At 34.1% G+C, this 119534-nt stretch overlaps 7 protein-coding genes across 10 annotated transcripts; 3 read left to right on the forward strand and 4 right to left on the reverse strand.

Moving 5' to 3' along the window:
* Nucleotides 1–1702: 1702 nt before the first annotated feature.
* Nucleotides 1703–32265, reverse strand: Bruce (BIR repeat containing ubiquitin-conjugating enzyme). The gene is given in 51 exon segments (XM_018517973.1): nt 1703–3402; nt 3508–3642; nt 4107–4295; nt 4464–4703; nt 5215–5435; nt 5824–7191; nt 7330–7551; nt 7759–7980; nt 8146–8388; nt 8508–8653; nt 8918–9095; nt 9208–9351; nt 9635–10020; nt 10282–10564; nt 11528–11787; nt 11903–12173; nt 12547–13062; nt 13203–13430; nt 13524–13722; nt 13814–13989; nt 14467–14767; nt 15232–15454; nt 15568–15725; nt 16269–16427; nt 16652–16778; nt 17155–17533; nt 17724–17883; nt 18351–18492; nt 18529–18728; nt 18812–18987; nt 19221–19468; nt 19752–19972; nt 20168–20359; nt 20463–20619; nt 20768–20982; nt 21279–21575; nt 22686–22991; nt 23424–23585; nt 23668–23953; nt 24386–24640; nt 24724–24948; nt 25025–25175; nt 25409–25559; nt 25655–26075; nt 26505–26723; nt 27028–27202; nt 27325–28843; nt 29392–29731; nt 29884–30128; nt 30662–30981; nt 32012–32265. Coding segments are annotated over 51 exon segments (14238 nt in total). The 5' UTR covers nt 32199–32265; the 3' UTR covers nt 1703–3108.
* Nucleotides 32266–33123: 858 nt separating this feature from the next.
* LOC108767841 (UPF0183 protein CG7083) lies at nt 33124–39031 on the forward strand. Its single transcript, XM_018517915.1, has 8 exons — nt 33124–33472; nt 34941–35023; nt 35214–35441; nt 35554–35763; nt 35863–36012; nt 36660–36824; nt 37620–37796; nt 37890–39031. Exons 1-8 carry the CDS (start codon nt 33409–33411, stop codon nt 38085–38087), a joined length of 1275 nt encoding a protein of 424 aa, XP_018373417.1. The 5' UTR covers nt 33124–33408; the 3' UTR covers nt 38088–39031.
* Nucleotides 39032–40779: 1748 nt separating this feature from the next.
* LOC108767856 (S-adenosylmethionine mitochondrial carrier protein homolog) lies at nt 40780–43327 on the forward strand. The gene is made up of 7 exons (XM_018517938.1): nt 40780–40833; nt 40919–41181; nt 41896–42052; nt 42145–42254; nt 42630–42870; nt 42992–43130; nt 43210–43327. The coding sequence occupies exons 2-7, from the start codon at nt 41116–41118 to the stop codon at nt 43325–43327; spliced, it is 831 nt and encodes a 276-aa protein (XP_018373440.1). The 5' UTR covers nt 40780–40833; nt 40919–41115.
* A 399-nt stretch (nt 43328–43726) lies between these two features.
* Nucleotides 43727–47620, reverse strand: Hsdl2 (Hydroxysteroid dehydrogenase like 2). The gene is made up of 8 exons (XM_018517929.1): nt 47350–47620; nt 46358–46521; nt 45569–45782; nt 45198–45403; nt 44768–44965; nt 44324–44506; nt 44112–44240; nt 43727–43923 (listed from the first exon to the last, which is right to left on the reverse strand). Exons 1-8 carry the CDS (start codon nt 47361–47363, stop codon nt 43811–43813), a joined length of 1221 nt encoding a protein of 406 aa, XP_018373431.1. The 5' UTR covers nt 47364–47620; the 3' UTR covers nt 43727–43810.
* An 814-nt stretch (nt 47621–48434) lies between these two features.
* LOC108767863 (tetratricopeptide repeat protein 25) lies at nt 48435–53164 on the reverse strand. 2 transcript variants are annotated; one of them, XM_018517947.1, is made up of 3 exons: nt 53119–53164; nt 52639–52795; nt 48435–48737 (listed from the first exon to the last, which is right to left on the reverse strand). In XM_018517947.1, exons 2-3 carry the CDS (start codon nt 52768–52770, stop codon nt 48435–48437), a joined length of 435 nt encoding a protein of 144 aa, XP_018373449.1. In that variant the 5' UTR covers nt 52771–52795; nt 53119–53164. The 2 variants fall into 2 exon arrangements, with proteins under 2 accessions (XP_018373449.1, XP_018373448.1); XM_018517946.1 differs by lacking the exons at nt 52639–52795; nt 53119–53164 and adding an exon at nt 49999–50200.
* A 1578-nt stretch (nt 53165–54742) lies between these two features.
* On the reverse strand, nt 54743–56564 carry LOC108767899 (cyclin-dependent kinases regulatory subunit). 3 transcript variants are annotated; one of them, XM_018518039.1, is made up of 4 exons: nt 56520–56564; nt 55677–55782; nt 54988–55115; nt 54743–54859 (listed from the first exon to the last, which is right to left on the reverse strand). In XM_018518039.1, the coding sequence occupies exons 2-4, from the start codon at nt 55733–55735 to the stop codon at nt 54762–54764; spliced, it is 285 nt and encodes a 94-aa protein (XP_018373541.1). In that variant the 5' UTR covers nt 55736–55782; nt 56520–56564; the 3' UTR covers nt 54743–54761. The 3 variants fall into 3 exon arrangements, with proteins under 3 accessions (XP_018373541.1, XP_018373540.1, XP_018373542.1); XM_018518038.1 differs by having other exon boundaries at nt 55677–55736; nt 56520–56544; XM_018518040.1 differs by lacking the exon at nt 56520–56564 and adding an exon at nt 56469–56488.
* Nucleotides 56565–57125: 561 nt separating this feature from the next.
* On the forward strand, nt 57126–93043 carry Rat1 (5'-3' exoribonuclease 2 Rat1). The gene is made up of 17 exons (XM_018518037.1): nt 57126–57333; nt 57944–58071; nt 58153–58264; nt 58340–58513; nt 58797–58959; nt 59057–59514; nt 59914–60120; nt 60331–60471; nt 60591–60751; nt 60905–61073; nt 61146–61235; nt 61711–61867; nt 62541–62769; nt 63024–63230; nt 63669–63748; nt 91924–92162; nt 92846–93043. The coding sequence occupies exons 1-17, from the start codon at nt 57259–57261 to the stop codon at nt 92957–92959; spliced, it is 2904 nt and encodes a 967-aa protein (XP_018373539.1). The 5' UTR covers nt 57126–57258; the 3' UTR covers nt 92960–93043.
* Nucleotides 93044–119534: the final 26491 nt, after the last annotated feature.

Below are 119534 nucleotides of genomic sequence, written 5' to 3' on the forward strand. Positions count from 1 at the left end.
CCCCGCCCTCCCGTAGCTTCTCTCCCGCGCCTTCCCGCCGTCGTCGACCGACGCATCGGCTACGGACAACGATCTCGCCGTCGTATAATTCACGCTGCTCACTTCTCCGCGGCTACCATCTTCCCGCAGAATACGATCTGAAATGAACATTATATTATAATATTAAATTTCCCGCTCAACAGTTATAAATGTAATCCTACACACCACAGAAGCTCGCAGCAACGTTTACAGTGTTATTGTAATATTATACTGAAACGTTGCAATTATGTTGCAGCGATGTTGCTGGAACGTTGTAATATTGCTTGAAGGTTGTAAAAATTGCTACAATATTTCAGGAACGTTGCAATGTTGCTGGAACGTTACAATGTTGCTGCAAGCTTCTTTGCTGTACGGATTATTGAAGAATTAGGAAATTATAATATTAATTAATGTACTTAATGTTATATACTGTTAGTTTATATTCTGTGAATTTTATCGGTACAATGCACTCAGCAATATTCATGAATAATGCATGTGATTCTTCGGAAAATATTCTGGACTACTGCTGCGTTAAAATGACCTGCGTTAATTTGCGGTTTGCCCGAGGCATCCATTTCCCGCCCCATTCCATCGTCGCTCACGCTGAGTACTACGTTAGAAGAAAAAAAATTCGAATTTTTTCAAAATCCCCGATAATCTCAGTGAGAGATACCTTCCCCGCACCCTCGTTCGTCGATATAGATCGCTAGAATTAACCGAGGATTGTTCTTTATTTGCGAATCAATAGATATTTGAGATCTATTTTGGACGCGCATAAATGATCATGTCGCATGTATATTTATGAATAAGAAATTTAACAAACCTGGGAATGTGTTTTCCGTGGAAAAATCGAATATAAGATTTCGGCATACCGTGCGTTTGCAATTTCAAAAAAATTTCAATCTTTTCTTACGTGCCGCATCATCGCGTCGATCGCGTCTTCTGAAAAGTTAGCTCTCGAGATTCAAATCCGCCACCTATCTCGGTTCGATGAATCGTAGTCACTTAGAGAGCGCGAAATTTGAAACGGTATTTTAATTCTCTCAGTGACTTTGTTTTTTTAAAAGTAATAAAAAATATGTATTCTCTATTTTTTTCGCCTAATAATGCATTTCCATTATCCTAGAAAAACAAATTCGCGTATAAAATTTAATATAATATAAATATAATTATAATAATATAAATATTTTAAAACATCTCTTTTAAAAAAATGTAAATATTCTAAAGCGTCAACTCTTTTTAAAGTATTATTAATAAGTATTTTAAAATATTTTTTTATTTTCTAATTATTAAATTAAATATATAAAAATATATCACAAATATTTTAAAACATCTCTTTTAAAAATGTATAAATATTTTTAAAAAGCATCATTTTTTTCTTTAAAATATCATTTTCAAGTTTTTTTTTTAAATGTGAAATTTATACACACAAATATAATGATACAAATATTTTAAAGGATTATTTTTTTCAAAGATACAAATAATATAAATAACATATAAATTTCTAAAGTATCATTTTTACATTCTTTAAAATATTTTGAAAAAGTAAAATTATATATATTAAATAATAGGAGCATAGAGAATATTTAATTAATTGCACATCTTTTCTTGTCCTCGGCTGGGATGTAATTCCAAGTTGTAGCTGGTAAGAGAATAAGTCCGGACGAAAAACAGGGAGAGACTATCTCAAAACAATGTGACTTTATTCGTTCCATATGGTCGATTCATATGAAATTTACGTGTACTAAGTAGCTGTTACAATTACAAAGAGCAATTCTCGTTTACGCGAGAAATGTACCACCTGATCTTCCATGATTTTTTTTTTCTGTTTCCAGGATACCATGTTTTTTTCCAGTTGTTCATTCAATCGACATAGAACACGTACTATTATTATTAAACGTTATCTAACGATGTACCTAGATCGTCGTCTCGTTCGGATGACAGTTGTTATTTAGATTCGATCGCATTGCGCGCAGGGATACCCGCTACATCAATAACTCGTAATTAGTTGCACCTGTCACGAACTGACTTCTGCTGACATGTAGTGCTTTATATTGTCTCTTCTTTGCCGCCCGCAGCTTTTGGAAACGAGCTGTTTAATGCTCGATGATTACATCGTGCATCCTTGAAGAGATGTTTACTAAAAAATGGGATCTACATAATAAATCGCTCGATAAAGTATAATCATACTACATCCTAATAGAGAAATACATTTAAAACGAAGAGAACGACACGTCAGCGACAGAATTGTATATATACACACCGTACATATGCATATATAAAAGAGAAACAAGTACTATAATAATTGATAAAATATAATGTCGATAAAACGAGAACGTACGTCTGTACACGGGCATTGATAGCGGAGTTGCGACCGCGTCGCTCTCGGAAGACACGAGCGACAAGGAGAGGACGGTAAACGTAATGTCCAAGATTATATTCGTATGAAAGTGCAGCTAATTCAGAGTTACGCTACATAAACGAGGAACATGTATAATAAATATCGAATAACAGTTGTGGTACTTATGGTAGTACGAAGTAGTAGAATGCAGCGTACACGTACTATAGCAGCGGCTATAAAAAGTATCTACTACGCACGAGTTTGTTACATTCGCGCTACTTATTCTTTGCCTTTATCTGTTTCGTTCTCTCTTTCTCTCTCTCGTCCTTTCACTCTCTCGCTTATTCTCACCCATGCATACTCATTCTCTCGCTTTCTGTCTCACTCTCTCCCTCTCTTTTTCTCTTCACACTTTCTCTCTATATTGTAAATTCTTACTTGTCTTTCTCACTCTACCACACCTTATATTTTTCTACCTACTTATCATCATCACGTCTTATCATCGTCATCATTGTAATAATTATCATCAGTATGATTATTATGTATTCGGCCGAAAGTCGTCACTGCTTTCTTTTCCTAACGCCTTGGCTAAACACCGATAATTCGGCCGCTGGACAGGATAATCTGCACATCATTTGATATCAGTCCGTTGTGTCATCTGTTCATGTTCAATGTCCATTTGTTCATCTCGTAACACAAACAATAGACTCTTTTCAAAATGTCCAACAATGTCTATTAACATCCTTTAGCTATTCACACATTTTCGAAACCATCTTCTCCATCTCGACGTCTGTGTCGATATCGTGATGCACATGGCTACTCGTGCTGCTATTACTGATCGGAACCATATTGTTAGTGGCGATAGGAGTAGCCACCGTAGCGGTCGCGGATGCCGTAACCGTCGATGGCGTATTCGGTGTTGTGCCTGGGGTCCCGGATAGTTCGATGGGCGAGCCTGGCGATGCAAGTGGTTCGGCCAAGTCTTCCAACCCTTTGGGCGTTGGCAGTTTATTCAGTTCTTCCCTCAATAGTCTATAATGTCTCTGTGAATATACAAGAGAAAAGCATACGATAAAGCATGCCTATAACTGTGCAAGTCGAAAATTTTGAAAATTATCTTATTTTTCTTTTATAAAAATAACACTTACTCTTAAAGACAGCGCATTGAGAGAAATTGTACGGCCTGACCTACGATCTGATCCATGCATTTCCATATCTCTTATCCATCCCTCCAGTTGTGCAACGATCTCGTGCCTTTTTATCCAAAAGTGGGTATGTATGACCTGTTGAAAAATGATTAGAACTTTTTTATTTGCGGAAACGCGCTAGATATAATTATCGAGACATTTTTATTTCATAAATAGTCTTTACAAATATATTCCTATAGTAAGTTATAAATGATAATTTGTAATTGTAACAAATAATGAATTGTAAATGTTAATAATAATAATTATTTTTAACATAACAGAATTATTGTATTGATAAAATGTATTGAAAACACGATATATTGCGATATATTCCCATACAGCACAGAAACTTGTAACACCGCTGTTGCAATGTTGCAATGTTTCTGCAAAATTGCTGGAACATTGCAATGGTGTTGGAATGACCTGTGCTGATAGGTTTGTTTTAATATTATTATTACTACCTGATTTTTATATATGCATATTTTGGAATAAAATGCATAGATTGGTTATTGAAAAAAATATATATCTCGACCATAAAGCCAGTTGCATGTTTAACGCACCTCCTTGAAGCATGGACAGGGATTGCGTATTTGATCAAGCATCGCCCACTTGGCGGTAGCCTGACAAATATTTGCATTGTACTCTTGACTAGATTGAGCACCGCTTGACGTACCCCGTGACCGTTCGTATCCAGGCTCGTTGAAATAGGGTTCGGATACTAAGATTAACGACTGTATCGATACTAGAACCTGTTTTCAACAAAGTTATAACGGTGTGTAATTAACGTCTTCCTCCTTTCGCTAAAATTTTTTAATTCTTGAGATCTATTTATAAACGCGAGTTATCGAATAGCCTCGATCGCTAAATCAATCTTAACAAATAATCATGCCATAATTGACCAGACTTCAAGAGCTTACCTGAAGGAAGCTACTCGTGTGCGCGTTCCACTTTTCCTCAGGTCGGCCGTGCCAAGTGTTCAATACGCTGAGACAGACCTTCCCATCATTATATAAATTCGGATTGAAGCGCACGGTGTGACGGCCGGTCGTCTCTAGGTTTATTAACATCGGGCTATTAGGATAATCAGGAGGGAAGTATACGTCAAACTCAAAACAGCCGTTTGCGTACGGCGTTTCTGCTGGCCCCGTTATGAGTACCTTTAACAATTATATACATCGTGTTACATTACGACGCACATGTGAGAGATTTGAATTATTGAATTTAATCTTTAAGCACCAGAATATCGAAGAAAAACTAGATATTTTTTCGCGTATGCGTTATTAAAATTGCAACAGCAAAAAGTTACATTTTGTGTTCCTATCATAATTTAGTACCATTAATTAAGAAAATAAATTTTGCATAACATTAGACATCTTCAGAACTTTTTCATGCTACAATTTCAATAAGTGAAAGTTACGTAGTTTTTAATATTCGACATAATAATAATGATGCTATGTACATTTTGACAATAACATTACGAAATACATTCTAGTACTTAAGGATCAAACAGTTGTTAGATGACTAATTAATCCTGCTGTTTTGTCCATTTCTTCTATGACATTCAAAGTCATATTTATGAAATTATTACGTGTTAAAAATGAAAATTGATGAATAGAGTCGAACGAGGCAGCAGGATTTAAGTCAAGCGTCATATAAAAGATGATATACCTTCATAATATCCAATCTATCCGCGTCGCATCTCACAAATACACTACTGCTATAAGATAGAGGCAGTGCTGTCGAGAGTGTAACGGCTTCCTGAGCTAATCGTTTCACCCGTGTCGGATGGCTTCTCTCGCCGGCAGCCCTCATATTTGATTCGAAGTGATACGAAACGGTAAATTTGTAGCCTCCGCCATCTGGATTCTCGGTAATCATTTCGTAGGTATCTATGGTGCCAATATATTAATTATCAGTATTAATTATCAGTATTATTACTACAGATATTATTTAATTCTAGAATCTTTTAAAAATTATATGGAATCTTTTATATAATTACGAGTAGTTTTGCATTCTTATAAATTCAAATTTATAATTACACATAAAGATTTCTAAAATAAAAACTTTAAGATTTTTTAAAGTAACTAAGTATATGTATGTAAATCATACATAAAATATTTCAAAATTAAAGATATAAGAATAACATTCTTTCTTTTCATTAGAAATATTTAATAATTCTTAATTCAAGAAAAATTTTAAGTTATCCAATATAATTATGAAATACATCTTTTTCATATTTTGGAGATAAGCGAGTTTTATATTAAGTTGAGGACTTACCGAATTGTAGATTTTTCATTACTTCCAGATATCGGTGCTCCAGACTTGAGCGCAATGGTAATTCTGGCGCCGTTGGACTTGATCCAGGTAATTCTTCGCCGATACCGGATAATCGGCATGTAGCATTTTGCACTATAGTTGCACTTTCCTGTATATCGGGAATAAGTGTGGCCAAGCCTTCGTCTTGCTCGGTATCGTCGGGATACTTGGACACCACTTTCATGTTCGTTTTATTACCCCTCGTGCGATTTATTTTGTTCACATAAGTGTCCACGCACACTTTCATGCTCGACAAGAGGGACACCACGGACGGTTCTCCGGATCTACCGCCGCGCGGTAACAAAAGCGGTGCTAATTGACTGGAGAGAGCCATGGCACGAAGCAATTGCAAGACCGCGCGATAAAGAGGTATGTGCCTGGCCATATCTAGAACGGAATCATTCCGTAGGTACGATGATAACGCCGGCAGTAGACAAGAACGCGCTAGTAAATCGGAGAAAGAAGCTGGTAACTCCTGCTGTGGTTGCCCACCTCCCGATGTGCCGATATAACTTGCGAGAACCTGTAGCAGTACCGTCACGTGCTCGTCTTCGCATCGTTGACGTAGTAACGCCTGCTCGACATTCCACGACTGCTGTGTAGACCCAGTACCAAAGCCGGTACCTTTCGCCCAATACAGATTTGAATTATCATCGCTACGTCCTCCGCTGCTACCGCCGACACCGCCGCTCTGACCCGTTTTATGCTCAGTTGAACCGTCATTCTGTCCAGTTTGATGTGTGAATATCGCCAGGCAGTTCAATAGCAGCAGCATAGCGCCTACTTCTATGGTCGTTCCTCGTAGAAGCAGACCATCATCGGTGGTCGGTGGCGTGGCGTCCAACAACTGCTTTAGAACCTGGAACGGCAAGGTTGGCAACGAGGCGGCCAATGGCGAAGTCAGCACTTCGCCACCTTCACCGTCGTCGGAAACGCCGAGAGCGAGCCTCAACAGACATTGTGCCCGTTTCTTATCCCGCAGTAGCACCTCAGCGTAGCCTGGTAATCTGAGAAATAGACCGAAAGCCGCGAGGGAATGCGGTGGCACGTATGGGGCAGGAACCGACACCTTCGGTGGACAATTCGTTCTACCCTCCTCCAAGGCCTCGTAAATGTCATCGTTGGTTTCCAATTTTACCCAATCGGCATCGGTCTGCTCCGGCGACGGTGACTTCTCGACGAAGAACGACGGCCTGCCGGGATCCGGATACACCAGCGGCAAATGGCGCGCCAACACCGCCAATCCACCACCCGCGCTGAAGACGCCTAACGAACTCTCTATGCTTCTGTAGTTCAATAGTTCGCTGTCATTCTGCTTCGCCGCGTCTTCTGCAAGCAAATGCGTGGACTTATGTAGTGAATCACGAAAACATTCGTACTCTTTCAATCTCAAACGATTAATATTGAGATAATGCGAACAGTTTTGTCATATATTACCCACGAAATAAACAAAAAGAAATTAAATACCTTTGGAGTCCTTACTGCGTTGACGTAAGATGAGATGTAAGCACGGTTCAGACAACGAAACACCACTATCCTCAGCGATCGCTAAGAGTTGTGCGATTGTAAGCTGAGGCGGTAAAGGAGTATTAGGACGAGACGAATGTATCAAATATTGTTGATTCGTCGTGTTGGTTGGGTTTGCTTGTGCATTATTAGACGAGGCTTTACTCGTTACCGGCGTTCCATCTGTCAATCAATACAAAAATAAGTAATACTATAATATTAATAAATACTTATTCATTTGAAGTAATATGTAATATATATATATATATATATATATATATATATATATATATATATATATGCAGTCCTATTGAACAGATTTCTCTAACTCATTGCATTAAGATGTAAAGATACAAATGGTATTTCTATCTTCTAAGTAAACAAACGTACCAGAATTTAAACGCGTTTTTCTGATTATAGGACCTCGAGCTTGTGACCTGTTTGATGCTTCTTTAGCCCGCTTATCTTTCGCCGTGTTTCCAGCAGCCACGCTAAGTGTGTCTACCACTAAAGCCATTCCCGATTCCCAGAATTCACGAGAACGATTGTTTCCATTGGAACTTGCTTCGTTACCCTTATACGTATTCGGAAGTAACAACAGAAGCCACGTCCCTTAAAAATTAAATTTCATATTAAGTATTCATAATAAATCGAAAACATTAGTAAATCTTTTTTAATAGTTGCTTATTCTACTCATTTTTGCTTTAACTAATTGTTACTTTTAATCAATCGCTTACATATTTTTAATATAAAATATTGCGTACGTAAGATACATACCTGATACTTGCTGTAATATATCTGCCACTGTTGCTTGTGTCGACATATATAATAATTGATGATAGTGACCGAGAGGATGAGCAGGATGTGGAGGCATGGATGGCATACTGTGATTGGCCGCGGTTGCTGAAACTTTCATAGGAGCTTCCGACGTTACAGAAACCAATACTTTCTCTCCTTCCAAAAGCAGTTGCAAAATTAATCTTCGCGTAAATCCAGAAATGCCGTGGAGATACCGCACACCTGTAATTATAACAATGTTATCCGAAATTGTACTGATTCCCCTCAATTTATTAATTATACTTAGGAAAACTTGAAATTATACAAGCGACTTTCGATACCGTAGTATACGATATACTTACTTGAAGTAGTTCGTTGTTGAGAAATGACTTCGATAAGAAGCTTCGCTAGTAATTTTTGATTAGCCAGGTGACACCAACAACATCTTGATAAGAATTTAATCATAGCGCTTTCCAGTAATGCATATGATGCGCTTGTTTTCGAACAACTACAAAAAAGCATAATACATATAAAGTAAGACAAAAGGCTTACAACTCTTCTTTGTATAAAAAAATTACAATCGTAACATAACAAAAAAGAAGCCAAAGTCGGCATATAATGACTTTTCTAGGAAATTAAAGCTCGATTCGGATTGTGGCATCAATGATGATGATGACAATGTATAGTACAGTATCACGGTTTTTGCACATACATTGATGCAACTATCGTGTTTTTAGTCTAATATATCTAAAGATTATGTGAACATGTATACCTCGACGCGGATGCGGATGGGCTTTCGATAGGACGATTGCTAAGAAGCGATAAAAGTGGTAACCAGAAACCACGACCTTCTTCACCAAGCCAATCACGCATTCTACCTTCCGCACATACGAGTGTTAGGAATTCTATCACTATCGCTATACTCTCTGGTTTCGTCATACATAATCCACCTGAAAGAGAAAAAGAATATATAACTTTATAATTCCCGTCTTTAAATAGTTTGAACATATAGGTTTAGAAATAAATTTCTAAAATATCACAATGTGTAATGTCAATGTTTACCAGAATAAATGTTTGATCCGGAACTCGAACCTGCTGCCTTATCGCTATCTGTCGAGTTGACATCTTCAGTCACATTATTTTCATTGCTGTCGCCCGATGCCATTTTACTATCTCGTTGTTTGGATTTCTCCAGATTACAGAAATCTAAATGCATAAATGTTATCGCATTAATAATAAATTCTGAACAAATTTGCTTGAAATGCATTTAAAAGCATTTTAGCATAATTAATTCGAGGCACAATCTATACTTTTTATACGAAAAATACATTTGTAATAAAATTTTTTGAATTTAACAAAATTATGTCTCTCAATAAAAATGATATACTTAATGGAAGATATACATGTCAAATTATATTCAGAATTTTGTCATAAATTATAGATTGTCTAAAACAGGTTTTTATATCTGAAGTAGAAAGAAAAGTTGAACCTGTAATCGATGCTGTCAGTAACGCTGGAAGACCAGAATCGATCAGTTGCTGAGTACCGGGTGGTGAACGAGCCGCTGCAGCGACAGTCAGCAATTGTCCCTCCGTCAAATGCAACCATTTATGTTTCAGCAAGATAAACTGACAATACCATCCCTCGGCGTTCATATCGCTCTTCTTATCATCCGTCTGTTCTTCGCTTTCCTTGCAGTCATCGGATATAGAAGCAGTCGGATTTACCGCGATATTCGGTACCAAGATTTGTACCCATTCCAGAAGCAAAATCAACAACGATGGCCTCACGTAACAGAAAGCGCACAGGACAGAATCAATCGCTTGCTTCAAAGCTGAATTGTTTCCAAGAGTCAGGGTCCATTTGTACAACGAGCTGTTTAACGAAAAAAAATTGAGATTAATTGTGAAGAATTGAATGCAATAAATATTAAATAGCTTTATAAGAAAAATAGCTTATATGAAAATTATTTCATACACAATAATTTACAATATTCAACTAATTATAATATTCGAATTCTTTATTATAAAGGAAGATCAAAGATATCCAAAATAAAATTTGTATATTAATAAAATAAATCGACTTATGTTCAAATAGAAAAGTTTGAAACACAAAAGAATATGTGATTAAACTTACTAGAACAGTTCATCTGTCAGCAAGACTTGCAGATCGTAGTTGTGATTCTGCTGTTGATGAGCCTTCCAAATGATAGAAGACACACAGTGAATATATACCGCTGGTGGATTCACTGAATTGGGATTACTGTTCGTCTGAGACATTCCATTCGCGGCCGATATTTGCAACCACGTAAGAACGGCTTTCATGCGAGCCTCCGTGCTAAAGTCTCGAATGGAACACAATTGCTGGAGCAATTCAACGACCAACTGTACGATGGACGTTTCCTGGGAAGTCACAGCTCCTATCAATATCAGCACAAATATTTTAGTATATCGTCACAAGCTTAAAAGAAGAGATTATTGTTAAATATTTAATTTAAAAACAGCCTAGTATTCGTGGTATTTTAAGCAATAGATATTTTCGTTAATATCGTAATACTAATAAAATTAATACTTATTATATAAAGATTTCAAAGTAAAATAAATTTTTATAGAAAATACTGAATAAACCAGTAAATATTATCGATTTTACTTGTAAATATTAAAAAAATTATTTAGTCTCGAATTTCTATACATTTATTACATATATAATTTGTTATATATCTCAAACATAAATAAAAAAAAAGAGTTGCTTTGTATATCTTAACGCACTCTTGGCTGAATTAATCTTAACAGTATAATTATAAAGAAAGGGGGGGGGGCATTCACAACGATGAAGTGTGTAATCACATATAATTTAACAAGAGTGCTCTGATAATTTTATCTAATGTGTTATTCGCTGAAGATGGTCGAAACGTTCGATCAAGAATATTGAGAATAAGAAGGATTGTAGAAGGGGAGTATTCGACTACGGATTAACGATTACAATTGACAGTTGCCCAGTTCTATTTCAACCAATTACGATGGACTCGCTACATCGTGATTGGTTGAAGTAGAACCGGGCAATCGTTAATAGTAATCGTCAATCTATAGTCTGATACGAGCATATACAGTTCCACACATGGAGTAAAATACACTTGAAAATATTATTAAATTTACATTATTAATAATTGCAGTGGTGCTCCCATTTGTCTTTCCTCTCACTATTAATATTGATTTAAAAAAAAGAATTAGCTTTTCGTCGTTCGTAACATATTATATTTGTTTGAAGAGTTTAACTAAATAATTTAAAACGCGAGCCTTCGAAAAGCTTAATCGCGGTCGCTACATCTATATTTAAGATCATTGCGGATTTTATTTGCAGAAAACGGAAAACAAAGCGATACCTTGAAAGAAAGGGGTAGACCTGTTGTTGAGTAAAAGACCAATGAGACGAAGTCCAAGCTCTCGAGAGTGTAAGCCAAGTTGTAATAGAACCCTCTCCAGGTTGGGAGTAAAAAGAGACGGTGCTGGGAGTAACAGGAGGTTGCAGCATGCCTCGACCAGGCCTTCGACCGAAGCCGCGGAATTAAGCACCTCGACGGCTAGATTACTGTTCAGTATGCTTACCGATAAGCACTGATGCAATAATCTCAGCCAACCCAAGCTACATAAACGTTATCAGAAATAAATTTCGTAATTCTCATAGCAGTGATAAATCTTTAACCCATAACGGCGCCAATAGTCTCACTTCTAGGACAAGAGAGAGAAAATAACGTTACCTAGTCTTCGTTAGCTGTTCTTCATCTATCGTGTCCGGATTCGTTTTAATCTCGCCAAACGCGGTGGTACCCAGTAATCTTATTTGACTAAGATTTATGTTTGTCGAATCCCGCGGTTTGTATAGACGCACCAATACGGAAGTCGCGACTTCTGGCTGTGATAAAGTAACGCGTATGTATGTTAAGCCCGCCGTTGGCATCGGTGGACAAACCGGTGTAAGTGGGCCATTACTCTCCCTTGAAACTTCCAGCGCCACAGCCGATGGACACGCTGTCAGACAAATATGCGTGCGTTAGAAAAAAGTTTTAATTACAAAGAATGTCTCTCATCAATCGCATTTCTCTTGATTTGCAAATTATTTACAGAACCTTAAATCAATTTTTTTTATAAACTTTTTTTTAATTTAGAAAGAATTGGCAGTTTGAAAGAAACGCGTTTAATAAAGAATATCCTATCTATGTATTGTTGTAGAAATATTAGAAATCAGGTTCTATGATAAGCTTTCTCAGTATTGACATCCAAACAAGGCGAATGTATAAGAGAGAGAGAAGTGCTAATGTAGAAATACGAATGAAAGTATATATCATGAAACCTTGAGAATTTCGTCAACTTTTGCATATGAATTAGGACACAATAAACTTACTGGATAACGCTGTAAGATGTGGTTGTAGCTCCACTTTCCTAAGCAGGATAGCGCACGGTAAAGTGATGGTGAGATCGACCCACGCCTCGTCGGGATAAAAATGATACGACCACGCTGGTGTTCTCGCACGTTTATGAGGTGTGGCGTTCTGTATAAGAACATCCGCTGGCTGCGCAGTCGGATTCAACCATGATATTGTGCCAAGAGGCGCGAAATTCAGTAAACCGTCGTCGTGAGTTTCCAACGAGCTGACGCCTTTCTTGCTGCTGCTTGCCATCATTTGCATCACGTTCGGCGCATTCGACAGATGTTCCATGACGAGGGCGATCACTCCTGACGAAGCGGAAGCACCGGCGGTACCATTGTTACTTGACTTCACAAGATTTTCGCAAAGCACTTTTACGCCACCCATCGCGGTAAAAATAGATAACGACGATGCATTGTCCAACACCCTTAGGATGTACCAAAGAAGGGGCTCGGATAGCTGCATAACTCCTAATTCAGTTTCACCGCATGCTGCAAATAATCGTATGACAATTATTTTATTTTCCCAAAATCAAGACTTCATATAAAAAGATTTTATGCTACATTTTTTTCACGCAGAATTAATATGATTAATAATGAATCTCTCAATTCTACAATGTATAAATTCTTACACGAAGAGAGATAGTGATAAAGCGGCTTGAGAACTAGAGTTGGATCGCTAGCCTTTTTCGTAAGGGTCGTAAGGAGCTGGAACGTTGCATCCGCTATTGAAGCTGGATCGCCGAGCTCGGTAGTTGATGCTGCACTCGCACTTTCACCTAAGAGCATAGCTAACGAGGATCCTGTGCTATGACCGAGAGCGCCTAGTAAACGCATCATGGTTGGCTCGTGCTGCAAAACTTAAAAATAAAAATTTAAAACTTAGCATACTTTACATGAGGAATAAATATATATTTGTAAAATATAAAGTCTCTTATATAGTTAGTAGTTACCAGTATCAGCCAAGCAAGGCACGGAAGATTTGCTAGTTTTAGGTTGTTGTAAGTGAAAAGAGTTTCGTTGCTCTGCCGCTTTACTTTCATCCGTTTGCCAAGTGTTTGCATTCTGAGAATCGCTTGTGTTGCTCCTAGAAGTCCAGGTCGTATCAGACAATTCCATTTCCGCCGATTCCTCCAAAGGATCTTGGCGAGTCTAAAAATATAAAATAATTTTCTATATGTTATAAAAAAAAAAATCAATATAAATACATTTCTTTGATAACTTTTGAATGCAAAATACGTACATTCGGTAACGGAGTCTGAATGAGTGTGCATACTAATTTGATGAGAGCCACAATTAAAGTGTCCCACGATGCGGGACGACATTGTCTCGCATCACCGCCAAGCACGCAAGCAAACAGACCACCAAAACTACCGGACTGATTGTTTGAATCAACTGCACCTCCACATTGTGCGCCAACTGTTAAAACAATATTGAGATTCTTGCAATCTTTTTACGAAGACAAAGAACGCATTTAGCGGACATAGTTAAGCGCTTGCTGCTATTGGTATAGTTTTCTAGATTTATCATAGATCTAAAAATCTATTCCAATCACAGGCAACAATTACTGAACGCTCACTCAGTCATTGTATTTATTGAACGCACCCAAAGACAACCGCATTAAATCATTAATAATCAATATTTATAATTTTTTAAACAATTTCATATTAAAATAATTTTAATAAACAATCTTTAATATATCTCCAAAACAAAAAGCAATCATACAATATCAGTATAAAGCTATCTATTTAAAATGTATAACCTTGTTAACGATTAACTTTTGAATAGATTGATTGTGTGAGACTAATTTTTTTTCTACTAAAGACTTCTTATATTACAGTCTCTATTGTTAATTTTATTTATAATAAAAATATTTGATAAGAAAAAAAATTTTACCTTCGGATCCTTTGACGTATGTCGAAACCAACACACCAATACATTCCGATATACTCATTGCGATACCCAAGTCGGTATTGATATAATTCAGATTAACTACAGATGTTATTAGCTTGCATTGCGCATCTAAAGGCCCCTTCCTTAAAATGAGAGGCCCGCTTGGTTGCACAAGTTGATATATCACTTTCAGTAGAAGATCCTTCAGGGAATTACCTAAACAGCTATCCGTCGTAATAACATCACACATCATTTCCAGCCTAACAAGAAAATCGTGTAATGCTTGGCAAACTGTAGGCCCAGCCTGAAATAGAAATATTATCATAAATAAGATAAAAAATATATAACTAAACATTAATCTATTTTTTCATATGATACATAAATTATTATAGGAATCACATTTAAGTAATACATATATTAAATATGTGCACAGAATTCTTGCTTTGCCATACTCTTTAATGATAAATTTTTTAGTGGAGGTATATGATTTTACAAATCACATTTGATAAACTTGATAAATTTAAAAAAAAATGAGTAAAATATACTGCTACCAATGATCTCTTAATGATCTGCATTTTATTTAATTTTATTTCTTTATGATATTATTTTATAGCTTTTATTTTATAGCTTTATAATAGTTTTTAACATACTACATGAAATCTTAAACGCAATTTCTGAGAAACTTTAATTTTTGATCAAAATCTTTAATATGGCGAATAAACAATGTCACCAAAATTTATATATAATAAAATGAAAAAATATCCTCACCATGATGTATTGCTTGTCCATCGTATTAATATTTAATCCGTTGCCGGAAAGTAGGCGCAACAACATAGGGCCTGTATTACGTTCTTTAACAATACAACTAGCCATAGAAGGACTACTAGGTGCAAAGCCGTCTAAACCAGAATATCTTCGTAACGGCTGATTGCAGACGATAGTTAAACATTGCAACGCAAGACACCAAGCGCGTAAAGAAACCTCAGTGTGCCTAAAATTTAATACAAATTAAGTACACAATAAAAATATTAATATTAAAGGTTTGAAACATATTAAATGTCACTATTATGACTCGTTCACCAATGTACTTATTTATTAATTTACCACGAAAGTGCAGATATTAAGCTAGAAATAGCTGCTGGACTCAGTGGAATCAAGGGTGTCAAAGAAGGTTCAAATTGCGATCCTGGATGTTCAGTAGCAGCATCCATATTCAGTGCAAACCAAAGTTGGAGAACGAGTTCCAAGTTTGTACTGTTATTCTGTTATACAGAGACATAGATAAAAATGCATTATATAAATGCATTTTATAAATAATGTATTCAGGAATAATATAATTTAATACAAAATATTCATATCTAAGAATAAAACTATATAATTGTTTATATGCTTGTTAAAAACGATATCAATGGGAAACAATACAAAATATAAATATATGACTTATTTTGTCATATAAAGTTGAATAAATTATATAATTTAGAAATAACTGTGTTAATCGAAATATCATTCTATTATAATATAATTTTTTCATCTAGAGATAAAAAATTTTTCAATCTCTTTTAAGGGAAGAAAAAAACCAAATTAAAATAACGTTATTCAAAATAAAAATTTAAAAAACCCTCTACATGGATCTAATAATATATCATAACTGTGGCTGCGTTCCACTTAACGCTCACAACGCTTGTGGAATAATTTCATCCTTGTCGTTTATACAATGTTAAACAAGGACAAACGATACTTGCGAGCATTACGAGAGTTAAGTGAAACACAGCCTATGTATTTTATTTCACTAATAAATAACTTACTCGTAAATATAAGTCTGTGAACATCTTTTCGAAACATCTTGTTAATATTGAAAGATTAGAAGGGGTAGGATCAGAAAAGTTCCCAGTTTCTTGACTTCTATCATTCGTTTCGGTACGCAAGAACGGTTGTTGACAACAGCGATTTGCTTCTGTTGGTACCTATATAAAATTCGATTCATATAATAGCATGTCTTTGCAATAATTATTTCTTAACAAACATTAATAATTATCTCTCTTCCCTACTAAGAAAAGTTTTAAAAATATTTATAGCACATTTAAAGAAATGCGTAATATCCTAATTGTTCTAATACAGACAACAAGATAAATATATCAATAAAAATCCATCGCGCGATAACATATACTTTTTTATTTTTATTACTAACGTGTATTGTCGCATTTATGCTGTGAGGTAGATTGTATATGCCAAATGTAGCAAGTATTCTCAGTGAAATTTCTACGCCCATTTCGACTCCATACTCCAAGCGTGCGTCCATCGCTAAAGACATGCTCCTAAAAATATATCATTTATTTATTACTTTCTAATTAGGTCATATAAAATTAAAAGCAAGTTGTTGTATTCTTAAATACTGATACTGAATATAAGTGAGATCCTATGTGAAATTTTTCTAAAATTCAAACTATTTTATCACAGAAGTTGTTATAAGTTAGTATACATTGAATACAAACGTAGCAATGTTAAGATAAACGAAGTATTGCTTCGTATATATATATATATATATATATATATACAGTCTGTAATATCCAACACAACAACTACTGGAAACATTCTACACTAGTACTTAAAAGGCGTTAGTACTTAAGGATTAACCGTTATTAAAAATTATTTTCTTCTAGATATAGAATAAAAGAATAAAAGAAAAAATACCCAGCAATAGCAGAAGCTAAAATTTTCGATACTGTGCTGTCTTTCTTCAACATATTTCTGCCACGTTCCAATATGTCGTCCAGAAAGTCTTCCAATTCGCTATCGTCCGATTCCAAAAGGGACGGGAGATAACCATTGGATTTTGACGTGCCTGGAGTGGTTGAAGTTACTACGATATTATCTTGCACATCCTCGTCCGCATCGCCTTCGGTAAATCCTTCACCTAATGTGGCAGTAGAAGGTGCACTAGTACTAGCGACATTGGTCGAGTCCTCCTCCGTACGACTTTCGTCCGTATGACTCCCCAGAGTCTCTAAAATCTCTTCAGACGGACTACCTTCATGCGTAGAAGTACACGCTTTAGGATACAATCGTCCTCCTGCAAATCAAAATTTATCTATGTATTTTGCACTTTAATCAAATCGCTAGGATTTACTATTTTATTTCAAGAAAAAGATAGAGAGCAAACTTCCTAATACTTTAAAGATTTATAAGTGTGAACGAAGTATTATAAATTATTTATAATTATTTTTTTGTGATAAAGAGATTATGATATAAATTATAATCACCTTCTAGTAGGTCCATTAGAAGACAAGAAACAGCATGCGACGACCAAGCAGCGTCAGATGTGTCCGTTGCCAATCTGATTAATTTCAAGAGTTGTTCTTCGGTCATAAGCTCGCACAAGCCTATTGCAGGACGTGTAGATACTACTAGCCTAGCGACTACCTATGTACGATAATTCAAAAATATAATTATAGATGTATAATTACGAAGCCACGTAGATATTGTAGATCCAATTGCTTTATCTATATAATTAAATGTTAAGAGAGATCAAAAGAATCATGTTCTATAATCTGTGTACAATTTGTTTCCTTTTGCATATTTTATAACATATCAGATTTATAAATTACAAACCTGATTATGAAAACAAAAAATAACACATACAGAGCTCTACAAATTTGCACAAAATAAGATTTCTTTCTTCTAAGCCAAACTGTAGCATTTCGAAAATATTTACTATAGCAATATAATTTTGTCCATTTTGAGAAAGAAAACGTCGCGAATAACAAAACTCAACATTTTTTGATCGAGTTAAAAAAAGTAAATTTTAAATAAATCAAATCTTACAATATAGAGCCTGATAAGAATCCATGATATTGCATATTGAGTTTGTGTATCTTCAAACTTCTTACCTTGCAAGCTAACAGAAACATATCTACATTAGCCGAATTGTGTAAAATGAGCGCGATGAGACCGCGAGCCACTGGTAAAACATTCTGATGAGATAAGTTTGTCACACTGTATATTTTTTAAATTACACACATTGAATCACATCTTAAAAATCATGCATGACAAAATTCGTGTACCAACCTGGTATTGGATTGTCGTGATTGACTGCAACACGGACTGCGGAGCAACGACTCGTTTCTCTTAAGAATGTCCTTGTAATGTTTTGCGGAATGTTGCGAATGTTGCTTTAGTGTTTTCTTGAAATAACGTTCTTGAACCTTCAGGGTCGCTTCCACCTTATTGTACAATGTAGCGGCATCAGATGATAGAGTCATCAATCCCTAAATAATATATAAATATATTTTTTTTTAATCTAACATTTATTTTATAAATGAAAAACTATCGCTTAAAATTATGTACATACTTTAGACGCTGCAGATTTTTTCGCTTGTTCTAATTCATGAAGTTGCTGTTTATGATGCAACAATCGCTTTTGCAATCTTTTACGGTAACTACGAGAGGCTGACGATCGGTTAGCATTTACATATCTCCTTTGCATGGCCGATTCTCCTTGAATAAACTCCCAACGGGAAAATAAACCTTGCAAAACAAAAATGTTATAGATATTATTCTGTTATAAAATTACAATAAAAAAGGAACATTTTATTTTTTTAAGATTGCTCTGAAGCACTAGTTTGTTTTAAAATATTTTCACACATATATAGAATTGCTTTTCTTTTATTGATTAATTTTCTAATGTACTTTTAAAGTGTGTTAATAATCACGAAAAAAAAATCTTTTAAATGTGCATAAACACGTCGTATATTAAATACCTTGTTCTCTAGTTTTCTCATGATTGTCCTCGAAACAAGGCGGTGGTGCGATGGTGTCTAAGCATACCGATAGAAACAATAATACCCAGCCTATTAAGGTGATGTCCAGTCGATTGGAATTGGATGGCGCGTTCGTAAGAGGAGCCAATAATTTACCCAACGTACGAACCATGGCTTCAATAACTGAAGATTTATTTCCCCCGGCTATTAATGATTTCCGTCCAAGGAATGTTAATAAAATAAACACCCTAAAAACAAAATTTGAATATCAAAAAAATATGCGTTTCATAAAATTACGTTTAAACATTAATTCACATTTTATAGGTCATATAAAACGATCATAAACTAATGAAACAAGAAGCGATCTTTCTAAATTCTCTTTAAATTTTTATATTTTTTTGTTTTACATTTATTATATGTATAATATTTACAAGTCATGCGCGAAACAATAAATATTTCCTTTATATTGATTTAATATAATGGATAAATATATTTAAATATAAATATATTCAAATAAATATAAAGCCTCACCTATCTTGTGGGAAAATGTGTGTAGACGCTGACGAGTAAAGATTTATCAAGGTATTAGATAAGAAGTTACCCCACCATGGTTGATGCCCCGCCATGCCAGCTAAGAGCGCAGCAGCTTGAAGTTGTAAACGTGGGGCTGGTGTTACAACGCATATTGAATGGAAAAATTTCTCACAAATTGTTGGAGTGAAAACTTCATATAATGATGTTGGTCGATAGACCTGTGTTTAAAAAACGCCATGTCATATACAGACCTTGTCACGTATAAAGTAATGAAACCAAATGTCATGTGCTAATATTAAATACATAAAAATGCAGCACAATATTGATTGTGGCTTTTAATATCTAATATTGAATTTTTGACATTTTGGCGATTTATCATAATTTTGCACTTAATATTTGCAATATATACATACACTAGGTAATGGACCAATTTCGTACACGATATACAGTAAAATATCAAGAAGAGTCTCTTCAAGAACTCGTAATTTGTCGCTGGGTGCGTTCGCGAAAGATGTAGTTGGCACATTCCGCATACCTCTCCACCATTCGAGACGTCGCCAGACACTCCGTACGACATTTAATTGATGTTGGAACATAATGCATTCCTATAACAATATGATAGATCAATGTGTTGATATGTATTAAAATTATATAAAATAGTGAACTTGAATTACATCCTGAAAATAACAATTCATAATTATAACTTACTTGGTACGTCGACATTATTTTCACCGATGGTTGTTCCTTACTTTCATTAGGTATCTTATTGTAACATAGATAATTTTGCATATGCATAACATTAGGAGTTTCCGAACACAATAATGGATCCAACAAAGTTTTTAGTCTTTCAGTAGCTAAACTAAATCTAAAAATAAGAGAAAGATATTTCTATACATTAACAGAAAACACATACGCGCATATACTCGTATTTATTTATTTATTTATTTATTATATTTTACTTATTTATTATTTATTTTATCATTATTTCTTTTATTATATCTTATATGCAATACCTGCATTGTACATCTTCTGCTAAAGCCGATAATATATTACATTGTGTATCAATGGTAGCTTGTAAAGAAGAATCAAAAATATCGGCATCAAATGATGAAGCATCATTTGTTTCCGAATAATCTTCCCCAGGCAAAACTACCATATGTCCGTAAAACATTCCTAATGGTATTTTACACGTAGTTGTGGACATTCCATAGCGTCCTATTGTAGTGATCTAATAATTATATAAAGTAAATAATTAATTTACAGAGGAAAATTCGATTCATATTTTGTAAGTAAAGAAGTAAAAGAAAGGCAAGTGGATTGATATACATAAAAAAGAAAAATTAAATAAATAATAAAAAATGTATTATATACAAAATCACAACTGTAAGATAATGTTTTAGAGAAGTACTAAATATTACTTATAAGATAAAGCAAATATGATCAGAAAGAGGTTTATGAACATCATAGGCGAAAAGAAACAACTAAAACAAAGATCTATTATTACTGATGTGTTATATAGTTTACCTTGAGATATCTACACACAGGTGGCGGCTGAAGATCGCAGACAATCAACGGCCTACATCCAATATCACCTGCGACGATAAGCCGTGTGCCGTCTATTTCTTCGCTCTTAGTCCAAATATCTATGGATAGCGATACCAAATCATTGCATGAAGGTATCATCAAATCGGTCAGCAATACAGGTGATCCGAAATCTAAAATAACGAATCGACGGGCTCCCGAATGCATCCGTTCGACGACCAATGCTTGCTGAGGCGGCCAGCATAGCAACCTTCCCCACGGGAATGTAATATCATCTCGCTGCAACATACATAATTTATTAATCGCTGGTGAAATAATTATTTCTTAAATTTACACACTTCTCAAACGCAATGTGACAAAAATATAAGAAAGCGGAATGCTATTTCATTCACTGCAGCGATTATTACTGTGAAATAGGCAATTGTATTTTGGATACATACTGAAACACATAAAAAATTACATCGTAATGTCCCACGATTAGCGAACATAATTTTAATGACAATTTTTGTCGGGTTTTTATAATATTTTCGAATTGTAAGCAAATAAGAGTTTCACCGCAAATTAAAATTGATTATAAATAACAAAACATATTTTCAATTAATTTCAAGCGCATATTACTTCAATAGAACGTTAATAAATATCAAATCCACATTAATTATAGAATATGTCATTATGTTAAGGTCGCCAATTATGGGATACTTCAAACAATTGAGTTATAAATTGAAACATAACTAAATCACAATTTTGTAATTTTCTGAATATACACATTTGTAGATCTGTTGATTTATGTGTACAGAAAGATAAGTCTGTTGCAAACTCTCATTACGCATGATTTTCGCGTAATACAAGAATACACATAAAAAATAAGATGAGATTATACTCGGTATATTATAACAACTAGCCCTATAATTGCATCAAACAATAAAGCGAATGTATAAAAAAAAGGACAAACTGTGTCGGCTGCACGTACACATAAAAAATGAAAATTGTTTAAATGATCTTAATATAAAACTAGTTGATAGCTAGTTCTCTGCTGTGAATAACATTAATTTAAAATAAAAAAAGGGAATGAGAAAAAAACCCATGAACGTACGAAAAATAATATATGTAGTAATTATATGCGAGGATATTAACATCGAATACATAATTAATTACATAATAAATTTCATAATAAATTTCATGTAACTCATGCAACTTGCACTTAACATCATTCAGCTGCATTTGACAGATAGAAAACTTTTAGCGAACGAGTGTCTCTATTACAATCAGCATATTAACAAAGCGATTGAATGACGAAAGGACAGTGTATCACTGAACTTAGAAACAGGAATTTACAAAAAAAAAAGAAAAAATAAGAATGGTGCGTGTGTCTTTGTCTATGTAATCTACCTTTTTAGGATTGCCCTCCTCAACTTTGTTTACAGCAGTATTGATACTTTGTACGCATGACTTTTCTTTTGTTATAATGGAACTTAATATGTGTGAACTAGGCATATTATTTTGCGTGCTATGCCAAGTCTGGTTGTCACCAGACATTTCATTAGCCTCATCATAATCCGATTGTTCATCGGGTGTGAGCAATAGTTGCGCAGACGGCTTCTTTAAAACTCTTCCCGTATACATACTAAGCAGATCGCTTAACGTAGCTGTCGATTTAGCTTGAACATGTGGTCCTAGCGATCCAGCATCCAAGTTCTACAATTAATATTTCTATCTGAATTAAAATTCAACTACTCTAACATCTATATTGTATATGCCATTTTATGACTGAACAGTCATTACACAGTCGTTACACAGCCACTGTTAATTGCGAAAGAATGTAATTCGCCTTGCCTACTCTACGAATGCTGAGAATTAATTTGGCGCACTATTTCGTAGATGGTATTATATTTTACAATTGTGCTCAAGTCTGCTCGAGTTCATTGTCCGTAGTCTAATGTCACATTTGCACGAGACAATTATAATATTATCACTATCATTGACATCGCAGAGCTTTTTAAACAAAGCAATGATTCAATTTATGTGTTCACTCTTATACATGTTTACAGAATAAGTCGCACATCGTTTCATTAAAAAAGGATATACCACAACTTTTAATACATTTAAATGCATGCAGGAAATACTTACATATGTATGATGTATCGTTTTAATATCAGGCACACCATTGTTGCTTGTCGCTGCACTATCATACAAAGTGGGTCCAATATTAATTGTATTCATACCAGGATCGATCTTTTCCATCTTCGTGCCGTCGGAGGCAGCATGACAAGTAAAATGAAGAGGTTCAACCTAAATCAACATTCAAATATCATAAATAATACAGAACATAATCGATATACAATCATCTTATTTATTAATTAAATAATATTACCTCGAGGAGACCTTTCATATTCTGATTGGTGCACAATGCCTTCAACTTGCTGGATATTACAAATTCACTAGCGGGATGTGTAGGCAGTGTGAGTAGGTCCCTCAAATCAATAGAATCCTGTGATATCTTGGACGAGTGTATAGCACTCGACGAAGCAACAGGAGGGCCTGTTTGCTCACTGGTTACAACAGATGCATACGTCACGGGTATTGAACTAAATTTTGGTAACATTGGTGGCTCTAAGTCGAAAAGCTCCGTTTCAAAAGGCGTGTTATATAGACCGAACCTGAAGAAAAATTTATTTGTTAAGATTATAACAAAAAAATAAAAATTATTAGAAAAATTTAATATTGTATATATTAAATTGGTTAATTATTTATTTTGAGTATTAAAAGTATTTATTAATGCCTTTAATACTCAAAACAATGAATCACTAACCGATTTAGGGCTACTTTTACCAATCTCCGGTTAACTTAACCAGTCTAGTAACTTTGCAGGATTCCAATTGGAACAAATGTCAGAGAAAAAATGCAAAGAGAAATTATCAATGCATATGTGTAAATGTATTAACTCTTCAGTTCGCATTTTTTTCTTCGACATCAGCTTCAGTTGGAATCCTGCAAAATTACTAGACTGTTAAGTTAACCGGAGCTTGGTAAAAGTCTTAGTACTTGAAGATTTCTCTAATTTATAAAAAAAAAGTTAAGAAATATACAACCTTGTCGCGAGCAGCAAATGGTACGGATTCACTCTATTAGATACTTCAGTGGCTATCTGTTGCACCAGGGTGACACATTTATGTGCAATACTGTAATTTTTATCTAATGGCAAAAATCTAGTAATGAGTAATTGGAGCCATCTCAGTGAACCAGCCCAGTGAACTTCCATTATTGATGGCAACAAGTTGACCAATACAGAGAGCATGGCCTCGTCAAAGGTTTGAGCCGATGAATCCTCTATGTTATAAAATCCCCTAAAAAGGATAATAATTTTTTCCATTCATAAAATCTTCACATAATTAGCATTGTATCAATATCATTTCAAATAATCGCTCACCCGCTGCAAAGAATAATTAATTTAACGCATTTGTGCGCTATACTTCTCCCAGCATGCAAGAGGCATGTTCGTAATAAGCTGGATAGTCGTCCTTGCACGGAACGTATCGTCTCCAATTGAAGAGCTTTAATTTCGGCGCTGTTCTGAACGCTGCGCAATCTCGTTAATCTTATTGAGGCTACCCATATTAGAATGTCAAGAGCTATAGATTGTACGACGGGAGAACTGCAAACGTTTGTTTAGAGTGTTAACTTTCTATAAGCTTAAACATGGTTAAACTTCTATTATTTTTGTTACTTACTCGACAGGTACTTGCAAGCATGCGACATTCAAAAGATTATCGACAAAAGTTTTGGATTCTAACATAGCACATCTCTGCATCCTTTCGTCAGGCATGCTGGTGGGATTTACTGATCTCACGGTGATGGAGATCTCGTAAATCCAATTGCACCCTTAAATAAAAAACATGTGTATAGTTTTTAATGTACAAAATTTTTAGTGCAAAACAATTAGCGTTTTCTTATAAATTATATTGAAAATCTAACGACAATAAAATTATCGCATCTATAAAAAGAATATAAAGATATTCTTGAAAAATTATGTAACACAGTATTTTATATATATATATATAATAAATTTATTTTAATGTGTTCGTTAAATTAATAAATTCTCAGATTATATTTACCAACATAGCATCCCAACTTCTTGCTATTCGCACCTTCGTCAAATCGTTCTCCAGCATTAGGGGGCACAAGTGGACGTACTTCAAATATCTTTAGCTTTTTACAAGTTGGTGGTTTACTTTCTGCTAAATTTGCTTTAGATTTCGCAGACGTCTTGAAAGTAGAGAAAGAAAAGAAAATACTTTAATAAAATACCGATTCTATAAAGATACAGAACATAATAAAAGATTGATAAGTACATTACTCACTCCATCCTTTTGATCTACTAAAGCTTTGATGTGAACGAGCAACGTTCTAGCTTTCGAGCGAAACAATTTTGGGCTTGTCAATGTTACACATCCCATGTGACATGACAGATCTACGCAACGATGCAAATCAATAGGACCACAGAGGATTTCGGTATTATGCTGACGTTGATATTCCTCTGTGATAACTGGATTTTCGTTCTTTTGTTCGGTTCCTATGTTAAATTCAATTCTCTCGTCTATGGGGGTGGTTGGTATCTTCTGATGACCGATCCTCTTTATATTTTGCTTCAACAAAGTAACTTGAATATTGGGTAACTCTTGATAGAACGGATGCAAGGTAAATCGGACATCAACATGTCCTATACTTCCTGCTGCGCTTCGAGGTAAAGTAAGCTCGAATACGTGTTCATCCCAAGTAGTCCTAACATAACATGTAAATGTGTTATAACTTTATAATGTATCTTCTTTTTTTAACCGCGTATTCTTTGTATAATTTTACATCGATCTTTTCTTATCAAGAAATATACTGTACTATTTTATTTACAATTCTTTAAATTTCAATATAAATAGTTTTATTATTTATCACACGCTGTAAGATAGTACTAAAAATACTTATATTACTAAGCATAAAAGAATAAATACGATAAAAGAATGATTTAATTAATTAGAAATTAATTAAAAAATAATTTTAAAAATCATTTAAAAAATATAAAAATATTAAAAAATAATTTAAAATATATATACAGATATTTTAATAATTAATAAGAGAATCCACAATTAAAAGACGGAATGCAGTTTCTTTGAGATAGTCAGCATATCTGTTAAAACATTTATAATTATGTCTCCTTACGCATCACTTTGTAACCGCCACGTTCTCGTATGATGCTGATCTTCTGATTGATGAAGATGCTGCGGATGACGTCTTTGTCTCTGAGCTTGCATCATTTCACTCCAACACGGAGGGACGGTCGCGCTATATGCAGGGGAATGTCGACTAAATCGTGTAAGTTCGTATAACAGCCCTAAGTCCCAGTAAGAGAAATTCGATTTATGTGCTAATAATTCGTCGCTAAAACGTAGAAAATATTCAAAAGTTAATAAATAAATATCAAAAGAATACTTTTACATTGTTTTATAAATAATGTCATAAAAAACATTATAAAGCTATTAACACTAGAACTGTTAATGGTGTTTCGATATCGCTCCGCTAATCATTTCAATTTTTTTCTTTTTCTTCAAATAATAGTAAAATAACTTCTTTCTAATCGAAAACAGGGACAGGAAATTATCAAATTGGTACCTTCGGCAATTCTAGCGTTAAAATATTTCGGTTATTGCAAATTCAAAATGAAAACTTGCTGCATGAAACTTACTAACAAATCGACGACGTTGACGTACTAGGAGCTATATTTTCACAAGTACAGCTTCCCTCACTACCCATATTCACATCATCAACATCGTCTTTCTCTTCTGCGGAGTCCTCCTCCTCCGCTGTAATGAAGAAATGCAATGTGCCATCACTCGTGCACACACACAGCCTTTCCAAACCTGAAAAAATCACTAGCCTTAACACACAAATTCTCAACACAATCCCCACAAATATTCCAAATTAATCTCCCATTCGCTCCCGTTTGTTTTTCTTTTAAAAACGTTTTTAGAGGGACACTTACTGTTGCAATAAGTCGCAGAGATGAATTTCTTTCCATCTAATCTCGCCTCCGTTACAGTCTTCAGCGTACTTAAGTTTAATAATCTGACCACACCGTCTTTACATACAAGGGCAACTTGTCCGGCAGGTTCCTGAATAGCTGAATTATTAGTGGAATTGGTACTAGAGTTAGTAGAAAATGACGTGCACTTTTGTTTTTCTTGAAGTGGAAGTAGTACATGTTCCACCGGCGCCTGTTCCAAAGGTAACTCTCGCTTCACCAGTGGTTCCGACGCCACTTTTACTACTGGGCCCGTGAAATCCAAAGCATATACAAGCAACAGGGCATTCGCGTTGCTCTCGTTACTGTGGATTTCGCCGTTTATCAATTTGCTGGACTGGCTGTCATTATGGTCCCAGTACATATAACTTTTCTGCGGAAAGAAATCGCTTTCGTCGTCAACATCCATCTGATTGGTATTTGACGAAGATTCGACGGAAGCGTTATCCGCCACGGGACACATCGCGACATACAGGTATCTTCCGTCCTTGGACGTAGTAATGTACGTAATGCGGAGAGAGTCCGGAGCGTTTATCGCCAACGTTTTGATGACCACCGGTTCTGCCTTGGTAATTTTCATAAGATCTAAGCTCTTTTTGTTTATCGTTGTCAAGTCAGATGTCGATGCAAAGTGGGTCGAGCCGTTAATAGGAGGAAAATTGGGATCGTAGGGAGTTGACGTCGTCGGGGTCGGACCAAAGGGAATACCGATGGGACTCGAGTAAATGCCGTTGGAGGACGAGGCGGTTAAAGTGTTGGGCGGGAAGATACCGTCGTAATGCGGACCAACTACCATATCCGAGTCTACATCTTCGATAACTGGCACTTCATAAAAAATTTTACTAAGGAAGAGCTCCTGGTACAAGCTTTCCTGACGTCCGCCATTCGAGCTGGCGCTAGTTCCTGTCCCAGATAGAGTCTTCTTAGTCTTTGATTCTTTAGAATTATCTTCCTTGATAGGTTGCGCCGTTGCAGCCTTATGATGAAAGTCATACAATACTAAGTAATGCAACCTCGACGATATGTACCTATCACCCGCTACCTTCATTATATCTAGAGTATCACTGGCAGCACTATTTACACTGTTCATTGCACGAACTAACGACGATGAACTTGCTAGATCGCTCGAGGCAGCCCACACATTCTCTAAAGTTCTTAATTGCGAGGGATTGTTAACTGTCACTGTAACCCCACACACTAAGCACGGTCGAATCTTATGCTCTGTCGTCTCAATGTTTATAGATGACGAGGAGTTGATGCTTTTTGCTTCCTCTCTCAGGGTTACTGGAGATCCCACTACTGAAAGTGCTGTAACTTGTACTTTATAGAACGACGAAGGCTTGTATTCCGAAAGTGGATCCGAGTCTGAGCCTAGATTTGTTAAATACGGAGGCGTCAAATTTCTCGCAGCACAAAACTGTATTGATTCCTTATTGTTTATTTCTTGATCCAAGGGTGATATATAAAATGATACTTCTCTCTGCAAAATGACAGTAATTATATTACTTTAAATAAAGATAAAATTATATTACTTTTAATTAAAGTAAAAAAGATAACATACATCTAAGGAATATCAAGCTTAATTTTTAAAATAAATAACTTGTGAATATACAGCCTTATATACGGCCAAAAGTATTATAAGCACCTTATTAACCATTATTTAACGTTTTAGCTAAAAAAATCGATGTATGATACTACTGTGAATTATCTTTTGTTTAAAAAACATTTTAAATTTATAAACTTATTAATGCCGATAATCAATAAATAAATGATATTGGTACAAGAATTTTAGGATTTGTTTTCTATTTCTCTATTATAACAATTTTCTTTTCACTATCACCAAAAATTTCAAACATGTACCTATTTCACTTTAAGTACAGAAAGTGTGAAGTAGTTCAGCTAAAAGCCAGAACTCCAGATAAATAAAAAAAAATATGAGAGCCTAATATTTTTGGCCAAGATTTGGCCAAGAAAAGATACCCTCAGATATGGTATAGTATTGATAATGCAAAACCTCGAATAGCTTACCTTCAATTGATTCGTTATGTTCCAAATATTTACAAAACCATTGGAAGAGGCTGTAGCCGCGAGGCCTGTGACATTAGTAGTACCTATGACGTCCACCGTATCGCCTGCCTCACGAGCGGGAGCCGTTGCAAGAGTCACGGATAATGGAACATTCTGTGTGTATTCACCCTTAACGAATGGACATGCGGGCGAATGCCTCTCATGCTCCGACCATGGCTCGTCAGTAGGCTCCCAACATACTAAGCACACGTTACAAGTAAAACACATCGCTCTGTCATCTCCTGTAGCATTTGGCTCGTGATAGAAACCAGCCTGGGCCATTTGATCAGGTAAAGCCCATCTAAAATATTTATTCTATTACAATTTTGTGTCTAATAAGTCATGAATTGCATTCATTATAAGAAACAGGAATATAGAATATAAAAAAGTTGTAAAATTAAAGCAACTATGTTACAATCTACCTAATAATAAAATACGTAATATGTTACGTACTTGTAATTCATATGTGGCCATTTTGGAAAAGTATTACGACGTGCTGCTTCACTAAACATTAATGCTCTATCAGTGGGACCACCTTCTAACGCAAGACTAGGCAATAGGCCATTTAGTCGTTCATTGATCGCGGAGGCAATGGGCAGTGCTGCTATATGCCGATTTTGCCTTTTTAATTCCATTACTAAACCAGAGCAGACGAGTTTTAAAGATCCATGTGGTAATTCCAAACATATCGTATTCCACTGCAATTAAAATTTCCATTTTCAATTTTAATAATTTTAGCATTAATATATTGATATTAATTCTGTATGCATAATACCAAGATTTATTAAAAATCTTGTATATATTTATTTAATAAATTATTTTTGTTCTTTGTTTAACATAATATATAATAAACTATATTTTTAACTAATTCCCATAATTATATTAACTATCATAAAAAAATTTAGATTGTTCAATATTAAAAATCTCTATACAATTCTATAATTCTTCCCTAAAATAATACTCAAAATTAATTGAGTAAAAATAATAGTTCTCTATATCATAAAGATTAAATTATTAAAAAATATATTAACTTTTTATTCTTACTAAATACATTAAATAAATAAACACCTAACAAGTGTACTAAAAAATGTACTTCAACTTTAAAATAATTTATTTACTTTTATATTCTCACTTTTATATTCATCTATAATCTAAAATAAATACAACAAAAAATGTTATATATTTAACATTTTATACATAAAATAATTAATGCTTTACAAATTGTACTTACTTTTTGAGCTTTAATTCCCTTTTTCTGATTTGTTTGTGCTGTAACAATTTTACTTGACAGTTCTTGCAGCACCTCCAGCAAATGTTCCACACCTGGCAATTCTACGCATTGTAGGCATTGAAGCAATATCGTTGCCTCCGACAGCAATAGTTCCAGCTTTACGACATCCTCACTTTTAGAAATTGGGGTTTGCAAAATTGTATCTAACAGCAGGACCCCATTGTAATCACTACGTATGCCAATCCCTCGTCCATCTGTATACAGCACTTTGTCTATTCCATCCGATAAATAAATCCCTTGCAATTTCCCATTAGGTTTACCTACAATCGCCATTACAAGCATAAGCATTTTATAATTCTTCACATATTTCACATATTTTTCACTTTTATTTTCAATAATACATATTTTAACAATATATAAATTAATGTATCTCTAATACAAATTTTAAAAAACATTAATACAAAAATGTAAATTGATTACTTTTATTTTAATAATTGTGAAAAACACTAAAATATTAAATATTTAAATATTTTCCAGTTGCCATCACATAATCTTATAAAATTGTTCGAATATCCACATAATATATATTTTAAGTACATTTTGTTTAAATAATATACATTTCATATAATATTAATAGATACTAATATATTGGTATTCTCTCAACATGATGTTGGAAAATCATGCAAAGATCTTACAAAAATCTTGATTTTGAAAAACATAGAAACATTCTTCGTTCTTATTTCTTGTACAAAAGAATGCTTCTTTGCCGTAATCACGTCACAATAAAGATACCGTTCATAAAAAACTTTATCTTTGATGATTGGATCAGGTCAAGTTCCGAAGCAATTTGTGAAATTAATAGAATTAGTTCTTAGAAGATAACAACAAAGAACATAATTGGAATACTGCACAATGCTGACAGTCATAGATCCATTTCTTTAAGCCACATCGTATTACTTTCCACATTAAAAATGCAATTTATTTTCGCAGAACAAAGGAACAGAGACAAAATCCAGGAAGGTGTGAAAAGCATGGCCGGAATGCAACAAATTAAGATTATCTTCTTGACTCTCCGGATTCCAGGGAAGAGACGAAGCTTGTCGCTTTCAGGCACTTCGTGCCGGAAAATTTCAACGACGAGGAAGTCGTGTCGTCTTATTCCGGGAAAACGTACGCGACCTTGACACGCGTTATTGCACAGTATTCCGCAAACATCGGGCGGACAGCCGTGACGGCGACGGGGATGACGCTGTCGGAGGGGGGAGGGAGGAAATCTATCGTTCGCTCGGCGCCGACCCGGCGGGGTAGTCCGCGAGAATCGATCACGACGAGGAAGCCGCACACGCTCACCAGACAGAGAACTCCTCTGTAGGATCACGCCGGAGTTGACATCGAACACGTATACTTGTGCGCTGCCAGTAGTGATGAGTAGAACGTTTAGATTGGCGTGATAGATAATACTCTTGCACTCGGTGTCCACGTTCAAGCAACCGTCCTCCTTCAATAGCCACGGGTCATCATCAGCCATTTTGCTCATGCGGATCACGCTTTCCTGAAAAACTTTTCTCTAACGCTCGGACATCACGAGAAACATGGCGCACTCGTCAACGCCATCTTTGAATGGAACGTCAGCAGATCGCACTGAATACAGCCAACTATCGTCCCTCCCGTAATCGTTCGATCCCTGCGGGATATCGAGCTTCGATTCTCAGAACGTTCACATCGAACGCTTTAAGGTGGCTTTAAGATGCCTTTACATGGGAGCGTCATAGTGTGCCTTCCAACAAGCGACACAGTACGACACAGTCACCTTTGTTTAACATTGGCTCAAACAACAAGGATATAATGATCCATTGTGTCACACCGTGTCATTTGTGTCGCTTGTTGGAAGGCACACATAGCAGAGAAAAGTCTGATGCTGAATTCACCCTGCATCCAATTTATGTCGTACGACGCTCTGCGACCAATCAGAAAACAGGATTCCGATGATACGAAGCAAAATCCATCGGAATCCTGTTTTCTGATTGGTTGCAGAGCTTCGTACGACGCAAATCGGATGCAGGGTGAATCCAGCATAAGGGACTCCGCACAATAAAAGGATCTGAAAACAGAGAATAAAAATTTCAACCTATCAGAAATCATGTATTGTGGAATACGCAGTTTCTGAAGGCCCGTCTACAATACACGGAGTAAGAAGTAAGAGTAAAAAATTGACCAATCACAGTCGAATGTGAGAAGAATAATCGACTGTGATTGGTCAATTTCTTACTCTTACTTCTTACTCCGTGTATTGTAGACGGGCCTTAAGAGGTTGAAATTCTTATTCTCTGTTCTCTGTTCCCTGTTCTTTTAATTATGCGGAGCCCCTAAATAAACATTGAGCAACACATGAAAAGATATCTTAAGCCCTTAAGCTAAGCGCAACGCAGTCATAATCGCGTTTGATTTCCGCGAAAGGCCCGTTCTTCTGAGTTCCCCATGTTCCGCGGCAGTGTATCAGCTGTTCGATGACAGTTTGCCAACCGTAGGAGGTGGTAGAAGTCGCAGCAGCGTTGCGAAAATAGTGAGAGCGAGGTTTGTTGTTGTGGGATGTGACAGCAATATGGCTATCTGGTGATTAACAATCGAACGGACGGACAAAGGAGCAGCGCAGTTCTTATGATAATCGACGACTCCGCTCTCCTCCGCGACGCATCATTGTTCCGTTGTTTCGTGCGTGGCTAGCTGGACGAACGGGACGGGACAGGATGCTGGAGCTCGAAGTGGTGCCCGAGAGATCCCTCGGATGCGAGCAATGGGAATTTATTTTGGGCAAGTGACGAAACGCAAGCGCAAACGCTCGCGACCGACGAGCGTGCGTTGTTATGATTTGCGACACGCAAACTGAGCCTCCTCTCCCTCGTCAAGTTTCACTCGATCGAATCGAGTTTATATGAGACGAGGACAAGCGATTGCAGTCCGTCGACTTTGTCTCGCGTAACACATGATTCGTCCCTTGTTTCCTTATATGCGTTGCTCCACTATTATCTTTGTTATCTAACCGTGAAACTTCGACGAGCGAGAACGAATATGAGCGTTTTTTTTTCCTTTTTCTCTATTATAATGGCAGCGGATAACGATTTTTTATATAAATAAATACAATTCACAAAAATAAAACAAAATAAATATTAAATCAAAATCTTGGAAGTAGACAATTTTACATTTATACCAATTTATCAATCTTTGATCTAATTTTTTTGTTTCTTAGTTATCCGTTTTGAAAAAATATAATTTTCATTTTTTTTCGAGAAAATATAGTTTTCATTTTTTTCGAGAAAATATAGTTTTCATTTTTTCAATTTTATTTGGCTTGCATTATTGATCATTTCCTCATTTGCAATTGTTCTATATTTGTGAAAAACCAATCTTGTGTAAATTAAATTACTCATAATTTATTCTATGTTTAAACTAATTTATCATTTTTTTCACTTTTTCTCACTTTTATTCATTTTTTAATTAACTGTTTTAAGAATAAATATAGTTTTTATTTTTCTAATCTATATCTCTTTAGTCTCATTGACCATTTTTTCTTTACAATTTATTCTATTTGTAAAAATCGATCTTATATAAGTTAGATTATTCTAATGATTTATTCAACGATATATTTATTATTCTAATGATTTATTTAACGAACTATGTATAGAAGAATAATAATTTTTTTACACACTGGCTTCCTGTGTTGGCTCATTTAAAGGCATTTTTTGTTTTTTTTTATTTATTCAACTTTCACATTAATTTATCTTTCTTTATTCTTATTTTTATTCATTTCTCAATCATCTGTTTTGAAAATAAATATAGTTTTAATTTTTCAAACCTTATTTGGCTTATATTATTAAGCATTAATAACCTCTGTGCACTTAAAAAATGTTTTGTCTATTTTTGAAGGTGACTATCTCTTCATTTTTTAATTTCAAAATTCTTTTGTCTAAGATTTATTCTCTGTAGCTGTAATAAAATTTTCTATCTTGCTTTTGTCGAATTTTGGTTATATAAACAACAATAAGTGTTATTAGACTGATATATAACACAGCTAAATATAATTTAAACATATATATTTAATTATATGTAAAATGTGTATATTTAAATATATAAAATTCTGTTTCATTTTAAATATGAAAACATTAGTTCAGCTACAAAGAACAGACTTATAATTTTGTATAAATTTTATTTGATATACCAAGAAAAATGTGCAAGCATTAATTTATTTTAAGATCCAAATATTAAGCTTGCTACATTGCAGGTATGCACTTTTCTCAGTCAGTATCGATAATACAGTCTCAAGTCGGTGTCATAAGAGGAGTGCAAGTACTTTATAGCGATACTGTAAGTATACTTTAACGTCTGTGTTGGCATGAATCTTATTACATATATACATATATACATATACATATACGCATAATGCACTAAAACTTTTTGAATGCATAAACAAGTAATACTCCTATTGTATCGTACGTCAAATTTAAATTTAAATAGCATAATCAGATGTTACATAAAGCATTATGCACGTTCACAGAATCCGTTAGACGTAGATCTAGTAATAAATTTACCTCACGACGGCATTCGGCTTATATTCGATCCTGTTGTACAAAGGCTTAAGATAATTGAGATTTATAACATGAAGTTAGTAAAATTGAAATATTGCGGCTTGCCATTCAATTCACCGGAAGTGTTACCTTCAATCGAGCAGATAGAGCATTCATTTGGTGCGACTCACCCGGGTGTTTATGACAGTGAAAAGCAGGTATGCAACTCTTCATAAAATTTAATTATACATACAAAACCATACTGTTCAAAATAATTAAAATTTATAAGGTATACGCGTGATATGTAATATCTGTAATGATAAATTGCAGGTGTTTGTATTGAATTTTCGAGGACTATCGTTTTACTTTCCGATCGATTCAAAATTCCATCCTGGTTACGCCCACGGATTAGGTTCATTACAGTTTCCTAACGGAACTTCTCCTTTGGTTGCAAAAACGGCAATTTACGTTGGAAATATTCTAGCCGGTGGTAGCGGCGAAGAACACGGTTCTAAGACATCGCCGCCACCTTTACCACTTGTAATTATATTTGTAGACTTTGGCTATTTTTTGCCATTACTTAAAAATAAATTAAAATGTTGAACATTTAATGTATCTTTAACATCCATCCTTACATAGGTTTGTTATCATAATAACTTGTACTTGGAGAAAGCTGATATTATTCGAGACAAAGCACGTACTCGAGGACTCAAATTACATCTTTTCACGGAAGGTAGTTCTGGAACGAGAGCATTGCTGGAGCCGAAGAAGCGATGTCTGACCAAAGAGGTTGCGCTTTATTAATATACTTATTGTTAAGAAATAACATCATAGCATTTCAATGTTTAAAGTAGAAATTATAAAGTGGAGATCTCAAACATGTGATTTACGACAATTAAATATCTCTGTTTGATAAATTTATTCCATTTGATAAATATTGAATATAAATTTCAATATGCGAAAAAAATCAAGCTTATTTTAAATGGAGAGAGCCTCGTATAACCGATTCGAAAAAAATCGAAAAAAATTTTTTTTTAATCAAAGTAGTAAAAAAAATATATTTCTAAAAGTTATCTTGATTCATCGACAAAATAATTTCATACCAAAAAATAATTATATATTTTTGCTTCAAACGAGTATAAAAGACACTTGTAACTCCCGCCAACTCGCAATTCCGGTGAGGAGGCTGTGTCAACATTTATTTATGAACTCTATAAAATTACTTTTTAATAAAATTTTTTTCTATATTTGAAAATATAAAATAACATAAAAAATTTTTAAAAAGATCCATTGCTTTGCTCCTTTAAAAGAAAAAGAATCCGTAAAATTATCTCCTTTTTGATACACGAAGCTCTCCCCATAACATATGAAACAAAAAACAAACATGTTTTTTTGCAACATATTTTTTGTTTCTGATGTTATTAATACGATTTCAGGTATTGTTCGGTGATACATGTGAGGATGTTTTAAGTGCGCTTGGTGCCCCATCTAGAGTATTCTACAAAGCTGAGGACAAGATGCGTATCCATAGTCCACACGCGCACAAACGAGACAAAACAAGGCGGTCAGACTTTTTCTATAATTATTTTACTTTAGGTTTGGTAAGTACGTTTTTTCATCTGGTGATAGACATGAGCTTACTTTTACAGTTGAATCGAAAAAGTACAAATTATTAATGGCAAATTATTAACACTAAAGATATTACTTATTATTGATATATCTAAAAGAGATAATATAAATACTTTACCTTTTTCTCTTCAAACTATTTATAGAAAAAAATTCTGGATATTTATTAGACATATAGGTTTTCCTCGAATTTTCCAAACAAACTTTAACAGTATTTTCTATGAATTGAAATAAGAAAAAAATATTATATAAATTTAGGTCCTAAAAAGCTTTATAACAAAAATACAAAATGTGTAAAAAGTAATTTTACTTAAGTTTGCGTATCAAAATATCGTTCACTCATATCAATACAAGCTTGACATCGATATAATTTTGAATTTATCCCTTTTTTGCGAGGGTAGAGAAAACCTTTGATAAATTCAAAATTACAATGATGTCATGTCAACATCAGATTACATATCAAGGTAGGAACTAAAATCCTCGAGTATCTATTACCAAAAACAGAATTTGAAAAAGTTAAGCCATTTTTGAGAAATCTTACAGACGGGCAGTTGGACAGACAGACGGACAGCCGGACCAACACTGAAATCATAAAATAATTTGCTGCGCTGCACTACTTAATAAGTAGACCCAACTAAATAATTAGCAGACAAATCAGTACAATGCTTCTACATGAAATTGTAGGCCATGTCATTCTTAAATACATGCTTTCTTTGTCTATTGATTCCATTTTTCACACTTACTAATTATGCTCATGTAATTTTTTGCAGGATATCTTATTCAATGCTAAAACTCAATGTATAAAAAAGTTTGTACTTCACACGAATTATCCAGGACATTATAACTTTAATATGTATCACCGCTGCGAGTTTTCTCTGACTCTACCTCCTGAAAATAATTCCACGGAATCGGGAAAATTGATTGACGTTTCCCCATCTCCTGTTACAGTAGGGTTTTTTAGTAGTTATTCATGTATTTGACATACATATTTAATGTATTATGTGTTAACAATACTAATGAATCTTAATTTCATCTCATAGATCACTGCCTATACAAAATGGGATAGAGTAAGCGAGCAATTGAAAGCAAGTGCGCGACCAGTAGTTCTGAATCGAGCGTCTTCGACAAATACAACCAACCCATTCGGCTGTACGTTTTGTTATGGCATACGGGACGCAATTGTCGAAGTTATGGCAAATCAACATATCGCAAGTGTAACTTTATATAGAACTGCGTGACGTTGATAATTCATACTATGTAAAGCATTACGTAGAATGATTTGTGACGAACAGTCGAGGACAAGAAATTACTTTAGCTAACTTACGAGATCTTAAGTTTACCGATTAAAAGCGACGGGATGTGACAAGACCGAGGTAGAGCACTCTATCAGGAAGCTTTTTTAATATGTAACCAATTATTTTAGAATACAAGGATGATAAATAAGTGTTACGTAAAGTGTGAATATTAAGACGATTAAACGGTGACCGTATAAGATATGTATAAAAATTCAGGAGCAAAAAATACATGGAAAGTAAAAAAAATATATCATCATGAGGACTTATGTGATTACATACATATATGTATATTACTTATTATTTCTCTTTAAGCCTTGTCTCGCAGCTATGGATACTTGGATCAATTTCAAGTTGAGTTTATCTTAACAAAGTTCGGTAGTAATCCTTTTTATAACGTCTTAATTTTTCACATTAATCTTTACGCAACGTTAGAACTAGCTGGAAGACATACATCAATCATTGTAACGCAACAATACGCTGCTCTATTCTTAAGAATACTGTCTTTTTTTCTACATGTAGAATTACAAAAGGCATAATTACCATATTCAATAAGTTAACATATCTGTACAAATAATAGTATGTAAGTTCAATAATTATAAGAAATACGCGAAGGAAAATTATGATATTAAAATTTTGGTAGGCTCTGGAGGTTTTTCGACAAGACACTGGCCGGTATTCATAGTTCGCTCTTATCACACAAGATCGTCTTAAATATTTTGAGGCATTAATACGGTTCTGTGATTGGTTTTGTCATCTTAAGACTGTACTTAAGACAATCTTAAATATAAGAAACCACTATAAATACCGGCCATTATAGTGGCTTTTCGTACACAATAAACGTACAATAAAACCACTATATAGTGATCATTAGTAGCGAAGATTAAATAGAAGAGTAAAATTAAAATTCTTATACATTTCAATAAAAATATACTTTTATTTAGTGTTTTAACGATATTAAAACTAAATAATTGATATTTTTCATTTTAATTCCTTTGTTTCCGTGTCTTATTATTTTTGTTAAGAAAACGTTGACTCTATCATTCAAAGAATCTGTAGCTGGAAGAAAGGCGATATTATTTTAAGACATGTTAAATTTTGTCTTATGATTAAGAAAACTGATATATATTGTCAATATATATTATTATATTATGAAAAGAGATGAAAATACTAGTAATTTCATCTAACAGTAATACCTAGTTACTTTTATTTGAGACATCACAGCGTCTAATTTAAATTTATCATCTTTTGCCATAATTATACAGTTAATAACAATTAATAAGGCAAATTATAATGGAAATTATTAGTATCCGCAAAAAGTATTTTAACTCGACAATTCTGGAAAACAGAAAAAAACGACGGAAAATATTATAAATTTTTATAGGCGATATAATCTTTTTAATCAATTATAAGGACTGTTATTAATAATCTTGACATATAATATTATCCTTTAGATGAAGTAAGAAAGTAAGTCGACTCTCTCAAATTTCGTATAAATGGTACATTTTTTAACATGGGTGTGAAGAAAAAAAATGCGTGAAATTGGCGGTGGAAACCAAAATTATGTATACCCTGATTATCGTGTTCTCATTATAAGATTATGGATTCTCACCCAGCACAAATGTCGTCTGAGTGACGAGAAAATTAGAAGTTACAACATTGTGTAACATAATAAAAATATTTGTTGTATCCACGTGGATTTATTAATTTTTCCCTAAAATTTATTATTAATAATAAAAATATAATTTTATATTTTGTCCCAAAGTTCGCGACTCAAAACACTAGAAAGTTCTCAAGGTAAGTAAGTGAAAAAGTTATTCGTAAATTTTTATTCTAAGCAGAAATTTTTTAGATAATGAGGGTTAAAAAAATGACCAATTATAATCTACACTTAAACGACCGTTTGTCCATGATTATAATACGATATTACTAATACTCATAAGTGAGTTTAATGACTTTCCCATTAAAATGCGCTCATTAAAACTACCGTATACGTGTGACGCACAGCCAAGCAGTAATTTTGTAATCTATAGTTAGTCATTTTTTTCCTTATTATTTAATTTTGTGTTTGCTGGGACATAACGTGAATTATTTTAATATTTATAAATATTTATAAGATTTCTTATAAATATTTTGTAAATATTTTTGTGACCTTAGATTGTACAGATCATAAACATTTATTATAAATATGAAATATTCATTGTAAATGTCATAGTAAATGCTATGAAAATACTTAATGAGACATAATCCAAGTAAAAAATACTTAGAATTAATATTTATTAATATTTATCGTAAATATCACATAAAATATATATTTAGTCTATATTTTAATATTTCGAATAAAGTTTTATATAAAATATGTATAGAATTTCTGTATAACATTTCCAAAAATAAATATTACCAAACATTTATCATAAATATTCTGTGCTGTTTGGGATTATTGGCTGCGTTCACCAGACTCAACAGTTTTGCAACCGTTTTGTGATTCTTCGCTGAGATAGGACTATTCCTTTAAATCTAAAAGTATAATCCAATCAGCGCGACGAATCATAAAACGGTTGCAAAACTGCTGAGTCTGCTGAACGCAGCCATTCATCTTATCAGAACACGCGTCACAACTCACGCCACGTGCCGCACGCGCCATGTCACAATATATAGCTAGAGCCTTGTGTTGTTGACATTACTGAACTGCGTAAGTGATCTAGCTTTAATTACACTTCGTGATTGCAGTTTATTTGTAAAAATGATTCTGATATCTTTTATTTATTTATGTTAAGATATATGAATACACGTTAATTTAAAAACAACATATGACGAAGTCCTTTGATGAAATAACTTTCTGCTGTGCAATCGTCTGCGGCATTTCAGCACGCTGTTTCGATCGAATCAAACCGCAAACGACAGGTTATGTGAGAGCCGAGTGGGAATTGTATAGAAATTATTTTTATCTCGAAGTAACTCACTTAAAGACAAGATGACAACGAGCGAAGGAATGGAGAAAGGAACGAACGTGCGAAATGTCTTCGTTACTTCACTTATTGTAAGTGAATTATTATGCATAGTTTACGTTTTGCATTGACATATGTCGCACACGTGTGGCGTCATGTATTTTGTAATTCTTAAATGTTATTTTTTCTGTATGACATTGACATAAACATTATTGTTGAACATATCGTGATTGTAAAACGAAGAAAATTAACTAGATTTGCTCATATAATTATCAATTTCATGTGTCTGCTGATAATTGATAAGATAAGCTACAATTGATTTCTCTTTTCTTTTTTCATTGAAATTTTATATTAAATAGCCTTTTATATCACAATTAAACAAATGTTAATAAAATATAAAAAAAGGAAAAAGTGAAAATATACTTTTATATATAATTATAAAAAAAATAAGGGTAAATAAGTCAGTGCTGTAATATTATAATCAATAATAAATATGCATTAATTACAATTCTAACTTAAAATTGTTTCTCTTTTTGTTAATTATAATATATTTTTATATTTTTATATTATTTGCAAAAATTACATTGTGCTATTGTTAAAAAAATCAGAATAATTAATTTTAATTGTTAATAATTTTTTAATAAACAATGAATAAAACCTGATAGAGAGTCATGACTTTGACAACATATGTTAAGATCGTTGCTTCCTTTTTGTATGGTTTTTACTGATTTGCCTTTTTCTTTTTACATTTTCAAGTTATTGAATTATCTATCTGTTATCATTTACATATAATTATGTTTAAATAGGCAGGAGGTGCTGCAGGTACATTCGTAGACATCGCGTTGTTCCCACTGGATACATTGAAGACGCGACTACAAAGTGCACAGGGATTTTTAAAGACTGGAGGCTTCACAGGTCTTTATAAAGGCATCGGTCCAGTCATAGTTGGTTCAGCACCGACAGGTATAATATTACAAATATGCAATACATTCAGAGAGGAATCAATAAATTTATGGATTATATACATTCGCACATTAACACATTTTACATTTCAGCCGCACTATTTTTTCTAACATATGAAGAAATTAAGACTATATTGAAACCTAGAATTTCTACGGATTATTATACTCCACTTCACATGGGAGCAGCCGCGATATCAGAAATGGTGAGATTTTAATATTAAATTATTATCTTGTTTGTGACAAATGAATTAATCAAATTAACGATATTCAATTTACATCAAATAATTGAGCTTAAAAAATTTTGATTCTGAAATAAAAAAAATTTTAAATATGTCAAGTTGATGTATAGAGCAATATTTTCCAATTGTTTTTCTCTTAATCCTTTTATAGCTATAATTATGTAATAATTAGAAAAACATTGCTTTCTACATAAATTTAACATAGCTAAGATTTTTCAATTTCGAAGTCAAAGTGTTCTCTAAGCTCAATTATTTACAGACCGAATGCTATTAAATTAACTAATTTATCTATAAAGAATAAGCTTTAGCTGTATATTAATTGTTATTCTATATACAAAGGTAGCATGTTTATTACGAGTTCCAGTCGAAGTTGTGAAACAGAGGAGACAGGCACAAGTACATGATAAAAAATCATTTGATTTAAAATTTCTATATCGTGGATATTGGAGTACGGTATTACGAGACATGCCATTTAGTATTGTACAGTTTCCGTTATGGGAATATTTCAAAAAATCCTACAGATTCTATATTGAAAGAGAAATATATCCTGTGGAAAGTGCAATTTGTGGTGCAATTGCAGGTTTTTATACTAATTTTACACGCTCCAAATAGGAATAAGAAAATAAATTATAGTTTTGCATAAATACTATTTTTATCTATTTTTTCGTATTTACACTCGTGTGTACGCTTTGTAATTTTAGGTGGCATCTCTGCAGCTGTTACCACTCCATTAGATGTTGCAAAAACGAGAATAATGCTCTCAAATAGAATGTTACTTTCGTCAGAATTAAAGATACTAAATATACTTCATGGAGTATATGTAGAGAATGGTTTTCATGGGTAAGTATCTTCCACATTTTTTCTCTTTTCCTTCCTGTGTGTGGTCTACAATTTTTTAAAGATTCACCAAATATCACAGATTATTTGCTGGTTTTGGACCAAGAGTAATGTGGATCACATTAGGAGGCTTTATTTTTTTTGGAGTCTACGAAGAAGCAAAAGTACTTACACATACAATATTTCCAATGCTGAAATAAAAATATAATTGTTCTTATGTAGAAAAGTAATTCATAAGTTACCAAATTATATTTTTTGCAACATGTATAAAAATTATTTTATTTATTGTACAAATCTTCCTGATAACAATGTATATATAAATTATATATTTATATGAATATCATTTTCATGGATACAAAATATTTTAACCTATATGTAGAATTATTACTAGTTATAAAAAATTACTCTTATTTATGTATTATACAAAATTTCTCTTAGACGTTTTGTTTTCTAGAAATAGACTTGAACAATTCAACTAAAAGTTATGATACTAATGTAAATTTTGATTCATTAGTTATCATCATTTATACATATTTTTCTTATTTTCCAAAGAAAAAAGATGCACATAAGAAAGTGCATATAAAATATTTATATTCGTCTTTTTCAAAAGAGAGTGTGATGTGTTATATATTACAATATATTAAAAATATACTGCAGGATATGTGGTATTTTAATCTTTGTATTCATAGTTTGGATTTTAAACTGGTCATTAACTTTTCCAGTTTCATTGCTTTCTGCATATTTCCACTAATGTTTAATTTGCCTGTCATGAATGCAGAAACTGGTTTTAGTTTACCTGTCGGCAAAAAGCAAGTTTAAAATACGTTAATGTAATAATAATAATGTAATAACATTAACACACAGGTATATGTACATATTATGTTCTTAGCGCCGAGACATTACCGTGTCTCTTAATACACATGATACAATGATATAACAGATGCAAGAATAAATTCAACAGAAAGTTATTAGATCTGTACCTACCTGAAAACATAGCAAAGAAATTTTCTGAATCCATCGTTAGAGTTGCATCTGCTGGCTGACTCGGTTCTCCTTTACCAGTAGCGCCCTTTCCATTTTTCAAATCAAGAAACCATACACCAGATTCCTTTCCTAAACATGAATGTATATATAAGTATAAAGATATCTGTTCTCCTTCAATCTCTTCTTTTTTTCTATAAACGAGAAGAAATTACCTTTTACGTTGAATTGGTATATAGCACCAGTTTTGTCAACCAATTCGCTACTTAAATTTGCATTGATAACATTAAATAAATGTGCCAACCGTCCATTTTCTTCATTATTCGTTTTATCAGCATTATGAACGTTAGTATGTGCACCATCCAGAAAGAAGTCCAGCATTAAATTGTCCTTGTTTGCTAAAGATTACAAATGCTTATTGTTAGAAAACTATTTAACAACTGATAATACAATTGAACCTGAACAACTGAACCTAACATATTTTCAAAGATCTTATATTTAGAAAACAAGTTTAATAATATAAAACTTTAAAAGTTAATTGATTGTCATCATACAATTCACTTATTTATAATTGCTATAAATTTTACAAGGCAAATGTTAATATAATTAGTATTTTTATATATATTTGTCTATAAAATAAAAATAAAATCCAATATTACCTGGATTACACGCGTAGTCTGTAAAATCAGTAATGCCCTCGTTTTTTAATATTTCTTCGTCAATTAGAAATTGACCAGTAATGGATTTGCTATCTTTACAAAGCAATGCATAAACAGCATCAGCCATAATTTCAGGCTTTCGAGAAACGTTACTCGAGTCTGAGCTTAATAGCATGTCCATTGCAGCAGTATATATAGCTAAAAATATGTAATATTTATTTAAAATAAATTTTATATAATTATTTAGTATTATCCCATACACGGAAAATACTAAATGCAATCTATAAGTTACTCAGATAAACAAAGTTTTTATCGTTATTTTCTCTATTTAAAATAATACTAGCAATATATGTATATTTATAATATTTTATCATAAATGCAATTATTTCCTTATTAATTATATCTTATAAACTTAAATATGACAATATACCTGTCTTAGGCCAAACAGCGTTAACCGCAATGCCATCAGGCTTAAATTCTTCTGCCATTCCAAGAACGCACATAGACATTCCATATTTAGCCATTGTGTATGCGACATGATTTTGAAACCAAACTGGTTTCATATTTAACGGCGGACTTATATTAACTATATGTGGATTTGTGCTTTTCTTTAGATATGGTATACAAACTTTCGATCTACAATACAATTTTATTTCTTGGTAAATTTGCAGTGCAAACTTGAGAATGCGTGATAATATTAACCAGTTTTTCTAATCAATTGTTATAGATTATGATTAATTTAATATTAAATTAAATACTAAACATTAAAAACCTGTAAGCAGTGTGAAAGAAACAACCTACACGAGAAAAGTTCCTCTGGCATTAATATTATTCATTAGATCATATCTTTTTATTTCGGTTGTAAGAGTACCCGTTAAAGAAATAGCACTCGCATTATTCACAACAACGTCTATTCCACCGAACTTGGCAACAGCATTCTCTACCGCGTCAATCACCTGCTTCTCATCGCGTACATCCACAATACAAGGTAAAGCCTTACCACCAGCTGCTTCAACTGAAAAATATTTTTTCTACATAAATCTTTAAATTCCGAAGGTTTTTGAATGTTGAATCTAATCGACTTAGTTAGCATTAACTTCATTTTGTTTAATCCTACTAAATTAAAAAGATTCATTAAATTAAATAAAAAAATAAATTGTACCAGGATAATATATTGCTTATAAAATCCTATTTCTATATGTATTAGATATCAGCATCAAAACTAACAATTTTATTAGTTGATACTATTTAACATAAATATAAAAATTATTTTAGATAGTCAATTTTTAAATTTATAAGCAATTAATTATTAAATATAAATATATATATATATATATATATAAAAGAGAATTATACTAGTTATATACCTATATAACATATACCATCTATAAAATATGAATATTCTATTTTTGTAATAATTTTATTAGTTTTAATATTGATATTTAACACAAATAAAACTAATTTTGTATTGAATTTTTTATTCATAAAAATCAGTAAGTCTTTTTTTATCCATAAACCAATACCTATAAATGTATCGCTGTCAGATTGTACCATAAACCCAAATCTGGTGAAAAATTAAGCGATAATTACTTTCAGAAGCCGCCGTATAAATGGTACCCGGTAACTTTGGATGTGGTTCGGCAGTTTTTGCAGCAATAACAACATTTGCACCATCTTTCGCTGCTTTCAAAGCTATACTCTTCCCAATACCTCTTGAAGCTCCAGTTATAAAAATAGTCCGACCGGCCAACTTCCTGTCAAATATTGGTAGTAACTAGTATAATCTTGTTCAGTGACACAACATTTATAATAGCATTATTATTTATCTAGATGTATTATTAAAAAAATACTATATATCATTTAACAAATTATAAATCATTCATGAGGATTACAAATATCATATTTATATTTATACATTTATTTTGTTTTATAAATAATATACTGTAATAATTCATTATATTTAAGTTTTAAAATGTAAAATAGTAATTTAATGTATCATATAAGATAAATGTATCAGTTAATGGACATGAATCAATTGTTAGGTAAAAAAATTAATCATTTAAAATATTATACTTTTAATGATATGTACAATTCTAAATATATTTATATTATTAAATTTTTATAAACAACAAATTTAATCAAAGTCATATACATCATTAAAATCTTAATATTTAAAATTTTATGTCACTTTGTCCAGCAAATTGGGTCATATCCACTAATTGATATATTTACATTACATCATTTACAAACATAAATCTGTTTTTGAATAAATTTTTGTTTTCAATATGCAAATAAATCAACAATTCTAGAATTAAGTAAAAAATTTTTAGACTTAAGTAATGCAATTCACATTTTAATTTGTACAACTTATGAACAGTACAACAATAAATTTAACACATATTTTATACATTATCATGTGTTTACATAAATTATGAAAATGAGTCCACGTAGCAATCAGATAATGAAATATATATACATACTTATGTAAATTTATACTACTGTCTCTGGTAGTACTGTTGAGGATAAAAACTTGATGAATCATATAGAAACACATGAACTTGAAATTACAAAACATTACTTACCCCGTATTAATCATTTTCCTGCCTTTTTGCAATATGCTAGCTATAGAATGTTAACGTCCTCGTTGATACGTGGCCAAGTGACCGAAAACGGTATCTGATCGGTTGACGTCAATTACAAATCAAGAGCCTGACTGCTGGAGACGTAAATCACAATTGTGTTCGTTGCGGCCGTTTCGAACTACAGTTCCCACTCAGTAGGTTCAAAGTACATCATATCTTTAGAGAAACGCCTCAACAATCAACAGTCATCCCGCAACACGAGAGTCTTGACATTTTCTGTAATAAGAAATATATATACACATATATATATTGATATATACATGTATATAATCTTATATATATGTGTACACGTATCAGAAGAGCACACAGAAATCCTGATACGACATCTGTATCAACTTCAGAAATGAAAATGCTCACAAAAATGAGATGTCGGTAAATTCACGTACGATTATATCATAGTATTATTTATCTATGAGCGGTAAACTAATGATTATCTACACGATCTAATGCAGAATAAAAAAATTAAATTCACTCTTTTTAAAGAAATTAATATACATATATTAATATATATGTATATATTGGGTTAAGAAAAAATCTTTTTACAGTCGAGATTTTTTACGTGCCACTATTGGTGCATTTAGGGAGACGCTATTAGCGCTACTTCTGTCATTCTGTATTTTCGTGTTTATTATTTCGTGTAAAACAAGGATAGAATGGCTGCGTTCAGCAGAACGTTTATTTTGCAACTGTTAGAAGTTTTCTTCGCGCTGATTGGGCTATGCTTTTAGATTAAGAGGAATGGTCCAATCTCAGCAGAGAATCATAAAACGGTTGCAAAACTGTTGTGTTCTGCTGAGTTTGCAAGAGTTTGTGCTGCGGCCATAATTTACATATAATTGCTTGAATATCTACTTTTTCATTGAAAGTTTCAACAATGTTTCAACAAATAAATCACAAAATGAAATGTAAAATTACCGACTTTTATAAAATTCAGTTTATAACGCATACATTTCTTTTTACATATTGCAATATATTATCGCATATACATGTATTATTAGGATAATTAAGGAAAATAACAATTGTTGTTAATTCTTACGTAACATATTCTGTATCGCATCTTTTGCTTTTTGGACACCAAGGCGAAATTCGCCGAATTCCGGACGAATCCTCATCCCACGGTAATAATACACCAAACTCATTTCGAAGTCGCCGAGATGATAGAGAGCTTCTGCCTTGCAGTATACCGCTTTGGACTTGCTAGAATCCTTAGGGTTCAGTCTTAAAGCCGCTTCAGCGTCGTCCAGAGCCTTTTGCGGATCACCCAGTAAAAGATGACATTTGCTCCGCGCTATCAAGGCGTTCTTGTCGTTTGGATTTAACTCCAGTGCCTGCCAGAATAAATTCTTATGTAATGTCTTTATTAAAATAATTAATAAGTTTTAATAATATTGTTAAATCACAAAGATATAGTTATTATATTTATAGTAATTATAAACATTGTAAATTCTTTTTCATATATATTTTTAAATGTACATCGATAATTCTAAATAATATTTTCTTATATTATTTTTAATCTCTTTGAAATGTAACAAATGTTTATGTAATTTAAATAAAAATATAAAAATCTACTTTATTACGTCATATAAACATCTTCTAGTATTAGATACAAATTATATGAACATATTTATTGTGATATTATTTTACTTATATAGCTGCCATTCATCGCCGAAGATTATATTGCAATAATCTTTTTGCCATATATTACAATACTGCAATTATAATAAATACAATAGAAATATTTTGAATTTTATGGACAAATTGATAAACATTAAACTTTATGAGAAATATGGATATTTTGTTAATCTGAAATTTTTTTATGTGTAAATGTTTAGTGTATCTAAACTTTTCTTTTATATTAGCCTCAGAAAAAATTTTTTGTAGAATTTTTCATAATTTTTAAGTAAATTTCAGAATTTGTTTAAATTAAAATAATAAATAATTTTATGATTTTAAAACAAAATTTCTTAAATTTTTTATACAAATTGGAACACTTTTTAGAAGTACCTTGAAAAAGTCTATATACCTTCTGGAGAGTTCTTCATATATGTACATATATTCTGAAATATTAAGATTTGTTTCATTCCATGATTTCTGATAAAATTTTATAAAATGAGGAAAAGTATTTTTTCAGAAATTCTAAAATAAAAAATCTTAGAATATTTCAGAATTCATTTACATGAAAAATTCTAAGAAAAGATGTAGACTTTCTCAGTATTTCTGAAACGTGTTTCAATTCAAGTAAAAATTCTGAGAAGAATTTTCGCCATTATATCAAATTATACAGATGCCAATTTATAAAATTAACAGATCAATATATATATATATTATAAAAACCATAGATTATGCAATCCTTTAAAAAACTTAGACAATATTTCTTTCGAAATCGATAACAATCTCTGCAATTATTACGTCCGTATTTCAATCTTATATAATATAAATCGTTACGATCGATTTATTCGCTTATTACGGAGGGTCACGTTTATTCATGCGCGCATGCACGACCATGCATAGAAGACATAAATCACTCTCATTGATTGTGCCCGCCAAGAAATAACAAAGTATCGTATAATGAGGCAAGCGAGTAGAAACCTTATTAATGCAATTAATAGCGACATTAACGTCGCCAAAGCGCATCTCGCGTAGACCAAGCGTCAGCAACGCTCCGGGCTCGGTCTCCTCCGGGATTTGCAAACTCTTGCTGCGATCCTGCCGTTGCTTTAGCTTCAGAGACTGCTTTATGTCCGTGGTACCCATGTTCACAGCAGCTGCGCGATCCTTATCGGTGTACACCTCTTCCTGCCGACGACCTTCGCCGTCACGCTGGCGTCACTTTCTCTTCGACTTCTGTATTCTCATCTCCGACTCGATGGCGGTGTCAGGCCCCTGCTTTTCTTTCCTGTCGTTACCCTTCTTCCCTTTATTACGATCCTTGTCACCGCTCAATGCTGTAAGATGTTTACTCGAATGAACTTCTTTACACGGTTCTTCGAACTCTTCAGGATCCTGCTTCGAATCAGAGCAGACTTCCACACGCACGTAGCTTTGCAGCAGGTCATGGTGGTGCAAACCAGGATTCAGAATGTCCAGAACATGATGCTCCATCGCGCTCGCAGATATTGCGTTCTCGGCTTGCGGTACATCGCCCATCTTCGCTTGTCGATTTTAACAATATTTTATCCAATAGTTATATTACAATATTGTACAATAAGAATTTACAATGATCTACTTTGCAAAACTTTCAGTTCCTCCTTCATATGTTTTTACTTTGCACATAAGAGCAGAAATCGAGGAATCAGCTCAGCTAGAAAACACGAACAGATGATCCTCGCCTACGTGCTAAGATACGTGTGGTTGCCGACACCTTAAAATAGGTGACTCGTTTCCTTAGAAACGAGTAACAACACTAGCATAAGTCAAATATGCTAATTCTACCCTTGTGAGATTCAGAAATGTAAAAAAAGAAAAAGAACACTCTGTATATTTGAATTATGTATAGAACATTTCTTGGGATTGCCAAAGTTTAATAACGTATTTTTTCGGTTACTTATTTGGCTGTGTTCCAAATTCACTGCCAGCCTAAAAATTTATAGCTTACGTTACGTGACATTAGATTTTCAACATTGACAGTGAATTTCATTATAACACAGCCTCTTAAGGTGCGATTTCACCTGACGCTACGACGCTTATTTTCAGTGTCAAAACAGGTCACGTGATCAAAATCGACGCTTGATATTTGTCAATTTTGATCACGTGACCTGTTTTGACGCTGAAAATGAACGTTGTAGCGCCAAGGAAAATCCAGCCTTAAAGATAAAGAAGAGATCGTGTGATCATAAATTTTTTTTTTTTATTCTTTTAGCAAATGCATCTTTTATAATTTTTCAAGTCTTATCCCTCTCATTCCTATTACTCGTGGCCGAGCGTGGTGAGACTCTCTCATATGCCTGTGGTGCGCACGCTGATTGTACACAGTCATATGGGACCTACGGTTTAACGTCGATTCCGAACGACGATTTATTAGAGAAGTGCTCTCTTGGCAAAGATACTCTCCGGTGGTTTGCCATTGCCTTCCGAGAGGAGCTACGAGCCGTTCGAAAACATTTTTCGGTTCTGCTTGGGATCGAACCCAGGATCTTTGACATAGCAGTCTCTTGCACTGCCTGCTACGCCACACTCGCACTCAAGAATTTGTCAGTCTGTCTGACCACAAAGACGTCTTTTGGAAATACGTCTAAAAAATTCGTAAAGATATGGATTCTTAAGATAGATCCCATTTCAGCACAAATTATTCCAGTAATATCCCAGAATATTTATGATAAATATCTATTACTATGTATTTTTTTTAATGTTATATAAATATTTTATACATATTTTATATGAAGCTTTATTAAACATTTTCTTAAAATATTGATAAATATTTCTAAATATTTATGATAAATATAAATATTTTTACTAAGTATTGTTTATTTCGATTATAGTGTCTTATTAAGTATTATCATATCATTTACTGTAACATTTGCAATAAATATTTCATTATATTATTATAATAAATATTAATTTGTGCAATCTAAGACCATAAAAATATTTACAAACTGTTTAAAATAAGTCTTATAAATATTTACATATATTTCGTAAATATTTTATATTGTGTATATTGTGTGAGATATTCATTATTGTATTGTATACCTCTCTGTATTGTATATTGTGCGAGATATTGTCATGATACAAGAACACCAAGTGTAATATTTTTATAATGATAACTAAATGTAATTGCGCTTGCGTCCACGGCGGGAATGTTACATCTAATGGTATTTTTACATCATGAATATTAATTGCTGGTCCATATTTGAATGAAGAAATTATCCCGCAAGTTGTATACTTCACATTGATATCTTCTAAACTCAAATATTATCTAATAATTTATGCATTTCTTTCCGCTCCATTGCGCTAATTGTCACAGACCAATATTCAACTAACTTATTAGATTATAATATAAAAAAGTTAATAACATTGCCTATATTTTTCGTTACATAATGTGCCCCCAATATTCTTGTTTCGCTATAGCTTTGTTCTTCGATCTTGATATATCAGGGAAGTTATTAATTCGTCAAGATTTCTATATTTCTATTTGAATATTTTTTTTTTCATATCCTCCAAAGTACAAAAAATATATTAAACATTCTGTCTAAAAATATATTAAAATATATTTAAAATAAATTTAAAACTTACTTGATTGTATAAAAATATGGCCTTATTGTAACTTCCATTTTTCACATGAATGGTTGCTTCATTTACTAAAAGTGTGTTTCGTATAAGAGATTCTCGCCGTACTACTGGCTGGCCTTTTGGATGATGAACCATATCGTCGTCTCTTTACCTAAAACATCTGTTTCAGTATTAGGTTTAGAAACCACTCAATCAATAAATATTAATGTAGAATTTAATTTTGTTCAAAACAATAAAATCGCTTTCTAAAAATTTTTTAATTAAAATACAAACCAATCAATATTAAATTAACATTAATAGTAAAATTGTTTTTATTATAAACAATGTAAACATTAAAATATCAAAACCCACAAACTCGAAAATTTTAAATTTAATTAAAAATTTACAAAACTAAAAAAATATACGAACAAAAGTAGAGCTTTTTAGTTTTAATTAACATTTCAGTAAGAAACACAGACAATAAATGCAAAAAAATATACTCACTGTGATGTCACTTATACATAGTTGAGAATTACGAAGAAATATTCGATTTCATTAACAATAATTATTCAATTTCTTTTCGTTTTTAATTAATTTAACGCAGGCCAGATTTCAAACATTGGTGAACCGCTACACCGCGACAAAATGTACAAGAGCCATCGTTCCATTCGGGTATGGTTGCCTCTAGCGTCTTAAATTCTTAACTTACAACAAAACTTTTCCATCCATACTTTTTGCTCTGTCTCCCTACCCGCAATATTAAGAAATAATCGATAAGGAAGTCAGAGAAAGGGATAATAAGGAGAAGGATAACTACACAATTCTTATTCTTTACTCACTACTACACGCTGCATCTCTGATTACTAACGGAAAAGCCATTAAATGGCTCGCATGCTTTCGTGAATGTTTCCTATCAATCCATTGTTATCGTCCTTGCTCGATTATTTGTGTCATTTAGTCGAAGAAACGCACGCGATCTGCATATAATATTAACCGATTATCGTTCTATCACAATTCTGTGAAAATAAATCTTGGACAATCATATACCCAAATATATTTTGTAATAGCTCTTTAGATTCATCTTGTATATAATTTATTTGTATGCATAAAACTGTATGCTAGAAAGGCACAAAACTTTTCGCAAATATAAAATCTTGTTTCCCAAATTATAAGAATTTTATCGAATCACGTATAGTTGGTTACGATAAAACATATTAAAATTTTAATTATAATAAAAGCATTTATGAATAAATTTTAGTTTTGATATCAATTCGTTTAGGTAATCTTCTGCCTTTTGTTCTGCAAATTATAGAAGTGAATTCAATTTTATAAGCAAGTATTACATTATAACATTTTAAATTTTAATATAAAGATTTCTAAAAAATTGTTACAATATATTAAAAATTATTATAAACTGGCAGCAATGTGTGACTTCTTGTTAGAAGGAATGTTCCAATATATATATGTACTTTTCAAAGTACGAAAAGTTTAGCTAATAGATAAACAGATTTTATAATTATTCATCGCGTGCTGCGCGCAGACACGCGAAGCAGCGAAGTTCCGAAGAAAGAAAATACACGCTTGAAATGATTAACATTTTAAATGCAGAGTACCCCAGATCCATCACGCAATCTTTCAGCAATAGGCTCATCAATAAATTTATAGCTAATCGAATTTGCTTCGAATTTGCTTCTTATTCAATTCTCTTTCTTTCATCTCCAATTAGCTTTTTTTCTTTTGACTAGTTCTTTTGTTACGTGACATATATGGAATTTGCAACACTTGGATACAAATTTGGAAATATCGCGAAAAACTTTCATAACTTGTCTATGCTATCTAAAATTTATTGAAGAAAAAATGTTGCAAATTTTCTACACACAAAATTATTAGATATTACGCAAATAATTACATGTTTTTTTAAAAAGGACTCATTTAGAGAAGCCAACAATACTTGATAGATAATTGTAAGATATGTTTTTATACTTTATATTATGTGAAAGATGTAGGGACGATAAAATATAATATATTCTGATGCTTATAATTTTTAAATATTAATAAATACTTATAAATATAGTAGAATACAATCTTATATCAACGTACATTTCATTTCCATTCATATCATCTCACATTAGATTATTACATCAGATTCAATTATAACAAGTAATAGGTTCTCCTTGTAAAGTGGAACATCTAGGTACTGTCACAAGATCAGATCTCATTCTGCGAAATAATAGAACATGTGGTTCTGAAAAAAAAATTTAGATTGTATTAATAAATGATGCTGATTATAATTCATGATGTACACACATTTATATGTGTGTACACATATAAATAATTTTCCTACCTAAATAATTTTCATTTATCAAGTCGTACCTGGTCCATGCATCATATAATGAACCCATCCAGGGCTCTGTTGAACTCCTAAATTTCTCCATTCGGTTTCTGTCATGAGATGAGTCTTTGGAACATGCCTGGCTATATCAACTGGCAGTATTACATGCCTATACATAATTTTTAATTGAAATTATATGACTTTATTTATACTGACATTAACTTGAGTTCATCTGTACGTATTGGATTAAATTCATGAAAACTTATAAAATAGTTTAAAGTCTTTTATATATTTTTAATTATATATAAGAAAATTTTCTTTTTAATTGAAAATCTCTGAAAAGAGAATCTCTTCTATTTAAATTTCTGTATTCATATTCAATTTTATAAAAAATCGGTATAATTTCGAAGTTAATTTGCCAAAAATGATTACCATAAGATATATTTTACACAAATAATATAATGTAATTTAAATTAAAAAAAGAAAAACATAACTGTAATAAAAGTTGACAATATTTAAATAACAAAAACTAATTTTTACAATTTAATATTAATAAAAAAAAACTAATTTTTACAGCTCATTACTCAGATAACATGCATGTTTAAAAACAAAACATAAGTCGTCTTAAAGGCGCTTAAAAGCTTTTTAAGACGTCTTATATTTCGATTTTGTATTTTTTGTTGTCTGAGTATTTTTAAAGATATAATTCATAGTTTCTCCAAATTCTTACCTGTATTCATATCTATCATCATTGTACTTTTCAGAATACTGAATCTGGTCTACCGGCATTCTAATTGAAATTAAGATAGGTAGGTACACAACAAAAGTTAAACAATCTAAAAAAAAATAAAATGGTATCAGCTAATTTTAAAGTTTTAAGAAAAAGTCTTTATATATAAAATTGTTTTGTGATAAATCTTGTTTGATATAACTAATTGTGAAAGAAATTCTATTATTCTCTAGTAATTTAATTCATATAATTGAGCTATTTAAAATAAATATAAAAATAAGACGGTTGTTGATAAACGCAAATATAAAGATTTCTACAATATTAAAATTTTTATAGCAATATTATAAATTTTAATAGAAGATTTTCATCTAATTAAAGCAGCAAGAAATCTAATGAAAATGAAATTGTGAGATAAAATTAGGAAAGGAGTAAGTTTATATCTGTATAATATAACTGCCTTAATGTAAAAAATGGATCAACTCATGTAAGATTGTTTTGTTTTAATAGATCATAAATTTATTTGTTAGTAAAACAGAAGAATTCTCTAACTTGAAAAATTATGATACTATTGGGTGAAAAATTTTTAAATATTATTAACATAATATAAAAATCATGTTTTCAATCAACATTACAATTACATTCGCGCGTTTATTCAGTCGGTACGATAGATTTCCTAACCTTAAAAAATATTGTTTTTGAGAGATTTTGCTCAATAATATCGTAAATAATAGTACGATTCATGAATTAGCGACGAGGAAAAATAATTTTAATCTCTTTTTATTAATTACTTACATATTAGTATTCAATTTATCTATCAATTTAATATTTAATCACACAACATACCTGTTGCACTCAAAAATGGGACGACATATATAGTCTGTTTTCTGTTCCTGCACTAGACTGTTCTAGAACTCTCTTTCTCGCTTTAAATAAATATCAAACGTATTTCTATCCCACTTTAAGTTCCAAAACTGTACACTAGTTCAGCCACAGAAAACAGACCTATATTCTGATATATTTTGGAACGCACATATATTTGAACCATGGTATAGGAATATTCAGATTCGATTTATTGCGACTTTTACGAACAATGAAAGCGCATCCACATTGAAGTTTCTCAGAGTTTATTGGACAATTTTTTAGCTCTACTATGAAAAACTGGTGCAATTGAGTGCAATATCAGTTTACATATTTTTAATATTAATAAATTAATTAATTCTTTTGAGATTATGAAGTTATTGTGAGAACAAAGTTATGTAATTAAAAGTAATTAAATTATTTATCAATACTGAAAATATGTGAATTGATTTGTGTTCAATTGCACTCAGAGTGCACTAGTGTTGCACTAGATTTTCACGAATAGCGCCAAAAGCCGAGTGGCATCAAATCATATCTCGTGTTTCGTATCATGTATAATATTAATTCATGATTAACCAAGCGAAACAACTCTAACCTAATTTCCATATTAAAGTTAAACGTACGCGTTGATGCTGGTTCATGCAGTTGATTTAATATGACACAGTAGTGTTGTGACGGTAATTATAAGTTTTCATAATACTGTCAAGCAAGCTACGAACGAATAATGGGAGTCCCAGCATTTTTTCGTTGGCTAAGCCGCAAATATCCCTCCGTAATTGTGGAGTGCATCGAACAGAAGGTAGGTTAGATTGCTGATAAATTTTTCTCCGTTTTACATGTTTGTCATTTGTATTTACATTTCATCCACGTTTATATCTCGCTTCCTGAGGTATAATCCTTGCGACGAATCGCTGCACTTATGGATTGTGTAAATTTTTTAATTATGTGCATATATTGTATTTTAGTTAAGCTCACAATAAATTTCTGAAACTTTCTAGAATGGTTATTATAATCCTTTATTTGCTTCTATTTGTCAAATTTAATATCTAGGAAATTAAAGTTAATATTTAGTAATTTTGTGTATATTTAAGTTATTTTCGCATATTTTAAATATTTAAAATCTCAAATTAATGTAATATTAGGGTACATTCTATTTCATACATGATGTGGACAATGCATAATTTATCCTTGTTTAACCTTCAGTGAACAACAAGGATAAACGATGCATTGTCATGTGTGAAACGGAATGCACCCTTAGATTTTCTCTTCTTGTTGAAGAATTTCTTGTTGCTGAAGATTGTGTTACAACAATTTTCATAGTTAATTCACTGCCAAAATTTGACAAATTATTTCAATAATATTCTAAATCCAATATATAAGAGTAAAATTTTGATATTTTATATTTATAGACAGTATCTGCAGACGGGGTATGCATTCCTGTGAATTCAGCAGAGCCGAATCCAAATGGGGTAGAATTTGATAATTTGTATCTTGATATGAATGGTATAATACATCCTTGTACGCATCCTGAGGATAAGTAAGTATAAACAAGATGTCAGAAATGGTTTATTGTCTTTGATGAATTGTTTATGTGATCTTGTACTTTTGTAAATATAAGGCCAGCTCCCAAGGATGAAGATGAGATGATGGAGGCTATTTTCGAGTGTATTGACAGATTGTTTCGCATTGTTAGACCAAGGAAATTACTTTACATGGCAATTGACGGAGTTGTAAGTATTTTTGCACATAAAATATAAGGAAAGGGAAACTAGTGATATTATAATGTCTAATGTGCTGTTATGCAGGCACCCAGAGCAAAAATGAATCAACAAAGATCTCGACGATTTCGCGCAGCAAAAGAATCAACAGAAAAGATTAATGAAATAGAGAGGATACGCTCTGAATTGACTCTCAAAGGAGCATCCTTGCCTCCCGAAAAACCGAAGGAAGAGCATTTTGATAGTAATTGTATTACTCCGGTTTGTAATCACAAATTATAATATTGTAATAGAATTTATAAAAAAACAAATAGAATATAAAATTGATATAAAAATACTCTCACCAATTTTATAACAAAATTATCAATTTTATATTATTATTAATATCCATTTAATGAAATAAAATATATTTAAGATCTGAAACATATTTATATTTTTTGACAAATAAAATGGAATTTTTTGTAATTAATTGTTATTAATTTTGAAAAATATATCAGTCACTATAAAGTTATGTGCTGTATATATCGGAAGCTTTGTATTTCAGGGCACACCGTTTATGGCAAGATTATCGTCGTGTTTACATTACTACATTCATGATCGCTTGAATAATGATCCAGGCTGGAGGAATATTAAAGTAATATTAAGCGATGCTAATGTCCCCGGCGAAGGGGAACATAAAATAATGGATTTTATACGGCGACAAAGAGGTAAATGTTTGTGTACAGTATTATTTTATATATACATATATAGGTTATAGAATTTCACTAGAAATAACAAATTTTTGTTGTTTTTAATGTGTTACAGCGCAACCCGATCACGATCCTAATACGCAACATGTTTTATGTGGAGCGGATGCCGATTTAATTATGTTAGGTCTTGCTACACACGAACCCAATTTTACTATTATTCGTGAAGAATTTAAACCGAATAAGCCAAAACCGTGCGATATATGTGGTCAGTTAGGGCATGAAATGCGTGAATGTACAGGCGCAGAACCAAATCAAAAGCCAGAGGACACATATGGATCTGAATGCCAGTTCATATTCGTGCGATTAAATGTTCTCAGAGAATATTTAGAAAGAGAATTGCAAATGCCAAATCTACCATTCAAATATGATTTTGAACGAGCTGTTGATGATTGGGTGTTTATGTGTTTCTTCGTAGGAAACGATTTTTTGCCTCACCTCCCTTCTCTGGAGATTAGAGAAGGCGCAATTGATAGACTTGTTGCTTTATATAAAAGAGCAGTATACAAAACCGGAGTATGTAATTTTTTACAAAGCAAGTGATAAAAAATTAATAATTAGAAAATTATACCCTTATTAATTCTGATTTAAAAAATATACCTTTTTGTGTAAATACTTTGTATAATTGTTAAATATTGTTTAAAGAATTGAGGTGTACATATTTCATTTTTATATTGTATATATTAATTATTTATACTAAATTTCTTTGTTAATTATTTCTGACTTATTAAAAAAGATTGATATCTTATATGTCTCTCTCTATTTGTGTATATACATTTATACATACATTTATAATTATCAATTTGATTTACCTTTAAATTCTATAAATTTATGAAAATGTTTATTGGATATTAATATTATTGCTAAAGCAAATATTTGTTCATAGAAAGTAATTTTTTATTATATTATTTCCAGGGTTTTTTGACAGATAGCGGTGATGTTAATTTAGATCGTGTACAATTGATAATGTCAGAGCTTGGAGACGCAGAAGATGAAATCTTTAAGAAAAGGCAACAAAATGAATTGGCTTTTAAACAACGTGAAAAAGACAAAAAGAAGAGAAACGAGATCATTAGTAGTTTTAAACCAACGTGGATTCCTGCAGGTCAATTTGCACCCACTGTAAGATTTTCATTTTATTATGCATTCTATATTTACAAAAAACTAAACTGATATTAATTTTATTGAAATTAATTTAATTGAAATATTTCTAAATAAAATTTTGAAAATTAGTAGCTCACCGAATGTTGCTAAGAAAAGATTTAATAAACACTTGTAATTCTGTGAGTAAAGTGTGACATACAATTTTTTAAATATATTTATAATTTTTAGCCCCTTGGACAAACGGTAAAACCTATAGAGAATGCACGTTATGAAGCTTTTAAAATGCGTGTGCAGGGTAGGAATTATAATACGAATGCCGCCGATAACACGAACGCTAATAACGCCTTAGAAAGTATGCTAAGACCTGAGGTATTCCATTTCGTTTTTTAGCAATGAATATTTCATATTCTTACATACTTGCAATTGTTTTTTAATATATATACGGATAATATTTGTAATTTATCTCGAGTTCTTAATTTTGTTACTAGAATTCGGGTAATAGAGGGCAGAAACGTAAAATTAATGAGGTCTCGAATGATGAGTCGGATGATGACCAGGCGCACGATGAGGTGCGACTTTGGGAGGATGGTTTTAAAGATCGATATTATGAATCTAAATTCGACGTATCTTCCGATAATCTCGCATTTAGGTAATACAGAGTGAAGATAGAATAATTTTTATAAACGTTTTTAAATTTTGTAAATATTTTTTTATTTCTATTTTTTATTTCTTACAAATAGAATTTATTTTGTAAAAGATGTATCTACGTGATCTAATGCTGGTTCTACTTGTTTGCTTGTAGAAATAACGTCGCTTTACAATATGTACGAGGTTTATGTTGGGTTTTACGATATTATTATCAAGGTTGTGCGTCATGGCGATGGTATTTCCCATATCATTATGCGCCATTTGCAAGCGATTTTATTAATATTGGCGGTCTTTCTACAGAATTTGAGAAGGGTACTGTACCAGTAAGTATTACATATTCTTTGTAAAATGCAAGCATTTCTTACAAATGTGTAATTAATGTTTTTTTTTTACAGTTTCGTCCATTAGAACAATTAATGGGTGTATTTCCTGCTGCTAGTAGAAAACATGTACCTAATCCATGGGCGCAATTAATGACGGATCCAGTAGGTATTTTTTATCATGATTTGAAAAATGAAAACAAAATGATATTAATCATTTTAAACAATCAAATTAAAGTGATTTGATAAAATATTGTTACTGAAGGCTTTGATTTGCTTATCAGAAAGAAATAATTTAGATAAAAGAGCTTTATCTTCTTCGATAATTTGATGTTTTATAATGAGTGCACACATAAAAAACACAATATATACATTATTTCAATAAAGTCTAATTAAAATTACTGATTTTTTAGTATTTTTTAGTACTTTTTTCAAATAATATTAAAAGCAAATATAATCATTTTATAAATAAAAAAAAAAGGGAAATAATATAATATATAATAATAGGTTAATTAAATCTGAATAAAATAAAATGCTAAAGAATAATTATTATATACATAATTAAATGGGAATTTACTAAATTACTTTTTATAATAAATTACTTCGATATTATTTTTATCTATAACTTATTTATTCACAGAAATCTCAGATCATTGATTTTTACCCAGAAGATTTTAAAATTGACTTGAACGGAAAGAAATTTGCTTGGCAAGGCGTAGCTTTGCTACCGTTTGTTGATGAAAAAAGATTATTCAAGGCTTTGGCGTCATACTACGATAGTTTAACAGAAGCAGAAAGTAAGTAATCCAAACGTTTTTTGAAAGACCTATTTCATGCAAATTTGTCCATATTTGGATGATTGTCGACCAACAAATAATTGGCGCATAGTTTCTGAAAATTGTATAAATTCACAAAGAATATTAGACACAAAGATCTATTTTGATTGAATATGGCGTTTTCCACTTATTTTTAATGAAGTCTCGCCGGTGACAAATTAAATCTAATTCAAATTTTGCGCTCCCTTGAAGCAGGCTGCAAATTCGAATTTTGAAAGCTAAGTTCACGGCATTAACACCAGTATATTTATAGTTGGTTCTTATATTTAAGAAACGTCATAAATAAATACAGTCTTAAAATATAAAGAGCCATTAACAGCTTAAGATATTGCTTAAAATAAGAACAGACTATGAGTATACCGGCATAAGAGAACACAAATTTGAATCGTATTACTAACCTCTTTGCGATATGCGATTTCTCGATAACTTCAGCCAACTTCAGCTCATCGAGGATATCGAAGAATGCGTTCCAATGAGTTCCCGCCTAATTTCCTTAATTTTCTCAGGAAAAGAGTTGCATTTACATTCGAATATTTTAAAGTTAACGTGCGGAATGATACAATTGTAAAATATACATACATATATAAATGCATATATCAAATATTATATTTATTTCATATTTTTCCATTTTCAGAAAAGAGAAACGTTCGCGGTGACGACAGACTGTATGTCGGAATAGAAAATAGTGGTTACAACTTTGTAACAGGTCTGTACAAGAATCGCATAGGATTCGATAAGGAGGTCGAGATAAGCATAGACGGGATGCGAGGTACTGTATTTCTATCAGAAGACTGTGTGAGTGACGGTGGTACATTGCCTTCACCTGTGAGAGGTTTACCGGTTAGGAACAACAAAGTATACTGGTTCGTGTACATTCGTTATGCAACCTCCTTAAAACAAACTATAATCTGCACTGGGATTCTGTAACTCTTAACAAGTCAATATTGTTATATTATTATTGTGCAGTTTTTTTTATAATATAATACCTGCGCAATGATAACCAACATCCTTGATTGTCGTCAAAAGTTGCAAAATCCCAATGTTGATTATCTATTATTATTCGTTGACAATGAAAGATAGAAGAAAATCTAGAGTTTATCTTTCTCTCGGCTTGCAGTATCAAGTTTAGAGATCCCAAGTACAGTAACAGCTACATTTTCCTCGCTCGCAAACTAAAGGGAGTTAAAGAACCGCCGCGCGTCCTGAAGCCGCAAGACTTCGACGCTTTGAATCACAAAAACGGGACTCAGTGGGTACCACAAATCGGTTTCACTCGATCTACACAGTCAGCTTCGTTAGGGCAAGCAGGACGTAGAATGCTCGAGTAAGTATTAATTGTTATGATCAGCCGTTTGCGCCGTGTAACTTTATCGATAAATATGTCTCTTGCTGTTATTCAAAATCTGCCTCCCCCTTTGCCTTTTTTTTGTTGTGGAACAATACCGAAGATGTACAAAAAATATTTACAATAAAAATATTTGCTGTTGATACAGTTGAATAATTCGCAATTGCACAAATTATAAATGAAAGTATCGAATAATGACACAATTTAAGAAATTTTAAATTAGATATTTAATTTAAATCTCAGATAAATTTACGACTTTTTTCAAGTATTTTATTATTTTCGTATGGAATAATATTCTATATATATATAAAATTTTATATATTAAAGAAGTAATTTCTTTTTTGCAATGGAATATTCTATTCTATTATATTATTATGTTAATGCAGACGTTAAATAAGACAAAATGTTTTCTTACAGTCATCATGTGAATCGTAATAACAGATCGGCTGCGTATGCGAATGTTCCTCCACCGACGAATTTGTATATGGAACTTCATGGTAAGTCATATCATTATTATACGCATGCCTCTCGCATTAGGAGCTAGTTAATACGTTTACCAGAGATATAGAATTATGATGTTAAAAAGCAGCGAAAGTAGGAAATACTCGAAGCGATTTTCTTATCAAGGTAATTACACTGATATCAGTCTCTGACTTTATTGAAATTTAAGCACAAAATTATGTACGAGAAAAAGTTATATTGAATAATCAAGATTAGAAATTGAATAGTTCATATAAATAGGTCAACTAAATATGAGAAGCAAATTGGCGCTTCTCACATATTTAATTAAAATTTATATTATTAATATTATTAAAATTCTGAAATATGAATGAAATTGTAAAAATTAATTAACAAGTATTTCACTGTGTTATTCCACTGTATTATATTAGAGGTGATTATTTTTCATCGTCACGTTAATGCCTTTCTTTCGAAGCGGTTCTGCGCCAATTATTTTTTTCGTGCTTATTGCGCATATTTCTAGGACTTTTGACATAGCTAGGTGATGCACGAGACATGTTTACGCTGAGATCGAAACGCCAAGCGAGGAAGGGATTGAATTGAAGGGTCGAGAAGGGCTTGCGTTGCGACCCTAACGAAAGAGCGTTTCGTAATCAGTCAGTCAGTGAGTCAATCGTTTTCTAACTGGGACCAGTTTCTCCTACTACTTGTTTTACCCCTTGTTCTTCTGACAATACCGAGATTAAAAGAGTCGAATTAAAGCGCCCGCACGCGACTTCTTCAGATTCGCCGGCATTGAAAGGAAATTTTTTTTTCTTATCGTATCGACTCTCAAGGCGCATTTCTTATTTTGTCTTATATTTAATTACGGTTAAAAAAATCATCGCTAATAAGATTATTTCTCTTAAACTATGGATGGTCGTTAATCTTATTCTTTTATCACAATTGGAGAAATGGAGAACAAACTTTTCAGTTTGTCCTCTTTTGACTAACATAGACAAATTTTTCTTAGATGATTTAGATCTAAATTATATTCTACTTTATCTCTGCACGAAACTAGAAAGAAGGAAGAGATTTATGACAAATTCATCTAACGTAAAAAAATTTTATTTTGTTTGTAGAAAGATGTCTTCTTAAAATGAATGATACCTATAAAGGAATGCTCTGGATTTAAATTATATTCTATCTCTTCATAAAATTAGAGAGAAAGGAGACAAGTTGCCCCACGTCGCCCGTGTCACAAAGGTGGGCGGTGGTGAACCGTTGGTAGATGGACAAACGATGAATCGGCGGCGAGTCGGAGAGTGGTTGACGTCGGCTGGCGCGGAGGGCTCGAAAGCACGAGCCGATGGGGGTGGGACGGGCTTAGGGAGTCGGAGGGATGCGAACCCTCGGCTCCTGGATTAGCTCCAAGGGTAGTTCGTCACGTAGAGCGTGACTCCGGCCGTTTTGTTGTTTGGCACGTCGAGGCAACGACGGTTCCCCGGTTTCGCCCAATTATAAAACAAACGCGGCGCACTCCGTAATTATCCAATTAGCGGACGTGCCTACTGTCGTACCGCCTCCTCCTGTTCATCGTGTTCTCTTCTCCCGTCTTTGTTGCGTTCCCCGGTATGTTCATTCGTACAAAAGCTGTTGTGATATCCAGGATACGCACAGAAGTCATGAAAAATGTTTCCTATGACGATTTCGATTAACACTTGGTTGCTAAGCAATTTATTTACATTAAGAGAAGAGTTTTTGGTATTTTTTTATTATAATTATATGATATATAATGTATTATGATTAGGAACTCTATAATATGGAGCTCCTTATTATATATTTTTCTACGCAATTATAAGCACAAGTAACAAGAACTTTTATCTGAGCTATCTCTGAAATATTGACAGAACTATGAAAATATTTTAAATAACGTATAGGGGAAGCTATTTTGCAGAATAATAACACGCTTTCTGATAATATGTAACTCTAAACAATTTGTCTATACAGATTTAAATAAAAGATATCTGCTTTTATTTAAATTTGAGACGAGAGAGAGAGAGAGATGCATGTAACAATAGGTGTGTCCGCGTTGTTTCAAATCCCCCAAAATTTTTGCGACTTAAAAGGAAATAAATATATATTCGAACTTTGAAGAGAAAAAGCGAAGATGCTGACTGCAAAAAGTACAAGTAACGTGAACAAATCTAATAGCACTTACTTTGATTTGAAATTTGAACAAAACAAGAGTATTTGTTTCATTGCATTCATTATAATTTGTTTTATTTTATTAAATTTACCACTCAATTGTTTTTTCGTAATAATTTTTATATTACGCATTTCTTATGCGTTATTTTTTACACATTGTATCTTATTCCTGCATTATACGCCTCGTCTCTATCGCCGACTGTCTTTACGCGTGAACATAAAAACAAAACGTTATATGGGGTACGATGAGCGTGTGTGATTGATTTACCGAGGGGAGTAAATGCCACGCACAGACAGAAGCGAACCCTCGAGAGAGTAAGTCTCGAGGATACGAAATGGTTTTCCTGCGAAAAACGCAAGAAGTTGGCCTTTTCTCTTCCTCGCAGATGCATTATTAAACTTTAACAGTTTATTTACTCGGACTTAAAATCCTACAATTTTTTAAGGAACTCGGTATTATCTAAAGATTTAAGAGAAATTAATTCAGAATTACAACGTACAGGATATATCTCGAATATTGATAGTCTACACAGAAAGAACGATTTTGCTGAAATGTGTAAGAATGTAGCTATTATAGATACACATGAAAATAATCACGTTAAAAATCATATAAAAGATAACACACGAAAAAAATCATCAAAATAATTATGCAGGACGTTCAAATATGGTGATAATGCCGTAAAAAGTTTTTTAGCAACCAGCTTGAGCATCCAATGTAATTATTTTAACGATTGACTAACTAGCTAAATTTTTAGATACGTCAGAAAAACTATTTTTTTCGTCTATTCCAGAAATACAACAAACACTTGATAAAAGCACATCTCCTTATAAGATGCTATTGTTGAAATTTATGTATATTATAAAATATCAATATAATATGCAGTATAATCAAGCAAAGGGAACTATCAAAGGGGAAATAATTAATAAAACTGCGACTGATATTTTTCCTTTATATTTATAATATTTCACATTGTGGCCCGGGCCAATTCGCATCCTTTTAATCTCGATAAGATTTATTCCCGAATAGAGAGATTAACAGATTACTATTAATCGCTACGTACCAATGCGTCCTTACGCGTACATATATACGTAGATTCTCTATTGCACGCTTGACGTAAATGCGCTCGCGTTGTACATTATTAACCCGGTATGCGCAATCTGACGATGTTGAAGTAGCGAAACGATGTAGGCGAGCGAATAAACAAGTAAACGGTATCTTTGCTGGGAGGGACAGGAGCTCGGCCGACGGGGGATGGCTGTACTTTGTCTGCTCGTCCATCTCCGTGTCCGGATGACAGGTGCAGGGAGCCCTCGTTAGACAAATTAAGCAACCTTTCTGGCCTCGCGGTGCTGTCGGTGTTATATCTTCGTCTACTTTCATCTCCCGTCCATTTTCTCTCTCCGCACGGCACGCACGCACATTTGTACGCACACACGTGCGCGACTGTTCGCCGGGACTGGTTTCGAGTGGACTGCAAACACTCGTGTAGCAGCAGCAGCAGCCAGCAGCAGCAACAGCAGCAGAGGCTCGAATTGTGTAGAGACTGGGCATAAGACGAGTCTCTGTACGGCTACCGTGACAGAAACGCTGGTGATCCATCTCGAACCAGTAAAACCTAGAAAATTATGTCTCCTATCGAGACACATTTCCCATCGATAGGAAATTTCTCTAATTTCGTATATATGTATTTCAATATACAAGAGACCGCATGTTCTTCAGTGTTATTCTAAGATCAACTATGATCTTCCAAGCGAAATTATATTTACGGAATTGCAGGATTTTTCGTTGATATTAAATTTCTCTTAAAGTGGCATTTTCTTTCTCTCTGCATCTTTGTTTTGAAAAACAAAGAATTATAAAAGCCTAGTTTCACCAATAGAAGATTAACTTCAATCTCGGTTCAATTTACTAAGAATTAGTAAAGTCCTAGAAAATTATCTGCTATCAATACATTGCTTTTCTAATTTCGTGTATATATGTTTCAACACACAAAATATCGCACGCTCTTCAACATCGTTTTAAGATCAACTACGATCTTCCAAGCGAAATTATAAATATATTTATGTGTGTAATTGCAGATTTTTTGTTGATTTTAAATTTCTCATAAAGTAGCATTTTCTTTCTTTCTGCGTCTTTATTTCGAAAAACAAAGAATTATTAGGCCCAATTTCACCAATATAGAGGATTAACTTTAATTTCGGGTCAATTTACCCTTCTTTTTCTAATTCATAGAGCATTAGAGATTAAAGTTAATCTTACAGAGCAAGAAATATATATAGGAAGCAAAGAACATTGTAGATTAGGCTTCGTAAATACGCGTGTTTTACGAGACGAGTCTTTTTGTACCGTTAAAGTTGACGCGAAAATTAATTACAGCGACGTATAGCTTCCAGTGTTAACTCGTCGGAAAACGGATATAGGTACGCAAAACGCGTAAGTGCTGTACACGCGTGAAGAATTCTTAAAGAAGAGGTAGGAGAGACGCGACTGTAAAGGGAGACAGGACGAAAGGTTGCGCGTCTTCTCTTCTGCCGTTTCTTTAACCATTCATTCAAACCCGCGGCCTATTCACGGTACGTTTATCTACCTGCGCATCATGGGATCCCCATTAAAGACGGGTTCCATTCACCTACGCGTGCAATGACGAACTTATCCCTCGGATCTTGGCAGGCAGTCAATGTCCACGGTTCTCTTTTGACCCTCGCTTCGAGACGATGAGAGGAACATTTGATAATCCTTGACGCCAAAAGACAGGCGGAAATTTAATCGCCATTGACTTGGTTTTTCAGAGGGAAAGGGAGAGAGAGGGACAGAAAGAATTACGAGAATTACGCTTCACGATAGCCGTTGGATTTTGCACTTCGATTACTAATAACGCGCGCTTTCACGGCCAATAAAAACTTGGCTTACATTATCGAGATCTGCCAATCTCATTACCAGACATTCGCCTTACAGTTATTCTCTTCAATTCAGATACATAATTACGTCATATAATATTCAAGGAACTCTTTTATGCTCTTTGATATTTCCACCGCGAGAATATTTCTAATATTGATTGTATTTTTATGTTTTTATCCGCACTTCTTTTTGTCTTTCTGTCTACTGTAAATTAAATTTATTAAAGAAGCTAAATATTTTTCTGTGCGAATTTTCTAATGTAAGGAACGCGAAATATCTCCTAAAGATATTCACTTTCCTATTTTATCTTCTTATTTTTATAATGCCGAGAGTGAAGAAGCATAATCTTCAAAAGAACGAAAACTTGATAAATATTACTATTTTACACAAGTTTCATGCTATTTCTTTTTTGTTTAAGGGAATGCTGGAGTGTCCTGTTTTACCATTAATTTTTTAAGACTCTTTTCTCTTAACTGTGTTTATGGATTGAAAAGTTCTTCTCCACAATTAAAGTATCGACAGTAACACAGGCTGCCAGCTACAATTTAATGCGAAAAATGAAAGAAAATTAAAAATTGTAGTTTTGTCACCGGCTTCTGCAGTCAACTCGTCACAATATGTGCTGCATATAAGAGTTTCAGATTTTACCCGTTTGAAATAAGTAGCCAGCAGCCTACAGAAAACCTCAAAGAACAATCCTATGCTTTTAGAAATGAGATAAGGGTTTTGGTATAAGAGAAAAGAGTCGCCAAAAATTTCGTTCGTATACTACAAATAAAATTGACGTGAAGCCATGAAACCGAGCAGTATTTTAGTTGATCTCTTTCTAAGAGATGGCGCTGCAATATGTTAGATAAGGACAGATGAATGCGTTTGAGCGAGACACAACGATATGTGATAAGTATAAGAAATGAATGAAAGATGTCACTATTGTCGAATTTGGAATTTAAAAAAGTCTGTACTTGATTAACTTCGACCGTCACTCCAGCATCCCCTTAATGGAGTTGTATAATTTTTAACGTAAATCTATTGTTTTAATATAAACGTCTCTACAGCATTGAAGATATTCCGTGTATTTGTATCAAAGACCGAAGTGACTTAAATCATATCGAGAAGGGGCGTATCTCGACAATCGCGCATCGGTTATTGGTGACGATATTTGACACGATATAAATTAGTCGATGGGTGATAATATCGGCGTGCTTCTGCGGGACATAAGGCATGAGGCTTGTTTTCCGTGGTATGGGGTTGACGGGCGTCACCGGCAGCGCCGCGGCTAATTTCCTCGGCATTGAGCCGCATTGTGCTCTAAATCGGCCTTCCCGCTCTCACCCTCTTGCAAAATCCACCCGCCGCAACCGCTCGTCGGGAACGCGAACCCTCGGTGAAATTTGTCAGAGTCCATTGAGAGCCGGGGTCAGCTATTTTGTTTGCGTGATAGCTATGTCTGTGAATGGCTTCACTAAAAACTAACTTGCATCTCGCGCGCTTGCACCGTTGTTCTTCTTAACTACACGAAAAGAACAGTTTGTTGAAGTTTCTAAAAATTTAGCTAGACACAGAGATTAGAAAATAATTTTATTGGACTATCAAAGTAATTATGTAGAATGCTTAAACTCAAAATGGTGAATAATGTTGCAAAAAGTTTTGATCTACGAATGGCCTTACTAAAAACTAACTTGCATTTCGCATGCTTGAATTGTTGATCTTATTAAAGAACAGTTTGCTTAAGTTTCTAAAAATTTAATTATTTAAATCTGAAAATAATTCTATTGGACTAGCAATATAATTACAGAATGCTCTGAAACGTGGTGAGCAATGCTCCAAAAAGTTTCAATGTTCTGGTAACTAACTTGAGCGTTCTAATAATTATTTTGATGGTCCAACAAAGTTATTTTTAGATATGTATCTAGTTAAATTTTTAGATACTTCAGCAAAATTATTCTTTGTATTTTTTCACGCGCGAATTGTTTCTGTCCGAAAAAATGTACGAAAGTTTTTGAAAAAAGAAATCAACTGCAAATGCAGCCTAAGATATAAAGTACACAATTTTTCGATATTTAAATTTCTATTATAAACTATTTCAATTGTGAAAATAATGTAATCTATTAAAAAATTATAAAAATAATCAGAGATTGAAGTAACAATAAAAGTAACTACTGAATTCGTTACTGTTACAAATAGAAAAAAAATAATGAAAAGTAATTACAAGTAACGTGTTACTGTCCAACTATTTATGTCCGATATATAGAAATCGAAATTGAAATGTTGAAAATTTCCTACGTTGTAAGTAGATCTATTTTAAACGAAAAAATGCCGAGAATTTCTTTTTCGCTTTTCTTGTCACGAATGGCAGTCGAATTTATTTAATATATTTTTGCTAACTGATAATGAGTTCCCTTTTTTGCATCAAGATTTCGCAGTACGATTCGAGGATGCGTGAAGAATAGAAGGGTGAGTGAGCGACTCAGGGCGTCGAGAGGGATCTGCCCTCTTGTGAAGACTCCACCCGGTAGACAGTCTCACTAATTACGCCGCGCCTCATTAGCGTGGAAGCACTGCTGTCATCTTAAGGATACGTGTGACTACTTCTATTCTGCTCTGTCAAAGCTGACATTTTTTTTGCTTAAAAGCACGCGAGTCACAACGATGGGCAGCAGAAGAGCATATCTCAAAATGTGCACGAAAACGTTCCGAAAAAATAATTAAGCTAGTAAATTGCTATTTCTATTTTTACTTCTACTGTCAAATTTGGGCGTTAAAAAAAATTGATACTTTATTATTCTCTATTACGCGCAATTCTGCACGTAAATCAGAGGAGAATAATATAATTTGTATGTGTAATATATCGATTAAATTGGAAACACGATTAGTTTTCGCATTAAACAAAATGTGGAACAGCTTTTTGGAAACATCATGTACAATTATTTGGAGTTAAATATCTCTGAAATCGCAATCGTAGAAAACTATGTGGTTAGTTTTTAGTAAATAGTAAATTATAATTCACTATTTCTTATTTTTTTTATCCTGGGTTATTTAATTGAGATAATAATTGACTTTGCTGTGTATAATAAGGGATGTCGAATGTTGTTTGAATCTAACAGACTATTCCAATCGATCTTTGGCGGGTTGCTTTGATTATCAATTCCTCGCCTGACCGAACTTCGCGTCCGGCAGAAAAGACCCCCAGTCTACCCCTCCATTTGGTTCCCCTGACACGTCCAATTCTCGATAAGCATGAAATTCTATTAGTCCCGATATCGGCACACGATTTCGATTTGTGTGTCGTGAAGGGTCAGTTTCCAGCGGCTAATTGAAAATTAAAGTCTTTTATAGTTTTGTCCTGTAACCACAAAGAACTCCTTTTCGAACGTTCATTTAAAACAATCCTAGTAAAGATTCTAAAATGGTACACAGAAGGAATAGTTTTATTATCTAAAAATTTAAAATATCTTAAAACTATTTATGGGTTTTAAGATGCTTATCAGTATCAGATCATTAAAATCTTTCTGAGATGCTTATGAGCATCAATATTAAATTGCTTGTCAATTTGTGATATTACTATTCTACTTCTGTTAAAATTGCGTTTTCAAGATAGATAATTAAATTGGACGCTCAGTTTGCATGATTGAATGTGTAGTATATAAATTCACATTGAATTATTTAAGCATTAAAGATCCTTTATTTTTTATTTGTTGTCTAAAAATTAGATAGATACAAATCTGAAAATAATTTTATTAAACTATTGAAATAATTTATGCAAGACGCTCAAACTGGTTGCTAGAATGTCAAACCGAGGTCAAAATTTTTTGCAGTATTGTTCATATTTGAGAACAGTAAATCCTAAGTAATTAATTTGGTTCAATAAAATTATTTTCAGATCTATATCTTAAATTTTTTAATACTTCAACAAAATTGTTCTTACAGTTCTTGACTTGACATTAGCTTGGAATTAACTTAAAATTTTGAAATATACGAGTTGATTTGTACTGATGAATTTTTTGAGTGACATGTGCAAAAATTAATCTATTACTACATATGTCGAACGAAATAATGTCACGTGATATGTATCTTGCTTTCGAGTAATTTAATTTAGCCGCTACGAGGCAAAAAGCTTTATGTCGTTCAGAAACGTCAAATTTCATTCGAGAAAATTCACTCAATTTTGCCAGATCCGTCGCATCATGGCGTGCAATTCCTCGTCACGTTGACTTCATTGGTTTTGCTTACATGGCGTCGTCTCGAATTACCTCTCCGTGACTTGACTCGAAAAAACGAATGTCTCTGATAATTGGCTGTTTACCATAGTTTACCCGAAAGGAAAGGCCGCAGGTTGTAGTTTCGTGGGGGACCGAGATTGCGTTTCGTTCAGCGTTCAGGTTTATGTGAATGGGCCTTTCCTCTCGCTTCTTCGCGCGTAATACCGCATAAAGGTAAATGGTCCGTATATCCGAGAGACTATGAAAGGACAATCCCGCTTCTAGAAACGGTACACCTGTTCCGCACCCTAATTTCCTTCTTTTTATTCTTACGCGACCCTCGCTTCTTCGTGATATCCCAAGGCTTTGGAAACAGGATGGATGTCGTGATATTATAATCACTACATGTAAGAACAAATTGAATCCGACAACAATATTAATCGCCTTCTGTCTTATGCTCGTTTCTACCAAGTGTACTTAACTTTAATCTCGGTTCAATTTACTCTTCATCTTTTTCTAGTTCTAAGGATTAAAGCTCTAAAGATTAAAGTTAATCCACATTGACAGAAACGGGCATTAATCTAATAATATTTAACACTATGACTGCCATGTCACTCAAATCTGAATGTAATATTTTTATATTAATCGTTTCTTTCCTCGAAATTATTAGTTATTGAAATGTATAGTTACCGAAAAAGTGAATACAAAATTTCTACCTACATCTCTAAAAATGTTACTAAGCGATAATTTGTCTCGAACACGTAAGAGTGTTCAATCACCTAATTTTTAACGCTCTCTTGTGGCTAACAGTTAGATTTCGTTTACAAAAATTTCTTAAGTCTACGTATTGACAAGTGAATTGGCAGAGAGTTCGTTGATCCTTAGGAAATCATCATCGTCTTTTGACCCGCCCCTGTAGCATCCCCTTTTGCCTTCGTATCGTGCTCTTTCCTTTTTCGCTTTCATTCCAATTAACCTTGAAGCCACGAAGCGGCTAGGTACAACTCGCCACGGGATATATGAGGGAGAACCATCGTATAAAGGGAGCAGTCGAATGAGATTAATTCAAAAATGTCGACGAGCTCTCGCGTCCCACGATACGCGCACTCGTTTCCACGATAAAAACTCTACAGGGTACTAACCAAACGAGAGGACACTAGCTCGATATCAAACAGGAAATTTCATTTTGAGTAACAAAAAGTTCCGGTATAAACGTTGATAACGTCTGGAAATTCTTCAGGGATCGTCGTTAAAATACTTCACATTTTGAAAGTTTAAATTACCTGTTAAATTTTTTAAATTTAATTTTATTTTTCATAAAAAGATTTTCATATTGTTGAACATCTAATCGCCAATTTTTCGAATATTAGACGAATATTAGTCCTTCGTTAAAAGAATTACGACTTTTTTTTAAACGTGGCCCAGCGTAACATTCCCATCTTATTTTATTGCATTCTTCCTTTTTTCTCGCGGGCGGAATCTCGGCTCTGTGAACGTTCTTTTTCATTTGCAGTTTGGTACAATTTCCTCGCGCTCGGTTGCCTCGAGAACCCGCTCCGTGATTCGGACACGTTTGAAATATCGGGGAACCGCAGTAGTGCTCGAAATCCAACGTTAGTATCCTCGTGGAACGTAAAGAAAAGGTGAGTCGATCCCAGGAGGGTGCGGTTTTCCACCTCATTTCCGCGCGAAGTGAGGGAACGAGGATTGTGGATAAGAATTCGGGACTTCTTTCCCTTTTTCTCCCGCCCTCTCCTCTTCAGTTTTCACCACTCTCTCAATCTCCTCTATTGTGCCCTCCCATAGCAAACGGTGAGGATCATCCGGCGAATCGGATTTTTGTAGGCGCCGCTACAGTGAGCGATTTTTTACGTATAGACTGTCTGAACAATACCGTTGCTCTCAGTGGCTTTAAAATCCATTTCTCGCAATAAAAATGCACGTAGGGTGAGTCAAAAGTCGTGCGCCGCGATTAAAAAGAATTTAATTTTAATGGTTACGTTGAGAAAAAATTTTGGATTTGTAACTATGATTGCATAATGTTTCCATGATTATGATTATTACTGCTATGATATTAATAATAATAATAACTATATAGTTCTATCTGCTCTATATCAACAAATATATACAGTTGGCAATCCTCGAAAATGACTGTAATTATAGTTATTATTGCCATAAAAGTAGTTACAATTACTATAATTTATGGTCATTTTTTTTTTAGTCAATTACAAATATGGTTATACAAATAAGGGAGGTTTTCAGTAATAAAAGACATATCAATATAAAAGTTATCAATATAAATGTTCTTTATTTTTATTCAATATTTAGTGGAAAATAAAGACAGTCTCTTGTATCGATATGTGTCTCTTGCTGGAAAGCTTCCTTTATTTATATTTAAAATAACCGCAGGATGCTTTTTTTTACACGGAAAGAACAGTTTTACTGAAGTATTTAAAAATGTAACTAGACACACGCACACAGATAATGTAAATAATTTTGTTAGATCAAAATAATTATGTAAAACCATCAAAATAATTATGTAGGTCGCTTAAGCTGGTTACTAGAATATTAAAAACAACTTTTTATAGCTCATCGAGCTTGAGTGTCCTACATAATTATTTTGATAGTCCAACAAAATTATTGTCAGATCTGTATCTAGATAACTTTTTTGATACTTTAGTAAAATTGTTCTTTTCATGGATCTATTTTCTAACGACTTCCTAATGATATTATTTCTGTAAGAGTACTGATGTCTTTTGGTCTCCTTCGCTATCGGAAGCGTAAAATACCACATAAATACACACTTGAAAAAAATTTGGGGTCTATGATACCGTTCGGAATCTCGCAAATCGTATCAGGTTTCTCGAAGTCCATGGCTAGGTGAAGATCTCTTCAGTTCAGTTCTCCGTTCGAACTTGGGTCGCTTCGACTTGTTGACCTATCGTCCCATTCCAGAAGGATCCAGTTTCGTATCTTCAAGAACTTGACTAACGATCGTGTGTGATGGGCCGCATTTTATTGGTCGAATGCGGAATCTTCAAAAGCGGATCCTCCTTCCTTTTGTCTACGTTTCCGACGTTTCTCGCATTTTTATGGTGGACCGTTCTCATACAGATACCGAGCATTAAAGAGTCAAACGTTGTCAGTCTTCTTTTAAAAATTGCCACGAAGAGAGAAACAAATGACTTTTTTTAAAATGTAAAACGAACGTTTCGCGTGGATGAAGCCAAGACCTCTACACGCACCTACCTCGTCAACTACTTTAGGCTTTTCGGAGAGCTCTTGATTTCGCAATCCGTATCAAAGTCTTGCGGGGTATGAAACGAGGGTGGAAGAGAAAGGAAGAAGAAACGAGCCACGCCTAAGTCCGTTAGAGTAAGGGAAAAAGGATGTCCCCTGATGTCGGTACCCCCTCGCGGTATAGCGCTTGTAGGAGACGACGATTCCCTTTGCGAGGAATAAGTCCTGATGGGACAGAGTGGGGCATATTTACAACCCGGAAAAAGAGTCGAGGAAGAGGAAGAAAGAGGGAACGGGGAGCCATAGAAGGGGCACGAAAAAGAGGGCGATGGAGGGAGTGAAGCATCCTCGACAATTCTAGGATACTCCTTACCGGTATCCTGGGGTCCTTGCTGCACAAGGACCATTCTCTTCCTCTTCTTCAACATACTCGTTCCTATACGGACGTCTTGTCTTGCTGTCTCTCTTCTTTCCTCCATCTCTCCTTGTCACTTCTACCACTTTCCTCTCTTTTTATCGTAAGTCTCGTCGTTCACCTCTTTTTCGTTAAGTTTCGCCGGTATACCTTTCCTTGTTCCTTTCTCCATCGGTTTTCTCTTTTGTCGAACAGCCACCTTTGCGACGCTTTTCTTGCTCTTCTGGATCTTCCGCGCCGTCCCTGCGACTCTTCAGTCTCGTTCCGTCCGCGTGCCCTTCTCGTTTACTTTACCAAGTGATCATGTATAGGATCAGATATCACCTAATCGCAGTCCTCGGGATAGAGAAGTCTCTTGTAGTAACTGTACCCAATACGGTCTACTTCAGGTGCGAGAACTTTCACCTTTTTTAAAATGAAGTTATTTGCTTGACTATTCTTCGAAACGTTTGCTTGACGCTATCGAGAATTTTAACATGAGAAGAGTTTACTTTGAAGAGAGAGAGAGAGAGAGAGAGAGAGAGAGAGAGAGAATGGAGTGAAAGAAAATGGATAAAAGGGAAAAGAAAAATAGAAAAATATATGACGAAAAAAAATGAATCGAAATTTACAATTTTAATCAGAATTTTGTGCATTCCACTACCAGTGCTACATCAACGATGAAGAGTGCGGCCAGCACTGAATGTTTCAAGTGGTATCACGTAGGTAGAGTATGACATCAGTGGGAAAAATCCATATTTTCGAGGCATTCGATGCGAAAATGATGATCAAAATAAGTAAAGTCCGTTTTGCTAAAACCTCTTCAAGACTACATTATTTTCTTATTTCGTGAATCATGATAAAAATTTCGATTTAATCTAGAAATTTATGTTTACACATGATTGCCCTTTATCTCAAACTATGAGTTTAATTATCCACCTTAGAATTAATCAATTCCTCCATTAGTTATTTTCTTTATTATACGTTCCTCAAATGGATTCTAGCTTCTAAATGACACACTACTGCTATCAGAACAATACACTGCAGGGCATAACTAGTTCAGTCCAATTCATGAAAAATGAATATACTGTAAAAAATTTTTTTCAATCGAAACGCCAAACATGGAGTAACATAATGATACTAAACAAATGTATGTCTTTATTAATGGAAAAGTTATAAGCGATGGAAGAAACATTGGAAAAGCAATGGAAAAAGAAAGCCGGATATGCCATACCGAAAAGGCGTTTAAGGGCTAGTATACGTGAAAGCGTAAGAGTGCATTGCATTTTTTCCCCGGGCGCCATTACGTTAAAAACCGATACAATGACAGCGAGATTTGAACAGCGCAATCGGCTTGATCTGAAGAGCGGGCAAGTAGCTAACTATGGGAAATATATTTCCCTCTTCCTTTCCCCTCTTCTGCTGTTTTCGTATTCCCCGGATTTTTCCGATATTCGCTTTGCTCTGTCATAAACAACGAAAATATTGGCTCCGTGGTAATAAATGCGTGAAACATAAATTGGGCGCCGCCATCTCTCGCAATTCTGCGTATTAATGTTACGCAGAAATTTAGGCAGAGTATCAGGCGAAATTATCAAAAAATTAATTTACGTACGTGATGTTTGATATTTTACAGAATATATTACTATAAAATGTCTCGTAAAGTATTTTCTCTTTTCAGTTGGATATTTAATCATTCTCACCGAATTCTCATATTGAATGAATCAATATGTCTTTACTAAATGTTATTTAACGTTAACGTTTAGGTGGCAAAAAACAAACTTTGCAAACCTTCAAAGTTGTTGTAAATCTTTTAAAGTAATCTTGTTTCTAGTTTAGTTTATATAGTTTTAGTTTAGTTTAGAATTTCAGTTTATTTTATTTTAGTCTGATTCTCTCTGCTGCCCTGAATTTTACGAGACTTCCTTTGTTTTATAAAATAATATTATTCCGTAGTATTCGGAATAGTCAATGCTGATCCTATTCTAATTCGAACTATTGGGACGCTGTTATGATTAGACTTAAATTTAGGAGAGAAAGTTATCTTGTGCTATAAATATTATATATACTTCAAGAGAGAGAGAGAACTATATCAGTTATATATATAATTTTAAATAAAAAGACACGCAAAAAAGAACGGCTTAAAAAATTTAGCTAGATACAAATCTGAAAATAATTTTATTGAATCAACATAATTACGAGGACACTCAAGCTGATACCATTTCAACTTTTTTTGTGAAACTCATTATAATTTGAATTTTCTATATAATTACCAAACGATTCAACAAAATTATTTTCCGGTCTAGTTAAATTTTTAGATATTTCGGCAAAATCGTTTTTTCTATCAACTAATAAATTTTATATTTAGATTAATTTAGTTTAATAAACGTTTATATTTAGCGTGATTTTTGAAAATAATTTTGTTGAACTATCAAAATAATTATACAGAACACTGAAATTGGCTATTACTTAGAATATCAAAATTTTTGGCAGCCTTGCTCAGTATACTTAAATTTCCTACATAATTATTTTAGTAGCCCAACAAAATTATTTCCAGATATTACACTTTTAGATATTTTAGCAAAATCCTTCTTTCCGTGAAATAATAAATTTTACGATTAGATTAATTTAGAAGATTAACACAAACATTCATATTTATAATGATAAACGTTCCGTGCGTTGTCGCTCGAAAGTCAGATCTCGCAACTTCGTCTATTAATTATACAGGCTCACAGCTAAAAATTATTCGCCCCAAATGTGAACGTATCATATCACCAACGGGAGATAAGTTATAACGCCGGTAAAGGCGCCGATAAGGCGCCATCGTTGATTGGATCACCGCGAGGAATCGATATCCTTCCTCTTCTTCCTCCTCTTTCCACTTCCGCTTGGCAGTCCTCTCTGTCTCTCTCTTACTTCCGCGTACCTACGTACAGTTTACCTTCGAACACGTCCCTCTTCTCTCCTCCCTTCTCTCCTGGGCCATGGGTGCCGTGGGTGCCGTAGCTGCCTCCAATTTCTCCGTGACGGTCTCATGGAGGATTCTCGAGTGCCCTCTCATCGCCCTCCGGGCCATCCAACCGAGCTCTGTCCGGCAGTCTCCATGCCAACACCCGCTCGATAAATTTATTGGTCGCCTCTGACACGACTGCCACCGAGTTGTGTCTCTTTCGCGTTCACCAGCGAGCGTTCGCAGCTCGGCGTGTCTGGCCAGAGATATACAAAAGATATGCGAATCAAGTCGTCTTTCGAAATATTCGCGTGGAAAAGAATCAACTGCGAAATGTAGTTTTGCAAACGCAATCGTTTTAAGAGAAAATTATAAACAACGCGCGAAATAAAAATTATTAACTTATTTTCCGACGGTTGTTTCTTCTTTCTGTACGTAAATAATCACCTTCATTCGTATAAGAATTAATTCCGAATAAATATGAATGGTGGTTCTATTCGATCAGATTCAAACATCTCGGATATTAAAAGAGAGTTCGCCAACCATGAGGTCGAAAAATCCGACTTCCCCTGTAAAATGGTAAATAAATTAGGAGCATGATCGCAAGAGTCAACACGTTACTCACGCATCTCCTGGTCGCCCTTTCTCCTGATGCTCCCCCATAAATGTGCGTCGATTACGAGGGTGTATGGGTGTACGCATATATAGGTATCTGTCCTCGTACACGCATAATATGTTCCGAGGTTGCGTACGCAGCACGAGAGTGGATGCAAGAGCCGCGGAATTTGGGGAACGTTGCAGAAGCGACGAGTGCGACTATTTTCGCATCCTGATGTTGTATACAATGTTTTTCTCATTGAAAACTACAGTGCATTCGTAACAAATTCCGTTGTACTTCGAAAAAATGATTCACTGCAAATATATTCCAAGCGAATTATACCCGTGTGAAGCTGGCCCCCCAATATTAACAAATCGAATATTTTTTTCTGCATTCGTTTACTCACGAATGTTTGCATTCGAACGGAATGAGCGCAAAAATTTCTTTTTGCGGATATATTGTAGGTAGCACATAAATAGCGGATTATTCCATAATTTTTTCATCAAGCTTGGGTGAAAGTCCATAATGAAAAAATTATGGATTAATGCGCTATTTATGCACTACCCATATACGCAAAAAGAAATTTTTGCGCTCATTCCGTTCAGTTAAAAAAAAATTTTTTTGTGGGGGTCTGAGTAGGTAGTCAGCCCCCCGCCACCTGTTAAAAACTATAACCGATTTGGAAAATTAAATATACAGGATTTATGCGCTATTTATGCGCTACTATTTCCAGGCATTTTTGATGGTTGCGCTGCAACACTTAAGGCACTTCCCTCTTAGGGCGAACAGTCATATTCACCCCTAAGTCACGTCTGCCTAGTTGGTCCCCCCCTCCCTTTTAACCAAATCTCAATAAAAAATTATGGAATAATGCGCTATTTATGCGCTACCTATATCCGCAAAAAGAAATTTTTGCGCTCATTCCGTTCGAATGCGAGCATTCGTCAGCAAACGATGAGCAAACGAATGCAAATAAAAATATTCGATTTTTTAATATTGGGGGAGAGACCAACACGGGGGGCGTTGTGGCTGTATGCTCTGTTTTGTTTGTGTATATAATTTCAAGCCACTTTTTTAGTTTTATTTTTAAATATTAAATTGCGTTCTCAATCATGTTAAAATATTAAATCGTTTTAAATTATAAATATTAACTCGTATTAAATATTAAAATACCGTGCAATTTTAATATTTATTCATATTTGAATATTACGATATTTTTATGTATTTCTATTGAGAAAAATGTCTGGTTGAATTAATTGAATTTTGGTTGAAAATGGACGAATCAAAATTTTCTAGTCTGTTAGAATTCTAGTTGAGATAACCAGAATTTTGATTGATATAATCAGAATCTTCTTGTTCGTCCATGACTCATTTTTCTCAGTGTCTGTATAAACACGCGATTTTGCCGAAGATAAAAATTTAGCTAGATACAGATCTGGAAATAAACTTATTAAACTATCAAAATTATTATGTAGACTCATCAAACATAATGAGCTGTAAAAAATTTTGACATTCTAGTAACCAACCTTGGTCGTTACATAATTATTTATATGGTCCGACAAAATTACTTACAGATTTGCATTTATAGCTAAATTTTAAAATATTTGCAAAACCGTTCTTTCCTTGTATAATCGGTAGATATTTTTAAGTTTTCAGAATTCTTTATTTTTGATTAATTCCTTAAAATTTTACGGAACTACTAAAATCGTACATAATCAGTAGCTCTCGAAATAAAAAACAAATCATTTAAGAAGTGAACTTTCATATTGCGCGTGCGAACTGATTACTGAATTCGAAACGGAGGTAGGACGATTTAAGTAACGAGAAGTAGGAAAGTTGACGGAACAAAGTTGGAAGAGAGGAGTCGTGTGAATCGACGATTGTGAGAACTTCGAGTAGGAGTAAGAATACTCGCAGAGAGACGGAACGGAAAGCATCGAGGATGGCAAAAAAAAAAAGAGAGGAAGTGATAAGGAGGAATTAGTTGGAGAGAAGTAAAACGGAAAGGAACAGTGGAAAAGAAATAGGAAGAGAGCACGGACGATCAAGTTACCAACACACTCTCGATACGTTTATTAACGCACGTCGCGCGCGAACGAGGATTCGCTGGAGCAGCTTCGGGATCAGCTGTGTGCGGCAGGCAGCCAAGCAGAGGGTCAAGTGTTCCTCCTTCTCTGATCTTCCCTCTTTTTGTCTCGCTTCTCTACTTGTGCTCCGTCCTGCCCTGCCTCCGCACTTCTCCGCGTTTACCATCTCCGAATGCTTCGCGTCGCGACGGTCGAAGGTAAAAACGTTCGAGATAGAAATGCTCCCGCCAGCAAAACCGCGTCGCGTCGCTAAGCCGAATCGAAACTCGGAAATCGTCGAAAATTCTCTACCTTTAATAATACGACATAGACATAATGCTACGTACACCGATCAAAAAGATCGGCTGCTGCAGCAAATTAGATGGTAAAATATGGCATAGCATTTTTAATTGGTTGCACCAGTCAATTTTTGGTTGCGTTAGCCTATCGAAATTCTATGCTGATATTGCTGATAAGCTAACGCAACCAAAAATTGACTGCTGCAGCCAATTAAAAGTGCTATGCCATATTTTACCATCTAATTTGTTGCAGCAGCCAATCTTTTCTTTCAGTGCAGAATTCTGATTGATATGATCTTCTGGTTCATCCGTTTTCAACCAAAAATTTGTCTCAGTACTTATACTTCATGGTTTGCATCTTATAAATGATTTTTTTAAATAATATATTGAAAATCAGATAAATTATTTTAATATATTATATTTATTTTACAGCAAACTCGGATAAAATAATCATAATTTTTTAAACCCATATAAGTGTTGAATGATTTCTTTTCACACGCTCTATAAAAGACAGCACTTGAAAAAAAATGTGTCGTTCTGATAATTTACCACATATTTCAGTATCTACATTTCAAATACAAGGTGTCCAAAAAAACCATTCAGAATTCATATGGTTTTAAAAAATTATGACTATTTTACCTAAATTTGCTGTCAAATAAATATAATCTATTAAAATAACTTATCTGATTTCAATATATTTATCGATGATGTTATACAATTTTGAATTACACGAACAGTAGAAGTTTTCGAAGTAAATAAATTATTTGGGATTTAGAGCCATTTTATCCAAATAGATACAAACTGTATTCAATTCCAGTAGCAAAGGACATGATAATTACGCGTATTTCCGCTTTAACGGACGCCTACAGTAAAGCGGTCGTTAAATGTAGATAGAATCGGTCACACAGAAACGAACGGGAACGAGTGGCTTCTCCGTCCGTCTCTTTCCGTGCCACCGCGGGACTCGTCCAGTCATCGATATCGAAACGCCAATTGGAAAGCTCTGCTGAATACTCACGAGCCGGTTGGAAATCGGAGCTTTTCCGCACTCGAGTTTCGGTTTCGCTGATTCCCAAAGCTCATCGAGGCGTAGATTGAATTGTTTCGACAAACGGCCGAACATTTAGCAGATACGGTTTTGAAATTGTTACCGTCGGATTGTCGTCTATCGAAATAAACATGCGCCTATGGGATGCTTTGGTCAACGTAATTTCAATATCGCCCATCACGATTTTGTTCTAAAATTCATACCGTGGTTTTTGCAGCAAAGAGATGGATATATTTACGATAAAAAAATAGATGCTAAAGAATATAATAATATCTTGCACAATATAGCCTCCATTTGTTTTTGTGAATCTTTATGAAATATGAATTTTTTTCATATAGGAAATCGGAATAGCATAAAGTCACGGGGTACTATGGATTTTATTTATTGCTTAGGGTAATCCAAAGTGTTCAGGTGAATATAACTAATATTATACGATTGTTATTTTGTTGCTTTTTTATTGTGTTTCGTATCTAAGATGGTAGTGATTCTATTTAGAATGCACGTGCCATTAATGATTTTTGTGATGCAAAAGTAATTTTTTAACCATTTGGAAATACTTTAATATTGTCTTTGTAGTAAAAGATACACGTACGTATTAAAGGTGCAAGTTTTTGCATCTTTCCTCATCCTACTACACTGTAAATAATCATTTATCACTTATTTTTTTGCATATGTATTTCATCGTTTTTCATATTAAGAGTGTTCGGGATCACACATTAAATACTTATGAGAAAACAAGAAATTAATATATGCGCTAGAATGACAGCTTACAAGCGTAAGCGATTAATTTTATTTTACCTTCATAAGTTTTGTATTCACTGATCAATACAGGTTTATTTATGGATTTTTTATTCTATTAATTATACTTATTAGTTGTAATTTTGTTTTATTATATTCAATTATTATGTTAAGATTGTGTAAGTTAATTGAAATTATAAACAACAAAAATTGTTATAAAACTATTTTTTAATTAATTTTTTTTATATATATAGAACGTCAATTTGAAATGCCGCCTTGGTTCTCGTCTTGTCTCATTTCGTTTCATTCCGTTTCGTTTCGTGAAGGGTGCTTCATATTTATGATTAAGACTGTTCCACCTCTCTCTTTTTAATAAATTTTCTATTAAATTTAATATATGAAACTTAATTCGCAAAAAGCGCTTTACTTCTAATTACTTGTAATTTGGAGATCGCTGGTTTTGCGATTTTCTCGTTCAAGAAAAAAAGCTTTTTAAATTCGTCGCGACATAAATGTGAATGAAATAAATTTAATATATTAATTTTGTTTTATATAATAAACTAAATAAGTGTATCTGTGGAAGGGAGCACGCGTTACAGTCTTTCCTCGAACGAATAAAAAATATCGAGATGAGGGGAAGAGAAGAAGAGAGGAAATAAAGAGTAAGCGAAAAGAGGAATCTCGCGAATCGTTGGAAGTAAATGCCGCCTTGGTTCTCGTCTCGTCTCATTTCGTTTCATTCCGTTTCGTTTCGTCGACCGGCTCGTCGAGGCGCTAGAAGAGCCGCCTTCGAGGGCCTCCATTACCGCCGACTCGCGACTGGAGGAAGACGGAAGTGGGGATGGAAGAAATAAGAAAGTGGAGAACTTGGAGTCGCAGCCGCTTCGTTTCTTCTCTGCAGCGCAAACGCCTTGCACGAATACTTGTTCGAAAAAACGGGGAGAAAATGCGGAAGAAGGAAACGAAGCTGAATACAAAGATTTTCTAGATGATGATGAAGAGACGAAGTTGAAGATAAAGTCGAAAATGACGTAATGATGGTATACTTAAGTAGATGAAGACGATGGCGAAGATGATGCACGGAAAGAACGGTTTGATTGAAGTATCTAAAAATTTAGCTAGATGAAAATTTAAAAATAATTTCATTGCACCATCAAAATAATTATGTAAGATGCTCAAACTGCTAGTGGTTGTTAGACACTGAGAAAAAAAATATTGCAATTACCATAATTTAACTATAATTTATAGTCAGTTTTTGGGACAATATGTTTTTATAATTGTTTTAACTATGCAAATATGGTCAATTGTGCTATTAATAATATTCACACACACTGCTTAAAAATCTGTGGTCTTTTCTTACAACATATTTTTTAGTTATTATTACCGCATAAATAGTACGTAAATTTAAGAAAATAGTTATATTCATTATAATTACAATTGCATTTATTGAATAAAAATGTTTATTCTATTTACCATTTATATCTTGATGTTTTACTATATCAATATTTGAAATTATCATAATTTATAGTACAATTTTTTTATATTTGTATGTGAAAGAACTATCATATATTATTATCATTAAGGTTATAACAGTAATAACCATAAAAATAGAGCTCCTAACCATCCAATTATAGTTGCAAATACTTTGCTCTTATTGTCAGTAGAATATCAAAGCTCTTTGCTCATATTTGAGCGTCTTACATCATTATTTTGACGGTCCAATGAAATTATTTTCAAATATTTGTATCTATAACTAAACTGTTAGTTCAGCAAAATCGTTCTTTCCACGAAGACGAAAACAAAGTTAAAGATAAAGATGAAGACAGAGATGAAGATGAAGAAGAGGAACCGAAATATTACAATGAAGAAAGAAGATGATTCGATCAGAAAGACGGGTGGCGGCGATGGGTCAAGAAGCGCGACGGAAAAATTCTGCATGCTGACTAACTGGCTTCATAAAGGAAAAGCCTTTTTATATTTTACGCACACGCATCGCAAGCACGCGGTAGCCTCAAAGGCGCGCCTTCATCCACGGGTTCCATCGATCCTCCCCCTTCCTCTTCGTCTTCTCCCGCTCTATGCCCCACAAGAGTGGTGGGCGGAACAAAGCCACCGGAAATCGCCCGAGTGGTACTTTGGCCTGGCGGTGGCGCCATCTTGTACCATTGGGTGCTGAATTTTATGGGGGAGAACGTGTACGCATTGTTCTTGCAGCCAGGTAGTACATGCGGGCTCTCTCCCCTTGTCCCGCTTCCATCACCCCTTTTACTTTCTTCTTAGCGTTGCACGTAAGCTTCGTCGCTCAGATCGCTCGTATTCTGAGTACGAAGGTTTGAAATTCACAAACTATAATAAGTAATACGTACTATAATCACCGCGATTGCAGCGTCTTCAGTGACGTCCTTGATGAATTTTGAGCGAAATGTTTTTAAGGAGATATGATCGATATTTCAAAATAATAAAAGATAAAAAAATTGGAGATTATTCTAGATTGTCTTTAAAAGCAGGTAATACAAAAAGCGATGGTTTATCATCTGGATCCAAAGTTATTTCAGAGTAAGAAATAATATTTGTTTTATCTGTGCTCTAATAGAAATAATAGAAATACATGGAAATGTATTATAAAGTAATGTATACAAAAATCTTAATTTTTTGTATAAGTATTTTAAGCGCTCAAAATGATTTATGTAAAGTTACATTGTAATGCAGAGATTAGTTGTCCTCGTGTAAATAAACAAAATATTTATCGAATCTTTGTAACTAATCAATGAATCGCAATGAAACTTTGCATAAGTTATTTTGAATATTTAAAGTACTTATATAAAAATATTTAATTTTCATTATTTTTAAAATTTTAATTTATAACAAAAAAATGATAACAAATAATAAAATTAATAAATTATAAAAATACATTTTTCAATAAAGATAGAATATTATAAACCTTTCATATGGTTCGTTTAAAATATAAACATTAATATATTTGAGAGAATCGATTGATCTCATATTTATTATACGCGTTAAAATGTTTCTATCGAACTTTGTACTCTGGATAATTTCTTTTTTTTTATAAATTAGACATATTTGAAGCTGAACTCGATAAATTCGATTAAACGAGAAAATAAAAATCTATTGAACAAATATAACTGGATAATTCTTTATTTTCTTGTTCCGTTGGATAAAGCCGAGTAAAGCGGCTAAAAATTCGCGGCTAAAAATTACGATTTGTGGTACGATGGAAAATTGAAATAGGTACTCCATTCAACTTGTCCACGTCTCTGATCGATAAGAGATGCTCCGTACATGCTTCTGCATAAAAGGAGGACAAGGTGGAGAGAAAGAAGGGAACGTTTATGTAGCCTATGCCTTTTACTTACACGTGTTGTACAATATTTACCTACACCCACCATAAGCATATAAGATCGGGAGAGAACTGCTTTCATAGGAATTATGTGTACGTAAAGGAAAGGTTGGCGATTTCTAAAAAAAGAACGGAGGTCAAGGTTTAACCATCCGGCTGATGGTGAAAATCAGCATTCATGATTCACAGACAAATTAATGTTTTGTCGAAGACTAATTCACGTAGCAATAAATTAATTACGATTCTGAAAATTGTTTAATTATATAGTTAAAACAGTTTTATCTAGGATTGATTGGTTTTAATATCTTTTTTATACTTTTCAAAGTAATTAATTCATAATTAATCAGTTTGTATCACATTGATTCATATTTGCTTGCTAAAGCACTAATCAGAATGTTCTGCCTTTTCTGAACATATCTATGCGCTTTAATCGTTATTTGTTCATTGATATCAAATTTTCGATACATTCGTTTCATTTACTTTGAATGTGACTTACAATTAGAGAAATATTTTTTAAATAATGTTGTGCATATAATATGACAATCATTCTGAAAAATTTGGCATATTGTAATTTTTGTAATTATCTAAGTCACTTGAAATTTTTACCTTACGCATCCAAACATCATTTCTTTTTCGATCTCGTCGAAAAATCATAAGATAAAAATATTTCTTTATTTATACAAAAGATAAAAACTCGTAAACGTGAAGTAGAAACCAAAAAAAAGTACACGTAAAGCTCACGTTAAGGCTAAATAAAACGATACGTAAAGACAAGTTCATTATTGAAGAATCGAGAGATAAGGGGCGGACTCGTGAACATTATTTATATGTTCGATATGGACAAAAGATGCAGCCAAGGGGGAAACACGTAGCTATATATTGTGGCAGGTCGAACGTGGTGGACGGGAAAGTGTAATTTCAGTTCGAAACAGGAACGGGAGAGACCGACCCACATCGAGGTTTTGAGTGTTTGTACTGCTGACGCGGCAATCCAATCCAATCCAATACCCGTAGCGAGGAACCCACTGTAGCGCGTATACATACATATAAACGAATCGTCTTTCTTTCTCGGGTCTTGATACTTTTCCGTCTGGCTTCCAATACAATTTCGGCTCCGGCTCGAACTGGCGGAAGTTCCGTCTGGTAACTGGACGCAACGCCATTTTCCCCATTTCTAATGATTCTCGAATGTTATATAAACCGATCACTCGACTGTTATATAAACCGATGATTTGTTTTGAACAAACATCGATTTTATTGTCTCCGAATATTCACTAATTATGTTTACTTGGTACATGGAAAAATAATATCCCTCCCCCCCTCCCCCCTCCGATTTCGATCGAACCACAAAATATTCTGCCATGTATCGCGTAATTATATTTATTCGGTTGAAGGAAATTCTTTGTATACACTTACATCACACTTATTTTACTTTTTATTCTTTACGTTTTTTATAAATTCTTTAAAGAACCATTTCGTTGAAGTATCTAAAAATTTAGATAAAAGAAGGATTTAAATGAAGATCTGAAAATAATTTTGTTGGACCATCAAAATAATTATAGAAAACTCAAGCATGATCAGAATGAACTGGCAAAATATTTTGACATTCTAGTAACCAGCTTGAGCCTCCTACATAATTATTTTGATAGTCTAATAAAATTATTGTTAGATCTGTATCTATCTGATTTTTAGATACTTCAGCAAAGCTTATAAATTTCCACGTAATTTTAAGTGTTTTATGTATATTTAAAAAACACAGAAAGAACGATTTCGGTAAAGATTTAATTAAATAAATAATTACGATAGTTTACTGAATCACATTTTCAGATCTATATCTAATTAAATTTTTCGATACTTCAGCAAATGATTTTTTCCGCGAAGAGAACGATATATTTTCAATAACTATTTCTAAAACATAATAAAATCAGAAAAGAATCTCTCCTTTCCTTAAAAATAAAATTGTTCTTAAACTATTCTGTACCTTGCAATGTTAATCTTTTTATACTTGAACATTTTTGTTATGTTTATTACTGTACTAATATTGCAGAATAATTTTTGAGGATCTAAATTCGTTTATTAATTCCTTAAACTATTCTCTGGTTAAATAATTTTAGCGTTCACGAACGATTAATGCGATGGATTTCGACGAATGTATCGCATATCGAAGATCTAATTAACTACCTATCTGAGCACACATAGTTCGAGTTTGGTTCGCGATAGGGTTGAAACGAATCGAGCAACACGCGAGCCGGCCGTAGCGGTGCATTATTATCATAAACGCAACAATAACGAGGGATGATCCGACGTGTAAACTGTTAAACCCTCCTTCCTTTCCCCTATCGGAGGCTGTGGGTGAGGATTACCGTTGGGGATCGAAATCGTTGGGCGCGGGCCGTCTGGAACCTACGGGGGATGTTATTGTTGCCGCGAAAGAATGAGAGGAAACGTCGGGGTGGAAGAAAAAGGGTAATGTACTCTCCCCCCCCTCTCTCTCTCTCTCACGCATATACAGATAACTGTATGGTATTCAAAAGCGAGATCACCCCTTCGGTCTTCGATGATATCGAACGGTGTTTGCCGACTCCTATTACGAGCTCGATTGCACCAAACTATACGATTATCGTGCGTCAGTGATAGCCTTTGTATGCACGGCCGCTGAATCCCGGGGGTTAAAGAGTTACGCCACTTCGCGCGAATGCTGCTGGCGTCGAAGTATGTAGTACGGTGACTCGAAGTACTGAGCAGAAATCACCGGACAATACAGAGCGTTCCTCGCCAAGCGCCACTTCCTTCAAACCGCGAGATCTCTCTGGTCAGTCTTTGCATCGATTCTCTCACGAAGGCACCGAGAGGGATCATTTATCGCGATCTTTCAACTTTGCACGCTGCGTATATTTATTGCCAGAGAAAAAGACGTAGTGAGATAGTTATAAAGGCTCAGCACGTTTTTTTTTCATGCAGTAATTGTAAAATATTCAATTATACGTATATATATGTTAATTCTATTACATACAACATTAACCCTTACCATACCATCTACAATTTGGTGCCTCATCAAGGGTCACTTCAAATCTCTTCGTTTTTTCACCTCTTCAAAATAATTTAAAAAATCTCTAAAAATTCACCAACATACTTTCAACTTTCTAGAATAAATATTGACTCTTTATTTTGGAAAATAATAAAATGTAGTAAAATTTATAATTACCGAAAGACTCAAAGAAACTTGCACGAACAGGAAGCGCTCGGTCACTAGTTACCCATATTAGTACGGTAAGGATTAATTCTATACAGATACAGTATGATTGTCCATCCATTAAAGTCGCCATCACTTGTGTTTTTCTCCATATCCTTGCGTAACCAAGTCCCATAAACTTAAAGTTCTGTCAAAGTAACGCTCTACTTAAGTGTTAATTAACTGAAGAATATACGCGCCGCGTGTGCGCGCAATCAATTCAATTAAAATTCAGCTCCATCCGTGGCGACACATCAAACAAACGTGATGCTTTCTCTTATTCCGGATTCCCCCTGAACACAACCATAAAGCAATGACAATCTCGCAATTCGAACGCTCGAGCGCTATGAATATTCAAAGGTGGTAATAGTCGTGGATCGGCAGCGACGTACTGTTTTGTCCTTTTGTCAGTGCAATCATTATATCTCGCTACCAATTTTTCTATCGACTTCTGAGAGAGAAGAGGGCGCGAGGGAATCGGACGTTTCTCGTCAATGGCAATATTGGAAATGTTTAAACTGGAAACAGTAGGTATTGACGACACACCGAGAGTGCCGTGTGTACGCCGTGCATCTCGCTCTCCTTCCCCGTCCAAGTGCGCTTTCGAAAATCCCTTATTAACGATAGGTCTGGTAGCGCTATTATGACGTTTCACGACGTGGCCGAGTGCTTATCGAGTGACGTTACCGAGTCCTACGCACGCTGCATATTATTTGGGAACTAGGGACACGCGCCGGCACGCTCCCATTCATCTAGCCAGCTTTATTGCGCCCGCTCTTGTCTCCCTTTCCCGTCCCTCTCGCATGCCTCTATGTTAATTATTGAGAATAACTACGTGTTCTCTGTGCAACTAATTCATGAAAATATTTATTGAGAGATTAAATCCTAAGCCGGATATACTTTTTGGGCCTTTATTGCCGCTCGATTATTTCTATATGCGCAAATATAGGTATATGGACTTTCCCTTTGCATATTTAATGTGTTCCCGCGTGCATTTACTTCCAGGTTATCGGAATGAATACCAGTCCGGATACAACAGTGGTTACAACAGCGCCAGTTCGAGTCATGTGCGTAGATCATGGGCATCATCAGGACCAAGTTATGGCATGCGTCAGTCGAATTATCCGTCTTCGGACTATCAGTATCATCGTCATAATTACGATAATCGCCAGCAATCCTCGCGGAACAATTACCAGAATACACAGCACCAGAATGCACAGCACGGCTACCACAGTCAGCGAGGGGTATGTTTTTTCATTTTTTTGTTTGTCTTACATTCGCATTTTCTATGTAATATGAACTGAACGGCGTATATGAAAAGAATTACTTGTGCTGAAGTGTAAAAATTTGGCTAGATGCAGATCTGAAAATAATTTTGTTGAAGCATCAAAACAATTAAGACAGTCAAACGTGATGAGAAATTTTGCGTCAAAAATTTTGACATTCTATTATTGTAACCAGATTGATCGACATATATCATTATTTTGGTGATCCAAAATTATTTTCAGATCTGTATTTAGATTTTTCAGATATTTCGGCAAGAAAATGTTTAGATTCAGCAAAATTGTTCTTTCTGTAATAAGAATTCTTGGAGGCCACGTAATACTTGCTAAATTAAGTAAAGAATATCTAATCAGTATTGAGAAAGCATAATTGAAATTAAGAGTTAAGCGTGATAAAACTGGGAAAAGAGAAAAATCGAAGTTAGTTGTTTCTTCTAAAATTGTGTTTTAATATTTTGTGTTGTAATTTTTGCTTTTAATTTTATTGCCAATTAAATGTGACTTTGAAATAAAAAGGTAGCTGAAACAAGGGCTTTTCGTTTTTTTTTCTAAACGATATTGTGAAATAAAGAAAACTATTTAACAAAGTACTACATTAAAATAAGACGATAGCTTTAGTTGAGATTGCTTATCTCATGTTATAGAATTACTCATCAACTCGGGGAGGAGGTGGAGGAAGTGGAGGAAGTGGAGGAGGTGGAGGAGGTGGAGCAGGAGGTGGAGGAGGCCACCGAGATGCATGGCGACGATCGATGTAGATGTTACAGTAAGAGGTCGACTAATTTTGTCGTACATCGTATAATAGTTAAGAACGATTTCTATAAGAAATCACCGCACACATAATAATTGTCTAGTTAATATTTAAGGATCATTGTCAAAGTACGCGTTCTAAAGGAATGCGTTAATTTGAATGCAGTGAGGCAGGCCGAAGTACTCGGAGAATTTTCAGTGCAATAAATACGCGATTATCGGCATTGCTCGAGCACTGCGTTTTTTGGAGTACTGCAAATCCCGAATGCTGCAGCGGATGTCTTTTCTAACGCGATGTTATCTCGAAGATAACATTACGTATTTCTGTTTATAATTTTTTGAAGATCGTGTACATGAAATATCAGTGTTTACAATTATAAATGTACACGCAGAATGCACGAAATAGTCATGAAACTTTTTTATTATAAATTGTATCTAAAATTATAAATAGGTTTATCTGACAAATTTCGAATAAATTTTCTGTGACCACAATCTTCGATTTATAAAATCATCATGGCAACGGAATGACAATTTTGTTAAAGTACGACTCAATTTCAATAAAAAAGAAAATTTTGATATCCATTTATGCTTTTCCTGTTAAATTTTTACTCTGAAACATTCCAATTTATCGGAAAATTCGTAACAGAGAGGAAACGCGCAAAACCTGACATAACGTGTATGTATTTGCTGCACTTGTCGGAAACAATTCATGACGTGAAAATTCATACCATGGATTAAATTTATGTCATATAAAAAAAACGTAAAAAGATTTACGAACGATCAGTCTGATACTTTCAAGAACGACAGATTAAATTGTATAATAAAAATAGATTTAATCTCATTCTTTCGTGAATTCTTTTATTACTTAAGTTATATATTGTTTTCTTATTGCTATGGTCTTTTTAATAATTTATCTAACGGTGTATAATAATTTATTGAACATCGCATGATAATGATGTATGAATATTGTACATCCTTCCGATACACAGACGTTTAATTACTTTTGCTTTCGTGTTTATAGACGTATCGGCGGAAGTCTGTCATGAAATTAATTTCAATATTGACGTTTTTCATCGCTTATATTTGATCAGGTTGCACGTTTATAATCAATTGTATATAGAAGGTATGGTTTTGCTAAAGTATATAAAAATTAGGTCAAATGCAGATCTGAAAATACCTAATTATTATGTAGGATGCTCAAGCTGATTGCTAGAACATCAAAACTGTTAACATTATCGTCATGCTTGAGCGTTTTACATAACTATTTTTTTTATCCAACACTCAGAATTATAAGTTCTACGAAATTCCTTTACTTTGTAGAGTAAAGAACTTCCTCTTGAAGTCATATATAAATGGAAAATTCTGACATTAACACGGAACTGATAAATGGTATTGTAGAATATTTTTTGGGGTGAACATAATTATCTTCAGATCTGTGGCCTAATTTTTGTATACTTCAGCAAAACTGTTCTTTCTTTACTATAATATAATCGATAGGATTTCTGTATTTCCTCATATTTGACTATTAGAACGGGTACGTTGACGAACATATAATTTGTGTATTGTATATTAATGGCTAACGCATTAAAATATTGGTTGAATTAGGGATATAAACGTCACGTCGCATTGGATTTTGCATGTGAAACTGCGGTGCGCAGCGATGCGTGCTAAATGCAGTGCCGGTGTATAGCGATAGATCTATGTATCTCCGAATGACCGAACAGGCATTTGGAATTCTCACTCTGTATTGAAATACACGATATTTCTTTAAATGAAGGCTACTGAATAACTGAATTATACTTATCCATAAATTCTTATATTTTCCTGTCATTCCTCGAACGAGTCGGTAAGCTCTGATATTAACCCCTAATAAATATTTGAGACTTTTTAAACATTAGGATATAATTAATATCGACTATAAAAAGATACGATTTTATATAAGAAAATAAAATTAATAAAAATTTCAAATAATTTAAATAGTTATCGACATTAATTTTCTTCTAAAGAAAAAGCTACGTGCAGATAATTTAATAGAATTAAATCAAGAACACATTGTACATTATTTAGGATAAAAGAATCCTATTATCCTTTTTTATGTTATTATTGGACATCTTATTGACTTTTTAGCGAAGCTATTTTCGGTTAATTAGGAATTTATGGACCGATAGATTTTTATTACTACAAATTATCGCTGTAAGGGCGAAAATACGTCTCCCCATACGACAATCGACGTTATCGCGGTTCCGTTATTGTCCCTTTGATGAAATAAAGCTTTGATGAAATCTGCACCGAGATCTACCCTAGGCTAGTAGTTGCGGTCGCTTATCAGGTACGCCGCTCTCTCGATTCCTCTCCATTGTCCGAAACTCTCTCAGCCCAGCAAGGCTTGTCGAATATAAGTCGTCGCAACGTACTTGTTCGTACGTGCATGGTTGTTGCGCGAAATTCGATTCGAAAGAAGACTGATAGAGCATTAAGAAATTTTATAAAATTTTTTTATTGTATTTTTTTCTTTAATACATATATATATTTTTTTTCTTTGCAATATTCACATACAGAATTTTACCATCTGCGCTACAATTTGTAAAAATGCGTGGAGCTGAAATTAAAATTGCCCGCAAAAATGTTGGAAGTCTGAAGCGACGCTCGCGAACTATACATGTATTAGTTGGCAACCCTAGATATATATATAATTATAGTTATTATTGCCAAAAGAAATGATTGCAATTAATAATTTATAATCATTTTTAGGTCAACTATAATTTAATATATACTCTCTAAATCTGATATCAGTGCCAAGTATGCCACTGGGTAATTAGTGACTATCCACTGATTCAGATTTAGTGAGTATATATATATATATATATACTATACGATCGTATATATTATGAATAGGCGGTTGAATCGCGGAATAGAAGGCAGTGAGGACTCTTGGGTGCACATGGAAAAGAAGGTCCAGGTGCGCCCTCACCTCGCGTGATCGCGTATGACCGCACATCGAAGTCCTCTTCTACCTCTCCCTCTCTCTCTCTCTCTCACATTCCCTTCGCTTTTTTTCCTCCTCTCCGTGTTCCCGTCTCATTTCATATACGCGCTCGCAAGAAACACGCACGAGAAACGTGCGTACGCGCGCTTTGCCGACTAACGTAAAAACGTGCGCACTCGTGCACGCGGACGCAGGCATCTAAAGCTTGAAGAACGAGGGGGGTTTGTTGAAGAGCCGTTGCGCGAAATGGATGGTGGATGTAAATGCCAAGTAGCCAAGTGCACGCCGCCTGCGGCTTTCTTCTACCTTCCCGCTTCGCGTTCCCTCTATCCGAGAATAACGCTGCCACCGTTTAATAAGCAGGCATTGCCCGAGAATCGTTTGTAAGACGCATACGAGACCGCGCGGAAAGATCAAGCAGCTGCCGATAATTCTTTTTATTTTTCTCTTCAGTTTGTTTTTTAAGTGGCACGTCGCAGCACGCAACGGTACGACGAGACGTTCTTCCCGGTTTCTCCTCCGAAGCTCAGTTACGCTCTTTGAACGGTTCGTTTTTAACTTTAATCGGTTTTTAACCCTAAAACGTTTCGCTCCGAAATTTTCTTAACTAATCCAATTCGCGGGTAATTCAGTGTACTTCAAATTAGTACTCTTTGCTTAAAGTTAATGTAATTAAACGATTTTTTTGTTTTTGGAAATCCGAGGATAAGATTATGTCATTTAAAATTATGTAAAGTTGTGAAAAACATTTGTTATAAATAATTTTTCCCAATGTAGTTGAAGAAAATGTCCACGTCAAACTGAACCCGAGAATACTGATTAGGATTAAAAGAAATTTTTTATTACGATTCTATTGAATGAACGTAAATCGCATCCAAAATTCATGCTATCTTCCTTTATATTTAAAAATCGACATTATGAAAATATTATCACATATTCGATTAACGCACCGAAAAAAAAAAAGATCGCAATTGCACAATTTAAGTATAATTTGTCATATTCAGTGTCAACTATACATTTTTTATAGAACTATAAATATAACTATTATTACTATTATTACAGTATTAATAAATATAAAAATGAAATTTCTAATCATAATTGAAAGGCTTTTTAGAGAAGAAATTGTTGTATCTAACATTTTTTTAATTTTACGGGAAATAAAAAAATATGTGAACATGTGCACAAACAAAATTTTTTTAAATTAAAACATCACTTTACTCAAAAAATGATTGCAATGTTTTTCCAGGGAGCTCTTTAATTATTTCATCATGTAATTATACACAAATTCCAACACTTTTCTCGCAATTAAAACCACGCTTACGTTCGTTGCTTCAAAAATATATATTCTCTCGTAATTAAAAGAAAATAATCATGCAATTTTAATTAATGAATAGAAACGAGACTTTCGATTTTTATTTTACTTATACTCATAATGAAAAAAAAATTTTTGATATTTGTGACGGTAATCACATTTTACTATAATTGATATAATAAATTAGTAATAATAATTCTTATATATTATGGTTCTCAATTCTCAACAAATATATTAGTTGCCACTGAAAATGACTATAAATTATAGTTATTACTACATTATTATAAAAACAGTTACAGTTGCTACAATTTAACTGTAATTTATAATATTTAGTATAATCATTTAACTACAATTTATAATAGTCATTTTTTACACAACCATATTACATGTAATTATACATATCACAAATATCAAAAACTTTTCTCTCAGTGCGTACAAAACAAATTAAAAACGGAAAATATGAACCGAAGAGAGGAACACTTGGGGCCATCACACAGTAAAAAATCGTGCGTCCATAGTAGAATTTTTCTTGTGTTACCACATTTTGATTATTACTTCAATGTAAAATCAACCGATATGTTATTATTTTTGTAACATTTTGATGTGTTAGATTCATATCACCTTTCTAACTTAACAATTGCGTATGTCAATTAAAAATGGAATATTATTTTGAGTGTTTTTAACACAATTGTTTTAATTAATTTATATATATCTCAAAGTCAATTTAATATCTAAGAATTTTTTCATTCACATTATACGAACAAAAATGTTTTATTAACATTTTCTTACGAGTTACTGCTCTTCCATGTACTCTACTTATTTTATATGTTAGTTTTAAATCATCCCTAAAGTCAAAATAACAAATATAAATGTAAAGTATTGTGTCAATTATTTAACATTACTAGTTCGTTAATAAATAACACAAGACGAATGAGTTACTTCAACTTAAAATTTAGAGTGGATCTCCTGGGACATGTAAAAAAATGTTAAAATTAACATTTTCTTTTTTACTGTGCACACACAAAATGACATAAGTTGCATAATCATAGCATAAAGCCGCTGGATGAACAAGAATTCGACATAAAAACGCCATATCGATTTACATAAGATGCTCATTGGTCCATCAGCTTTATGCCGTGGTTATGCAGCTTATGTCATTTGTGTGTGATGGCTCTTACGATTAAAAAGACGTGCCAGTGGTTCTATAATATTAAACAGAAATAGTGACAAATGAGAGGAACGTTACACGCGTATTTAATACCGCTATCGACTTAATACGATCGTTAGATAATGCGGCGCCGAGGAGGACGAGCATCTTGGAGGGAAACCGGTGGGTGGTCGGTCCACATGACGGGTTACGGAAAGGTGAGTGAGCCCTTCGTGGGCGCATCTCGTTACCGGCGACGAACCGGGGACGGGCTCCAAGCACCGCGATGACGCAGCACCAGCTCCTGGTTACCTCTGTCCATTGTTCTCCCCGCATTTCTTCTCAGCTCGTGTTCAAGTGCTCGAGAGCTCAATCGCTACCCACCCTCGAAGCCCGGATCCCTCAGCGTCGTACTTTTAAACGTACCCCCGCGCTCGCGCGTACCGTATACAAATGTCGGCTTCTATTCGATTTCGCGGCACAAAGCGGCCCGGTTTAGCACAGTCACCGCGACGGATTCGTCGAACTCGTTCTACGAATCTCTCATCACAAAATTTTTTCGAATAATATTGTCGCTTATCGTCAAGAATTTAAAGAGCGAACTAAGCAGGTGATAATAGCATGTAACAGAAAACACGAAAAAATATCTTTGAAAGTAATGATTTTACTAATCAGTGTCATACACTGCTATTATTTAAGATTAAAAAAGTAATAGTTTTGAATTAATTTGCAGTTTAGTTTAGATTTTGCGATATCTCATGAATTTAGCATTTATAACAATTTAATTTTCATGGCATATTGCATTCATTTATCTAAATTTACAGTTATATCAATGCATGTAGATTTCACAATAAAATCAAATTATTAATAAAAAAAGTGAATATAAACGAGCTGACTATATAAATGATTAGAATAAAATTAATATGATGTTATAACGTGTTTTTTTATAATACATATAATTTATAATTATTACCAATTTTTATTAAATAAAGTAATGAAATACGCTACGTGATTATAGAATATTTCTCATCGCTGTTTCATTACGTTACATATATCCAAATTATTGAACAGCGTCCAAAATGGTTGATATTTCGAAAAACAACAATTAAATAGCACGTGTCAGATAATTGTAAACGGTTAAATCCGCACAAATCAAGCTAATGTAGCCAGATTATCTGCGATTTATGATCCATCAATTATATAACGCAGTTTTATACAAATCTAAATGGATGAAAACAGTTTTAATGACATATTTCTTTACAAAAATCTAATACTGACCAATTTATTATTAAAATTAATTACTTATTTGGAGTATTAAAAACGCTAAAAACACAGTGCTTTTAATATTGTACATAAAATAATTAAAATATTTTTCAATGTTAAATTTTTTCAGTAATTTTTTGTAAGGTTTATATTCCACATTTATTCAGATTTTCAGTTATAATATTATACAAAGATTTCAACAAAATCAAATTACTAAAATTAATAATTCCAACGATATTTCAATGACTCAAAATATTCGAACTCTTTTCTGGAAAATTTTATTTTTTTTTAATTGTATTGTTGTGTAACAAATGAGTGATGTATCTAAAAATGGCAAGCAAATTACATTTAAGTTCGTAAGAAATTCGAAACGCAATGCGATATAATAACACATCGCACTTCAAATATCTCACGGACTTAATTACTATATTTAAACAGCATCATTGAGAAAATAATTATCATAGTATAGTAATCTGTAACTCTTATTCTATACTGGTTTAGTTCTAAAGAGGAACAAATCGAACGAGATATTATAAGTGATCATTACGCTCATGGATCTTTAGTTGTATGAGCTAATAATCGCTTAATGTAACAATTAAGATATCTATTTAAGGTAAGATGTAACGAGTCTAGAGAAAGAAAAAATAATAGAGAGAGCTCACTTATACATATAGCGACGAATATTAAAACGCAACGGACTGATTATTCAGCATTTACTTACATATTTCGTGATATACGTACAGTGAGTACAACAAGTATTCGTACAGAGAATATATTTTTTAAAAAAACTTTATTTTTAAAAATTAAATATTATCCAGCGAGAAATGAGTCATCGAATTGATGTCGAATCGATATCGATATGGTGATTTCAACACCAATTCGACGTCGATTCGACGTTTAATTGATGATAATTTTTTGCTGGGTAATTAACAATTTATTCATAAAGTATAAAATAGATTGTATGTTTCTTAAAATTATATATACCAAAAAAATGTGTATTAATTATCATCTGAAAATATATCATCTGAAAAATAAGCGAAAATTAAAAGTTCCATTGGATGCTCAAAAAGTATTCGTACAGTCGAGAAATTTAGCTTACACGGAGAGAATTTTTTCTTAGAATTTACCCTGAAAATATGACAGCCGTGGGACAACATTGTATATTTCGACGAATTTTAATATAAATCTCTCTCATTCATTAATAAAATTACAACAAAGTATAAAATAAGTTTGATCAATTTTACTGAAGCGCATGGTAAAAATCTTTAAAATATTGTATTGTACCACCATATTTTCAGGGTAAATTTTAAAAGAAAATTCTCTCCGTGATATAATATCAGAAATACATGCGAAGCTCATTTGTATATGTTAGAACAGAATGTATTCATTGTATAAAATTAATGTTTATTTTCTACAAATAAGACTTTTCGTATAAAAAATTTCCTTGTACGAATACTCTCACTGTACGTTAAATTTAAATATTATTTCGGCATTCGAGACTGTTGGCGCGCCATCTCGGTATGTTTATGTTCATGGTACGGCCGTTAACAATGAGCAAGGTCGACGCGCTATCACTCACCCCGCGACACTCGAGCGAGCAGGTAGCAGTGTGCGACGCTCCACAAATCTTTGTATTACCTTTCGAAATTTCGTGACAAGTACAGCGAATTCGATAGACCGCACTAGTGCGCATTGCCCGTACAGCACGGAACTTACAGCAATATAGCTGTAATAACGCTGCAATAGGCCTGTTCTTTTTGACTGAACTTTTGCACCAGTTCATCTTTCTTCCTTTTTTCTTTAGGAGGAAAGAAGAGGAAAAAAGATGAACTGGTGCAAAAGTTCGGCCAAAAAGAACAAGTCTAATATTATTACAACGTGCAATATTACTGTAATGTTGTAGCAGTGTTGCTGCAACTTTTGTGCTGTAGGGGTGAGTGCGAACTTTTTCTGAGTGTAGTGCTGAATTTATGTTCGGACCAACCGAATTAACTGAACGAGTTCAAGAAATATTGCGCTGACATTTCTGCAATTTGACATAGCACTAAAGTGGTTCTGCACTCGCACCATGTCAGGGCAGCACTAGGTCTGTTCGCATTGCTCGCACTTTTTGCACTCGGCATCTTCGCTTTCTCTCTTTTCAAAGCCAAATATATATCTATTTCATTTTAAGTGCAAAGATATTTGGGGATTTCATGCAACGCGAACAGACCTACTAGAGCGGAATCAGTGCATGTGTACTGAATTCGCCATTAGATTAGAGGTCTGTTTTCTATGGCTGAACTAGTGTACTCTTTTGGAACTTAAAGTGAGATAGAAATGTGTTTGATATTTATATTTAATTCGTATTCTGTACATTTATTTTCTTTGACTAGAAGTATTGAATAATTAGTTTTAACATTTATGTATATACATTTTTGTAATACACAGCTTTCCACTAAAAAAAGAGTTTGTATTAATTGAAATTGTGGTTTAAAATAGACAAATCAGAATTTTCTGGCTAAATCTATTATAATTCTAGTTGAGATAACCAGAATTTTGATGGATATAATTAAAATTCTGGTTCATTTTCAACTAGAAATTTTTCTTAGTGTACAATCTAAAGATGTTAAAGTATACATGCAAGATTATTAAGAATCCCTTAATAATTTTTGTTTACTCGTAAAAGTGATAAAAATTAGTGTTGGACACATCGGCTTAATAAAGGACTGGAAAATCATCATGTATACCATACTCACGTCAGAGTAAAATGTAATTTGTCTGGCATTTTGAAATCGACAACGTATAGAATAATACGAATTACTGAATAATATACAGATTAAATAAATCAACTAATGAAACTTTATGATAAATATTTTTCGAGCCGATTTTGAATTGAAACGGCGAGTCGTTTAATTTGTAAAATCGTTAATTTAATATTCAATATGAAAATATGTAGAGATAAATTCATTCGATGTTATTCGTAAAAGAAAAGTTTCTATATCAGTGATTCTCTTTGGAAACTTTCAAAATTCATTGCGACTTTAATTGTGAGACATTACGAATATCAAGCGGAGTTTCCTGCAATCGCACAACGATTTCTTGCTATTTCTTGTTATTTCGCAATGAAATGAATACATTTAAACGAGAGTGCCGTATTTTCGCGAGTGTGTGTGTTGTGTAAGTACAACGAAGGATCCTGATAGCATCCTGAGAAAAGGAAAAGACGGTCTGAGAACATCGAGTGAGCAATCATGTGGAACGGACAATTTTTTATCAGGTATTTATGCATTATTTTTTAAATCATTCATTATGCCGATTGAATGATTCGTGAATAGTGCGGATGGCCAGAATTGTTGAATTCGCATTCATTGTTTGTCATTCGTGCTGGTTTGCCGGCGGAGAGATCTTCACGGAATCAAAGGGCGTGAAACTATCGGTTTTGAATTTGCATAACAACGAATGTGTTATTCGCGTGTTGAATCAAAATTTTCTCGGATGTCACATAAATTCAATGTTTATAATTTAATTCCGATGACTACCTTATTTAATAAAAATTATTAATAGTTATAAATGATATGTTATTAGAAATACGCTATATTATCGAATTGATTTTATTCTAGTTATTTTTATGACCTATCCGTCCATTCAATTTGTTTTATTAATATGTAATTTTGATGTAGTGACTGATTGGAGAGGAATAAAAGTATGTTTTTTCCTTTTTTTTTTTCTAATACCATTCTCTTCCTGCAAGCAATTCTAATAAAATAACAATTATTAAGTTATGTCGTTATTATAACAAATGAACGATATGTATATCGCACGAAATAATATCCTCTCTACCTTAGTAATTATTTATTGTAACAATTATAAGATATCTTAGACGTGCTCTCTTAAATGAGTATAACGAGTTTAAATATAAAGAAACAATCCGTTGCGATAATAATCCCCGTTTATTCAAATCGATTTGAGGATGTAGAAAATAAAATATTCAGCTCTATTTAAAAAATACAGTTTAAACGTTTTGTAATGACGATACCGGCCGGTGTTTGTTATTAGGGAGTTTTTGCAATAACGTGAATTCAGATACGGTGAACGCTAAAGCCATGTTATCCTTTTCTTAATTAGTTGTTAAGAAGAAGATAACCTAACCTTAACGTTCACCGTATCTGGATAAACGGTATTGCAAAAACTCCCTATTATAACGCGATGTTTACGCAAAGTTGCCGCACAGGCTGGTCGTAATTCGTGCCGTGTGGCTTCGTATCATTTTTCGAAACTCAATCTTATAAATGTTTTAAAAAAGTAATAACGACACGTTTATTACAAGAGCGCGATTAAACACTCGAGAACGTATTGGGACACATTACGCGTCGCATTAGAGACTTCGAGGAATTTTTCCGTTTGAAATGTAGAAATCGGAACGATAATAAAGAGATAGGAGTATAAATTATTGTTTCACGTAAACTAATTATCGTGTTATTTCAAGCGCTGCAATTTTTTATATAGTTGGAAATTTTAAAACTTTCAAAACGGTTAACAAAAAACTTTAGTCCCATATATTCCTTTAGTAAAATGGATTTAAGTAAAATGGATGTACACACGTTATTTATCAGCAAGAGAACGAAAAAGAAAATATAAATATATAAAAGCAGCTGTTAAGAAAGATATGTGTAACTTATATATTACATGTAAATATTTCCTAATATCTCGTAATATCTAATTTTTAATTTGTATATAACACATCAAATTCGTAAACAGTTTAATATATTACTTTAATTTAATTATATTAATTTAATTGTTATTATATTTCTATAAAAATTGCTTGGGAATTGGTTAGGAACTAGTTAAGAATAGGTTAAACCTATTTAGAATTTTCTCAGAAAATTAGTTAGAATTAGTCATAAATTGGTTAGAAAACGACTAAAAAATTTATTATAAAACTAGTTAAAAACTGATCAGAAACAAGCCATAAACTGCTTTGAAAATGGTTATGAACTGCTTAAAAACTGTTCATAGAATAAAAAAATTAAGAAACTAGATAGAAACTCTTTAAAAAAATAATCTAAAAGTGGTCAGATACCAGTCAAAATCTTGTTAGAAATTAACTAGTTTTACTGTCCAGTTATTGGCAAAGCAAGCGTCGCCCAAACTTGTCAGTTTCTGGCCAGTCAAACTAGCCAGAAACTAGCTAGTATCCAGAATTTCTAACTAATTTTTAGTTTGTTTTCTACTTGGGTAGAATCTTCTGGTTCTTTCATTTTCACAGACCAGAAATGTTTCTCAGTGACGACATATAGGCACTAACATGACGTCGATTGACTCCCATCTCGTAACAATCGTAGCCCCCCCGCGACGTTTCCCGCGCAGGGCATCCGCCCGTCGATAATGTCCCGCACCGAGTTACAGGACGAGGACAGGGCCTCACCTGCGAACCCGCTCCCGATCCGCGGTTGACCTGCGGCCCCCCATGCGAGAATGAGAGCGCCCCACCGCGTGATCGACTCCTTGACTCCCGGCCGTCCAGTCTCGCGGAAATAACGACACTCTCGTTCACGGAAAACGCCTCCGAATACCTTCACTACCTTCACTACTCGTCTTCGTCGTGGGGTGCAGAGCCCACCGTCGCCCTTGGTGGGCCGCAGGCGCTCCGTGTGTGGGAATCGCGCGCGATATTATTCTCTCCTGTGCAATGTGCATTCGTCGCACGTTTCGTCGAGTGGTCTCTCGTCTCTCTCTCTCTCCCTCTCTCTCTCCCTTCCTTTCTCTCTTCCTCTCCGGATAGGTCCGACATGTTGATGGGTACATACGTGCCCTATGTTCGAGCGCAGAAAAAAAAGGGAGAGAGAGAGAGAGAGAGAGTGTGAGAGAGGGAGAGGGGGAGGGAGGGAGGGAAAGAGCATTGGCATAATTTGACAAAAGCCGCGAGTGCGCAGCGCGCCTGTGTGCCAGCCGCTCGATAAACAATGTGCCATCGTGTACGCGCCAATGGAGCCACGAGTGCCACGCCGGGCACAATGCCATCTTATGACATTTTTCGTGCCAACCGTCTTCGTTCTCGTCCTCGTCGCCGTCGCTCGTCGACGTGGAGCTTAATCGCTCGTTAGACAGGCGACGGGCTTTTGTGCTCTCGCAACTGTTTTTCCGACCACCGCCTGCTGGCTGCTGGTTACTGCGCCACCCCTGAATCCCTGAGAGGGGGAGGGAGAGAGTCCTCGATTCCGCAGGAGATTTCTGCACGTTCGTTGAATTTAGATCTTTCATTTGTGACCCGATAGTTGGAACTCGTTTACTCGTTCATTTACGGGGGCGACTTTTGCGGTGGCAAAATAAAATTAAGAGCATTGCGCGAGGTATAAAACAATTAAGGTAAGCGCTTTCCTTACAATAACAATATCCAATGATAATAATAGTTATATAGAATTATTGCGGTAAGTAAAATGATTATCGCGAGATGTTGACTGTTTAATTACCTAGATGGAACAAAATCATAATTATATCATAATTAGATAAAGACATTAAATAGAAGCCATTTTTGGAGAAATTATAGTGATTTCATTTGACGATGATTTTATGATAAATTCTTGACGTGATATAATGATTTTTAAGTAATTTTTTTAATTAAAATGGCATTAATTTTGTATTTTATACCTGGGTTTTTATGTAGAAGGGAAAAGGAAGCGATAAAAATTAATATCGCTATTTAAAGACTAAACTATTCTTACGATTTATCTTAAATAAATTTCTCCAATAAAATCAAAAAAGTAATCATCAGTATGATTATTTAACGCGTCATTTTTATACTATAAATGACGCATTTTCTTTTGCATAATTCTTTCATTAATTGTATTTGTTATAATCGCGTTGTGGTCACTCAGAATCTTTATTACAATGATAATTATAAATTCTAACACCACGTCGTATAATCGTAGTCCAATAATGTAACTACGACGTGCACGATTATTGCAAAAATATTAGATAAAAAAACTTGTATTATCTTCATTTGAAAAGAATGTTTAATGATTCCCTGCGTTTAGTAGAAAAAACAGCTTTACAATTATTACAAGATTTCTTTAATATGATTCGTTTATACCAGATTCAGTGCTCAAGTAAAACAAGTCACAATAACGTCAAAATGACATTAAAATGAATCGGAAATGAATGAAAAATGACTTTTAGTGATCATTTTGGAGTCATAATGGCTTGTTGTTCTGCTCGGATGAGGAACTAAGATCAATCGTATTCAAGAATTTTACAACAATTTCAAAGTTACTTTTTCTCCCGAACGCAGCCATTGTACTTGTTCGAACAAGTGCAAATGTGCTGGTCCAGCTTTCGCACTGCGAGAAAACAAAAATTATCATCACCATAGAGCTTCATCACGATGGCGCAAGATGCGCCTCGCTAGTAAACTGTCCTTTTCCGCGTGATGTTCAGAATTTTATCAAACTAACGATCGTTCCTCCGGCTTGCCGATTCGGCGTTGCTATTTTCGGCAACGTCGAATCAATCGGATCGCTCAGAGCAATCACTCGTCTCCGCGTCCGCAGAGTCTCGGTCAGTAGGTGGAATGTCCCGAAACGATTCGTCTCGTTCGGATAGAAAGAGAAAAGGAGAGAAAGAGAGAGAGAGAGGGTACCTGCCACCCACGCCGCGCTGGGCTCGCTCCTGGGGCGTATCCGTGGGGCGTTCACCCGCCGTGGAGTAGGGATCCGTCATAGGCGGAGATGTTCCCACCAACGCGTTCCCTACCTCGCGGTCCACGCGGCCGGATGGGACGCTCGCGCATATTCGATCGCGAGAGTATGCGGACATTAACGCTCTCCTCCGCGGAAGACGGGAACCCCCTGGGCTATGTGTGCGGCTAATGTCTTCGTTTTTCCTTGCGACGTCACCAGGTCCGTCATCGGTGGAAGTTACGCGACGGCTTTTTCTCCGGGGTTTTTCTTTTCTTTCTTTCTTCTTCTTTTTTTTTTTTTTTGTTAAGCCGATCTCGCGATTTTCTCGATAATATACGATAGTCTACATATTGTGCCGAAACGTCCGTCTACGTGTCTTATTTGTCAAAAACATAAGCGGAAGTTGGAAAATATAGTGGCAAGTTGATAGGATGCTGTATGTTATGTATTTGTTTTAAAAATGTATCACATATATCGCTTTAATTATCTAGACGTTGTTACGAGCCTGTTTTACTCTCGAATTAAACATTGATTACATTGAAGCTTTAACAATTATTGTTATATCAATTTTGATTCGTACATATAGAAATAAATGGAATTACCTGGAAGAATGCGTCTCGTTCGTTTTGATTATACATGTAGATTGATTAATTCGTGAATTCACGCTGTTGACATGCTACATAAAAATTATCTTTTCATTTGCGAGTTATGAGATAGAGGTTACATTAGCTTTGTCCGTTTTCATTTTTTTAGTCTTTTACAATATAAATGATGTCCTAAAAGGATATCGCTTTAGCTGCAAATCTTAGAAAAATTCAGAGTTGAAGTAAAAGATTCTTTTAGAAAAATTCCCAAGTATTAACGTTGTTCTGATTTCTAATTTTTAGAATAATAACTTACTGTTGTAACACGAGACATATTTCCAAGTTAAATCATAAACATGCAGCAATCTACAATTATAAAGTTCAGATTGTAACTGACAAGTTTATAATGAATACTTCTATAGCATAAAATTATGAAATTAATATCAATGTCATTACATGAAGAATTAATATTGATATAATTTGTATACAACATGACAGATTTAAAAGAAATAAATGTTGCAAAGTATAAATATATTACGTGAAATTACAAGGAAAAATCATCTTGCAAGATATTACGTCTTTAGTCATCGAGATTAGAGGCAAAGTTTCTCGAAATTTCTTTCTTACACGTATTCCTTTCTATTATAATCTCAATTTTTGAATGGGGAATAATAGCAAATAAATTTCAATAACGTCAATAGAGAGAAATAGCAGAAAATAAGAATTAAAGTTTATTTTTCGATTTATAGATTAGGAATTTGAGCTTATTGGATGAATCTCTTTCCATAATCTCTTTTTAATCGATTGAATTTTCATCAGATTTGTCTATCGTGAGATTAAAATTTATTTGGGATAATGCAAAATTTATGGCGTGAATATCTCATAGACGTTCGTTTACACAGATGGAAATGCAGCCAGTCGGCGACACAAAGCATTCCAGTCGGGATAACCGAACTGAATAACGGTCCAGATATTGCTACTCGACTCCCTTGTACCGTAGGTAATTGCCATGGTAGGATGCCTTTGCCCTATGGAGGACAAGGGAATTCGCGATATTCGCTCTTGCACCCATGTACCAGGTATCTATATCGCGCCATGGTATAGCGTTACCTCTGGCAAGACAGAAATTGGCTCTGACTCCGTCGCCCTGCCAAAGAGATGGTGGATTTGGTCGGGGCGTGGATCATTTATTCAATCGTGCATTTCGATCGTCCCTATAAAGTACGATCTTTGCAAAAATCTGCGTTGTTCCCGCAAAAGAATCGTTGCGTTACAACATATAGATTATATGTACTTCCTACAATCTTCATAAGTTCTCGTTTTACAAAAAAATATCGTCGGATGGGAAGTCATTTATTATTATTCACTGAAAATAAGTTTGATAATAATAATTAATCAAGACTGGTTACTAAAACCGTGAAAAAATCAATTAAATCAAACCCTGGTAGAAAATACAATTTAAATTGAACTCATCTATCTAGTATTACTAATTATCAAATATCGAACGATTACTATTATATTATGCTTGATAATATTTACGAAATATTGTATCAATATATTCGCGCAAGTTTGTTCGTCTCTACGATTTTTACAGAAGTCTGTGTTGTTCCTGCAAAAAAGATTATATTCTATAAACTATACGAATTAACTTCTAAGCATCGTAAGTTATTACACGTTCATGATTTATCTCGCCATCTGAAGACTCACAGCCACTGATAATGTAAAATCAAAATTACGGCATAAAAAATTAGAACAACGTCGTTAATATCAAACAAACATTTATCTTTCAAAGCATCTTAAAAACATTCCCGACGTCACTTTCCATGTTCACCGCGAAGACGTTTGATCGAGGAGCTGCGGGGAGGAAGGTATTCTTGCGGTAATTAATAAGCATTTTATTCGGGACGGCACTTCCCTGTAATAACAGTTTGACGGGAATCTAATTGAGTCCCGGGGGCGCGCGGCACGCCGGGGGTAGACTCCGATATAATCTACGGTCCCATGAATTACGAGTACCGGCTCGGAGGCTCGCCCGTTCCTACAGCAAACAAGGCAACCCTTTGCGAGGGAGGCAGCGAGGGAGGCCCGGGTGGGCATTAGCATCCTCCGCAGTAAGAACGTGGCACCGCCATCACGTCACTGCCGTTGCCGTCTGCCACCGCTCCTGCGAGGCATCTTAGACCGAGAGACAACCCCATGATTTTGTCTCCTCGGTATTCATGAACGGGGCTGGTGTAGGGTGGCGGCGTCTCTTCTCCTTTTCCTTCATGAATTTACAATCGGTACAGCACCGAATCGCGACGAGATACCTGCGAATGCTGATTTCGATAAATCGAGAATAATATCGCTCGCACGCTCTATCAATTTTATTAGACTGCTTTATTAACCCTACATCACTTACGTAACTTTTTCATTCTTTCTATAGCGGTATTATCAGTAGCTTTAAAAAATTATACCTTTGGTAAATACTAAGTTATTCAGTTCAAATAAGACTTGTGTTGAAGTGAATTGTTTATTATATATTATTAAATGAGCGTAAATTTCAAGCCTTTTATACTTTAGTGATTATATATAGGAAAAATAACTGTTGAAGAAGAAATACTATTCATACTTATAGATGCGAGGAAAATTTTTGAATCTTCCTATATAGCTTTTACCAGTTTTATTAAAAATTGTTTATTATATATTATTAAATGAGCGTAAATTTCAAGCCTTTTATACTTTAGTGAATATATATAGGAAAAATAACTGTTGAAGAAGAAACACTATTCATACTTATAGATGCGAGGAAAATTTTTGAATCTTCCTATATAGCTTTTATCAGTTTTATTATCAATTAATTGATAAAACATTTTAATTATAATATTATTTGATAAATAAAACTCACATTTTTTCATTTTTCAAAGAGTTTCGCGTCTCATCTGTCAATTTTTACGTTCCAATTTTATTTTTTAGCGATATCCCACACAAACTTTTAAAAATAATTAAATAATACATGTTCCATTTATAAAAAAAAGTCAGACTTCAAAGAATTGAGGTACACTAAAAAAAAGAGTTTAACAATAATTAAATGTTGTGTGATAATTAGTTTTACTTTTCTAAATATTTAATAAGTATTATAAACATAACAATTAATACAACTAACCGTTTGGTAATAATTACTAAAGATTTAGAAAGTATATTAAATTATTTTTTATTATAATATACTGTAAACACTTGATTGGAATTATTTCACTCAACATTTGGTAGCTATTACCAGACTCTTTTAATGTAATTACTCGCGGAATGTTTCTGACATTTCAATATGTATTATATTTCAATTTTCATTGTTCTCTTTAATGATTTACAATTGAATAAAGATTGATAATATTCTATACATTCTTTAGATAAAAATAAATGCAAAAATTTTGTTTAATTGTGAAACAATTTTTTTATATTAAGTATAATAATATATAATAATATATAATAATATAAAAAAATATTTATACTTTTAGCGATGGTTTTATAAAGTTGAGATTCTGAACACACACAGCCTACACGAATAATGAAGGGTTAACGATTAGCTTCATCATTGGCTAATAAAGAGGCATCATGTATACGCGTTAAACTGCTGTGCTTTTTTTCCATTCCTAACTAAAATGGTTGAATTGAAATATTTCGAGAGAAATGATTTTGGATTATTTATTAGGTATTAAAAATCGTCTATGTCCGTTGCACACGTGATACTTTATAGCTAGTTTCATTGCCTCGTTGTCACGATATTGCGCTGTACGTTATCGCGTAGAGAAACGGGTCTCGCTGCGGGAGACAAGCCCATATAGCACGATTGATTTAAAATCACCATGGAGATTATAGCGAGCATGCTACTTGTACGCGGCAAAACATGCAGAGAGGACGGCGCGGAATTTATCATCGGAAATAGGTAACAAAGCAGACAAAGCTGCCTGCAACCAGCATCGTGGCAATTAGTATAGCTTGCATAATGAACCGCAAACTGATCCGACAATGAAACATATACAATGTGGAATTATCGATGTACCTTTTTAATACAATCCTGTATGGAATTGTAGCTCTCCATCTCTTTCTCTCTGTTAAAGTGGAGAAATGAAAAATATTCTCCCACATTTTGTTCTCAACATTTCGTTCTTATTATCCGGGAAATCGAAATTAATAAATAATGAAAATAAATAAATAGAGGAGAATAAATAAAATTAATAAATAGGAATAAATAAAAGAAATTTGGACTTTGCCTCTGAAGACCGAAGATTAATATTTTACGACATGATTTCTCCTCCAATTACAATTTTACATTTTATCTTTTATGCATTTTTTTTAGAGTTTCTAGAGTTTATGTACGAGTTTGTAGTGCAAATATATTTCAGCTCGAATACTTACAAAGTTTTTCGAATAGCCGAAGAATATAAGATACGTCAGAGGTAAAATGACTTTATTACGTCCGTCCCGGAAAGTCATGAGTTCTAATTCAGGTTCAAACCCAGGCTGAAATAATACTTTTCGTAGTAAATTATTTATAGATCTTTAAATTCACTATTAAAATGGACAATCAATCTAACTTGAGACATTAATTTCAGCTTCAGATCGCGTTTCAAGTCCAACAAACCTTATCGGCAATTCATAAAACTGAAATAACATATTTACAAAAAAATATGCATTAAGCCCTAAGATCCGCTTTAGATCCAAAAAGTAGGATTATCTCTATAGAGATATCATTTAAGATCTCTCTATAAAGATCATCTCTCTATAGAGAGATCATTTAATCAATATATTGATTAAATGATCAAGCGTTCCTTTCTCGAATTTGGAGAAATCTCGTTCATTCGGTCCAAGTTGAACTTACATGCGCGTGACACCTTTTCACAACCCCCTCACTGGCGTTCGCCACAGAGACCGTCCAGTCTGAGGTTCAGAGCGTCCCTGATATAATCGCATCAAACGACAAATCAGATTATCTCTATTAATTAAATGATCAAGCGTTCCTTTCTCGAATTTGGAGAAATCTCGTTCATTCGGTCCAAGTTGAACTTACGTGCGCGTGACACCTTTTCACAACCCCCTCACTGGCGTTCGCCACAGAGACCGTCCAGTCTGAGGTTCAGAGCGTCCCTGATATAATCGCATCAAACGACAAATCTGCAGCACCGGAACATAAGGGCGCGAACTGCGGACGGAGAGGGGTCCCCGGGTAGGGGAGATGAACCGGTGCGGTGCAGCGGGTGAGACGGCGGGAGGGGTCGGGAGATGATCGTAGGCAGTGTCACGTGCTGCTGTCACTAGCACGGATTATATTATATAGGAATGGCAGCGAATAGGTGTAGATATAAGCACCAGAGCGGCAGTTAATAAATATGATAATGGCGGGCGGAATGAGAGAAAGAGGGGGATGTGTGGGGTACGATATGGGATACCACTGTATAAGAGTGACCACCAGAAGCGGAGGCCTGTCATCGTCAGGACCTCTCGTCGTATGTCACACGACACACAGCCATGCACGCACACACACACAAACGCGTGCGCTGGCGTAGATATTATTTCCATGATTGTGTTTTTCTTCCCGCGCCGGGGTCCTCGATCGAGCCGGCAGAATCAGCGAGTTTCAAGGTGGATTACGTACTTTCTCGCTCGTTAATTTTTTGTTAATTCTCTTGTCGCTGTCGCTCGCGTATATAAATTTACGGCATATAAATTTGCCGAACCGTTCCGTTCCACCCAGCGCGCCGTCTGTTTGAGTTAATAATAATTTGTCGCAACAATAATTCGCTCGGGTTCCGCTCTCTTCCTCTATACCCACCTCTTGACCCGACGGTACAATTTGCGTTCTAAACGTGCCAGGGGGTTATTCCGTCGGCGCGTTCCGCGCGTTCACGCGTATCCGCGACGCCGAGCGTCACTCCGCACCGTGGCGGAGCAATTAGTCACGGTGCATTTAATAAATCGCCGGCTCCCGTTTAGCGAGGCGAGGGTTAAGTCTTGCCTCTCTTCCGCTTACTCTCCCCCTTTGGAAAATATCCAATAACGACTCCGGCCTGACTCCGCTCGCCCGTCGTCGGCGTGATCCCGCTCCGCTCCAGCATTATAACCTTCACCTATCCGCTCGAGAAGATCGGCTTACCTTAATAATTGTAGGTACACGGTCGCGCTTCAAGGGGGTTAGGACGTTACCGGGCCGTGCCCTCGGTTCTCCCGTCAGGGCGCGCAGGGAGTTCACCCCTCGCGCAAGGGTGTTACCATGGCGTCTATCCGGCCGACGCCGAAAAGCGCGTTGTCAAGGCGAAGTGATCGAAAGTCGCGAGAGATGTAATGAAACATTCTTAGCGCGACGAGGGCTCGTATTTTGATTGGTGAATGGCACTCCTCGACCAGGTGAGAACGCTCGTGAGGGAGTCGGAGCTGACTCGATGAGGACTAATGCAAGGTCTTAGTGTACGGCTAATGCCTTTTTTTAACGCCATTATAATCTGTAAATAGATAGCGCTGCGTTGATAGAAAAGTGGCACAAAGTAGAAAAAAATTTAGTATTTTTGAGATAATGAAAAGAAAGGGCTTTCTTAAAGGCTAACATATTTCTGTGGAAAAACACACATTTGTAGTTTATTTGCTTATGTAGAAAAGTATGACAATTTTGATAAGGTAAATAAGGGATGAAAACACTTGATTAGGGTTGCAATGTTCGAATTTTGAAAGTTCATAACATCGCTTTAAACAATACATTGAAATATAGTATGGAAAGGATTTTGTTGTTGGACTATCGAAATAATTATGTAGCTGATCGCTAGAACATTAACATTTTTTGTAACATTGATTATCATACTTGAGATTTTCACGTAATTATCTTAGTCATTCAAGAAAATTATTATCAGATCTGTTATTTGTAATTCAATTTTTAATACTTTAGCATTTTTTTCGTGTAGAAATTGTATATGTTCGCTTTTCTAATTAAAACATTATTTTAATTGAGAATTTATTAATTAAAAAGCTCTAATGAAAAATTGCTAATTTTGAGATGTGTCACTTTTCTATCAACGCAGCGATATGATTTTTGATATTACATAAAGCAATAATAAAATAGATAATGCCAAAAAATATTCTGAATAAACAATTTATAATATAAAATTTTCTGAAATTCTGTTTTATAATAGAAATTATTAAAAATAAGCAGATCCAATTATAATTTCATTATAATAATCCGATATTAATTATATTCTGAAGAGGGCTACAACAAAATATGAAAAGAGGAATATATCCAAGAGCATAAAGAGTACGTTTTTGCAATATTTGTATAAATAAATAATTTGTAAACAGCACTTGATGATATCAGAAATTGTCAAGAACAAGATTCGTTGGTGTTTGAATAAGTATCGTTTTATTAATATCTCTCTTATTATTTACAAAACTTTATAATAATCTCTAGCTGATTTTCTCACCACGACACACTACTCACTATCGTCAATTCTATACTTTTTTTTTGTTTTGCGTAATCGTTATACTGTAATGCTCGATAATGCTCATCCTCTAAATCATTTATGTATAATGAACGTCGCTCGATTTAGAAATTCGTTGTCGACATGCGCGCGACACACTTCCGTCTCTCTTCGCACCACACAACGTCGCTTATAACAAATGTGTATTTACAATATAAGTGTCATTTACAATTGAACGTGCGAAATCGTAAACTTGTTCTAAGATCTTCACTCGCGACGCGAACGCGCGGAACGCTCGTCGAATTTCAAAAACGCTTCGATCCGTCCCTCGCGTTCTCTCGCAATCTCTCACTGTCCCATTTCGTTTTTTTTTTTTTTTTTCACCGAAAAGGAAAGCCTGGAAAGCTTCGAGAGCTCTCTCTCTCTTTCTCTCTCTTTCGCGAATAAAATCGCGTTACTGATCTGTAGAGGTAAAGTCATCTCGATGAATCGACATATCTCGATAAATCTTGAGTCTTAATAGAAAAAGGAAATAGAAAATTTTACCATTTGTCTAACCCTCTATAAACTTTTTTGCTTATGAAAAAAATTACACTGAAGAAAAGTGATGTTGTATTAACAGCGTTATTCTAATTGATAATAATCTTGTTAATTAATTCAATAACACTATTAACACCTAAACGATTAACACCTTTTCGATTGCATCATATCTAGCTTTTTCCAATGCTTTTTTTTCACTGCTTACAACTTTTTTATTAATAAAAAAAAAATTACACATTTACGGACTATGCTTAATAAATAAATAGTCATAAAAAATTGATTTTGGAAAAAAAAAGAAGAATTGAAAGTAAAAGTTATAGAAAGATTTCCTGAGAATCAAAGACGGCTAGTGTTATGAATTTAAGTTTTTCCAGTTCGAAAAATTAGTTTATGAATTAAAAAAAATATAGTAAGTTATTAAATGGAATATGTATAATTTTGTGATTTTTGTTACCTGTCGATAATTAATTAAAAATAATATAAAACAAATCCAAGTCCAATAGTCACTAGACTACTTTTCCCTCCTCCTCAAAGGTCTCACCTCTAATTTATCCCCTTCCCCTAAATAAAATTTTAGCTATACTCATGATTAGATATGTCCATATTCAGGCACTCCGATATTCGCTTCTAGCGCTGAAAATAGTGCACGTAACGTATGCTATAGATTTTCAGTGCTGACAGTGAATATCGGAACGCAGCCCGAGTATGTGTTCTCTTATAGCGTTTTCGAGTGGAGTGGGGTTGAACTCAACCCAGATCGGTTAACTCGAAAGTACCATGACCTCGTCCAATCAGAAACCAAAGTAGAGCATATGACGTCATTAATCCGACCTGGGTTGGGTTCAAACCCAATGCACTTGAAAACGCTATTCGTGTGGCGTTTAAAAGTCAATGAAACAAGTATTATTCTCTTTTAATAAAATGTCATCTGTTTTATAAATACTGTTATAAATTAACAAGGTTATTTTCAGTTAAACTAATGCTGTTAACACAACGTTATTTGCTTCCATGTACGCAATCCGTAAAAGGATTATAAAATTATTAAATTAAAAATTAAGATTTAATTGAGAAAAATCTTAATAATATAAGATATTAAATTATTAAGATTAAAAAGATACGTTTACAACTTGCAAGTTTGGCGCTATAGAGGATCAACTTACATATCTGTTGTGCGAATGTAACAAAATTTTGTCCGAATTTGACGGAAAGTAAAATCATTATCCATATATCGCAAGCGTCCAGATTGGCGAGGTTCTGGCATAACTGATAAAAATGCCATATATGTATATAGATACATATCGCGGAAATAAAATAATACACGTCAACGTATATCGAGCGACATATCTATATACATATATACATACATGTATGTATGTATATTGTATTTGCGCGCGACAATGCAGCAAAATCTGTCGCGTAAATACGGGACGCGCGCGCGCGCGCGCGCCGGAAATTCGTCGAACGTTTGACAAACGTGCACATTGTTTGGAGGCGACTTTCCGAGCGACAATGTCGCTCGCGAGAGCGTGTCTCGGATGTCGCGCTGTCGGTGAAATCGAGTCACAATCACGCGACGCCAGTGTACTATTTCGTAATTCGAATCGACGGATTTCCAATCCATCGAGTGGACACCAGGGCCAACGATAATTTCGCGAGCGAACAATCCGTTTCGGCTCCCATGCTCGATTGTAGCACGGCGCCGGCCGTGTTTTGTTTCCTGGCGCCGCGGCGCTTTACAATGTCGTTTATTTCGCGCACAGGCGAGCGATCCTCCGCAAATCACCGAAATTCGGATATACGAGCTTCCCCCCGATTCTACAAAAAAAAAAAAACTACAACTTTTTTTCTCCCTCGGCCGAAAACATTTTTTGCATACGTTTTGCGAAAAATAGTGTACTTTAACGACGGCGTTGACGCTAATAAAAGTCGATTATTTTTTACACGAAGAGACCGTACGAATTCATAACTCTTTTTATTATATTCTATTTTCAAAACGCCAAAGTCGGAATATCGAGGTGTATAATATTATATATTAAAAAATAGTTGAAAGAAATAAAACGAGTTAAATAAATTTTTGTTAAAAAAAAAATCGGAGAATACCGTTCGCAAAAAAATGTGTTATCTCGTTCGCAGGTTTTAAAAATACGGTGATCTCGGCGGGCAAAGTGAGAGATTAAAATGCGTTATTGAAATTTTCGAATGCAGGCGGTTCTTCTTCGAGAAGAAGAAAAATGTGGATCGCGTCGCGAGCACCGTTTAGTGATCGTTAATTGAGATTCGAGGGAAGTGAACACTGGCTCCAGTTGATCCGTAGAAAGATTTACAACACGCGTGTTGTTTAATCTCTTCTCGTAGTGCAACTCCGGGGGAGCCGCCATTCCGTGTAAAACGTGAACGCGTGGAGGCTTCATTCGATTCGACGTGTGCACTCACGATCGATTTACGCGATGACAGATGTAAAATCACGGTGACGGTTACTATAGCGATGCACGATGATCCCGATTCGAGTGTTCTCATCGTAATATCACCCTTGGCTGGCGCATTTTCAACCGCGAGCGAGTACTCACCGACCACAGGCGGTCGCTAATTATCACACTAATAGTCCCTACAATCACCGAGCAAATACCCATCGATTGTCGATTGCCGTAACGTCCCAAACAAAGACGTCCACAATCGGACGTAAGATGTCTTGAGCTGGTGTCGTTCTACATTAATCGCAAGTCAATCCCAAGCTTGTTGCGACAGTCAATGGCTGCGTTCAGCAGAGAAACTGTAATCGGTTGGCACTTATTGTTAGTGATTCCTTAATACGATTGGTTCTCGCTTATATTATAGTTCTTCGCTGGATCTAAGTATAGGAATCAATCATATTAAAGAATCACCCTAAGCGCTAACTGATTAGTTTTCTCTGCTGAACGCAGCCATTCAAAAATGTCAATAGTGTTATCGTAAGAAGCTTACAATCGACTTGCGACTAACGTTATAGAACCAGCTTTATAAAGACAAACGTGTATTTCTTAATTTTCCTATTTCTTATAAGGTCTTTTAGACGTCTTACGTTCCAACTTTGGATTTTTGTTATCTGGGGTCACGTTTCTAATCGGGCAGCATGTTTGTTACCGGACTATGTACGGATGCACTTCACAGAAAGGAAAGAAAAAGAAGACCGTCCTTTTGGTATCCACGTGGGCATAGCTCACGGGAGTCTTTCCTTAAAGCGGATACGTAGAAAGAGAGAGCGGTCTCGCTCGCGCAATCTCGAACGACCCGCGACGGATCAGCCGCGACTAGAAAGCCTGAAGGGAGACCGAACCTTGAGCAAGAACGACTCCAGCCAATCAGAAATTCGGCGGTCCTAAGAATGATTTGAATGACAGAGAGAGACTCGCACGACTATTAGGCGTCTCTCTCCCTTTAGGCTCTCTAGCGAGCGCAAGCGGCGGAGACGAGGCTCCAGGTTCATCCCGAGCCGTCGGCCGTTGATTCCGCGTACATATCCACACACATTTCCCTCCCACTCGTTAAGAGTCTTAAGGACTGTCGTCGGGTATGGCGTACCAGGCAGCTGGATCCGCGGCGAGGGCCCATGGGCCTGCGACGGAGGGATTGGCGTAGGCCGCGGCCCCCGCCGCGGATGGCGCGCACTACCAGGCT

The sequence above is a fragment of the Trachymyrmex cornetzi genome, unplaced genomic scaffold (assembly GCF_001594075.2).
Source record: "Trachymyrmex cornetzi isolate Tcor2-1 unplaced genomic scaffold, Tcor1.1 scaffold73, whole genome shotgun sequence".
In the NCBI taxonomy this organism is placed as follows: Eukaryota; Metazoa; Arthropoda; class Insecta; order Hymenoptera; family Formicidae; genus Trachymyrmex; species Trachymyrmex cornetzi.

Excerpts from the sequence above, each read along its gene's own strand:
- LOC108767841 (XM_018517915.1), top strand. The coding sequence starts at position 33,409 with ATGCTGGAGCTCGAAGTGGTGCCCGAGAGATCCCTCGGATGCGAGCAA. Across the intron at positions 33,473-34,940 it reads GCAATGGGAATTTATTTTGG|GTATGCACTTTTCTCAGTCA; the intron begins GCAAGTGACGAA and ends GCTACATTGCAG. Across the intron at positions 36,013-36,659 it reads AGCGATGTCTGACCAAAGAG|GTATTGTTCGGTGATACATG; the intron begins GTTGCGCTTTAT and ends ATACGATTTCAG.
- LOC108767856 (XM_018517938.1), top strand. The coding sequence starts at position 41,116 with ATGACAACGAGCGAAGGAATGGAGAAAGGAACGAACGTGCGAAATGTC. Across the intron at positions 42,053-42,144 it reads AGTTGGTTCAGCACCGACAG|CCGCACTATTTTTTCTAACA; the intron begins GTATAATATTAC and ends TTTACATTTCAG. Across the intron at positions 42,255-42,629 it reads CAGCCGCGATATCAGAAATG|GTAGCATGTTTATTACGAGT; the intron begins GTGAGATTTTAA and ends CTATATACAAAG.
- Hsdl2 (XM_018517929.1), bottom strand. Across the intron at positions 45,783-46,357 it reads TTATACGGCGGCTTCTGAAA|TTGAAGCAGCTGGTGGTAAG; the intron begins GTAATTATCGCT and ends AATATTTTTCAG. Across the intron at positions 44,966-45,197 it reads CGCTGTTTGGCCTAAGACAG|CTATATATACTGCTGCAATG; the intron begins GTATATTGTCAT and ends ACATATTTTTAG.
- LOC108767863 (XM_018517946.1), bottom strand. The coding sequence starts at position 50,163 with ATGGGTACCACGGACATAAAGCAGTCTCTGAAGCTAAAGCAACGGCAG. Across the intron at positions 48,738-49,998 it reads CTATTAATTGCATTAATAAG|GCACTGGAGTTAAATCCAAA; the intron begins GTTTCTACTCGC and ends TTATTCTGGCAG.
- LOC108767899 (XM_018518039.1), bottom strand. The coding sequence starts at position 55,735 with ATGCCGGTAGACCAGATTCAGTATTCTGAAAAGTACAATGATGATAGA. Across the intron at positions 55,116-55,676 it reads GATGATAGATATGAATACAG|GCATGTAATACTGCCAGTTG; the intron begins GTAAGAATTTGG and ends AATTATGTATAG. Across the intron at positions 54,860-54,987 it reads TTATATGATGCATGGACCAG|AACCACATGTTCTATTATTT; the intron begins GTACGACTTGAT and ends TTTTTTTTTCAG.
- Rat1 (XM_018518037.1), top strand. The coding sequence starts at position 57,259 with ATGGGAGTCCCAGCATTTTTTCGTTGGCTAAGCCGCAAATATCCCTCC. Across the intron at positions 58,265-58,339 it reads ACATGGCAATTGACGGAGTT|GCACCCAGAGCAAAAATGAA; the intron begins GTAAGTATTTTT and ends GCTGTTATGCAG. Across the intron at positions 61,074-61,145 it reads TTGAGAAGGGTACTGTACCA|TTTCGTCCATTAGAACAATT; the intron begins GTAAGTATTACA and ends TTTTTTTTACAG.